This window comes from Phaethon aethereus, assembly GCF_964289735.1.
Source record: "Phaethon aethereus genome assembly, chromosome: 2".
Taxonomy (NCBI): Eukaryota; Metazoa; Chordata; class Aves; order Phaethontiformes; family Phaethontidae; genus Phaethon; species Phaethon aethereus.
The window spans coordinates 171,978,203-172,122,381 of NC_138582.1; the positions used below are offsets into that span (position 1 = coordinate 171,978,203).

Sequence of the window (144,179 nt, forward strand, 5' to 3'; positions counted from 1 at the left end):
ATAAGTAACTGAAATTCAGAGTTGTTAATACTCACTATTCAGTATTTTCTGTCTAGAGCAATTTGCTTTTTAGGAAAGTACTTTACATATGTATTTTTGTGATGATTGTTCATATTTTTAAGATATGTGCATGAAAAGCATGCTACTTCATGTCAGTGACAAATTGTATGCACAAGTACTACAATCTATATTCATTCTATGGATAAGAAGACTGCTTGCTCCCTTTTGGCTAGGCCCTATTTCTGCAAAAACGAAGCAGTCAGGCTCCTTCTTCTTCCTGCCACTGTGCAATGCAAAGGTTTGTCCTGCTGTTGGGTGCATTATTTTCTTTAAAGCTTTTCCCTGCCATCATGTCCTAATATCTGCTGCCCCAGAAAAAGTTCCTTCACTTTGAACTTTATAGGAAGGGTGGATAAATAATTAGACACCTATTCACAATGTACCTCACATCACACAGGCTTAGGAGGAGTGAAGACACATACACGGCTGTGGATTCATTTTGATAAGCACAGTTCCATTGGCTGGGAGAAGATGTCTATCCTTTCACCTTTACTTTTCCTCTTTGCAATGAAGATAAATAATAATATCTTCACTTTGAGAGCAGAGATATTTGGGTGCTTAGGAATGGAGTGATAGTTAATGATTTTATATTCCATGATTTTTGACTGTAAAAATATTATTCAGAGGCAGTGGAGGTCTGGCATTAGCTTTTGTCTTCACAGTAAATTATTTGCAGGTTTTTTCAGATCCAAATCTGATGAAGTAGAAATAGTTAAGCCCGACATTTCATTACAGTGTTACATATAAGTACCACCTAGTGACAGCAGCCTTCACAGATTGGCACTTTGTTGTAGCTTTCACTTATTTTACTACCCACTGCTGTATTATTTATCTTTCTGTATAAAACCAGTGGCAATGGTAGGATTTCTTAGATAACATAGACTCAGGTACTTCTTCTGGGGCTGAAAGCTCTCTTTGAGAAAAGCTGTTGTTTGTGTACAGTCACCAAAGACCTCAAGAGGCCACGTAATGCAGAGGTGGCCAGTATGTATTTCTTGAACAGTTCAAGCACTTGTGACAGGCTACGTCACTTGGTCAGCAGAGGAGCTGTGCTGGCACTGAGGTTACAGAGTAATCTGAATCCTTGGGTGCAGGAGGAAATATATGGAAGGAGATATCACATGACAGAATTAGTGCAGTGATGAATAATGGGGAAGGTTATATACACTGACCAATTTGGACTGTTTATATAGTTGATTTATATGTTAGGTTCCTTTTAACACCCCAGTTTTTTGGTGGAGTAATATACAAGGATCATATATTGAGAAACAAGCATAGGTGTATAGAAAGAGTAGTTGTACATGGGCTTCGGGATTGTGGTAGTAAAGGAATAAAAACAGGGTCCTAGAATGATGCTATTCTAGGGACATTACTGCATATTACTGTAATTAGGCTAGCTATTAGGAAAAATGTCTTTACTGTGAAAGTGATCAAGCATTGGAACAGGCTGCCCAGGGAGGTGGTGGAGTCACCATCACTGGAAGTGTTCAAAAAACGTGTATACATGGCACTTAGGATATGGTTTAGTGGCTTGGTGGTGTTGGGTTGATGGTTGGACTTGATGATCTTAAAGGTTTTTTCCAACCTTAATGATTCTGTGATTCTGTAATACAAGTTCCATTTCAAGTATCTGTACTTCAAGAAGGCTGATGGAATATGAAAAAGCATTCAGAAGAGCCATATAAAGAGATTAAAGATGTAGTTTATACTGTTTTATAGTGAGCAACCACAAGGACTCACTGTATTTCATTCACTCAGGAGAGGCTGACAAAGGGGTTTTGTTCTGATCTTAAAGAATCTAAATGGGGAAGATAGTTTGCAAGCCATTTTATATGAAGACATGGATTTCTCGTCTGATATGCACAGCACAGATGATCATCGGCTCTTGCTCTAAGTGAATTTAGGAATTATTGCTGCTAATGTCATTAGTTAAAGTATGTGGGCACACACAGCCCAGGAAGTCTTGGTAAGGTGGAAAAGGCATGTCTGGGAGCTGTAAGCAGTGAAATTCAAACATAAAGGAAGGCATAGTTTTACAAGGAGGACGATTAAACAGTGGAAGAACAGATGTCTGGACATCGTAGATCCTACATCGCTGGGATTCTTTAAATCAGGACTGTGTCACTTTCTTGCATCTTTGTAGCTTTTAAGTTAGAGTAAGTTCTCTGAAGAATCTGTTGAGTGAGGGATTGTTGGTTGGTGCTGTGGGAGCAGCTGTCCTGGATCACGTCATGGGTATAACACAGTATTTTGACAGTGGGCGAGAGTAACTTTAAGGAAGGGTATGAAAACAGGGGAGGAATATGATGGTACTTGGCCCTGAATACGCTCCTAGAATGAGCCAGAGGTATAACATAGAAATGGTGCCACTGTATATAAGATAAGGTCCGACTGTTGTAATAGGCCCTCTAGCCTTATAGTCTATGTAAGCTTTTTGTTCAGATAATTAACATCTCTGGGAATTTCTGAAGTACAAAAATTTAAATGTATGCTTGGAATAATTTATTGGACTTCATGTGTCCCAGGCTGTGTGTGTTTGTGTACAGGCACTCAAAGTGGGTTTACCCTTCCCAAGGGCACTCTTGCTCCCATTAGTCTGCACCATGTACTCCCCTGCCTCCCCAGTCTTCATTCCCTCACCTCCAAGCTCTTATCATCTCCCCTAACATACTGGGTTGTTATCCTTCCTCACCAGGTTGGCAAGCCTGTCACCAAAGATGCTCCTGTACCGTGTTGTGAAATGTATCCTGTCTTGTGCTAGCAGTTCTCATTCCTCAAAGAGGCAAACATAGTCACAGAAACCGAAGCTCTGCCTGTGACACAGTCACACAGCTAGTTGTTAACTTGCAGGATAAATCTGCTCCTACCCGTGCCTTCCCCTGCACCTGTAAGGTCAGGAAGATTACCTGGGGTGCCATGTCCTTCACCTTTGCTGCCAGAGCTCTGTCATCCCTCCTGATTTGCTCCAGGACTCCCTAGGCAGTATTGTTACTCACCATGTGGACAAGCAGCAAGGGGTGATGGTTCAAGGCCTCGACAAGCCTCACTAGTCTCCCTGCAACAACCTGGATCAGGGTCCCTAGTTAACAACAAACCTCCTATGACCATGCGTCTGGCTGGCAGACGATTGCCTCTGTCACCTGCAGAAGAGAGTCACTTGCCATTTTCTCTAGATGTTAATGCACAGTTTAGCCCAGATGGCTCTAAAGCCTTCCTTAGACTTCCTGCTCTTACGCCAGTATTGGACAGCAGTAGTGAGCACACCTGTGGGAGGTATGCCCAGGTAGGGGAAGTCCTCTGCTTAGTGACAGAGCTCCGGGAGGCGCTGAGTAGGTTGAGGAGTATTGGGGAGTCCGAGAGAGAGGTAGACTACTGGAATCGCACCCTACCTTCCCGGAGACAGGCCTGTCAGGCAGAGAGGACACAGGATATGGAGGATTCCCTATCTTGTGTCCATCTGGCTGAACTTAAGGGATCAACTGTCAGTGACTTAAGGGATATGGGGCAATGGCCACAAGGTCCTGCCCAGTGCAGCAGGCGCGTCTCCTCTGTGACTACCTACCTTCCCAGGTGCCCTTGCATAATAGGTACGAGGCTCTGAACAATGGAACTGAACAATGATGAGGATGATGGCTTATCTAGCTTGGAGGTGTCGCCAAGGTTAAGTCGGTCTACACCCTGCATCAAAACCACTTCCATAAAGAAAAAATGACAGGTCATTGTCATAGGAGACCCGCTCCTGAGGGCAACAGAAGGCCCAATATGCAGACTGGACCCGCTTCTTAGGGATGTCTGCTGCCTCCCTGGGACCTGGGTTAAAGATGTAAAGAGAAAACTTCCTACCCTGGTTTCTTGAGGGTTCCTAGCCCTCAGATTTTTATCCATTATTGACTTTTCAGGTAGGCAGTGATGAAATTTCAACAAGAAGTCTGAGGGCAATCAAGAGAGACTTCAGGGCCTTGGGACGACTGCTTCAGGGATCACAAGCATAAGTATTCTTCTCTATCCTTCCAGTTGCAGGGAATGATGGAAGAAACAGGAAGAGCCAGCAGATCAATACCTGGCTCCGAGCCTGGTGTCATTGGCAGAATCTTGGGGTTTTTGATCATGGGTCAGTCTATATGACACCAGGCCTGCTGGTGACAGATGAAGTACATCTGCCTCAAAAGGGGAAAAGGATCTTTGCACAGGAGTTAGCAGGGCTCACTGAAACAGCTTTAAACTAGATTTGAAGGGGGAAGGGGATAAAATAGGCTAACTAGAGATAAGCCAGGGGGTGACACACCACTGTTTGAGGGATGGTGTGCTCGCAAGCTCCTTTGGTCTGCCATCTCAGTGGAGGTAGGGTATGGAGATCCAAGTGGCAGCAAAGATGCAGGGGTTATTGATGTGTTAGAAGCCATGGAAGTGCCTGAGAACAGTCACATAGGAATTAGGGCTTCTCCTCCAAAAAAGATGGCAGGATCAATAGCCCAATGGAAGTGCATCTACATCAGTACATGCAGCATGGCAACAAATACGAGGAGTTGGAAGCCATTGTGCAGCTGGAAAATTATGATACAGTTGCAATCATGGAAACATGGTGGGATGACTTGCACAACTGGAGTGCTACAATGGATGACTATAAACCCTTCAGAAGGGAGACACTTGACCCTTTCATCTCCATCATCAAGCTCTGGACAGCCAAAACACTCCCTAACGTATAGGACTACCCCACTGCCTCTCCTTCCTTGCTGAGGGAGCTGGACGAAGTACTCACCAAGCCACTTTCAATCATTTATCAGCAGTCCTGTCTAACTGGTGAGGTCCCAGTTGATGGGAGGTTAGTAAATGTGACACCCATCTACAAGAAGGGCCAGAAGGAGGATCCAGGGAACTACAGGCCTGTCATTCTGACCTCAGTGCCAGGGAAGGTTATGGAACAGATCATGTTGAGTGCCATCACGTTGGCATGTGCAGGACAACCAGGTGATCAGCCCCAGTCAGCATGGGTTTATGAAAGGCAGGTCCTGCTTGACTAACCTGATCTCCTTCTATGACCAGGTGACCCGCCTAGTGGACGAGGGAAAGACTGTGGACGTTGTCTACCTGGACGTTAGTAAAGCCTTTGGCAGTGTCTCCCACAGCAATCTCCTGGAGAAACTGGTGGCTTGTGCCTTAGACAGGTCTACTCTTCGCTGGGGAAAGAACTGGCTGGACGGCAGAGCCCAGAAAGTTGTGGTGAATGGCATTAAATCCAGCTGGCGGCCGGTCACAAGTGGTGTTCCCCAGGGCTTGGTTCTGGGGCTGGTCTTGTTCAATAACTTTATTGATGATCTGGATGAGGGGATCGAGTGCTCCCTCAGTAAGTTGCAGATGACACCAAGTTGGGTGGGAGTGTTGATCTGCTGGAGGGTAGGAGGGCTCTGCAGAGGTATCTGGACAGGCTGGATCGATGGGCGGAGGTCAACTGTATGAGGTTTAATAAGGCCAAGTGGTGGGTCCTGTCCTTTGGCCACAATAACCCCATGCAACGCTGCAGGCTTGGGGAAGAGTGGCTGGAGAGCTGCCTGGTGGAAAAGGACCTGGGGGTGCTGGTTGACAGCTGGCTGAATATGAGCCGGCAGTGTGCCCAGGTGGCCAAGAAGGCCAACAGCATCCTGGCCTGTATCAGAAATAGTGTGGCCAGCAGGAGTAGGGCAGTGATTGTGCCCCTGTACTCGGCACTGGTGAGGCCGCACCTTGAATCCTGTGTTCAGTGTTGGGCCCCTCACAACAAGAAGGATGCTGAGGTGCTGGAGCGTGTCCAGAGAAGGGCAACGAAGCTGGTGAGGGGTCTGGAGCACAAGTCTTTTGAAGAGTGGCTGAGGGAACTGGGGTTATTTAGTCTGGAGAAGAGGAAGTTGAGGGGAGACGTTATTGCTCTCTACAACTACCTGAAAGGGGGTTGTGGTGATGAGGGTGTTGGTCTCTTCTCCCAAGTAACCAGCGACAGGATGAGAGGAAATGGCTTCAACAAGTTGCAGCAGGGGAGGTTTAGATTGGATATTAGGAAAAATGTCTTCACCGAGAGAGTGGTCAAGCATTGGAACAGGCTGCCCAGGGAGGTGGTGGAGTCACCATCTCTGGAAGTGTTAAAAAAATGTGTGGATGTGGCGCTTCAGGACATGGTTTAGTGGACATGGTGGTGTTGGGTTAGTGGTTGGACTTGATGATCTTGAAGGTCCTTTCCAACCTTAGTGATTCAGTGATTCTGTGATTCTGCCTGTGTAAAGCTCCTTATGATCTTAAAGATGATGAAATGCTTTGGGCACAATGTTCACCAGTCTCCAAAAGCAGTGTCTCCTCGGCAACAAGAAAGGCATGTGTCTGTTTCCATGGAGACGCACTGCAAAGGCCTCACAGAGAAGATTCTGTTCAGAGCTCAACAGCGCAGGCTCCAAGCTCTTTGTCCCTCGTACCTGAAGCAGAGGCTGTTGGCACACTCAGGTGCTCTGATCCTGCAGTTGAGGAGTCAGCTGTGAATAGTGTGGTGCTGTTCCTGCTCCCTGTATAAAACAGATTAATTGTGCACTACTGTTCTCATTTGAGGAGTTGCTTCCTTAGTCACTAATTGCCAGCACTGAAGACTTCTCTGCAACTCTTCATAAGGAAAGCAGTATTCTTGCTAGCCAGAGAGGCATCAGTGAGTTTCTGATACTAATTATTTCAAAGGAGTGGACAGACAAATCTGAAAAACAGGAAGCGAAGTGTATGCAGGGAGTCTGCATCTCAGCAGTCCTTTTGGATGACTGAAAGCAGAAAAGGGGGACTATGTAGAAGCACTGACAGGTCTACTTGCACTAGATCCACCAATAAGAAACTGGTAATACAGTAAACAAATTATATATAATAAGCACCACTTCTTCTAAACCCATTGTGATGCTTTTCTAAGGGAGCAAACATATTTAGCAGGGACCAGAAGTAATATCCAAGCATGGTTTGATCTTCTGGGATTTTTCTTAAATATGAGCTGTGGGATGCAGAAGCAATAGTGGAACAGTGATCATTTCAAAGTGATGGACTGGGAAAATTATTTTAGGAGCAGTATTTTGTATGCGTTTGTATATATTGTATATAGGTATTATTAAGCAGTGTGTTTCTTGTTTTGTTTTATAGTTTTTTCATCAACAGCCAGTTTTTCATTCCAGTAGCTTCCTCCTAGTCCTGCATGAAGGGATAGTAAATAGAAGTGCATCATTTACTTTCATTATCCTACTGTTTTGTCCCCTAATACCTATCTTCTAAGGTAAAAAACTAGCATTTCCAATTACTACTCCTGAACCCCTGATTCTTCTCCCCATCTCTGCACCCTGTAATTTTGCTGCGCTTGCAAAGAGACAGCAGCTAGCTCTGCACATTTTCAGGTAAGGGCATTCCAGGTGTTTGTCATTGCCTTGCTTCTGCTGTCAGTCTCTATTCCATTGTTCCTCATGTGAATCTACTGCATGTTGATGGGGCAGGTATTTGAGTTACTTGTAATGCTGAAGTCTTTCCCGGGTAGAATCATAAAATCATAGAATGGTTGAGGTTGAAAGGAACCTCTGGAGATCATATGGTCCAACCTCCCTCCTTGAAGTTGGGTCAGCTAGAGCAACTTGCTAAGTATGAAGTTCAGTGAAGTTTTGAATATCTTCAGGGATGGAGTTAAGTTGCTCTTTGGGTAACCTGTTCTACATAAAAAACCTGTTCACAGTAAAGAAGTTTTTTTCTTGTGTGTAAAGGAAGTTTCCTGTATTTCATTTTGTGCCAATTGCCCTTTGTACTGTCACTGGGTGCCATTAAGAATAGTCTGGTTCTGTCTTTACACCCTGCCATCAGGTATTTATGCACATTGATAAGATACCCCCTGAGCCTTCTCATCTCCATGCTAAAAAAATACCATCTCTCTCAACCTTGCCTCCTGTGATAGGTGCTCCAATCCCTTAACTATCTTTGTGAGCACTTGCTCCAGTATGTCCCTGTATTTCTTGTACTGCGGAGCCCAGAACTGGACACAGCACTCCAGGTGTGGTCTCACCAGTGGCAAGTAGAGGAGAAGGAACACCTCCCTTGACCTGCTGGTAATGTTCTTCCTAATGTAGCTCAGGGTGGTGTTGGCTTTCTTTGCTGCAAGGGAAGATTGCTGGCTGATCTTCAATTTGTTGCTCACCAGGATCCCCTGGTCTTTTTCTGCAAAGCTGATTTCTAGCCAGTCATGCCCCGGTCTGTCCTGGTGCATGAGTACATTTTCTCCTTCACAAATTCATGCTGACTACTCTTAGTCACCTCCTTGTGCTTCATGTGTTGGAAATGGTTTCCAGGAGGGTATGCTTCATTACCCTCCCTAGGACTGAGGTGAGGCTGAATGACCTGGTTCCTGATTTTTCCCAGTTCCCTCTTCTTCCTCTTCTTGAAGACAGAAGTAACATTTGCTTTCTTCCAGTCCTCAAGAACTCTCCCAGTCTCCATGAGTTTTCAAAGATAATTGAGAGGTGTCTCACAGTGACACTAGCTAACTCCCATCGCACTTGTGGGTACATGCTGTCAGGTGCCGTGGACTACTGTATGTCAAGTTTTTTTAAATGTTCCCTAACCTTGTCTTCCTCCACCAAGGGCAAGTCTTCCTTGCTCCAGACTTTCATACTGGTCTCAGGAGCCTGTGATTTCTGATGGCCGATCTTGCCAGTAAAGGAGGAGGCAAAGACGACATTCAGTACTTCAACCTTTTCTATATTCTTTCTCAGCAAGTCCCCTTCCCCATTCAGCAGGAAGTAAAAGCCTCTCTGTCTGCCCTCCATGTTCCTTGCCAGATTCAACTCCAGGTGGGCTTTTGTTATCCTAATCACATCCCTGCATGCTTGGACAGTGTTTCTATATTCTTCCTGGGTCACCTGTCCCGGCTTCTGCCTCTCATATGCTTCCTTGTAATGTTTGAGCTCAGTCAGGAGCTACTTGTTCATGCATGCAGCCCTCTTGCTGCTTTTGCTTGATTTCCTGCCTGTTGGGATGATCCAGTCTTGAATTTGGAGGGGTGATCTTTGAAAATCAACTAGCTTTCCTGGAACCCTCTTCTTTCCAAGGTCATAATTCATAGGATGTTTCCAAGGAGATCCCTGAACAGGCCAAAGTCTGCTCTTCTGAAGTCTAGGGCTGTGATCCTGTTTTCTGCCATGCTCCATCCTTTCATGTTCCTGAACCCCTCCATCTCATGGTCCAGCCAACGCTGACCCAACCTTCACATTCTTGACCAGTTCTTCCTCGTTTATAAGAATCAGGTCCAGCAGAGCACCTCTCCTTGTCTGCTCCTCAGTTGCCTGTATTAGGAATCCATCTCCAGTGTGGCCCAGAAGCCTCCTGGATTGCTTCTGCCCTGCTCTGTGATGCTTTCAGTAGAGCTTGGGGTAGTTAAAGTCTCCCATGAGGACCAGAGCCTGTGAACATGAGGATTTTTCCTGTCTGAGGTCTTATTTACTTCTTCCTCAGCAGGTGGTCTGTAGCAGACCCCCATCATAATGCTACCTGTGTTTGTCTGCCTGCTAATTCAGACCCATAAGCTCTCATTGATTCACTGTTCATCCCAAGGTGCACTCCAGCTGCACTCTTGGCTAAAGGGCATGTCCCTCTCCTCGCCTCCCCAGCCTGCCCTTCCTAAAGAGACTGTATCCATCCACCGCAGCACTCCAGTCGTGTGAGTTGTCAGCTACCCTCAATTCAGTGCATGTTCTGGATGAGAAAGGAAACAGAGACAGCAGCACTAACAGTGTGTAGCAGGTGATCGTGCAGCTTTCTGTAAGGAGGGAGAGGTGGCCTATCAGTCTAGGAGCAGGTACTGCACCGTTTCTACAGGAATCAAGAGAATATGTCACATCTTCGTGAGTCTTAGCAGAGTGTTGTCTGTCCTCTAGCCAAAAGCAAATGACTGAAAGAGCATTTGACTGATTCCTGCTATTGTACATGCTTTGCTGCAGGAAGGATCCTAACCATTTTTATTTTGGGAGACTGCAACAAGATCAGAAACTGAAAGACCGTTAACTGTTTTAGTTCTATGTGGTCCATTCTTTACCAGCTGCCAGAGAGAACAGTCATTTTCTGAAGATATTCTTCAGGGCTTTGCCTAGTTTGAAATGTCAGAGGACTGTGTCCCTTAAACATGCAAGAGGGTTCACAAAATTGGTGCTTTGATAGAGAAATGGAGTTTACATATGAAGGGGGAAATAGGGAAGAACAATGCTAAGCCATAACAAAATAAGACCATAACAAGGAGAGGGGTGTAGGCCTGCAATTAATTCTTGATTGAGTTATTTTGCATGAGGAATTGTGATTGTTGACTTCTTGCAGCACTGTGGAAGAGGCAAGGCACGCTGGAGTTAAGTGGCAAAGCTGTTGTTGGGTGGGGTAAAATCAGCAAATGCAGAGGGATGCAGAAGTAGTGGGCACTTCCTTACTCTTTTATTTGGAATTTTAGACAGTTTCAGAGCAAAGTTTTGCCAGCAGCATTCCAAGTGGATTTAATCAGAGTTAAAAAAGTATTTGCAAGTTCAGAAAAGACAGAATTGCATTGATGAGATATGCAATGACAGGAGTTTGATTGGGGAAGGGAAGGATTGACTTGAATAGCAGAAGGAGGTGGAGAAACTGAAAAAAAAAGGGTAATCTTTAAGACAAAATTACTTAATTGGAAGTGTTGTTATAGATCAGATGTAGTAGGAAAGGAATCGGTTATGTTATAGACGAGAAGCTTTTCTCAAGAGCAGAAATATGACAAGCTTTTTTTTTTTGTGTTGGAATTTTTTCCCCCCAATATTCTGCTCCCCGTATTTCTTATGTCTGGAATATTAGTGATTGACCTTCCATTACACAAACTTTTCACTAATTTTTTAAGTTTGTTTTATGCTTCTTTGGACTAGGTGAGTATCCTACTCTGGATTAATATCCAAGATCTTAACTAAAGGAATTTAAAGAAATAATTTTCTAATTTTCTTGGTATCTTGGGCTTATAACTAACAATTTAGAATGCCTTTCTCTCTGTAACCTTAGCAGAGGTTTATGTCTTATTTGGCATCATATTTATATCTAACATTCAGTGTTGCTGTATCACATGTACATGTGCTAGCTTGGTTGTAGCATCTGAGCACTAAGGAATCTCTTTGAAGAATGAAGCATACTTATTTCCCAAGAGAGAACAGGGTAGTCAAAATCCCCCACAAGTACGTTGTTTCTATGGTTTCAAGTTGCAGTCTGGGTATAAATTGATCAGAAAACAGGTGCTGAGGATGGGGTGCACAGAGTAGGAATTTGGTGGCTATTCAAAATAAGCATAGCTAGACAGCTAGTGTGCCAAGTCCACTGTCTGTCAGGATGACTCGTGCTCTCTCTGTTCCACTGTGGTCTTTCTATTTCCATCTGTTAACTTAATTTGTAAACTGTAAAGGCCAGAGGCTACATTGTTTTATCTGTACCTCCTAGCACTCTTAGGCCCTAGAGAGAACCGAGTATCAAGAACGGGAAAAATTGTGAAATGTGACAGATAATATGACATAAGGTACAACACATAACTCTTCTTCCTCTCACAGCTTACATCCACACCCAAACACACTCCTCTGCTATTTGAGTTTTGCCACTGTAAATTCCATTTATTTTGCAAAGTGCTGAATGCTGTAGTAATTCAACTTATGTTTCTTCTGCCTGTATTTCTTCTACATATGTTTTGAAGCCCATTTAACAAATAACTTGTCGTAGTTTAACTCAGTCCCAGCCAAAACCAGCACACTTGTGCCACCGTTTATGTGCCTTGTCATTTAGACATGCTTTTTTTTTTCCTGGGAGCATATGCAGTGTGTTAGTGTGTACACTTATGGCTTCATGACCCCACTGCCAAGTGCAGTTTGTTGCTCTAAGCTGTAATCTGCCAGCCAGCTGTGCCTATGCTATGGTGAGAGAGACGAGGAGACAAACCACTGTATTGTGCTTGGAGCCGGACGTTTTCCACTTCTGCAACGCTCAGTTGCTCAAGAAGAGCAACCTCAGTTGAAAGCCTGTTGTCCAGCTGAAGCCCTAGTCCTGTAATCATGTCTCTGTGTCATGAGCTGCTGTGCCTGGCATTTCCTTAGTCCTGTGATTTCGTGTATGTATTTATGTACTAGGTGAATGGAATGCTGAAAAGATTAGAAAACCATCTTACTTGCTGCTACAGACATAGCCCAGTTCTTTCACCTCAGGATTTATCTTCCACCACTTGCTTGAGTTTTTCCAGCCTAAATCTTCTGTCTAACATTTTAGGCCCATTTGATTTTTTTTTTTTTTAATCTGTTGTCCTGACTGGCTGTGAAACTTCCCCAGAATCTTTTCATTTGAGAATTTAATCTACATGTCTTTTACTCCCTCTTTTAGATCTTTGAAGATGGTAAAACAATCTGGATGTAACAACCATTCTTGGTGTCCTTAGTAGCCACTTCTTTTCCACTTGTTTTTATAATTTGTTTATAACCTTTTTTTAATAATCTTTCAGTACTTTTTATTTTTTCCTGGCAATTACATACAAATTATGTTCCTGTTAAGATTTTCAGGCATATGATGGTGTGTTACTGCATTGTATTTAAGTTACATTTGCCACTTCCCACTGGCTGTCATTTTCCCAAGTCATTGATGTTTGCTGTAATTATGTACTGTTTGAGATTAACTTTGACTTTTTTGGAGAGGTAATCTGTTTATAATTGTTGTAATTATTCTGCCAAATAAAATAATTTTAAAAGACACTTGGGCTTGTCTGGCAATGCAGTTTTTTTATGATCACCAATATTACTTGTTGCTCTGAGTTCCATTGTGCTCTAAGTCTGATGTGGTTTTATTCACCTATTAATTGTTCTACTAGTTTAGTTGAAATGGGAGGTGGATTTATTAGACAGTCTATGCCAACATTGTTCTGTTTTCCTTCTTTGATTATGTCCTTTCTCCAGTCTTCTAGTGCTTTCTTAGACTGTTTCTCAGTTCTTATGTAGCTTTGCATATTAATACATCCTTCAGTCAGTATTTACTTGTTATTGATTTGCTTAACTATAGATACTTTTGAAATTATTTTCAGTGAGATCTGGATGTAATTCCTAGCATTATTAATATTAATCAAAATGGGCTTTAAAAAAATATTTTTTTCCTGATAAAGAAACAGGAAATCCTGTTGGTTTTCCTATAATACAGAAGGGCAAGAATAATCGAGGAAGTTGCCATTAGTCTTATCCTAAGTCCATGCAAGGCTCAAGAATGATTTTTAAAGAGAAAACAATGGAGCATGAGGAGGACATAAATGGTAGATGGGATAAAAAGTAAATTTACTAACCTACTATCTTTCTCAGCTAGCTGATTTTCTACACAGTGTATGTCTTATTTATCTAGACTTCAGTGAAGCCTTTGATACAGTGCTATCTGAAGATTTAGTTGGAACTCAGAAGTCAGATAGTAGAAGCATTCAAGGTAGATAAGGAGCTCAGTAAAGAAGACACAAAAGACATTGCAGTTTCTTCAGGATTGATGTAATTTAATATTTTCAGTAATGCCTATGGCACAAAAATATGAGGCGTAGTAATTAAATTTGTTGATGATGTAAAATAGACAGGTATCGTTGAAGCAGAAGAGAATAAGTTATGTGGAGAGCACTGGATGATTCTGAAGACTACACAAATAGAAATCAGATGGCATCAGATGACAATATAGTGCATAGTCATGCACTTTGCAACTTGTAACAGGAATCAGCACTGTAAGCTGGAGACTTACCTAATGGCAGTGATTAAGAATGAGAAACAGCCCAGTACATTAGTCCACTTGTAGGAGAATGTGAGGTTATCACTGTCATAATATTGTGGAAGGCAGTTGTGAACCTAGCAAAACTTAGCAGAGATTTCTGCTGGTGAGAGAAGTCTTAACGCCACACGCTTAATGGCCTTCTGGAGATATAGGCGCAGTTCTGTTTGCCGTTGTTCTAGACAGGTTAACTAGGACTGACATGGAAAAGGCTGATGGAATGATGAGAAATGGGCACTCAGTTTTAAGAGACCAAATAACCGTTTCACTTGTTTAGTCTGACAAAAGGAGTGTGGGTATGACTGCTGTGTATAAATGCATCAAAGCATAAATATTCAACACAAACAAGAACCATTAAGGACAATGTTGGTAAAAGAATAAATGGGAATAGCCAGATATACTGAAAGATGAGAGAGTCATTCAAAGAACTCCTTTTTTTAGCAGCTGTCTCATAGGAATACCAAAGTTTAAAGTGCTATGCAATAAATTTATGCCTGAAAGGGTTACCTATGACATGGTTGCTATTGATTATACAACAGTGGACTTGCTGACCCAGCAGTTCCCACATCTGTGTTCTGTCAGTTAGTGACAGCAGGTGAATCCTTTATGATGGTCTTACCAAACACAGTGCAAAGCCATTGTTCTAATCCCCAGATATCATGAAGATACTTACACTTTTTGGACTAGGGGGCTGTTTGGGTTTGGGGGTAGTTGCTGATAGGTCTTTTTCTCTGTTCCCCCAGGATTCCCCACCAAGAATTCCTCTATTTCCTCTTTTGATTCAAAACAGAAATCCATACTCCCAACACAACCTCCTATCTTCTCTATTCCTCTTCCAGAACCAAAGTCTAATAACTTCTCATACTTTGCAGCTCTGCTTGGGCCCTTCGCTAGAAAATAAAAGGAGTATAGTGGACTGCTGCCTGTAGGACTCTGCTGCTTTGCTAAGAAGATGTGAGAAGCCATGCACAGATGTCACTGCACAAGCTGTGGAAAGTGGGTTTGCTGAGGATGGAAAAGTGGAGGCAGAGGCATAGTAGGGCTACACAGCTTACTATGAGGTCACACAGAATTGTGCAGAGTTGGGTAAAATACAAGTATGGTTGATACTATAATACCGATGACTCATTATTTTGCATCTGATAGTATTACATATCTTTTTTTACATCTTTTGGCATCCCTGCTGTTGCCTTTGATTGCTTTTAAAATAATCAGGAGGTAAGTTTGTAATTATCTCTCTACCTCTGCAGAATAATGTTTGGAACCTCTGGAGACAGAGAAAAATGCTTTTTCTTTGCCTTCCTTTCATCTTTTTGCCTTTATTTCAAGTCATCTTTCTTTATGCATGCTGAAAATTGCTTACGGTATTTCTTCATTGCAGATAGATTTTAAAAACAGTTAGTGGAAAGGCCTAATAAAAAGGTAGGTCTATGAGACAGTGATACAAGATGGTAGTTGAAGATACTTGAGTCAAGGAGAGAGCAAAAAGCCACAGTATAAAAGCTGTATGATACTTGGGAAGTAACTGGCAGCAATCTGCATATGCAGATTCACTATTCTTACATTGTTGTAGCAATCAGATGTATATTTTTTCCAAAATTAAAAAATTAAGGTACCCTTTTTGATTGGTTTAAACTTGTTTGCATCACATCTGTGAAATCTGTTAAGGGAAACCACTCAGGATAGAAAAAAAGCCTTATCTTTGTCTTAGGAAATTTCATACAGTTTCTGTAGGGCAATAAAGCAAAAGGAACCTCTGGGAATAAGCTAGTCCCTTGTCCTGCCCTGAGTCAGAATCTACACCGCCTATATCACTCTGGACAGATGCTTGTCTAACCTGTTCTGTGATGGAGATTCCCATCCTTGCTGGATGAACTATCCCAGAACATCTCTACTTTTACTGCTATACTCTTCCTTAATATCCAATGTGAATCTTCCTAGGGGAAATTTCAATCCATTATTTCTTGTACTGTGTGTATGGGGAGCAGCTCTTCCCTGTATTTGCAGCAGCCTTTTGAGTATCTGAAGACTATTATTTCTGGGCTTTACAGTTCTTGTCACACTTACTGTTCTCCCCTGAACCATCTTGATTTCTACTACACATATTTTCTCTGATGCACACAGCCCCTAACTGCAAAGGACAGTCTTGTTGAGACATTAACAATTCATACGACAACAGAAGGATTACTTTGGAAGGGTTCCTCAGCAATACTGGTAAAATTTAATTTTGCAGCTTCAGGGAAGTGTCGAGCTGGGACAGCTTGTGCCCTGGAGAGGACAAGGGATGGGGAAGAAGCAGAGACAAAATGTGGAGAAGAAAAAGAAGAATCTAGAGTATCGTTGTCACTGCTTATGCTGCCACCAAGGGGATGAGAGAAGTGGGGCAACATTCAATTACTGCTCTTTTGGTTTTTGTATTTTTTTGTCTGCTTATTTTGTGTCAGTGTAGTACTGTTCACTCACATTCAGTTTATCATCTATTATATGCCCAAATATTTTTTCTGAAAAAAATCCCCCAAAACCAACTCTTCAGCCAGTTGTTCTCCATCTTCTATTTATATAGTTGTTGATTTCTATCTTGATGTGGAACCTTACACTATTTCCGATTGAATTATGTCCTGGCTTTTCAAACCACATCTCCACCTTCTTGGGTTTTTAATTTTAATCATCTCTCCTAGCAAACCTGTAACTGCTCCAAACCATAAGTTGGCAGGAAATTTAATAAGCACGTTCTCTAGTTCATTGTCCATTTTGTTAATGAGAATATTGAGTAATTCTAAACTCCGGAACAAGTGGTCATTTCTTTAGAAAAAGCCAAGCCTCAATCTTGGGGTATTTTCTGTTTCTCAGTGCATCTTCTATGCCATATTTCATAAATTCCAAAGCTGTTGAGAACTTTTTAAGTTTCAGTGAACAAAGCACTGCTTACCTAAGTGAAAATTGGATGAGAGAAACCATGCCTCTTTAAGGCAACCAGCACCTTCATGTACTTCTTTAATTACCTGCAGATGAAAAAATTGGAAGCAGCTGCAAACATATCTCCCCAAAACAACTTGGTTTGTATCTTTTCTAACCTGACCATCTTAGTTTAAAAATCTCAAAAGCTTAAATAATAGCACAGAAGTAAAAACAAAACATACAAACTTGTGGGAGAAAAGGTGGCCTCTCAGAGCCCCGAGAGGTAAGGAAGAAGGCGGCCAGCCTTTCCTTGAAATAAAATGGGCTAGGAATACAGCATAAAGTGAGCTTGAAGTGAGCAGTGGCAGCACGAAAGAAGGCCCCAGAGTGTGCTCAGCCTCCAAGTACTGATAAAGGAACACAAGCATTATAAAGCAAGTCTCATGCCGCTGAAATGTTACAGACCAGAAACGGCTGGGAGCTGCTAGGATACTTGTAGCAGTTGTGGAACACTTGGGTTGAATCAGGCACTTTTTTAAAGAAGAGAGACACTTATTTTCTACACTTTTACGAGAAAACATGTAGGGAAAATAGGAACAATATAAAATAATATTATATGATTTTTCTCTTAATTTGGGAGGAGAAGACATTCTTGCACTCTAACTTTCACCCTTTTGTGCAAATGCATAGTGCACTAGTTTTCCTTGACAGTGTTGCAGTGAGTGGAAGAATCACAGGAAATGGGTTTTATTCTCAACTAGGTAATGTTGGGCAACTTACTTCCACCCATTTGTACCTTACTTTCTATTTGCAAAACAAAAGCACTACTTCAACTTGGAGTACTTAGAGAACTACAATCATACAAAGTACGAGATGAGTTTTATTATGACATGATTTTTTTGACTTACTACTAATTCAGTCTATGGCTACAGTGAGTCTGACAGTCCTTAACTTTCAAGTGGCTGACCTTGTAGTTCGATGCTCAGGAAATGTCTTTTTATGCTGCCTGTTAGGTAGGTACATCCAGATGGAATATGATACATATTGTATGGTATTAAATTGAAATCCAGTTAATGCTTCGTAATATATCCCCTGATATAAGGGGATATATTCGTAATATATCCAGCTGATGATAGAGGTGGGAGCAACTGTAGCTTATTACTTTATCTATAGCTGATTAGAAAAAGAAAAAAGCCTAAAACCTGCAACCGTACCGCGTACCTTCCCGACTGCGCAGCACTGACGAGAACGACAAAAGGCCCGTCGGGCGGAAGCGCTCCCGGCTGCGCGGGCGCGGCGCTGGGGCTGAGCGCCAGTGCGGGCTCTGCGGCCAGTGCAGGGCTCGGCGCCGCTGGCCGCCGCCACAAGTGAATTTGCTATCGCGGGAATCGCATAGCACTGCCAGGTGACCGGTCCTGCTTTGTCTTCCACCTCCAGCCCGGGAAGCCCAGCGACAGCTGCGCCCCGCCGGGGACGCGGCCCGGCGCTGCCCGCGGGACCGACCTCCGTCCCCGGCGGTGGCGCGGACGTGCGCAGCCGCGACGCCGGCTCGCCCCCGAGCCCCGCACCTCTCCCTGCACACCGGCCGCCGCCGGGCGGGCACAGGCACAGTCCCGATCCCCGGGGCGGCGGCTCGGCCTCGCCCCGGGCAGGCTCGGCGGCGTCCCCCGGGCACGGCGCGGAAGGAGTTAAGGCCGCTCCCTCCCGCGCGTCCGGCCGTCCCCGCCCGCGCGTCCCCCGCTAGGCCACGGCTGACCTTCACGGGAGCTGCGCCGGGCATGCGCGCCGCCGCGCTCGAGGCCCGCAGGGACCGGAGGGCGGCCCAGCGCGGCCCGCTTCGGTTCGGCTCGGCGCGGCCCGGCCCGGCCCGGCCCGTGGCCTGCGGCCCGGTCCTCCGTCCGCCCGCCCGCCCGCCAGCGGCGCGCCCGGGACCGCGGCTGGCGCACGCCCTGCCCGTGCCGGGCGCGCCGTTGCCATTCGGTGCCGATGGTGCTGGCGGAGGAGCGCAGGGGGACGCGAGGGGGGACTGCGCGCCGCGCCGCCGCCTGGAGCCGCGCCCCGCCGCCGCTGGCCCCTTCATGCTCCGCGGCGGCAGGGCGGGCCCCGAGCCGCGGGGTCTTCCGCGGGCCGGGGGGGTGCCCGGGGTCGCAGGCCGTTGTTCGCGGCTCTTTGCCTGGAGCCTTCTCCAGCGAGCTGCCGTGGGCTTGAGCGTGCTGCGAGCTTCTCGTTTGTGCCGTTTCGTGTGGCGAGGGTGGTGGCACGGTTTGCGTCCAGGAACAGGAATAGCAACACCTGCACTGGCCTGTGTCAGTAACCCTATTGCAGGGAAAGCTGGTGCTTCTGCGGCAAGTGCAGGTGCCAGCAGTCAGTACCGCCTCCGAAGAAAATGCGTGTTGTCTTGCCAGGAGCAGGGGAAAGGTCTCACAAGACGGGAGCCAACGTTTCTGTGTGCTTCTGGGATCTAAAAAAAAAATCGCAGATGCAGGCCCTGTGTCACCTTGGTGGGCATGCTGACACATAGAATCATAGAATCGTTTAAGTTGGAAAAGACGCTTAAGATTGAGTCCAGCCGTTAACCTAACACTACCAAGTCCACCAGATACGTAGCAGTTTGGTTCCAGAAAACACGTGCCTTTAGTTCAAGTCAGCTTGAACTCAGGAATAGTTTAGGCACTGAATAAGACCATACTGCTTTGCTTGGCATGTTCCTTCTGAGGGTCTGAGAGGGGGAGGAGGAACTGATAACAGTGCCCACCCTCCCGAAATTTCTGTGATTCCTATGGCTATTGCCACACAGTAGCATGTAGATTGGGATCACCCTAAAAATCAGTGGAGGTCATTGCCTTGGCCCCGATGTGCAAAAGGCCGTATGATCTTCACGGCTTGCTCTTCACTGCTAGCTAATGCAGTATCTCTTCTGTGCTTGTTTTTATTACTGGTTGAGGGCAGAAATTTATTTGTTTCAGATCTGATTCTCTTCGGTTTGCAGTCTTGCCAGAAAATTCACAGCCCCTAGACAAGAATTTCAAGCAGAGGAATAGAATAAACCCCTCGTAACCTGGCAACATCTCGTCTATTGCTGTGTTAGGTAGACTGGGAAATGTCAGCCCCTTGCACGCCGCAGACGCACAAGGACCGGTCGGTAAGCAGATCAGTGCCCCGGGCCACCGCTGCCTGCTCTGCCATTATGGAGGAGGCAGCACTGCTGCTCACAGAATGGCCGCCGTGCTGCCAGCGCCTGGCTCTGCGCTCGCCGAGGGCCGTCTAGGGCCCCTGCAGCAACAAGCAGTTGTGGAGGGGGCGGTCTGCCGCTTTCTGCCCCCTTCCCCTGGGTGGCAGGTGGGCTCTGTGTTCCCAGCAGTGTCCTGGGATGACGTGCATTGTTGCGCAGGGCTTTGTGTGATAAGCAGTGAGCTGCTGATGTCTCACGGCAGCTGTGGTGTTAATAATTTGTCTGTGTCTGTCAGTCACCTGGGATCTCTAATGGATTCGACACGGTGGTACCAAAGCGTGGTCCTGAGGGCGGTCACCCCGCGAGAGAGGCTGTGGGCGGCTGGGAGCGTGGAACCAAGTCGGGCGTTGTGCCGTCGCCATGCTGCCCCCCGCCCCCTTCCTCCTGCTGTTCTCACACTCTTTCTTTCCCCTCGCTCTCACACACTGTCCCTCCCTGTTCCCAGCTTTCTGCCTCCTGCTGTTTCTCTGTCTTGTCCAAAGGGGTTAGTTCTCAGTCTCGCTCACTGGAAATGCTGCCAGTGAATGTTTCTGTGTGCTGCCTGCCAGGTCCCTGGGGAAAAGGCCTGGAAATGCAGTGCGGGAGGAGCAGTGGGAGCAAGGGAAAACCATTGTTTCTCACTGCTCGCCTGCTGCATTTTCTAATGGGGAAAACACTCTCTGTGAGGTACTGAGTTTTATGCCACTGCTGAAGTTGCCCCCTCTTCCTTGCCCCAGAGTTTACCATCCCCTGGTGCAGAGGAGGAGAGGTTGCAGCAATGCTACGAAAAAGCTGAGACATGTTTTTAGTTTGCCTCCTGCTTATCTCTGCTGTTTGGACAGAGAGGTTTAAAAAGCTGGATTTTCTGTCCCTGCAGAGTAAACACACAGAACCCAGCAGCACAAACTATTTCTGGCTTATCAGTGGAGGAATGCAGCAGCTGAAGCTTAGCGCGAGTGGGCCGTCAGGAAGGCCCTGAAGGGGCCCCCTCCCCACTCCGTGCTATTAGAAGTGTGAGAGCCCAGCAGGACTCAGAGGGGAGAGTTGGAGAAAAAGGCAGAAAAGGGAAAGAAAGAGGAAGAGAGAGAGTGAGAGAGGCTGAGCAGACCCTGATGGCTACAGACGAAGTTACAGGAGGGGCTCGCAAAGCTACGAAAAGCAAACTTTTTGAGTTTCTGGTCCATGGGGTGGTGAGTCGGGAAAGTTAGTGAGCTGGCTGGCTCTGAATAGAGGGATGAGTGGAAACTGGAGGCTCTGTGCTGGGCTGGATTGGCTCCTGCAGTGTGCTCCTGGCGTACTGGTAACTGCCTTGCCAGGAGAGCACCGGGGTCGGTAAAGCCCCCAGGATATGCACTGATTCATTGATAATATAGGCTTGTGTCTGGGGGGATGTGTGCTGTGATTTTTTTGCTTTGCTTCTACATGAATGGTGAATAGCGTGCTTTTGAGCCTGATCATGGTGCAGAATCTGCACTGGATCTGACCCAAATGGGCTTGTAGGACACTTTGTTCTGTAATCAAACTTGTGTTTTGAAAAACAATTCTGATGAAAGACTGATGAAGCCTTGTGGTGGTGCCTCTGGTTCTTGTCTCCAGTCTTGGCTCTTATGTATCCTCTGGCTACTTAACAGGTGACTTTCAGGGGCTTGAAGAGATTAGCTCTGCAGATCTGTAACAGTCTGTGGGAACTCACCCATGAGAGAATTTCAGGGTGCCATGCTTAATTAAAGCAATCCTTCAGGTCTTTAAAAATTTTCCAGCTTTTGTTTAAGAATCAGGTCTTCGATCTCCATTTAAGGGGAAATGCTAACCCTGCTTTGCTGCCATTGGAAACGATGTTCTTTAAATGACTCTCTGATTGAGAGCAGTCAGCATTTATAACATTTGGATTTCTTGTATTGATACACATTTAACAAAAATAAGACTCTTAAAGACCCCCAAGGAATGCAGATATTGTTTGGATACTGATAGTCCTGAATGTTTTCTCTCTCGAGGATTCTGGCACCTCCTGTGACACCTTTTTGAAGCCATCAGGTGGGGACTCTTGTGCAAAGATCACAGAAATCTGTGGAGCTCACGGCAGGCTCCTCTAAGCTGTCTCCATAAATTTGTCCAGATGTGTAAGATCTAGCATGTGTCCTGCAGATCCTGGATATGATGGGACTTGCAAGGCTAAGGACTTTTAGGAGGCATTCTGCGTTTGTGAGTAGCAGTGAACAGGTGATGTGGTGCCAGTGTACAGGAGCAGTCTGGTGTGGGGTTGGCAGATGTGCAGGGATGACTGAAGGTGTGCAGGTCTGTAGCAGTGGTTTTGTTGTGGACGTGTGGGTTCATTAAGGTAGTCTGGCTCAGGATGGCTATAGCTGCGCAGAACCATAGGCAAGTTGGGAGGGGTGAGCATATGGGATGCTTTTGCCTTTCTGTTGGCATTTGCAGTGGTCTTCCTTTAGTATCCAGAAGAGTGGCAAAATATGTTATGTGTGGTTGCTGCTTCCCATCTCGACGGCCTTCATGTCAAAGCAGCATGCTAGCCTCTTAAGCATGGGAATTTTTAACTTACAGCAGAATGAATGTAGCAGAACTCAGTTCCATTACTTATTTGGATGCTAGGAGAGTCTGCCTTTTCTGCCCTGGGAGTTTTGCCACTAGTGGCATCTTGAATATCTATGTTTGCCTGGAGTATCTGTGTTTGCCTGGAATATCTGCATTTGTTTGTCATCTTCCCGCTACTTGTTAGTGAGGCTGGGGCTTCTCCTCTGTTATTATGTTGCCTGTACACCTGACGTATGACCCTGTCCTTTCCTCCATGATCTCCTTTAGTTCTGCTTTTGCTTCCTTGTTTGTTTCTTCCTTTAGATTCTTCCTCATCTCAGGTTCATTTTGATCAAAACACAGGTTAGGGTAGTCAGTCTTCCATTACTCAAAAAAAAAAAAAAAGTTATAACTTCATTTTATCTCTTCAGGTCCTGTATCCTACCAAATAAGAGAAAGTGCCATCACAGCCATTACCCTGAGTTTACATATTGCTGGCTATTGAGTTTTATTACCAACCACAAGTGTGTCAGCATCTGAATTAATTCCTTGAAAAATCAAGTTACATAGCAAACTTTACTGGAATTCCTTGGAGTCAGATTCTGCTCCAATATTAGGGAAAAATCTCCTCTTCAAATTACTTATTTTTTATTTTATCTATGATAACATTATTTGTTTTCGTTATTGCAGCCTTCTTCTCCCCCCCGCCAAAAAAAAATGGGGAGAGGTAAATAGAGGTAGAATGTTGTGAGAAAATGTTTTGCTATGTGAACACTTAAAGGGACAGGATAATTTTGCATTATTTCCTAAGGGCGGTTAGCTTTTGGATTCACTTGATCTTTCTGGAAACATATGTTGCTTTGCTAAGGTCACTTTGCCCTTTGCTCTTGTGCACCTGATCCTGCCTTTGTTCTTTTCCATATTGCCAGCTTAGAAGATGTCATCTTCCTTGTATGTCCCAGTCAAATAGGATACCTCTGAAAGGTGAAATCTCTTAATGGTTAAAAATCTCAAGTCCAATACTTCATTCTCATCCTGCTTGAGTTCTTGATAGTTTGTTACACCTCTGGTTAGCAGTTCTTTTAAAAAGGTTAAATTTCTTTCAGTTATTTATTTTTACAATTCTTTTACTACTGTTCTGTTTCATCAGGATCTTCCACATTGCTTTCGTGGGACGAGAGAATTTTTTTTTCCCCAAAGGCTTCATCCTTTACTGTGTCCTTTTTTTTATTCCTCTCTGCTCTATTTATAGCACTTTTATGAATAAATATGGCTTTAATCACCACATTTATGTTGATTTATCTCTTTATTGATGCATTTTGTACTGTCCAGTAGTACATTTCAGGCTGTCTTTATGACATCTCCGTCTGGGTGTCCAGCTGTTGCCTTAAATTTTCCTTAAGTCTTCCTGCAGGCCATTCCTTTTCTCAGTTTCTTTTATCCTGTAGACCCCATCATAGGCCTCCCTGCTGGCTGGATCCCTTCCATGGATGTTACCTTTATCTCCCCTCCTTTTTTTTTTTAATCTTTCTTTTTTTTTCCTTTTTCTTACTCAAACAGGTATCTTCCCATATAGCCTTGAGAAGGTCCATGGTGCAGATCTTGTCAAAGCTCTTGTCCAGGCATCTGTCCTCTTGTGACTCAATTGCAGCAATCTTCTTTTTGGTGCCTGTTGGTACTGTCGACCTTGCCTGTCATCTTCACACAAGAAGCTGCTGAGAGGTTCGTTTTCTTGTCCTGTTGTTCTGACCTTTTTAATCTGCTTCTGTGTCCTTTTTCTGTTCCCACTCTATCTTCCTTCCAAAACCAATCTTCTTGCCTTTTATACACAAGATACACCTATAAAGGTCTATGTCTCTTTCTTAACTATCAAGTCATATCTGTATTTACAATATACTTGCTGTCAGTTCAAATCACCTTCTTTTTCCCATAGTGATCTTGTTCTTTGTCCTCTGTGCTGTGCTTAGGAAGCTCTTCCTGTTAATATAAGTCCTTATCCATATTTATTTTCTGCTAATATGTGTTTTTTCATAGTTCCTTCTAATCTCTATAGTTTAATACTAGTTACACATCAAGACTGCTAATTTATACAAACCTATGTATCACTTATGTGACTCCTTATCGTCAGTCGTCTTTTTGTCTGGTTATCTACCTCTCAAATTCGGTCATAGAATTTTATGGTAAGTACAGAAAATGTGTTACATGAAATGGTAATTTGTACAGTGAAAGAAGGGTCTCAAAGCATGCCGTCATGTAAACAAATATTTAATATAGTGATAAATAACTCGTTGCCAATGTTAAATCAGACAAAAAGACAGGTCTGGTGCCCCAAATATGTGTATGGAGTGTCTAATAGATTTATCACGGATTTGGAAAAGGGGATGAGCAATGAATTTCATAAACAAGTTTTGTATCTCCTCATACATTGCTGGGTTTTAAATGAACTGTAACCATTCAGGAGGAAGGCCTGCATGTCACTGTGAACTGCCTGGTGTGTAGCAGCAGCCATTGCTACTAAGAAAGCAAGTAAACTGTTAGCCTGATTAAGAAATGGGGCAGAGAATAATACAGAAGCAATTGTAAATCTGTGGCATATAGTTACAAGAATATTTTTCTGATTTTGGTCACCTGCATGACTAAAAAGCAAAAAGAGGGGTAACTCAGAGGGCAGTAGTAGTCAGAGCCCTGTGAAGACTTCATCAGTAAGGGATTGGGATTTTTTTTTTTTCCTATTTATAATATTTAAGGATGGAGACTCATTTGGCAAGTTGTAAAATATCTGTCACTGGAGGTGCTTAGGCACTGGTTAAAGAAGTAAACATCTATCAAAGATGATGGAGATACCGGTGATACTTCTTTGAGACAATGAAGGACTGGATGACCTCAAGGACTCATATTTCAGTATATTATAAGCATTATATTTGTTTAATTAGAATGGGAAAAACTAAAGATATTATCCCCAAATTGAATGGTGATCTGTTTTAAGTGGATAAAAGCAACTGTTTCTTCCAGTCAGTCATCAGTTTGTGTAGATCACTACTAGAAGTAGCAAGGCCAGGAGAATATTAAGTTTGAAAAAAGTAGAATCATAGAATAGTTTAAGTTGGAAGGGACCTTCCAAGGCCATCTAGCCCAACCCCCCAGCAATGAGCAGGGACATCTTCAACTAATTAAATACTGTAAAATAAATACTGTAGGAATATGAAAACAGTCACACTGGCTCATTTAGCCCGGTATCCTCAATTGTGGGGAGCAGCAGGAGACTGCATGGAAGTACAGGAACAAGGGAAAAATTGAGTGATGCTTCATCCAAATACTCTGCGCTTTGTAGCTCTGGAGCTTTCTGACCCAAAGCTGCCCTCTATGTGTAGGACCTCTATATGGGTTTTATTTAGGTAGGTTAGTCAGCTGATGTCTTCCTGAACCCATATAAACTTTTAGCATTCACAGCATTTTGTGTCAGGAATTTTTGGAGCTTATCTTACATACGGAAGTACCTGATCCTGCCAACTGCTGGCTGTTGTCTAATTCTTGTAAGAAAAGAGACACTGAGCTCTTGTTCAGCCTCCTCTCTCTCCATGCTATTCTCCAATTCCTCATCCACCCAACAGTCCACCCATCAAATCCGTATCTCTCCAATTTAGAGAGAAGGATGTTGTGGGGCACCATGTCAAAGGCCTTACAGAAGCCAGATAGACAACATCAGTAGCTCTTCCCTTGTCCACTGATGTGGTCACTCCATCCTAGAAGGCCACTAGGTTGGTCAGGCAGGACTTGCCCTTGGTGAAGCCATGCTGGCTATCTCCAGTCACCTCCCTGCCCTCCATGTGCCTTAGCATAGCTTCTAGGAGGATCTGCTCCATGATCTTCCCAGGCACAGAGGTGAGGCTGACGGGTCGCTAGTTCCCAGGGTCCTCCTTGCTACCCATTTTGAAAAGGTGTGCAATGTTTCCCTTTTTCCAGTCTCCAGGGTCTTCCCCTGACTGCCAGGACTTTTCAAATATCGTGGAGAGTGGCTTGGCAACTACATCAGCCAATTCCCTCAGGACTCTGGGATGCATCTTATCAGGTCCCATAGACTTGTGCATGTTCAGGTTCCTCAGGTGGTCTCAAACCCTATCTCCTCCTACATTGGGAGGGACTTTGCTCCTTCAGCCGCTGTCTTGCAGCCCATTCGCTTGAGAGGTGTGGGAAGAGACACTGCCAGTGAAGACTGAGGCAAAGAAGTTGTTGAGCGCTTCAGCCTTCTCCTCATCCGTTGTTACCAGTCTGCCAGTCTTGCTCATCAGGGGGGTACACTTTCTTTGACCTTCCTTTTCTGGCTGACATACCTGTAGAAGCCCTTCTTATTTTCAGCTCCAGCCACACCTTGACCCTCCTGACCGCATCCCTACGCAGCTGGGCAGCATCCCTATACTCATCCCAGGATACCTGTCCCTGCTTCCACTGCCTGTGCATTTCTTTCTTGCCCTTAAGTTTGACGAGGAGGTCTCAGCTCAGCCATGCTGGCCTTTTGCCTTCCTTTCCCAATTTCTTACACCTGGGGATCGAGAGCTCTCGTGCTCTATGTAAAGCATCCATAAAGATCTGCCAGCTCTGTTCTGCTCCCTTGTTCCCGAGGGCAGTTTCCCAAGGCGTCCCATTGACTAACTCCTTGAAGAGCTGGAAGTTTGCTTTCCTAAAAGTCAGGGTCCTGACTTTACTCTCTGCCTACCCCATATCCCTCAGGACTATGAACTGCACCAGAGCATGATGATCACTGCAGCCCAGGCTGCCTCCAGTCTTGACATTACCAATTAGCTCACATGCGTTGGTGACCAATAAGTCCAGTATGGCATCCTCTCTGGTAGGACTGTCTTATCACCTGGCACAGGTAGTTATCCTCCATGCACTCCAGGACTGCCCTGGATTGCCTACCGCTCGCCATGCTACTTTTCCAGCAGATGTTGGGGTGGTTGAAGTCCCACAGCAAGATGAGAGCCTGCCAGTGCGATGCCTCCTGTAGCTGGAGTAGGAAGGCTGCTTCATCAATAGGCTCCCCTTGGTTGGGCAGCCTGTAGTAGACACCAACCACAAGGTTCCCTTTGTTGCCTCGGTCTCTGATTCTTACCCATAAGCTTTCAACCTGCTCATGGCTATTCATCAGAGACAGCTCTTCACGCTCTATCCATTTCTTGACGTAGAGGGCAATGCCTCCACCTTTCCTTCCTAGCCTTTCCCTTCTGAACAGCCTGTAGCCATCGATAGCCACACTCCAGTCATGGGATTCGTGTCACCAAGTTTCTGTAATGACAACCAGGTCATAGCTTTCTAGCAGCATGGTGGCTTCCAACTCCTTCTGTTTGTTGCCCATGCTGTGTGCATTGGTGTAGAGGCACTTCAGCTGGGCTGTTGGTCATGTCACCCTCTTAGAGGAATACCCCTTAGCTCCTTTGAGGTCTTTCTCTGGTGCAACAGACTGAGGGGCCTCGCTAGCACCCCATCCTTCTAACCTTGGCATGTCATCCTACAGCTTGTCATGGGTGAGCCTGATATTATCCCCTTCCCCTTTCATGTATAGTTTAAAGCCCTGTCAATAAGCACCACTAGCTTGCGAGCAAAGACCCGCTTCCCCCTTTGAGAAAGGTTAATCCCATCTCATGTCAGCCGGCCAGGTGCCTTGTAGGCCATGCCGTTATCAAAAAACCTGAAATTGTGGTGGTGAATTATAACTTTGCTAATTAAAAAATCCCACTAATTTTTATATTATCATGGATATAAATACTATCTTGCCAGAGCATGAATCAGCTAACACAAGAAAGGCTAGAAAGGAGCCTCATGAACTGTAATTTTTGGACAGTGTGTTCCACTTCCCTAATACAGGGCTCTCTGTGCAGTTCTCTGTGCTAGGACGTTGTCAGGGAACAGGTCCTGGAATGGATTCACTGGTTTGCTGCATATGTATTCCCTGTTTTGTTAGACAAGGAGATGTTTCGGGTGGGTGTAGGGCAGCCTGGAGAGATCAAGGGACCTTACCGCAGTGAAGAAATTTGGGAAGGTACTTGCAGAAGACTGGTAGAGTGAGAACATTGTACAGCATTCAACTGCTTAAGTAAGCTGCCAGTAGAAACTGAAGGTTTGTCCTTTCCTAGCCCTGTACTAATTGCAGGCTAATGAATACGTAAACGTTCACACATAATTAAGAAAAGAAAATCATATTAATTCTAGCTAGGGCTTTAATAGAGATCAGTGTGATTTTATGCAATATGGACTTGTTAAGAAAATTTGAGTTGCTCATTGAGAAAACTTGGATTTGCTGATGAATATAGGTGCACAGGTAATTGGTCTGTGATGTTTGAATTGCTCTTCTGTTTTTTAAAAAGTAAATACTGTCGGAATATGAAAACAGTCACACTGGCTCATTTAGCCCAGTGTTCCCAGTTGTGGGGAGCAGCAGGAGACTGCATGGAAGTACAGGAACAAGGGAAAAATTGAGTGATGCTTCATCCAAATACTCTGCGCTTTGTAGCTCTGGAGCTTTCTGACCCAAAGCTGCCCTCTATGTGTAGGACCTCTATATGGGTTTTATTTAGGTAGGTTAGTCAGCTGATGTCTTCCTGAACCCATATAAACTTTTAGCATTCACAGCATTTTGTGTCAGGAATTTTTGGAGCTTATCTTACATACGGAAGTACCTGATCCTGCCAACTGCTGGCTGTTGTCTAATTCTTGTAAGAAAAGAGACACTGAGCTCTTGTTCAGCCTCCTCTCTCTCCATGCTAGTCGTGATGTTGCAGAGCTCTGTTGTTACCTCTCTCCTCTCAAAGCCATCCTTTTTACAGAGTTGAGAGGCACGTTCTGGTAGTTCTTCACACAAAATCCATTCCACACATTATATCACAGTAGTGGATGTGATGAGATCTATCAAAACGAGCAAGCTGCTGGAACTCAAAGATGGTATATAGGGTTTGCTAGTTTCAATTCCAGAGGGTTTTTTTTGCCTTGGTTGCATCCAAGTGCATCATTTGAAGTTTGGTGCCTGATTACTCTGAGCTGTGAATGAACATGCATGAAATAGAAGGATAGTCAGTGCACTTTGTCTCAAGTTACACTTCTGTAAATGTGATGTTTTCTAAGGTAAAGATTTTTGGATTGTTGTGAACATTATTTAAAAATGGGTGGAACCTGGAACATTTGGACCTTGATTCTAGGATGTGAAAGCCTTTGGGAAATGGAGGAAGGTAAATATGGCAGACAAGCCAGAATCAAGGAATAGAATCATAGAATAGTTTAGGTTGGAAGGGACCTTTCAAGGCCATCTAGTCCAACCCCCCTGCCATAAGCAGGAACATCTTCAACTAGAGCAGGTTGCTCAGAGCCCTGTCCAACCTGACCTGGGATGTTTCCAGGGATGGGGCATCTACCACCTCTCTGGGCAACTTGGGCCAGGGTTTCCCCACCCTCATGGTGAAACATTTCTTCCTTCGATCTAGTCTAAATCTCCCCTCTTTTAGTTTAAAACCATTACCCCTTGTCCTGTTGCTACAGGCCCTTCTAAAAAGTCTGTCCCCGTCTTTCTTCTAAGACCCCTTCAAGTCTTGGCAGGCTGCAGTAAGGTCTCCCCAGAGCCTTCTCTTCTCCAGGCTGAACACCCCCAACTCTCTTCGCCTGTCCTCACAGGAGAGGGGTTCCCGCTCTCTGAGCATTTCTGTGGCTGCCTCTGTCCCCGCTCCAACAGGTCCATATCTCTCCTGTGCTGAGGGCTCCAGAGCTGGATGCAGCACTGCAGGGAGGTCTTCCCAGAGCGGAGCAGAGGGGCAGAATCCCCTCCCTCGCCCTGCTGGCCACGCTGCTTTGGATACAGCCCAGGAGATGGTTGGCCTTCTGGGCTGTGAGCGCACATTGCTGGCTCATGTCCAGCTTTTCATCCCCCAGTACCCTCAAGTCCTTCTCCATGGGGCTGCTCTCCATCCCTTCATCCCCCAGCCTGTACTGATACCGGGGATTGGCCCAACCCAGGTGCAGGACCCTGCACTTGGCCTTGTTGAACCTCATGAGGTTCACCCGGGCCCATTCCTTGAGCTTGTCCACATCCTTCTGGATGGCATCCCATCCCTTAGGTGTGTCAACCTCACCACTCAGCTTGGTGTTGTCTGCAAACTTGCTGAGGGTGCCCTCGATCCCACTGTCTATGTCATTGCTGAAGATATTAAACAGTACTAGTCCCAATATGGACCCCTGAGGGACATTGCTTGTCACCGATCTTCATCTGGACATTGAGCCATTGACCACTACCCGCTGGATGCAACCATCCAGCCAATTCCTCATCGACCCAACAGTCCACCCATCAAATCCATATCTCTCCAATTTAGAGAGAAGGATGTTGTGGGGCACCGTGTCAAAGGCTTTACAGAAGTCCAGATAGACAACATCAGTAGCTCTTCCCTTGTCCACTGATGTGGTCACTCCATCCTAGAAGGCCACTAGGTTGGTCAGGCAGGACTTGCCCTTGGTGAAGCCATGCTGGCTATCTCCAGTCACCTCCCTGCCCTCCATGTGCCTTAGCATAGCTTCTAGGAGGATCTACTCCATGATCTTCCCAGGCGCAGAGGTGAGGCTGACGGGTTCCCAGGGTCCTTCTTGCTACCCTTTTTAAAAATGGGTGCAATAAGAATTGCAATACTGATGTTTCTGCTTGCTAAATCTCTTAAAATATTCATAGACATTAAAAAAAAGAACTCCTATGAGGTAACATCTGTAGTTAGAGAAGAGGAGAGAAACTGCAACCTTTTTACTTGTACTTCTAAGAGTCCATTTTGAAATGGCACATTCAGTTGGGAAACCATTTGTGCAGTCAGAAACCTGTTGCCCTCAGAATATATCAGTCTAGTCTAAATTTCTTAACTGTTCCAGGTACTTCTAGTGACCCATTCTTACCTCCAGACAGCATCTAGCATCTCCTCTTGCTTATGTTTTATGCGTTATAGAAAGTAGTAGCTACTGTAATGCCTTGACACAATATGTTGTCTAGCCAAGGTAGCCTCTATTTTAGTTAAAAAAATATGCTGTTTGTGTACTTGGTAATTGTTGTTCTCAAAATCTCTCAATTTCTCTGTTAACAAGAAGCCCAGTCTGTTCACTGCATGTCATCAGAGTCCTGTTGTATGGTGCTGAGATGGATAGAGTCTGCGTCTTTCAGAATAGCAAATTGCTGTAGGTGCAGCTCAATACTATGTTGCATTGCAGTGACTTCTCACTCTCTGTTCAGTCCCTTTCTAAGGCTCTTGTAGGTGTTTTTGCTTTTCTTTTCTTGACACTTTCTTTTACTTTTATGTAACAGTTTTCTAGGTTATTTTCCTCTATCTGGTATGAACAGGCAGGAACCCTCATTTTTTCTGCTTCAGCGTTTTGGCTACTATGATATTGTGTCACTTGAGAAAAGACTCAGCAGTAGAAATGTGTAGAAAAACATCACTCCAATGTTGCCCCATTTCTGCCATCAGACAGGAGTAGTTCACCTGAAGAATGACAAAGAAGAGGAAAGAGGCAGTTCTGTGATGTAACAGGGAGGTTCAGGCAGGGAAGAAAGTAGAAAAGCCAAATGTGTGGCCTGGGAAACTGGGCAGTGGAAGGTAGTGATGGGGACTTGGCAACAGTTGTTGGGGAGGTGGTATGCATGCTGCACTGACACTGTGAAGCCAGGGCAGTGATGGACTGTGTACAGGAATGCAGGCAACTGGCAGAATTCTTAGGGACCAGTATGCATGCATGAGATATTGGCTGTGTGCCTTTCTCTGTGTGCCATACTGCTTGGCCTTGCCTAGCTGCTCTGCAGGCAGCTCAGCTCTACTCTTTGCTTCATGTTCTCAGAGCTGTGGGAGTGGTCTCTTCAGCTGGGGACATACTGTGGTCTTCCTCATTTCCTATGGCCCACAGTGGTTTTGCTCTCTGTCCAGTAAAGTGTTTGAAGTAGTGCAGAGTAATACCTGTATATGGAATCAATGGAGAAAAAAAGGGAGTAGGTCTGTGGGTAAGAACAGAGTTGGGTTGGGTAGAGAGGTCTAGGGTTGATGACTTTCCAGGAAGGAGGATGTGTCAGTGCTGTTTTGCAGTGCAGCCTTCACCATGGATGATAGGACAGATTCCATCCCTCTGAGAAAGCGGGGAGAGACAGGTCCTAACCCGTAGACAGGTGCATCGCCAAGATCTCTTTCAAAAGACTTAATGGTATCGTAACACGCTTTAGTATCGAGACTTTTCTCTTTTTATGTCAATATTGTAAAAAATTCAATGTATTGTCTGTCACTGTCTTGTCTTGCATGTGTTTGAGAGCAAAATAAGCTTTTAGATAAGGTAAGGTACTGCTTGTGTGTTCTATAAAAGTTTAGAGAGAGAAAGCATTTCTATCTTTTGGGGTTGTGGTGGGCGTGCAGCAGGGACATGGCAGTTGTGTAGTACGTAATATTTTATCTACGGGTGATACTGGAGACAGGAACTTGAGAAGGGAGGGGAAGCAACGAGGCGGGGCAAGGGGTGAGATTGAATATGCTTTTGCTAGAGCTCTCTCCTTTTTCTTAGTTTTGTCCTTTCTGTACGTTTCTCCATTTTGATGATTAACAAACAGAACTGAAGTAAGTTCAAAGATGTTGGACTGCTATCGAGAGTAGATTTGGCTTGCTGACCTTGTTCTCCAGACCTTAATGTGTCTTTATAGCAGCAGTCTGATCCCTGTGGCCAGGCAGTCTCCGGCAGGGGTAAACATGAGATGGCTGTGCTCAGGATCTTGTCCCTTCTGAACAGCTGTCAAATGTCCCCAGCTGACTGACAGGCAACAGCAGGCCCAACGGCCCACTCTATGCTGGAGGAAGGCCAGAGTGTACAGACTGACAGACAGCGGAGAGATCTTAATACAAACTCAAGTGAGAAGCATTTTCCGGGCCATTGGTTTCTGCTGACTCTGCCTGGGTCAGAGGGTGGGGGAACGCAGAGCTGCTCTGTTCCAGCCGTTTTCATAGCTCTGTGTTTATGGGAGAAGCTGTTTCCAGCTCTGCACAAAGCCTTGGTTTTGGCTGTTTGCTGCCTCCTGCTGCTTCTCTGCTCAGTGGACATACCCACAAGCAGTTTCCTCCAGGAATACTTGCTGAATTCACCTGCTTGGCTTCCCGCGCTGGTCTCTCGTCTTACCTCAGCCTTCCTTCTCTGTCCGTAGCAGTTCTAGCCATTGGTTCCTTGCTGATCATTCATTCTCCTTCTTTCTTTCTCCAGTTTCCTTCATGCATACAAGCACAAGGAATATCTAAGACTTGTGATGATCAGGGAGGGCATTGAGCTGGGGCTTTGGGGACCACAGTGGATTTGTGTGCTTAATTTGGAGATGCAGGTCCAAATTATATTTAGAATTATCTATTATTATAATATAATTCTATATTTAGAAATTATAAAAGGACGAGATAAAGATGAAATAAACTATTTTTAAAATTTTTATTTTATTTTATTTATTAACGGTGCAAAAACCATTTTCTTCCCACCCGCCAATGGACTGTCTTGCATACCCTCTGTGGTGCACGCACCTCACTTTGGAGACCACTAGTGTACTTCTCCCAAGTACTTTTTCAGTCTTTAACTGTGAGTAACTCAGAGAAGTTTCTGAGCCAAATACATTTCCCATGTCATTAGCACCCCTTTGGAAAGGGGTTCCACAGGCTGACTACCTGCTGTGTGGCAAACTACCCCCTTTTGGTCGTCTGTGAGCCTGACTCCTGTTAGCTCCTCTGGTGGGTGTAGTTTATTATTCCGGAGGGGGCAGTGAACAGTCAATCCCCAGCTGCCCTCTCCAGGCCACTCATGATTTTGCAGACCTCTAGCAAATGCCCCCTTAGATTACCTTGGATCACCTCTTTCCAGGTGGAAAATCACAGTACATTTACTTTTACTTATGCGGATGCAGTTTCATATCTTAATCGTCTCCGTGCCATTCTTTGTACCTTTTTCAGATCTGCTCTACCGTTACTGAACTGCAGGAACCAGAACTGCACACAGCATTCAACATGTGGGCAGACCATGGACAAGTGGCACATTGACGTTCTCTGTTCCCTTCCTTGTGATTTCTTTTGTTTAATGGCTTTTTTTGACCTTTTTTGACCTTTTTTTTTAGTAAGCAGTAAACAGATTTTTTTTTTTTTCATGGAAGTGTCTCTTTACACTCCAAGATCTTGCTTCTGTTGGGCAACAGTCAGCTTAGAGCCTATGGTTTTGTATGTGATGATTGGACTGTTTTTTCCTGTGTAATTGTGTAATTCCCTTCAATATGTATTGAAATTCATTTTCATCTTCCTTCTGTCTGTGTTCATTCTGTCTCATAAAGTCCTTCTGCAGTTCTTTGAAGTTGGCCTTCATCCTTGCCAGCTTGAGTAACATAGTGTTACCAAAAAACCTTTTCACTTCCTTGCTTTTTCTCTTTTTTTTTTTTTTTAACCTCACAGGTTGCTTATGAATATGCTGAAAAGCATGAGTCCCAGCAAAACTCTGCATGTGCCTTCCTTTTATTTTCAGAACCAATTACTTTTACCTTCTTTCTATCCTTTAACCAATTATTCATAATGGATGCCACTGCCTCTCGGTTTCCTTAAAAGACTTTGTAGATGGACTTGACTTTCAAAAGACTTTTGTGTATGATTATTCTTATTCACATACTGGTTCAGATGCCTATAGAGCATGTGTGTATTTGTCTGTATTTTCTCATATATGTAGGCATATAACAAACATCTTGATAATACTTAGAATGAAACTAAGCTCTTCTCTCTGTTTTAAATTGTATTTTACAGGTGGTAATTATTTTACTGGTGTTTTTCCTTGACTACTATAAGTTTTTAGGATTTAGAATTGAGTTTACTGTGTGTCTTCTACAGCATTAAGCTTGTGATTTGACCCAAAGTGTCTCTCCAGAGCATGCTGAAGTCAACATAAATGTCAGGACTTTAGAACGCCTACAGGGGCTGCTGACAAACTACCACATTCCTTTTTTAAATTTTTCTATCATTTTAGTGGCTTGATCAGAAACACGACATTTTCTTAAAGGATTCTTGTTACTTTATAAACTTACACTGCTCTCCGGTGTAGGTGAAGGAGAGGGCTTTTAATGGAAAATGTTTTATCATAGTGTTTTCATGGTTCACCTTTGCTTGTTACAGTCTCCGTACTGATCAAAGCAGCCTGCTAGTCAGTGCAAAACCTGGAGCACTGAAGATGTGAGCTTGCTTGTAGCTTTGATTAGCATGTGAACTGCATCAATTTGGACTTGCCTGTAGCTGCTATGGAGCTTTTTCTTTGGTCTGAAGGTAGAGCTTTCTGCTGTAAGCTGGCCTGCATATGTTACTGCCCACTGAGTGTTTTCCCAAGCCTAGTATTTTTCATCCCTGTTTCCTGTCTACTTTATCACTGAATGCCTCTCTATGATGTCCAGGAAATACCAGTCCAGAGCTCATGTGCTCTGCGTTGCTGCTTAGTGCTTATCAGGATGGTCAAAATGGGGAACTTGCTGGAGCCAGTGTCTGTTTATGCACAAATGTCTTTGCAGCTGAAGAAACAGGGACCAAACTGTCTCTTCTTTCTGTTTCGCTTCTTCTCTAGCGACCTGGGATGCCATCAGGAGCTCGAATGCCCCATCAGGGGGCTCCCATGGGTCCCCCAGGCCCCCCATATGTTGGAAGCCCCTCAGTGCGACCTGGGATGCCCCAGACTGTGATGGAAACAACAAGAAAACGCACTGCACCACAGCAGGTCCAGCAGCAGCAGGTGCAGCAGCAAGTGCAACAGCAGCAGCAAGCCACTCAGAACCGAACCAGGAGGTGAGTGTTCCAGAAAGAAAACATGGGAGGACAGTTTGAGGAAGAAAAAATGATATATTTTTAGCAATAGGTAAGACCTTTACGATCAAATGAGACAGAATAGAAGATTTATATATTGTCAGTTTCTTAAAGCAGGAAAAATCTTGCTAAATTTTACTCTTTACTTTGTTTGTGAACAGTTTTAAACAAACTGGCCTTTACTAATGTCTGGCTTTGCAGTTATAATGCTTTTACCTTGCAGGTTTATCAGGCTATAAATCTGACCATTACATTTAGCCTTTAAAGTTAATGAATGGTTTTCTTCTAATATAGTACAATTATTGTATTATTTGTTATCTGTTCCATATAGTTTCTCTGATTTCTAACTGGCTAACAAAATGGTTTGTAAACAAGACAAGTGCAAAAAATTTTTGGTTGGTCATGTGAATACTTGTACTATGGTCACTCAGGTCATAAAACTTGCAATTGTCACAGGCATTCCTACATATAAAGTAAAGGAGTATGCATAGGAAATAACTTCATAGAATTAGAGGGATTTTTTTAAAGACACTTTCTTTTTAAAATATGGCCATTTTGTACAGTGATGAATGCATTCTCTCTTAAGTAACAGTTTTTGCTATTTTCTTTTTGCAACTTATTAGACCTCAGCAGTCTTGAGTTCCAAGTGTGAGCCAGTTCCTGATAAATACATAAGGTGCAGTCATCTGGGTGGTCTGCCTTTTGCAAAATCATTATAGGTGTATATATAGATGCAGACAGTGTTCTGGAGGTGTCATCGTATCTAGTTCTAAGCAAAATATGACTCTCTAAGCTCAGTGCTTCAGGAGCCCTGCTCTGTCCAGGTTATATGCCTTGGATCAGCAAGCCAGACTTGGGAATGCTTGTATCTGGGATGCATCTGGAAAGGACACCAATCCTGAGAGTGTTAATACATTATGACTGAATAAGATTGAATACAGAAGGAATGTGTGTGAGTGCAGCATGTGAGCACAAAAGATGCATGTGCATCTTGGAGGCCTTGCCCAGAACTAGCCAAAATGCACATTCCACAGCACCTCCCAGGAGGCACGTCAGGAAACTGCACAAAGTAATGCCTAGCCTTCAAATATACAGGGTAGATAGAACCTGCAAAATTGCCACTGCTGGATAATTAAGGTAAACTTCAGTCACTAACTAGCTTCCAGGGATCATTAAAGAAGAGTATTTTCTAAAAGTCAATGGTCTAACTCACAGAAGGAAGCAGTTCCCCCTCCCCAGTTCTTAACTTCAGTGCTTCTTAGTTTGAAACCCAGCAGTAATCTCTACTGCAGGGAGTCCAACTCACACCAGTGCTTCCTAGGCACTCAGGAAAGTTTCTCTTGTTTTCTTCTGCCATGCCTTCCCTACAGATAAGTGTTGAATGTTTTCCCCTCATTCGTTTCCACCTCTCTGTTGTTTCCCATTGATATTTTTCTGTTTTTTCAGACAAACTTTTCTGGTACCTTGGGTCCAGTTCTGGGAGTAATTGAGTCCCACATTTTATGGCACAAATGGGCCAAGAAGGTGTAGTCATCCTTTCTTGGCAGGTTTGGTGGAGACAAAAATCTAATTTCTGTAGTAGATTCTTGGAGAACTGGTTGAGACCCGAGTTGTTGGGGTTTTTGGTTGGTTTGTTCTTGCTTTTTAATTGCAAGCCTTTGGGGTCACTGCAGGTGATGTATATCCCGTTTCCGCTTGGGAGGGTGGAGCTCGCTCAGGCATTACTTCCAGATTCTGTGAAGTGTTTCAGTGCAGATATGGTTTTGTGAACTGTGGAAGATCTTGGAGATTCCCACCATGTAACGTTCCAGTCCCCTTATTCCTACACTTTTAAAGAGGGCTGTTTATTCACCTATGAAGCTGGGTGTGACTGTGTGGATGAATTTTCTGCCCCCAAGGAAGGATGTAGTTTGCATCTCCGGGCACAAAGAGTTCCTCAGGCTTGGCTTGTACGGGGATGGGGAAGAATCTAAGAACCTGGTATTTCAGTCCAGGCTTATTATTAGCAAACGCAGGAAGGGAGAATGCCACATCGATGTGTGTGGAAACAGCTTTTATGTGGACATGGCTGATGACAGACTTCCTGTATGAAAGCAGTAAGGAGGGGCATCCTTGTGACATGGTAGAGCGGCAGCAGGCAGTTCGCTTCCTCCCATTTGTCTGTCACAGATGGAGTGATTCATCTCCTGCTTAAGATAAAGGCCTCATGAATTACAGAGATGAAGAATAAGGCCTGAATTCCCTCTTGGCCCTGTTAGAGAAAGCTAGGTGCCAGGTTTGGTGGGCACAAATGGTTCTTAGAATCTGAAGAATTAAAAAGACAATGTATTTGGCAGTCTTCCTGACAGTACTGTTTCTTAGGCACATATACATTTGTGTGTATGTACACGCACACAAGTACTTTTCAAAAGCGTAGATATATAAATGTGCTTATATATGGGTATGGACACAGTATGTATATACACTGCAGGCACACATATGTCTTCGCACAAGTGTGTTCATAAAGATGAAAAAATATGGAAATGTCAGCCTGCTTACCTTTGTGTATCACTCATGTAAATACGTTACAATAAAACAAGTGTATATACATAGGGAAGGGTGTGTATATATGTGTGTTTTCATACATCATAGAAAATACACATATGTATGTGTGTTTTCATCAGCACTCAGTTTTGGGCACGAAGAAATGAATGCATGTCATCAGTGTGAACAAGTTCACATTCTGTTTACAGGCACTCAACCACATAGGTGTGCATATGCATAGCTATATCTATGCACACTTCCACACGTGCGCACTGTCCTCCTACATGCTTTTTCTCTATCTGTAGACAGCATGTGCACATGCACTTGCATACATTGCCGCCCCGCACCATAGAAGATGCTGTGATCAAAGAACTTGCACACTTCTTTCCAAGATGCATAACAGACAGCCCCGATTTGTTCTTAGCTAACTACCTCCCCAGGCTGCTGAGAGAAGGGGTCCTAGGTCCTGGGCATGGGTGAGACCCTTTTGCTGATGCATGCACAGCTGTGCACCAGCATGTGGAGATGTCAGGATAATTTAGCAGGTGGCCTCGTTACTCCTAGATCTGTCACCATGGTAACGTGTTTTTTTCTTTAAAAAATGTACAGTGCCAAGAGGAGGAAGATGGCTGACAAAATTCTCCCTCAGAGGGTGAGTCGCTTTCATTTCCTATTCCCTTCACAATCAGTTCAGCATCTCAGTGTAATTAGAGGGATTTTAGAAAATACTTTCACTTTTTGTTTAAAAATCTAATTAAAAAGTAAGTAGGCAGTGGGTGAAAGTCTAGAGAGCAAGGCTGGGGCTGGGGCTGGGGGCTGGGAGCGTGGAGCGCAGCCCGGCCTGTGTCGTCCTCGTGCACTGGGTTAGCTGAGCCAGCACTGCCACTTGCTGGATGGACAGTGGTGCTGGGCTGCAAAGTACACAACTTGATGCTGGGGCCCGCTGGGTCTTAAGGATGTTTTTGATCAATTTTTGAGGCTGGCCAAAAGCTGGTTCAGAGACCAACTGTGCCTGTAGGAGATAGGCTCATTCTCAGGTTTCTCTGGCCCAGAGGAGCTGCCAGGTTCTGATTTTTGTGGTTGTTTCCTAGTAGGACTAAAGTGAAGCCGTGTAAACAACAGAGTTCAAGGGGCCTGCATTGTCCAGAGAATTAGTAATTCTCTTATCCCTGGGGGTATGCCTAGCTTTTAGTGTCTGCCTTTTTAAACATTGGAATTTCTCTCTGCTCCCCTTCTCATTCATTATTCCCAAACTTTTCCTTTCCTGTGCCCTCTTCAGTACAGTTCCCTCAAAACCTGCTTGGTCCCAAAAGGCAAGTTTCCTTAGTCTTCAAAACACACCCCCTCGTCACATTCTTTGACTTCTGGTGCTTTTGCTGGGCTCAGAATCCCTTTGACAGGAGTGTATATCTCCACATCCTTTTCAAGTCTACGTCTCTGCTGCTAGTGTAAACCCAAACTTGCTGGCAGCCTCCAGATTCTCTTCTGTGACCTTCCACAGGTACCTAGTGCCAACCACCTGAGAAGGTGAGCCCACTTCGGTACTCCTGATGTCGTATTATCACTTCTTTTCTTGTAATTCCTGCGACCCTCTGAAAACACAGCCTCTCATAGGTTAGCCATTAGTTCTCTCATGTGGCTGTCTTGAAAGAACTAAGCTACCATTAAATCCAGACCTTTGAACTGCTTGCAGCCTCCATGGTATTTGTGATAAAACCTCATTCCTGCTTTGCTTGGAGTCTGTACTTAGATGGAAAGCTATGTTTCTTGTGCTGTCAGTTCTGTCTGTCCCACACAAATTCTTTTCACAGACAATTATACATCTTCTGTGGTGAGGCTATCACTTTAAATATATGTCCATTTCAAGGCTCTTTTTTTTTTTTTTTCCTTTGGTCTGGTGCCTTTGTAAGATAGAAAGGTCTCAGAACAGAGGTAACCAAACATTTTTGGCAACAGAAGACTTGTGCCTCTGTTTATCAAATCCGTGATAATTCTTTAATAGGTAGAGCTTTATGCAACTGTGTCAAAAACCTATATGGATACTAGCACCTTTCAGAACCATGCTGTCACCAAGTGTTCTTTCCTTTCAGTATCCTTGTTGCTGTCAGTCAATAATTTTAACTGATGATCACAAATTTTGTGGCAACACAAATTGCTAGGGTTCTGTCTGCAGTGGAGTTTTTATCAGTGCAGCTGGAGTGCTGTTATCAACGATATGATGTTGTGTCTGGATTAAGGTACTCCATTAGGCTGCAGTCAGTGTGTCGGAACCTCCTTACACAATGCTGTGTGCATTGGTGTCCTGTCAAGTGGAAGATTTGCACTGATGGCTGTGGAATGCATGTGAAACACAGGGTAAAACTTTCAAATTTCTGGAGCTACTTCTGGAGTATTTTCCAGCTGATCAGCATCTGTTGCCCACAGATTTTTTGCAGACTCTTGCTTGTGTTCTCTGGGAACTGTGAAGGGGAGAGGGGAAGATATTAAATACATCTTACTCTTGAAAACCTTCTTATGCAATAGTGGAAAAGGAGATGGGTTCTCAGTGTTACTTGCTGTGATAACGAGTCAGGCAGTTGGCATGGATAACCTGCTGTTGGACTTCCAGGCTCTCTGATCAAGCCTGTGCTATAGTGCTGGAGCATATTGCTAGTTGGATAGGGTCGCTCAGCTGCTACAGTTCAGCTATTTGAGAAGGATTTAATTTTTCATGGATATAATCATATGAGAAAGTTCAACCTAGCAAACTATTACATGTAGGAAGATAGGACTATGGAACTGCATGGGACCTCCTGGCACATCCAGTCTGGTTCCCTCTGTCACAGAAGCCATGACACAATTGCTGCCTCAAGACTAGTTAGGTTCCTTACTTCTGGGATACTTTAGATCTGACAGCATTTTTTTTTCTTTTTTGCTAGGCTGGGCAAGGCAAGTGCTTTTAGTTTGCCAAGTAAGAGAGGCTCCCCACAATTCTAATCTTCACAGTCCTTCGTTACATCTATTCCACGTTAAATTCACCTCTTTCGAACCTCTTTAGATCTACCTCTCAGGAGAATAGAAGTGTACATACTATTACAGATTACCAGTATCACCAGTGCTAGAATGCTACTAATGCATTTTTATCTCTGCTGGAAATAGCTAGTGATGCAGATTGGGATCACGTTTTATTTTTTATGGCCTTACCACATTGATACAGCATATGGTCATTCTGTGATTGACTAATACTCACAAGTATTTCTGCTTTCTATTGTTTGCAACTGATGAATTCCCATATTAGAGCAGGAATTATGGGTATAGACTCTGAGGAACATGATCATGTGCTTTGTAATGCTATATTTCATCCCTTTTCTGTTATACAGTTCTCAGCTTCCTTACATTCTCTGTACTATACTCTGCCTTGTATTGACAGTGCCACCCAAATTTGTCATTATTAAGTTTTGTTAGCATACATCTGCTTTTTGTGCTGGAGCTATTAATGAAAATATCTAAATAAAATCACTTTCAAAAATAGTCCATGAGGTGCTTCCTGCTTAATAATTTTTTTTCTATGCCAGTTCTTTACCACATACTGTTCTTGTTCTAATGCCCATTTTTCAGTCTTAAGTAGTGGTTCCCTTTACGACTGTATGTCAAGTGCTTTACTTATGCAGTAGATCCAATTGACTTGCATTTATCTTTTGTCTAAAATGCAATTTTAATGAAAAGAAAGACATGGTTAAGCCCAGGCTGACATACTGTAACGTAACAAGGCTTAGCATTTTCTATAGTGTATTCAACATTAACTCCAGTCTGTGCAGCAGACTATACCCCACCCCATTTTTCTTACCTCTGGATCCTTCCCTTGTTCTCAGGTCACTGAAACCCTCATTCAATTTTGGAAAAGTTCATAGGCATCTTCATTCATAGCTGGGGTCCTAGATCTCTGGAGGTGACGTGGCCTTTGTGACCCAAGTCTAGCAGTTGGGCCTCTATTTTGACCTCAGACCACAAACTGTCTGTAGAGAAACATGACTGCACATCAGATTGCGCCTCTTCTTTTCTGAGGCCTTGTCTTCTCATTAATTCTGGTCAGTGTCTTTATTTTCTCTTAGTTCTGAGTCATTACACTTTTTCCCAGGCCCTGTGACTGTGATTCACTGTTCTGTTTCTTCAGCTTCCTTGCCTACCCATTCTGATGCAAGAATCTCAGCTGAAAGTCATTCTGACTCCATAGCTGTGTGTGTCTCTGCTTTTCTTCATTTAACTTGCTGAGTGGAGTGCAACTTTAAAACAGCCAACTGCTTCTCCTTCAGTGGCATGCTTGTCTCATAGTATAGGCTACTGTTCTTCTCACTGGGCCCCAAATTCCCATGAGGACTTTTTGTCTATCTGTGATGATAGGTTTTTATACAGCTGTCCTCTCCTTTTCATCCTCTCTATCTCCTTTACACACATATTCAGTCAGCTCCTGCTGCTGTTCACTGACCACCATATGGGATTCTCCGCACAGATCCCATACCATAATAGCTGTCCTGTTGTTGTTTGGTCACTGCATGGCTGTTGTCTACCTCTTTCTCCATCTGAGCCAACCAGAGGTGAGGAACACTTTGATCTGCTATTCACTCGTAAGAAAAAAATGGTTAGGGATGTGATAATCAGTGGCAGCCTTGGATATAGCAACTGTGAAATTATGAAGTTCAAGGTCTTGAATGAGGAAGGAGAGTAGCAAAGTACAGATCCCGGACTTCAGACAAGCAGAGTTTGGCTTATACAGGGAGGTGGCAGGTGTGATCCCATGGGAAGCATCTCCGAAGGGAAAAGTGGCTCAGGGAAGCTGGCAGGTCTTTTAAGGACCCTCCAAGCACAGGAGCAGTCTGTGTTGATATGCAGGAAAATGAGAAGATCTATGAGCAGCCCAGCTTAACTAAGCAGGGGACTCACAGTGGAGGTCCCAACATCGAAAGGCAGCGTACAAGAGGTGGAAACAGGAAGAGGCTACAAAGGAGGACTTTAGAAATGTTGTCTGGGCATATGGGGAAGGGTATAAGGAAAGCAAAGCCTAGCTGGAGTTGAGATTTCCAAGGGACATCAAGGGCAACAAGAAAAGCTTCTACTGTGACTTTAGTAATAAAAGGCTGACCAAGCAAAATGTGTGCTGAGTGGGCTGGGTGATGCAGTGATGACAGAGACAGACAAGTCTGAAGTACTCAAAGCCTCCTTTGTCTCAGTCTGCACTAACAATGTCTCCCGTACCTCTGTGATCAGTGAACACATTCAAGAGGAACAGCCAGCACTGGACAGGGATTGAGCCAGGAATTACTTGAAAAAACTCAACCTGTACAACTCCATGGTACCCAACATGTTGCAGCTGAGGGTGCTGAGGGAACTGGCCAATGTCCTTGCAAGGACATTCTCTATCACCTTTGAAATGTTGTGGAAATCGGGGCAGGTTCCCGGTGCCTAGAAGAAGGCAGCTGTTGCACCCATCTTTGCAAAAGGCTAAAAGAACAATCCAGGGAACAGCAGCCACTCAGCCTCACTTTGGTCCCTGGGAAAATCATGGAGCAAGTGCTCTTTGAAACACATTTATGGACATGTGAAGGAGAAGAAAGTAATAGGGAACAGTGAGCATGGATTTACCAAGGGTGTATCATGCCTGACTAACCTGATTGCCTTCTCTGATAAAGTGACTGGATCTGTGAGCAAGAGATAGCAGTGGATATAATTTACCTTGGCTTTAGCAAAGTTTTCAACGCTCTCTCCCATAACAGTCTTATAGTCAAGTCAGGACATTTTGGTCTAGATAGGTGCACAACCATCTGGCTGGATGATAGGCTTAGAGTATAGTGGCTAACAGGTTGCACTCTACAGGGAAAACAGTGACCAGCAGAGTACGGCAGGGATCTACCCTGGCAGATGTTCAGTTTAACATCTTTATCAGTGACCTGGAGGAGGCAGTGGAGTACTTGCTTACAAAATTTGCAGATGACACTAAGTCATAGGGTGGGAGGAACCAGTCAATATGCTTGTGGACAGGCTGGACAAATGAGCTGACAGGGACTTTATGAAATTCAACGAGGTCAAATGCAAAGTTCTTCCTTGGGGAAGCGGGGGGCAATAAGCTCTTGCTGGGGCTGCCTGGCTGGGGAGCAGCACTGCTGGAAAGGCCCTGGAGGCCCTGGTGGACAGCGAGGTGAGAGGGAGCAAGAAGTGTGCCCTGGCAGCAAAGATGACTAACAGCCTCCTGGGCTGTATGAATAGGAGCACAGCCAAGAGATTGAGGGGCATGATCACCCCTCTTTGCTCAGTACTCGTTAGCTCACAGCTAGAGCACTGTGTCTAGTTTTGGGACCCCCAATTCAAGAAAAACATTGACAAACTGGACTGAGTTCAGCAGAGCGTTGTCAGGTTGGTCAGAGGGCCGGATCAGCACATGAGGAGAGACTGAGAGAACTGGCCTTGTTCAGCCTGGAGGAAGGATGGCTCTGAGGGGACCTAACAGCAGCTTGCCAGCTCATAAGAGAGGATGGTCAAGAAGATGGAGCCAGGCTTTCCAGTGGAGCATGGCAGGAGAATGAGAGACAGTGAAAATAAGTTGAAACAGAAGGGGAGCTGGCTATATGTGTGGAGAAGCTTTTTCACAACAGGACAGTCAGACATTGGAACCCAGAGGGGTTGTGCAATCTCCACCCTTGGAAGTTTTCAAACCCCAACATAACCTCATTGTTGACCCTGCTTTGAGCAGGAAGTTAGACCAGAGACCTCCCAACATCCCTTCAAGCTGGTACCTGCGATCCAGCTGCTGTTCTGTAGAGCATCTCTAGCAGAAGTTTCCAGAAATGTTGCTTTCATATGCCATCTGAATCCCTGCTCTAGTGTTGATGCTTTTCCTCACTGACTGACTTTGTGGTCACTTCTCCAGTTGTTTCTTTGGACTGTATGCCTCAGAGGTTTGGCTGGGTCATAAATGCTGCCCAGCCACTGAGCATAAAGGAGCTGATGAACTGCTTTTACAAGAACTTTAATAATAACTCATGAGGACTCCTCATAATCCTAATTCATAGATGTGACCTATAGCCTTCTTTTACGTAATTAAACATTCAAATATCAACAGTGTAGAGCTTAGGCGCTTATAGATATTGCTTCTATCTGCCCACATTAGTCTGTGCTCATAACTGATTACCATGAGTGGCTGGTGAAAGACTTGCTTAACTGTTGCCTGTGGTGTTGCAGGATCTTTGCTTTTTTGAGTGGTATCTGCATGTGGCCATGAAATTCAGAATGGCACAGTCTTTAATTCCTTTTGCCATATTACTGGACTGTGTTACTGGCTCTGTGGTAGCCAGTCAGAAATCCTCCCTGAAACACTATCTCTTAGGGATCAAGACTTACAAGGTGGCGCAGAGATAAAATCTGTACAGAGTGTCAGCCCTTAGCTATCCTTCTTTGACCACCATAGAAGCCTCAACAGTAGATAAACTTTTCTCAATAACCTATAGGCTGAATTTTCTTAGTAGGGAGGCTGTTCAGTAGCTGATAAGCCTGACTTCAGTTTTTCATTGTCACTTTTAATGTAAAAATGCTGGCTTCTGAATGCTATTTTTGAAATGCCTAGGTTGTGTGCATGTGTTGTAGGTAGTAAAAAATTTGACTTGGGATCTAATTGAGCTTGTCAGACTTAGGGGAGCAAAAGGTCTTGCCTTTTGTTAGCTCTCTCAAAGATGGAAATTATAGGCTAGTCTAATTCTAAGGAAGTTGCCAAATCTCTATTTCTAAGTGACTGATGTTGTTTTTTTTTAAAAGAAAATTGCTGAAACTGTTTTGTTTGTCCTGCTCAGGTAGTGAAGAATGCAGATCCAGTTGTTATTTCCTACCTGAAATGGATCAAATTTTATCTATTTCTTTTTTTCTGGGACATTTAATGATAGCCAACTTTCACGTGGAAAGAAACATCAATCTGAAGGGCACACTCCTTTATATCAGTTTGGGGTTCTTTTACTATGTTTAGTTTAAACTACAATTAAGATATGTGGGTGACAGAATGATGGCTGTCTGCTGCAAACAATCTGCCTGATCACGAAGGAGATGAAGCCTTTCTTAGACACCTGGAGGAAACCCCATGGTTGCAGGCCCTCATACTCACAGGGGAACAATAACCACCTCGACATCTGCTTTGAGAGCAGGAGCACTGGGCAGGAGCACCACAGGAGGTTCCTGGATTGGATTGATGACAATTACTTGACACAGGGGAACAACAAGCCAAGAAGGGGAGGTGCTCTGCTCTACCTGTTACTCCCACAGAAGGAAGAACTGGTTGGGGATGTGAAGGTTAAGGGCAGCCCTGGCTGCAGCAACCATGAGATGGCAGAGTTTGTGATCCTGAGAGAAGCAAGCAAGGCCTGGACTTCAGGAGAACAGGTCTTGGCTTGTTCAGCGATCTGCCCGGAAGGATCCTATGGGACAGTGGGGATTCCTGGAGGACAAAGGGGCGCAGGGAAGCTGGCTGAACTTCAGGGACATCCTCTTCAAAGCAAGGGGCAGTGATCAGACCAATGTGCAGAAAGTTGAGCAGGCCTGGCAGGAGGCCAGCAGGGTCAAGCAGGGAATTCCTGACTGGCCTCAAATGCAAAGAGGGAGTGCACGGAGGTGTGAGCAGGGATGGTCTACCCAGCAGGAACAGCACAACGGTGCCCGAGCATGCAAGCCTTAAATTAGGAAAGTCAAAGCTCAACTGGAATCGAACCTAGCAGTACATGTGATGGGCAACGAGAAAGCCTTATGCAAGTGGATCAGCAGCAGAAGGAACACTAAGGAAAACTCGGGTCTGGATCTGGTTCTGACGCTGACATCAAAAGCCGTGGAGAAGGCCGAGGCACTCAGTGTTGTCTGTGCCACTGTTTCTCCCTGTAAGTCCTGTCCTCATGCCTCCCAGGTCCCTGAGCCTACGTCAGAGTCCGGAGAGCACGGCTGTTCAGAGGGACCTTGACAGGCTGCAGAAACAGGATGGCAGTTCAACGCTGTAAAGTTCAACAACAGCAAATACAAAGTTCTGCTCCTGGGATAGAATGACGCCATGCGGTGGTACATGTGGGCATCCACTGGGTAGAAAGCAGTTTTGCAAGAGACGACCTGCGGGTTCTCATGGACAACAGATGGAGAACAAGTCTGCGAGGTAAGCCAGTTGTGACAAAGGTCAACTGCAAAATGGGCTGTCTATGCCTACCAAGAGAAGCTGCAAGAGCTGGGTTTGTCCAGCCTTGCAAAGAGAAGGGGAAAGGGAGATCCTGTTGCTGAGTGCAACTGCCGTATGGGATGGTGAAGAGAGGACAGAGCCAGCCTTTTCTTAGAGGTGCACAACAATAAGAGGAGAGGCAACAGAAACTCACTGCAACATGGGCAGCTGACTCAGTGTACGGAACTTTTTGGTTTTTTTGAAAAACCTCATGAGGTTCAACAAGGCCAAGTTGCAGTTGGGGCAACCGCCGGTATCAGTACAGGCTGGGGGATGAACGGATGGAGAGCAGCCCCATGGAGAAGGACTTGGGGGTACTGGGGGATGAAAAGCTGGACATGAGCCAGCAATGTGCACTTGCAGCCCAGAAGGCCAACCATTTCCTGGGCTGTATCCAAAGCAACGTGGTCAGCAGGGCAAGGAAGGGGATTCTGCTCCTTTGCTCCGCTTTGGGGAGACCCCCCTGCAGTGCTGCATCCAGCTGTGGAGCCCTCAGCACAGGAGAGACATGGACCTGTTGGAGAGGGTCCAGAGGAGGCCACCAAAATGCTCAGAGGGCTGGAACAGCTCTGCTGGGAGGACAGGCGGAGAGAGTTGGGGGTGTTCAGCCTGGAGAAGAGAAGGCTCTGGGGAGACCTTACTGCAGCCTGCCAGTGCTTAAAGGGGGCTTCTAAGAAAGGTGGGGACAGACTTTTTAGCAGGGCCTGTAGCAACAGGACAAGGGGTAATGGTTTTAAACTAAAAGAGGGGAGATTTAGACTAGATTGAAGGAAGAAATGTTTCACCATGAGGGTGGGGAAACCCTGGCCCAGGTTGCCCAGAGAGGTGGTGGATGCCCCATCCCTGGAAACATCCCAGGTCAGGTTGGACAGGGTTCTGAGCAACCTGCTCTAGTTGAAGATGTCCCTGCTCATTGCAGGGGGCTGGACTAGATGGTCTTTAAAGGTCCCTTACAACCCAAAGTTTCTATGATTCAGTGAATCCTTTGTGTGTTTGAGGACTAAGAGGTCACTTTCAGCCTATGCATTATAGAGACTAAGTTACAGTTAATTTTCATTTTATTCTATGCAACTGCTAATACATTTTTTATGTACTATACATGCTAGCAAAATATGCAAGTAATATACTTAAATTACGAGCACATATGCAAACAAGTCTTACAGTTCCTCAAGAGGATTACAAAGGAATCAACAGAAATGCTAGTCTATCTAATATCCTCTAAGTATATTTAAGGATATCTCCAAATCAAAAACTGTGGAGGACATTAACACTGACCAAAAGTAAATGAGAACAGAGCAGCCATACAGTAACAGAGACTCTCCATAAAGCTGGGCTACTTAAGCAAATTTTTTTATACAGCCAGAATAGCCCAGTAATGACACTTACCCTTCCAGAACATTGCCTAACTAACCTTAACACCTCTGAAAACAAGAAATTAAGATCAGTAGTTCATCTTCATCCTTACCTTACTTCAGACTTGTCAGTAGCCACCAGTAATGCCTAATTTGTCATTACCAAACAAACAAAAAGTCAGGGATTATGCTCCTTTTGAAATCCTCAATTCAAAATAGGTTAAAAGTATTGTTACAGATGAAGTATCTAAGTCTATGGGAGAGGTAAGGTTGAGAGACAGAGAAATCTTTTGCTTGGCCAGTAGCGTGGCTGGAGAAGAACAATTCTGGAAGAGGTGGCCTTCCTTCACATTTGAGGTTACCATTTCACACCTGAGAGTAGCAGATTCCACTCAAAACATTGATCAAGATCAGCTGCAGGTTTCTGTCAAAACGGTCAGAGTACCTGGTGTAGAAAGTACGCTGACTTTAAGCCACTTGTAAGGTCCAGTGGTACAAAGTCAAACTACTAAAACTTGGTAACACATTTGAATTGTCACAAGGAGTTAATGATCTGATACATGCCGATTATCTTTCTGCTTCTGTATTTGCAGCTGAAAGCAACATTTATCTTATAATTAAACAATAGTGTGAAATAGAAGTGTCAATCTTCAGAACTTAAAAATGTTAGAAATAATGGAAAAAATAAAGGAAACCGGGTATTTTGGACTCTCAAGTGGTCCTTAGGGATACAATCCTTCACCAGAACTTTTTGAGGAGTTCACAGTGACACACAGATAAAAGCAAATACTAACCATGTGTTGTCCAAGAATGCCAAAAAAAAGCAGTAAGGCAAAGACTCAGTTTTCATCATGGCCAAGTGATATATGAAACCTTACATCTTTCAACAACTTTTACTTGACATTTTTATTAAAATGATCCAGAAGAGGACAAAAGAGACATAAATGCATTAAAAGCTGTAAAATTTTTAGTTAATCACAACCTGGAAAGACTGTAAGACACTTCAGAAAAGGCTTTTTCCAAGTTTGCTGATTGAGCTGCATGGTGGCAGATGAGTTACAATACTGAACAAACACAATGGAATGCACAACAAAGGAAGCAATTTATTTGTACTAGTAGGTACTAATGAGACCATGGCTACTGATGAAAAGTGACTGACACTCTCTGTGGATAAGTTAATGTAGCCATCTGCATAAGCAGCAACAAACCGACAAAGACGGAAGTTATAAAGAACAGGAATGATTCTGGGGCTTTTATAATTGAACCTGAATGTAAGGAACAGAATCTACAAGTGACACAGGATGAGGAAATCAGAAATAAAGAAGAGGACAGGAATATGGATTCATACCATTCTATATTTCTACCATTAGGAAATGGTAGGGAAGGAAACAATAGCCCAGAACACAACTGTAGCCTAAAAGGCCAGTGCAGTTCTTAAATACATGAGCAGGAAGACATGGAGCAAGACCAAGAATTTTACATACTGCCATGCTTGGCAATATCACAATCAGTATAAGAACAGAGTCACAAATAAAGAAATCTACTGACAAATGCAAGAAAATTCTGAGAAAAGCTATTGAGATGATTAGCAAACAGGAAAACATCCTCTATAATACAAGGTTCCATGAAGCCAATTAATTTAGCTTCATTTATGAGTATGTATCTATCTACACAAAAGAAAAAAAAAGTTTCTCTGCCTATCAAAGTGACAACACAATGAACTTGAAATTGTTTAAGTTCAGATTAGAAAGAAGGTGAAAATTCTTAGGAGTGAGAATAGCCAAATGCTGAAAAAATTGACAATGACTGCAGGGAATACTTCATCACAAGTGATTTTAAAAACATATGCTCTTAACTACAAGTAAATCCTCAGGCCTGTCTTGTAGAAGTTAAACAAAACAAAGTAGCAGTAAGTTCTCATGACAGGGTCAGACTGCAGATTGTCTAGTGTTATGACACTAAAAATAAATTAGTACTTTTTTTCTTCTCCCAGAAGGTCAAATATATGCTCTTTTGTTTCAAAGTCTTCCATACAGAAGGCATGCCACCCCATGGTAAAATTAAATAGACCTCTCAATACAATTATTAGGAGCTGACATACAAGTATGCAGACCATAAAGAACAGACAGAATACTGATAAGAAATAACAAAAAAAAAATCAGTGTCAGTGGTGGAAAACCTGAGATTAAGCTGGAGATAGAGGTTTTCTTCAGTTGCACTCATTGCCACTGACACATCCGAGATCAGAGACATAAGGAGAAACAGATGTGATATTTCCCATTTCTGCAAAGAACAAACCCATCTCCTGTGCTCGTAACACCACACAAACAGATTACAAAACACAGGTCTCCAATATTCTCCTACTGCAAAGAGGTTAGCTCTTGATTGCTCTCTTTAAAAAAGAAAGTAATCATTTCTGTGACTTCTGCTAACAGAAAACACAGGATCTGGGAAGCGCATTTTTGGCACAGACAGTTTTCTAAAGGGGGTTGTTTGGGTTTTTATTAGCATCCCTAGGTGAAGTGTGGACACCAGAAAACCTAAGAAATATACCTCTGTCAGCCCAACAGACGTCCAGGATGACGGTATGTATAAAATCTTTCCTCCTGAAAGAGCATAACCCATTCTGTCATAAACTTAACATTGTAGGATACTGAATTCAGAAAGAATTTGAGCCTCTTCAGGTGGAGGCCTGATAGGAGTACTGCTGGCTACAAAAAAATCCATATGCAGCTCAGCCTTCCCTGATCTCGACAAGCCTTCAGTGTTGAGGCAGTCAGTACTTCTTTGCTAGTCAAGGTGTATCAGAAGCACCCACCACAGTTCCTTCCAACAGAAAAGAAACACCAAAGTCACCCACATCATGGGAGCAATCTGTTTGAACTTCTGGGTTTATGTTGATGAACAGTCATCAAACATACAAGGGATTCACTGAATATCTGGCAAAAGCGGGGTTTGGGTAGACAACTGTTTAAGCCTCAGTAATCAGAAAATAATTTGGATCAGAAGGGCCTTAAAAGTCACGCAGACCAACTGTTGTACAAAACTGGTTCAAATTACATCAGGTTGCTCAGGACCTTGTCCAGTAGGGTTCAGAATACCTCCAACCAAGGACGGACATCCCACAGCATCTTTTGGCAGCTGGTTCGAATGTTCTGGTACCATCATGGTTTTCAAAAAAACCAAAAAGTTCCGTACACTGAGTCAGCTGCCCATGTTGCAGTGAGTTTCTGTTGCCTCTCCTCTTATTGTTGTGCACCTCTAAGAAAAGGCTGGCTCTGTCCTCTCTTCACCATCCCATACGGCAGTTGCACTCAGCAACAGGATCTCCCTTTCCCCTTCTCTTTGCAAGGCTGGACAAACCCAGCTCTTGCAGCTTCTCTTGGTAGGCATAGACAGCCCATTTTGCAGTTGACCTTTGTCACAACTGGCTTACCTCGCAGACTTGTTCTCCATCTGTTGTCCATGAGAACCCGCAGGTCGTCTCTTGCAAAACTGCTTTCTACCCAGTGGATGCCCACATGTACCACCGCATGGCGTCATTCTATCCCAGGAGCAGAACTTTGTATTTGCTGTTGTTGAACTTTACAGCGTTGAACTGCCATCCTGTTTCTGCAGCCTGTCAAGGTCCCTCTGAACAGCCGTGCTCTCCGGACTCTGACGTAGGCTCAGGGACCTGGGAGGCATGAGGACAGGACTTACAGGGAGAAACAGTGGCACAGACAACACTGAGTGCCTCGGCCTTCTCCACGGCTTTTGATGTCAGCGTCAGAACCAGATCCAGACCCGAGTTTTCCTTAGTGTTCCTTCTGCTGCTGATCCACTTGCATAAGGCTTTCTCGTTGCCCATCACATGTACTGCTAGGTTCGATTCCAGTTGAGCTTTGACTTTCCTAATTTAAGGCTTGCATGCTCGGGCACCGTTGTGCTGTTCCTGCTGGGTAGACCATCCCTGCTCACACCTCCGTGCACTCCCTCTTTGCATTTGAGGCCAGTCAGGAATTCCCTGCTTGACCCTGCTGGCCTCCTGCCAGGCCTGCTCAACTTTCTGCACATTGGTCTGATCACTGCCCCTTGCTTTGAAGAGGATGTCCCTGAAGTTCAGCCAGCTTCCCTGCGCCCCTTTGTCCTCCAGGAATCCCCACTGTCCCATAGGATCCTTCCGGGCAGATCGCTGAACAAGCCAAGACCTGTTCTCCTGAAGTCCAGGCCTTGCTTGCTTCTCTCAGGATCACAAACTCTGCCATCTCATGGTTGCTGCAGCCAGGGCTGCCCTTAACCTTCACATCCCCAACCAGTTCTTCCTTCTGTGGGAGTAACAGGTAGAGCAGAGCACCTCCCCTTCTTGGCTTGTTGTTCCCCTGTGTCAAGTAATTGTCATCAATCCAATCCAGGAACCTCCTGTGGTGCTCCTGCCCAGTGCTCCTGCCCTCAAAGCAGATGTCGAGGTGGTTAATGTTCCCCTGTGAGTATGAGGGCCTGCAACCATGGGGTTTCCTCCAGGTGTCTAAGAAAGACTTTGCGTCCTTGATTGGTTTGTAGGACATGCCCCTTGCAGTATCATCTATTTTCATGCAGCTCAGCCTTTGGATGAAGCCTTCCCCAGCGTGTAGCCTGTTGTCATTGCCTTCCAAGCTGTCATACCGTGCTAGTCATAGAAGCTCTCCCATGATGTTTTTCATATCCCAGAGACTGTAGTGTTGCAGCTGTTTGCCGCTTTCTGCCTCTGTTTCACAAGCCTTGCACGTTTGTTCACAGGTGCATATGGTGGGGCCCCCACATTGTGCTGCTTTTACAAGGAATTTTTGAGAGCCTCTCCCATCATGCTGTTCCCTGCATACTGTCCTCACTGCCCCCACTCGTAGAATTTTTCCACTTGTTTGTCACCATCGATAAAAAAATCTGTGGAAATCAAGGATAAAAGTGCATAATTCAATAATAATCTGTTCTTATTAATTTTTAACATTTTGAAACATTTGAATTTTCACAATAGGAAAACAAGAACCCCAGCCTCTACAAAGAGACTATCTTACTAATGTTAATAATAATCTATTCCAGTTATTCATTTAATTCTAAGATACGGCTTAACATACATGCATCAAAACCTCAGATGACGAGATCACAGAATCACAGAATCACTAAGCTTGGAAAGGACCTTCAAGATCATCAAGTCCAACCATTAATCCAGCACCACCCTGTCCCCTAAACCATGTCCTGAAGCGCCACATCCACACGTTTTTTGAACACTTCCAGAGATGGTGACTCCACCACCTCCCTGGGCAGCCTGTTCCAATGCTTGACCACCTTCTCGGTGAAGACATTTTTCCTAATATCCAATCTAAACCTTCCCTGGTGCAACTTGAGGCCATTTCCTCTCATCCTATCACTAGTTAGTTGGGAGAAGAGACCAACACCCACGTCGCCACAACCTCCTCTCAGGCAGTTGTAGAGAGTGATGAGGGCTCCCCTCAGCCTCCTCTTCTCCGGAGTAAACAACCCCAGTTACCTCAGCCACTCCTCATCAGACTTGTGCTCCAGACCCCTCACCAGCTTCGTTGCCCTTCTTTGGACATGCTCCAGCACCTCAGCATCCTTCTTGTTGTGAGGGGCCCAAAACTGAACACAGTATTCAAGGTGCAGCCTCACCAGTGCTGAGTACAGGGGCACGATCACTTCCCTAGTCCTGCTGGCCACACTATTGCTGATACAGGCCAGCTGCTAGGTGCTTTTTGTAGTTTCTTGAAATAGATAAAGGCCAGAGTGGAGAATTCAGGTCTTGAAATAGTCTTTACTCATTTATAGTCATATTTTTTTGTAGAAGAAGAGAGGAGACTTTCATGGAGCTATGAACTTTTCAGTTAGGGCAAACCAGACAAGAAGAAGAAATTAGGCAGGCTGCACGGACCCTTATCACATAAATACTAAGATAGCCGGGGTTTAGTTGCCTATGAAGAAAACTGAAAAATGCATTATGTACTACTGGCTGGAGCGTAAGAGTACCGTGGAGTGTAAGAGTACCTTTATCTTTTTGAGCTAAGATGTACCAGAAACAAAGAAAATTCTTCATTGTGATGTGATACTGCGGGGGCTGCCCTTTGTTTTTTCTCTCACTCTTGAGGGGCAGTTGGGAAAGAGTATGAAACTGGAACATCATACCTCCAAAAGGTTATTCCAACAGTAGGGTGAGAAAGCAAAAGAGCAGCCAAAACTGGCCTGAGTGGACCTTAGATCTAGCCCAGTATCCTGTCTTCACTGTGACCATAACACGTACCTAGAGAAGAGTACAAACACAGGCAAGTACAGTTCTTCTCCCAAATACTCTCCCAACCTGCAGCCATTTGCGGTTCAAGGAGTTATATGCAGTAGTATCTTTGTTGGCTGATTTTAAAGTGTTTAGACTTTCTTAACGTCTTATAATGTTTAACATCCAGTTTGGTTATAGGAATGGAATAGGAAATGCCCTTTCACTTTCATGTGGTAAGAGATGTAAAGTGTGGAATAGAAATATTTCTTGAAGATTACTGCTGTTTCTACAAACTTACTAGAAATTGCATTGGATCCTGGGTGCAGTACACTGTGAACCAGCGGGAAAGGTTGTATCACAGCTGTAGTATATGCTTTCTCTTGAGGGGTGTGTAGGCCAATTCCCTGCTTCATCATGTGCCTAGGAGATGATGAAGTGACTGTGCTAGAACTTGAAGTCAGACAACTGAACCTATGTTCTGGGCCCAGAATTTTTAATTCACTGCAGTACAGCATGATTAACTTCCTCTGTGTGGAAGGAAATGAGGAATCTTTTCTTCTGTGTGGGACAGGATAAAAGTATTGGGGTATTTTGTTGGGTCCAAAGATCTGTATTCACTGTGGGGAGGAAGCACTGCCTAGCTTTACTCTGCAAGCTGTCTGGCAACTCCTTGATGTTTCCAGGGTAATGCTTGCTTTTCATGCTTTGCTCTTAAAAGTGTTCATGTTCGTTTATTATTCTGCTGATACTAAGACTTTGTGAAAGAATACAAGCAGTTAAAAATATAGTGGTTCAGCTAACCTGAAGAGAGTTTTTTGCTCTATGATTTTTGCTTCTCCAAAGTGTCAGTCCTGCTGTAAATAGAGCAGGTGTTCTAGCATCTCAAAACAAACAAAGAAAGAAATAAGGTTGAAAGAGACATTGATTTGATAGTCTTGATCAGTCTATTCCTCCCTACAGAAGGGAGGAATTGTTCGTCTAGAGGCTGGAAAAGAAAAATATTAAGGGATGTCAAGAAGCTGTAAAACTTGTGAGTAGCAGGGAGAAGGTACATGGGGAATGCCTGCCCACTGCTGCTCCAGCTATCCACAAAGATGGCATCAAGTGAAGCTAACAGACGGCAGGTTCAAAATGAGCAAAAGGAGGTACTTATTTACACACTGCCTCTTGAGGTTCTGGAATGCCATGTTTCAGGCTGTTGTAGGTACTAAAGGGCAACAACTTTCAAATCCTGTCAGAGACACAGTACTAGGACAGACGACTGTTGGACTGACTTCGTGCAATAGTTCTTACGTCCTTGCAGAACACAGTGAACAGGTGTATGCCTGGTGTCTCTCACATAGGTGTTGTGTCTTAGGCTAAATTAAAACTGTACACTTCTGAATCAAAAGCAAAACAGGAATACAGCTAGCTTTTAATTCCTATAGAACAGAAACATTCTAACAGTTGAATATTTTAGTTATATAGGTGAAAGTTAGAGTGAATATCATAGAAATAGACAAGGCAGTCCAGTAGATTTATTATAATTACTTACAGTTCCTTTCTTTTATGGTTTGCCTGCATGAGTTATTCCCAATTAAGAACTGACTTTTTCATGTAAGGGTATACGTGCCCGTTTCTAAGCTCAGATTGTTAGGTCTTCCTCTTAACCTACTTCATATCACCTCCTCTGCTAACTTCTCTGGAAAAGGGAAGACAAAAAAGGGGTTTGTTAATAGAACCAATGTAGTTAAACTAATTAAAATACCCATAAAATTTGGCAAGATTGTAAGTTGACACCTCATAGCAGGTCATGCTGAAACTTTGATGTGAAAGTCAATCTCACCTCAGACCAGAGGATGTGTTGACAAAGATTGACTTCCTAAATGGCAGTTTTTACTTACAATGAGTAACAATTGTTTTTAAAAAATCAACATGAACTTGCACCCTTTATTTTTAGCCTAGAGAGACCCAGCATTTTTTAATTTAAGTAGGACAAAATTGCTATACTTTGCACTGCCGAGAGCAGTGGCTTCCAGGCTGCTTGTACCCAAGCCTCATTTGAAAAAAAGCAGCCACGATTCAGGCCTTGTGGTTCCAGCTGGGGTCTTCCAGACTTCATTAGCTTAAGTTCTGTGCTCCAGCTTTTCAGTCATATTCTTGTACCATGCCACCGAGACCTGCCCCTCTAATTGGGAGCTACTGTTTTAGGGGTAATGTCTGAGCACATCTGTCTAAAGGCTGGGAAGGTGTCAGTACTACTGATCTGGAACATAGTAGATTCTTGCTTCCAGTGCTTGGATATTCCTTGCTTCCTTCTCAGATCCGGGAGCTGGTTCCTGAGTCCCAGGCCTACATGGATCTGTTGGCCTTTGAACGCAAACTAGACCAGACCATTATGCGGAAGCGTGTGGATATTCAGGAAGCGCTGAAGAGGCCCATGAAGGTATGTCATGAAAAATTTGTAGATTGAGTTAGGGGAAAAAAAAAAATTCGTGTGTTAAATGGTGGACTGATCTTTCCAGTAAAAGTCCTGTTAACAGAGATACTTTGAAACAGGTCAGACAAAGCTCCTAAGAATAAACAGCTGGGGAGCAGCATGTATGGAAAAGTGGTGGAGAAAATTCTATGGATATTACCAGCTCTAGCTTCTGAAAGCCTTTAATAAGGGGAATAATAGCTTCTGGATAAATAAATGCTGGTTTTGGAACTTTGTATTAGAATGATTAAAAAGACGAAAATGAGAGAGGGGTGTGCTGAAGAGATGTATTAAATTGCCTATTAGAATTCAGTCAGAAGCTAAACTTGTGGAATAATAGAACATATAATGGGGAGAATTACTTACAGAAAAATTGTTAAAGGTCCTGCATAAATGTACATAGTCTGTAAAAGGATGATTCCTGTAAGAAAAGAATGGATGGCATTTTCTGCAATTTCTGTTAGATCAAGTCCAGCACGTCACTATTCATAATAAGCTGCTGAAATGGTCTTTCTGTAAGTTTTCTGAATCTGTTCAACTGAATCATGGAAAAGTTTAGGTAGGAGGAAACTGCTGAAGCCATCTAGTTCAACCTCCTGCTCAGAACAGGGTTGTCAAGGCCTTGTTAAGTTTTGAAAATCTCTAAGGATGGAGCTTTCACAGCTTCTTCAGGCAATCTGTTCCAATGTTTGGCCACTCTTGTTGTAAAGAATTTCTTTTCATGTCTTATTTAAGTTCTTGTAACTGTACTGGATGCTCATATTCATTCGTATAGTAAATCCTGTAGCATGACGAGTTTCATAGCTGCATGTCTACTGTGAAGTACAGTCATCATTCTTGTCTGTACCACAGTAATGGGTATCAACCGAACTAAGAACAAGATTCCATTCTGTTTGTCACTGTAGAGGTATCTGATAAGATGGGGAAGGCTTTTACCTCTGATTTTTTTCCGGATGGTATATATGAAACAGAAAAAGAAAAGGAAAAATTAAGTTCCCTTAACATACCTATTTTATAGATAGGAAACTGAAGCGTGGATGGTTTTTAGATCACAGGTTTGTAGTCAAAAAGTGTTTTATATACTAGATTGGACTCTCAGAAGGAATGATTTGTCTTAGCTTCTTAATGTGGGTAGAACACCATTGACTTAGACTTGCATTCTTAAGTCTGCAGGAAGATGCTTATTCTGTGACAAACTCTTTAACTAGGGAATTGACCAGTGCCTGGTTCCAGCTCTAAGGTGTACAATGGAGAGATTCAGGGCCTGTAATGGAGAGTGTAGGACACACAACATTCTACAGAAACTGTAGACAATTCTGTTTCCATCTAGGGCTCAGCAAACACATTTTAAATATCAGTTACTCAGCTAGTTAACATCTAAAGAATGATCAAATAGATGTTTTTCAAATTAATGTCTAGACTTAGCATGTAGCAGCTGTGAAATTGAAGACCTGTCAAAATAGAGTTGAACCTAGTTAAATTTGTGTTGTTCTGATGTTTTCATTTTATTACAGTTGGAGTATTGGTAACAGCAATAAAAGTGACCGCTGCATTTCCATCTCTTATCAAAGCTCTTGTAATTTGAAATATTTCCATTAAAACAGTGATTCCCAAACTGGGATTGTAATCCTGGGAAAAATTTAGATTTGTCTGAGGTATGTGATGATATGTAGGGAATATGCAGGACTTCTCAGAATTATCAGTTGTAATTGCAGTTATCATATTGGTCACAGTGATTGAGTGGTAGCTAGAAACAGTCTTTGGGAACCATGGGTATATGGTTTAGTGTTTCTCAGGCTGGTTATTTTCTATCTGAAGACTAATTATTCTGGAGAAATTTTAGGGGGAAATGTTTCAAACACTTTTGATTGAGGACAGTGCACAAAATATGCCGGGCCTATTGATCCTACCTGGATCTTCTGTGAACAGCTGCACTGTTGAAACAGAAGAGAGCTGTGGGATTGCTCAGAGAGCAAGGAGACCTTGGGGTTGTGAGGTTGGTTGAAGCAGGGGAAACCACCTTCACCACTTGACAGATCACTTTACCACTGTCAGCAACCCCTCTCAGGTGCCAGCTTTTCCAGTCTAGATCCTGCCTTGTCTTTTTTCTGCCTATTGGGTACTAGTGTGTTCTCTCCTCTTCTGTCAGTCCTGCGTTCTTGGACTGCATCATGAGAGGCTCAGAATTCCTCATCCGCAGAGCAGCATTTGCTGCATGCCACTAGTCGCAAGAGTCCTTGCACTGCTTTATGGAAGACCCACCTGCTCATGTGCTCAGAATTCCAGAAGGGACTTTTTAGGAGGGAGTCAGGCAGACAGGGCTGTTTGACTGCAGCATGGCTAGAGGTACGGATACAGCAAGGTCCATGGCCTGAAGGAAACAGAAACCGTATGGCTGAACTCCAGACAAGTAGATGTCATTAAAGAAGAATGCGTTACTGAAAATCTGGACAGCTGGTGCCATGGTGGACTTTGGGAGTGGGATTTATCTGGCTAAGTATAGACATCTATGTTGTATTTATTTATATGTAAGCTAGTCACTAGGCTCCCTTTGTAGTTGAGAGATTTAGTCAGTATAGGCAATGGAGTTCACGGCACAATTCTCATACAGAGCTAGGTATTTAAAAGAATATAGATAAATCATGCTGTAAAAAGTGCCGATTTCTCTCCCCTGTCTAAGCCTGAGATAAATAGTCAATTGTGGATGTAAATGTAATTTTAAGACTGAGATGATTTTCATCCCAAGTCTTGAATCAGGGGTCACCTGGCTGAAAGAAGGGCATCTAGTGACCCATCCCACAAGCAAGGCTCCTATTCCAAGCCCTGGCACCACAGACAATAGTTTGGTCTCATCTAAACCAGAGACTGTTATCCAGGGACAGTCACTCTTTCACAGTGAGCTGGTAGGGGACATTGAGTTTACCACATCTGTCTGTAGTTGCAGTTCCTCAAATGAAACGATCTACTCCCAGGTTCTCCACTTTTAAGTTAAAAAAGAGTAGTAGCGTCTGAATACAGTCACAATGTCTCTATCCCTGGTTTTGTAAATTGAGATTCTTTCTCTGCTTTTAGGTATTAAGATGACTGAGTGTCGTAGTTTAACCCCAGTTGGCAACTAAGGACCACACGGCCACTTGCTCACTCTGCCCCGGTGGGATGGGGGAGACAACTGGAAGAGTAAAAGTAAAGAAAACTTGTAGCTTGAGATAAAGACAGTTTAATAGGGAAAGCAAAAGTCATGCATGCAAGAAAAGCAAAACAAGGAATTAATTCACCACTTCCCATTGTCAGGCAGGTGTTCAGCCATCTCCAGGAAAGCAGGGCTCCTACATCTAACAGTGACTTGGGAAGACAAAGCCATAACTCCAAACATCCCCCCCCTTCTTTCTTCTTCCCCTGGCTTTATGTGCTGAGCATGATGACATATGGTATGGAATATCCCTTTGGTCAATTGGGGACAGCTGTCCCAGCTGCGTTCTCTCCCACCTCCTTGTGCACCCCCAGTCTTCTCATTGGTGGGGTGGTGCGAGAGGCAGAAAAGGCTTTGACTCTTTGAAGCACTGCTCAGCAATAACTAAAACGTTCCTGTGTTATCAATCAACACTGTTTTCAGCACAAATCCAAAACATAGCTCCATATGTAGTAGCTTCATAGCTACTATGAAGAAAATTTACTCTGTCCCAGCCAAAACCAGCATACTGAGGAATTGCTTTTCAGTTGTTATCAGAAGGGAATTTGCATTTTTTCTGAAACACTAAGGTTTCTGCCTGCTCCTGCTCCCTCTCAGGCAAGACTGGTTTTTTTTGCTATGTCTTGTGTCTGCAGCACCTCATACCTGAGCTCTGCAGTTCTGTTGTTCTAAGAGACTCTCATCTTTTCCGTGTACTGAGTTCTAAACCTTGAGTATCAAAGGGATATTCTTAGGGGCAGAAGAACAAATAATTCACAGAGATTTTTTTGTCATACTCTGAACCCTACTGTCATTGAGGTCCTAGAATCAAACCTGCACTCACTTCAATCAAAAAATGCAGTAGGTATCATTTACCTCAAATTGAGCAAAGCATTTTATTCATTCTTCATGGGATATTATGGAGAAATTGTTGCTGGAGCATGTCCCAAGAAGGGCAGCGAAGCTGGTGAGGGGCCTGGAGAACAAGTTTTATGAGGAACGGCTGAGGTGCTGTTGTTGTTTAGTCTGGAGAAGAGGAGGCCGAGGGGAGACCTTATCGCTCCCTACAACTACCTGAAAGAGGCTTGTGGTGAGGTGAGTGTTGGTCTCTTCTCCCAAGTAACCAGCAATAGGACAAGAGGAAATGGCCTCAAGTTGCGCCAGGGGAGGTTTAGTTTGGGTATTAGGGAAAATTTCTTTACTGAGAGAGTGGTCAAACATTGGAACAGGTTGCCCAGCGAGGTGATGGAGTCACCATGCCTGGAGATGTTCAAAAAACATGTAGACGTGGCGCTTCAGGACATGGTTTAGTGGGCATGGTGGTGTTGGGTTAATTGTTGGACTTGACAATCTTAGAGGTCCTTTCCAACCTTAATGGTTCTATAATTCTATGATTCTAAGAGTTGTGGATTACTAAACAAAATTTAAGGTAACTGAGAGTAGTGGCATCTCTATCACTTTTTAGCTGTTGTAGATTCCCCTGTGGACTGGGAGGTCTGTGGCATATGGCCAATGTACTTCCTTTTCTGTGATTGTCATGTTGGTCTTGGTGATGGCTGGGATTAACTGGAGGAATTTCTGCTATAAAACAGTTGCCAATTCATTTGAAACATCATTAAAGGTGAGGTTTATTATTTTGATAATAACAATCTTATACTTAATATGATACGACTGAGAGAAAAAATCTTAGGATTAGTCAGTAACTAGAATTCTGTGTAGCAAGAGAAAAGTTCTAGTGCTGCTGCAGCAGACGCTAGTGACATCTCATCTGATTGATTGTTAAAGCTGGAATACAGTGTCGTTGATGCTCAAAATGAACAGTTCAAACTAGAATGATCATGTGACTTAAAAGAGCTTCTACAATGACCTAGGGAAAGGAAGATTCCCTTGTGAATGTCACTCAACTTTTATATGTGACCAGAAAAAAAATTGGCAGGGACTCGGAGTTGCTGCCTTTTTGGCAGAGGGTCAGAAAAATATTAACATTTAGGATGAAGGACAATGCTGGCACAGGAACAAATGGGGAAAAAGGTGACTGAATAAATATTAGGCTTGAAATTAGAAAGAGGTTGCAATTGTCAGCGAAGCAAAATTCCTCCAAATCAAGGAGGGGAAACAAAGATTTCATTTTTGAAATTGTGTCTTCATGGTTCTGAAGAGCATTACGTGATATGGACCTGAGACATGGACTTACTGTTGCTGCCAGCTCAGTGACCCTAGGGCCCATTCGTGTACTCCATCAAGCACTACTCCATCAAACTCACTGTTTTGATAAGATATTTTAAAGCTCTTCAGGGACAGTGTCTGCACAAGCCATTTAAAGTAGAAATATGTTGAAGGCAAACCAGAATTTATGGCAATTTCAATTTAAACAAAACAATTTATTGAGGGAATTTTATTAGGAATTTTCTTTATCTTTAATAATCAACCATAAAATTTACAAAACAAAAAAAAGCCAAATAGCTTACAGCTTCCCTAGTGTGAGGAGATCAGTATGGCAAGAGATATATCCTCTGATCAGTATGCAGCTATACAATGGGAGAGCTGGATTATGGCTTATCGTCCTTAGCCTTAACATGTATATTGATCTGCAGTCACCCAATATTTGAGGGTCACCTCAGAGTCAGTGGGCTTTAGGTGAGTCCATCTCCTTTTGGACACCCCTGAACTTGGCCCTAAGAGTTCCCAGGTTGTCTTCTCTAGACTGATCTGGGCGTTCCTACACAGGTTATTATGAGAGGGCAGAGTTGCCAGTGGGACCACACCAACATGTGTTACTACATTATGGGTTGGCTTGTTGCCTGGATAGTTACTCACTGTCAGACACTGTGCTCGTAGCATTACCGTACTACACTGTTTTTAAGTACTTAGGACTGAATCAAGCCACTGGAGCAGAAGTTCCTCAGCCTCGACACAAACAGGCAAAGTACATGAGCATTTTTAACCCATCACAAACTAGCTTAAGTATTTGATGAGGACATGGTTAAATCTTGCGTAATCACTCTCCCTCTCCTACATGCAGTGGCAACAGAAATTATGAGGCTGGTGTCCTTACTAATAGTGACCAGTAACAGTAATCACAGATTGGTTGAGCTTGGAAGTGACCTCTGGAGGTCATCTTGTCCAACCCCCTACTCAAGCATGGCCACCTAGAGCTGGTTGCCCAGCACCATGTCCAGATGGCTTTTGAACATCTCCAAGGTGGGAGACTCTATAGCCTCTCTGGGTAATAAATACTTCATAGGAAGGTGCCAGATACCCTTCCAACTGTAGGTAACAGTTCCACCTAAATTCCAGTAATGAGAGATCAGTTTCTGTTAAGACACGGAAAGGTCTGACATCTTTTAAAATGCTCATATATTGATATGACTGGATATTCCCGGGTTTTGTACATAATATAACCACTCCAGCCCCTTCCCTGGATTTATTTATTTTTTTTTTAAAGAACTTTTGGCTTTGTCCCAACAGCTGGTAGTTCAAAAACAGACCAACTGAGACTGATTAATGTGCATATTTATGACCACTGGTGCAAGATATCAGAGTTGTAATAGATTTTTCATTATGTCAAGTCTTTAAGTCAACACTGGATGCCCTTTAGAAAGAGCTGCCCTGTTTGATGAATGGTTAGAGCCTGTGTTGCACAGGAAATTGAACTGGACAGTAAAGTCTCTTCTAGCTTAAAAGCCTTTAAGTTCTAAACTTATGTTCTGTGACAATGAGTTCTATGTGTTAACTATGGTTCATTATGCTTTGTATAGCATACATGACATACATACTTTCATTGATCACATTTGAATTTATGGTCTTGTGGCACAATTTTATGTGTTCTGCTTTTTGTGTTGCGAGATAAGGAAAATGCAAACACCTAATCTACTCCTTTAGATGAGCCCATATTTTAAATATGTCTTTCAGGTTCTTTAATGTTCTCTTTTCTCAGGTAAAAAATTCAGTCCTCCCAATCACTGTAGAGAAATAATTTTTCAGTGCACCTAGCTATTCTTACCACCCATCAGTATACACCTCCTGATTCTCTCGCTGAGACACTATAGTATACAACTGCCGAGTAAGCTGCTATAACTGATTTTATAGACTATTGTGCATACTATTGTCTGTTTCATTCCTCTATAATATTTGTTTGACCTTTCTGGAGGATTTTTTTTGTTGACCTTTTTATAGAACTGTGTACAGGTGTTTATCATGTGTTGGTGCGATTTTGAACTCAGCAAATATTGGGTGGTTTCTTTTAGTATTCATAATACTTGCATATTCTACTAAGTCACCGATTTTCCTGATTTGAATTGGCCGTGTTTAAGTTCTTGTCCATCTTTTGTTGTCATGAGTTAACTAACTAATTTTGTTTCTTCTACAAATTTTGACGTATCTGTTTGCTGCTACTCTAGGTGAGCAATACCCCTATATTCCAGTTCTGATATGGACACTCTCTGTTTCATTTGATTCTTTTATAATGGTCAGACTTAAACACTTGTTATTAGTGATCATTGTTCTTTTTGTCTCCTGATTTCTACTCTCTATGCTACTTTATCTTCCACTGTTCTTTTTGCTTCCTAAAAAGTTTTTGTGAGACCATGAAACAGTTACTCTACATGCAAAGAGAGAAACAGAGATTTTATCTTTCCTGTGCTTTATGCGTGAGGTTTTTATCCTGTGTTAAGGTACATAGAAATCCCTCCTTAAGATGTATGTAGAGAGCTCTTAACACAATACTATTCATAGGATCAGCAGCCAGATTTCCTTGATTCAGTCAACAACAGACTATCTGCTGATAACTTAGTTAATTTGTTTGAAATCCCAAGCACAACTTCCCTGGAAGTGTCCTGGAGGTATTGTGTCCTGCCTTAGAGTTCACTGAAGGAACTTTTAACTTCAGCAGTCAATGGAGATTTGTCTTGAGGGTATCACACAGATCATGGTATCTTTAGATGCGTAGTTTCTGATTCGACTTTTTTAGGGATTTGATACTAATGGAAACTGAAAAAAAAATGTGGCACTACAAACCAGAGGTAGTTTTCTGAAGGATTTGACAAATTTCCAGCATTTTACCCATTTACTTCAACTTAAAGTTGTATTGATGTGATGATGACATTGAAGAACTTAGAGAGAGAAGAAGCTGTAGTTCTGCTGCTCCAGCATTCCTGTCAGTCTCCTGTTTAGATCTGTTTCATTCCACATGAGCTCTCCTGCCATTTGTGCTATCGTAGCTGAGACCTTTGCAGTAGTTCATTGCTGACATGACTAACCTTCTTTCACGTATGCTTCTTTTCTCCTTTTCTTTTTCTCAAAGAAGACTTGTCAGTGAAATACAGTGTTTTTTGGGGAAGGATTTTCTTTTTAATATGACTGCTATTTCAAGTTCCTTTTGCTGAAGACAAGTCAAAGATGCATGTTAAAGATGTGTATCTTACACTTAAAGAATAAGCAGATTAAGTATTTATTGATTTTTTGGACAAGAGGTTATTAGATCCACAATGTCGATCAAGTCTTTGTGAAGTTCCCCCCTGTTGAGCTTTGTCTTTGTGGGTGGTAAAGTTTCCGTGTGTCTGAGGAGATGAAATGTGATGCGTTCTTCTTGCCCTAGAGCTTTAAGTTTTCTCTTTAGTTTTTGCTCCAAGCTACTGAGAATCCTACCAGTAAAAACAAGGTTTTGGCTGGTTGCTTTTCTGTTCTCTGAGAAGCCACCATACAGACAGGAGAATAGATTTTAGATCTGCACTATAATGTGCATTGCTAAGAAACTTGCAGAGTTTGTTGAAGGGCAGTGGCTTCTTGCCCACGTACATTGCACTGCTGTATTTAAGCTGCAAAGTAACCAGGTTGCACTGATGTTGTGTCATTTCCTGCCTGGATGAGATGGAGTTGCTCAACTGGAGATGGAAGAATACTTCACTCTCAGAGCCTTCTGGATATGAACTTGACATTATTGTGGAACTCAGGGGTACTGATAAGTGAACTGAGTGCAGTGATTTTGGGTGTGTGTCTTCAGCCAAGGTGACTTTATGGTCTGTATAGTGGCTATAAAACCCCATCCAGCACCATTTTGCTGTTCTTCCTTGAGCTCATTTTAGTCTATCTATCTGTATTATCTCTGACATCTTCCAAGACTGGACATCCTTATGATAGCAGTATAGCTGTGAGTGCTGAAGTTGTTACTCACTGGGTGGATCTCTGCCAGGATCTTGCTTCATCAGGTGAGATGGTAGTGTCTCACAGCTGATGGGAGAAAAGTCATGGTAGAGGAGGAGCCTGCTGGTCCAAAGAAAGTGTTAATTTGTACAGCTATGGTTCTGATGTTTTGCTAGAGATTTCTAAATGTATTTTCTTTAAATGCCACTGCTCAAAGTATATATTACCACTGCTGGTGATAAGTGTATGTAGGGCAAGTTCAGGTGCCATTGTCTAGTTCCTAGAACTGGAAGATAAGGTAGTCAGCCTCCCAGAATGTCTTGAGCAGAGCTGTTCCTAGGAAGGAACATCTATGAGGAGCCAGTGGTGCTGGCAACACTGGACATGTGTAAGGAAGATCTGGTAGTGGGAATTCTGGGAAGGGCAGAAAGAAGGAAAAAATGGAGCAGCAGCTCATAAGGGAACAAACAGGAGGTGAACATGTTGGCAGCAGCTTCAGAAAGGTAGTTGTGGAGGCTTGAATGTTTCTGTGTCAATACAATGCTGTATAGAGGAGGACACGTTGGGCCGCTCAAGCAGTGTTCATGGCCAAATGCCTTTTTCACAATTTTTTAAAGACTGCTTACCAGAATGTCTTTGGCAGATCTGGCTGCACTCAGACCTGACTGCAGGTCAGGTCTAGAGTTACTGGTTACAACAGTTGAGATGGCTGACACCTGTTTGATCAGGTTTGATCAGGTGGCTAATCATAGCCACCTACATAGCCGTTGGCTATGTAACTTCCTTTTAAAGAGTGGAGGTTCAGCTGTAGAAAGGAAGGCTAGTGTTTGTCCTGTCCTAAGGTGTACTTAGCCAAGCAGAGCCCTCAGAGGGAAGGGGAGATTGTGCCAGCTGGAGTGCAGGGTAGAGTAGTGAGCAAGACAAAAAGGATGAGGGACTGCCTCATTGAGTAAGAAGCTGGCATAAAAAGCAGAAATTTGGAGTCTCTTGAGAGAAGGCAATAGCACAAACACAATTGGATCTTAAGGAATAAAAAGAGAAGATTCTCTGTGTCTCCCCAGAAATGACTCTACAGAGTTTTGCAGAGTTTTCTGCAACCCCGGAAATCAGAGTTGCTGGAATAAGAGCAAGCCTGAAGAAATGAACCATTTTCAAAGACATGTGAGCAGAGAAAATTCGGGTTTCAAAACCTTTTTTTTTTTTTATAATTCCATTTTACCCAGCAAATGTGAGTTTTCCTTCTTTATGTTCCCTTATTCTGCTTTGTTTTCTAATAAAGATTTTTATTAGATTTCAAGCCCATTTGATGTTGGGGTCCTCCTGCAGCTGTGCAGTTTCCCTATTTGACTGATTTCCTGGGGAGTCAGAAGCAAGGATCTTCCTGTGGTTGCATTTGGGACATAATCACTGCCTTAATAGTATTGTAAATTTGCAGTACCTTTCGGGCAAAGATCTGAAGACAACCCCCAGGGTGCAGGTTACACATTTTGCTTGTTGGATAGAATGTCTTTGCTTAGCTGACACTAAAGGCTGAGCATTCAACAGTACTTACAGGTTGTCAGTAGTGTCTGTAACATGTTAGAGTCAAAGGCTAAATGGTTTTCGACCTTAAATCAAAATACATAGAAAGTAGGGCAAAAGATAACTTTAGAGATAGCCATTACTTACAATTTTTATTCGTAATTATTCTAAGTTCCTTTCTGATGACAAGGTGGAAGAAGTGGGCTGATAGGGGCTACAGTGAGGGAAGGATTAAATTTGAGAATGAGAATTCATTGTGTAGAAGAAAACACTGTAAATTGAAGAGAGTGGTATGGGAGAAACAAACAAATGATATGCAGACCTTGACTTTGGCAGAGCAGGGAAAGTATAGGGAACCTAGCAGGAGACCAGTTCTGAAATGTAAGCTGCATCTGGCTTGTCTAAGACTTGAAAGAAAAATGATAGCAAAGGGAAAGGTGGAAAGTGTAAAGGAGAGGTACTTTTGTATTCCATTCCCACTCACAGCAGAGTTAGGTGTTGTTACTAACTTGGTTTTAGGTGGACTGTACGAGGCAGCTAGAGCCTGAAAGCTAGGAAAAAAGAAGACATCTAAAATATTCAGATTTGAATAAGGATGTTATTGCAGAGGATGATCTTAGTGATGACATGTCAGACTTTGGAGGAAACGGACACAGTTCCCATCTGGATATGGGGAGATATGAGGAGAAGGAGTTTGCAGGGTAAAAGGGAATAATATCTTTGGAAATAAAAAGAAGAGGAAATGGAATCAGTGATACAAACCTGAAATATCAGTAGAGGGAGGAACTATTAAGAAAAAAAGCTGCTTATGTATATAGATACAGTTTTGCAAATAATCCAGGTGGGGATAAAATTTAGGAACAGTGCATAAAATGTGCAACTTAATTTGAAGGGTTGTGAATTTAGAAATGTGAAGTCCTTTACAAGTCCTCCACACCAAATAAAGATTCTAGGACATTAAAAAAAAGTTACATAATGAAAGAGCACTTTAGCAACAGAAATCCTGTAGAAAAGGATGGAGAAAGAATATGGATTTCCAGGAATATTTTTCTGCCTATCTGCCTGTTCTTATCTGTGTCAGTCTGTCATTTTCTGGGCTCTTGGCACTTTTGAAAATCCCGTTCCCTGTGTCCTGGTTTCAGCCAGGATAGAGCTGGTTTTCTTCGCAGAAGCTAATGTGAGACTATGACACCCTGTCAGTGCCTACTATTGACACTCCATTTCCATCAAAACTTTCTGTCACTGTCTTCTCTAGATTTGGCAAAATGTAGTCATCTTCTTGTTCCTCTTCAGCCATACATCTCTGCCTCCCACATTCCTCTAGGCCATATTAGATTTTTAGCTTCCTGAGCTGTTATATGTAGCTTCCTTCTCTCCTATATATATGTGTGTGTGTGAGTGTGAAAGCTTTACAAGACTATTCCTTTCTTATGTTGTATGAAGGTTGTTTTGACTGCATTAACTCGACAACTGTAGCCTTTTTGTTACTATGTTATAAACACATATTTGGAATTAAGAGTCCCAAAGAAATTTCTGGCAATATCTTTTCTGGAATCCATGCATCAGAGTTCATGGCCAGGTTTTCCTCATGGTGCAAGGGAGAGAAGGGCACTGAGAAATAACATAGCCATAAGGCTTCCCAGTGATTGGGAAGCCTTAAATAGCCTGTAAAAATGACAACAGGTAGGCATGATTGTATCTCTCTCCGACTTGAGCATAGGGATTTGGGATGAAGCACAGTGCCTTCCTCCACTCAGGTCTCACAGCAAATTGGAGCTGCAACATGTTTGATGAGGGTGAAAGGCAGTTAAAGAGGAGGGTTAGGCAGTGGGGGTGTGTGTTTGGGGGTGTGTCTGTAGGAAGACTATTACCAGGCTCTGCATGATGGTAGAATGAAGATGGGCAGAGATGTGCCTGGCATGTAATCTGCAGCATTAGCTGTATTTGTGACTGCCGTTTACAGATCTGAACTGATGCAGCTATGAAAGATGTTCATGTAGCAAGAGGTTTGCAGCTGAGTCTTGGCAATCTAGCTAGGATCTAGGCGGGAAGGGCTTTGTACCAGGCTTTTCTTACAATGATTTCTCAGATATCTGATCCAGAAGTACAGGATTTATAGCCTCATGGACTCGCCCCTGCAACCTCCCGTCTTTCTCCACTTACATGTTTGTATAGCCAATAGTTTCAGATTCAGCTCTTTAGTGTATTTTCTTATATGTAACAAAATTTTAAATTCTAGTATAACCTGGTGCAACTGTACTAAACATGCAGATTCTCTACTAAATGTGTAACTATCACCTTTCCTGTGGCTTCCTCAGGTCTTGGACTTAAACTGGGTGTGCACTTTTCTTTTCTCTATTTGTGTAACAGCAAAAGCGGAAACTGAGACTTTACATCTCCAACACATTTAATCCTGCAAAATCTGATGCTGACGACTCTGATGGCAGCATTGCTTCATGGGAGCTGCGAGTGGAGGGGAAGCTCCTGGATGACGTATGACTTACCTATGCTTCACTGGGGCTGGCAAGAATCTAGAGATTGTCCTGTGGGGTGGTAGACTTCACTGGGGACATCAACTCAGACAAGACATCTCTGAATGGCAGCGTTGGCTTGCTGCTGCTGGGAAGGCGCCAGGTCCAGCCGGAGTGAGGGATAAGGCCATAACTGGGAATGTTGGGGAGGGCAGCAGGAAATTGAGCATACTTAAGGACAGGAGAGGTAGGAGGAGGTGGAGGGAACAGGGCTGAGACAATTCCCTTAAAAGATTTGGCAGGGTTCAGGTCATGAGAGGTGTGGTAAGTCAGGCCTACAGCAGGCATTTCATCTTGTGAAGAGTAGGATAGCCAGGAGAATCAAGTAGTTCCTAGGGAAGACAAGAGAGGTCAGAGCAAGGATGGAAGAAAACTTTTACCATTCTGGAGTCCTCAGAAACCTCAGTGATGGATTTAGCTTTCCTCAGGGAAGGCTGGACTTTCCTAATAAAGGTGTCACCTTTTTGAATAGACTTCGCAAGCTAAGTATTTGATAGGATGAACAAATGGAGAACATCCATGTATGGAGAGGGCAAGGCTTTTGAGGCATGTCTGTCTGTCTGTAGATAACTGTACATGAATCAGAACCATAATCTTGCTGGAGGATGACGGGGTGACAACGTGCAACGTCTGGAAATTGCAGTTAGACAAATCCAGTTTAGAAATTAAAGCATATGTATTAACAAGGAAAGACATTCAAAATAGCTTCTCAGTCACTGGCAAATTTTAAATTGAAGGAGGATGTATGTCTAAAAGATTATCTGCATTAAATAAGAAGAAATTAATTGAAATCCTGTGGACTGTATTCTATGGAAAGTCAGATTATGTGATTATAGACCTCCCGGTTTTTAATTTAGACAGTATGAGCTGTGTGGTAAACAGCGAACACTGATAAAGTGGAAAGGCAAAAGGTAAAAGGAAATACTTTTACTCAGTGTATGATTAATCTGTAAAATGTACTGTCATTTGATAAATCAGACCGAGAAATTAGCATTCATCAAAAAACGCAAGCTGTTAAAAGAGAAGGTATGCAGTGGCCTTAGATTCATAGAATGTATTGGGTTGGAAGGGACCTTCAAAGATGAGCTAGTCAACCCCCGCCTGCCATGGGCAAGGACATCTTTACCTATATCAGGTCACTCAAAGCCTCTTCCAGCCTGACCTTGAACACTTCCAGAGATGGGGCATCCACAACTTCTCTGGACAACCTGTTCCAGTGTCTGACCACCCTCATCGTAAAAAATGTCTTCTTTATGTCCAATCTAAACCTCCCCTCTTTCAGTTTAAAACCATTGCCCCTTGTCCTATCGCTACAAGCCCTGCTAAAATATCTGTCCCTATCTTTCTTACCAGTCCCTTTAAGCACTGGCAGGCTGCAGTAAGGTCTCCCCGAAGCCTTCTCTTCTCCAGGCTGAACAACCCCAACTCTCTCAGCCTGTCCTTCCAGGAGAGCTGTTCCAACCCTTGGATCAATTTCGTGACCACCTCTGGCCCCGCGCCAGCAGGTACCATGTTCGCATTGCAAGCCAGTCTGTTCCCATAGCATTAAGAGAGTCAGAGAAATCTTCCCTTAAGTGTGCACTGTTCCACCACTGTTAGATTTTTGCATCTTGACCTGTATTAGTCAAAGGGAAAACTTAGATTAGATTGATCACATTTGTGGTCTATATGGGAATTAATGTTCAAGAGAAGGAGAAAGCCTGAGAAGGAAGGATAGGACACAAGCTAATATACACAGCCTTAAACATTTCTGTTTCTTCTGATTGTACAGCTCAGCAAACAGAAACGGAAGTTTTCATCTTTTTTTAAGAGTTTGGTTATTGAACTGGACAAAGATCTTTATGGTCCTGACAACCATCTTGTGGAGGTAAGAAGGTCGCGCACCCTTTGCATACAAACCTGATACTAGCACAGAAAAACAGCTACGTGCCCATTGTCTACCTTGGTTAAGTTACCTTGTATTCATTCTCTCATTTAAAGTATTTTCAAAGTTTTCAAAATTCCATTCTTTTTAAGAACGTTTACTAACAGAATCTGTATAGTCTAAACCCATAGATGTGGTAGTGATGTAGTGCACATCTTAGAGAATGTATGAAATGATGAAAAAATTGTGCATGTTTTTCCTAACAAGTAAAGCATGCTAACAGCAGAACAGATTGTGCACTAAAGCTGAATTGTAAGGCCAGAGCAAGAAATGATTGAGGGGGGGCTTTGTTGTGTGGGGTTTTTGTGTGGGTTTTTTTTTTTTAATTGCAAGATCTTCAGAAGGCTTTTACTTATTTTGGTCTTGCATGACATACTGTGCAAGGTGCACTTCATGGACATCAGTGCAAAAAAGACTGACCATTTTACTTGTTTTCTCCTTTGGCAGTGGCACAGAACTCCCACAACCCAGGAAACGGATGGTTTCCAGGTGAAAAGACCCGGTGATGTCAGCGTGCGGTGCACGTTACTCCTCATGTTGGACTACCAGGTCAGTGCACTGCTTTTGGCATGGAAAATACAGCCATTGGGACATAGTGCAACAGAGCAAATTCATCCTGTCACGTACATCAAAAAACAATATACTTGGACTGAGAATGTCACATAGTCCATTGAGGTTAGAATGATACCAAACTGACAGATTATTTAAAATTTAATGGGGACACATCAAGTAAGTTTCTATTATAGTCTATCAAAATATTATTCTTGGCACTATGGTAATTAGTATTTTTATTGCCCACCTGTAGAAAGAATACGCGTTTCCACCGCAGGCTTCTTAGAGAATATTCAGATAAGTTGCACATGAGTTATGTGTGTGGTCCTGTACAGAAATTCAAAGGAGTGGCTTTTGCTAGTGGTACCTGAACTAGCTGTGTAGCTGTGGCAGCTTTTTTTTTTTCAGAACAGACTGCACAGCTTTCCTGGTTTGTTAAGTTTTGGTTACATTGCCACCCTAATCTGGCATAACACAACACCCCTGCAAGCATTAGACTTGCCATTACTCTTAGGCCTTTCGAGCTTTCACTCTGTTGTACTAGTAGTATTTGTGGGCTGAAACACAAACAAGTCGGGGAACTGATCCATTTGAAAACTAACAAAACTTACTTCTGAATCAGTTCCCTGATCCCAGTCACAGTGTTAAGGGAGAAGCTACTGCCCGAGCATTCACACACCGATCCAGGAGTTCCACACACGCCACACGAGACTTTCACTGCTGGGACCGGAGTCCCTTCACACCGGGTGACACCAGTGCCCCTGTCAACTCTTCACACAGACACACAGAAAGACACAGAGACAGACAGACACAGAGACAGACAGATCTCCCCCTCCTCCACCCCTGCCCCCTTGCCTCAGGCTTGGCCTGAGGTTTCCCCAAGCAGAATCTCCGACATGACATACGCCAGACAAATTTATTAGGTGGTGCAGTGGCGTAGAACAGCTCGAGCTGGGTGCCTCTGGAGAGGGACCTCGAACAAAAGAATCTCTGGGCAATTATACCCGTACAATCTAAGTTCCCCTCCCCTCACGAGACAGTTAGGTCCACTAGTAGTATTTGGGCCTGGGGTCTACTTGTTCCTCACTGGATCCTTTCACTGTCTCCAGGTGGACCATTCGTTTTCTTTTCTCAAGGAGGCAACTGATGGATGTGACTCTCTTCTCTTTCTAATTTACATCGGTTTTGGGGCCTCCCCTCATGTAACTAAGTAAGAGTGCAGTATAAGTTCATCAGTATGTAGGTGAAAGATCACAGCTTGCAGCCTAAGGCTTTTTACTAATGCTGTACAATGGATTCCATTTGAACTAGGAAGTGACTCCTATAAGACACAGGAAACAGGAAAAAAAAAGGCAAAATTAGGTTATTCTGCCTTAGGATAGAATACAAAAGAGGTTTGTGGGCATAGTTTCAAGCTGGTTTAAGCTTTGTAAGGCTAAGCTGCTCCAAAAAAAAAACTTTCATTTCAGTTGTGGGTGTGCACTGCCACAGTCTCCATTCTCTTGACACAAATGATGGGGATTTGCAGTTGTGGAGCTCACTAATCTGAATGAAGTCATCCCTGAAAGAAATGTTGCTGTCTTAAGGCAGTTTATAGAAATGCACTGCTGAAAGGAGATAGGATCTTCCTTTTCAATGGCAGTTCAGTCTCAGATACGTTTTGATTGTATAACTTTAAGAACTCATTCTGTGCCATTCTCTTTCCCATCCATGAAGATAGCATCTATCCAGGATAAAGACACTCCATTTTATGTTAACAGAGAGAGAATTTTATTAACTTTAGGGAGCGTATGAGCTAACTGAAATGCTGATATAGTGAGTGAGAATCTTTATTGTTAAGACAATATAATGATGTTTGTTATGCTCACCGTAATTATAATTTTATGCTTTAAAATAGATGTTCTCTTATCCTTATGTCTTGATTTGTTATAAAGCTAGCTTTGGGTGCCCTGGCACTCAGAGTAATCCTTGCCTAATAATGTGGCAAATAGTAAACTTGAGTGTGGGTACACACTTGAAGAGGGACCAAATTCCAAAGTATCCAAGGAATGTATATTACTAGAGATGCAGAACAGGATAGTTGAAGAGTTGTATAACAGAGGTCAGGAGAATAAATATTCCACTGGCTGGTTGTGGTTGGGTAGATTTTCTGGTATGCAGCAGAATGGTGGGAACATGCCTGAAAAAGAGAGTTCCAAGGTACTTTGTTGATGTGAGGCAGCTGAGCAGTTATTAGCAACAATAGAAGCATCATCCTGACCTCATTCTCTCTGTCTGTGGTTAACCTCCAGTAGTTCAGACGAAGGACCATTCTTTTTCTTCTCCCACTTCCTAAAGTCAAATTATGCATCAGTGTTGAAAAGCAAGATTCTTTCCTGAGTCTGCATGCAAGTTATTATCTTAAAGCATGTGATACAGATAGACTGTGTGCATAGCACATGTAGAGTGTCTCTCTTTTCAAACACTAGACATAGTTCTTCCAGAGCACTGACAGTGGCACACATCTGAGCAACTTGTATTTTTGCAATCTCTGCCATTGAATGGGGTGCTTCTGAAGAAGAGAGTCCCCTGAGAATTAAAGCTGAAACTTCATACCTGTATATCTGTCTGCTTTTCCCTCTATTGCCATCTCACAGAATCATAGAATCATTGAGGTTGGAAAAGACCTTTAAGATCATCAACTCCAACCATCAGCCTAACACCACCATGCCCACTAAACCATGTCCTGAAGTGCCACGTCCACACATTTTTCGAACACTTCCAGTGATGGTGACTCCACCACCACCCTGGGCTGCCTATTCCAATATTTGATCGCTCTCTCCATAAAGAAATTTTTCCTAATACCTAGTCTAAACCTCCCCTGGCACAACTTGAGGCCATTTCTTCTCATCCTATCACTAGTCACTCGGGAGAAGAGACCAACATCCACCTTACCACAACCCCCTTTCAGGCAGTTGTAGAGAGCAATAAGGACTCCCTTCAGCCTCCTCTTCTCCAGAGTAAACAACCCCAGCACCCTCAGCCACTCCTCATCATACTTGTTCTCCAGACCCCTCACCAGCTTCGTTGCCCTTCTCTGGACACGCTCCAGCACCTCAATGTCCTTCTTGTAAGTGAGGGGCCCGACACTGAACACAATAGTCGAGGTGCAGCCTCACCAGGGCCGAGTACAGGGGCACGATCACTGCCCTACTCCTGCTGGCCACACTATTGCTGATACAGGCCAGGACGTTGTTGGCCTTCTTGGACACCTGGGCACATGTTCACCTGGCTGTCGACCAGCACCCCCAGGTCCCTTTCCACTAGGCAGCTCTCCAGCCACCCCTCCCCAAGCCTGTAGCATTGCATGGGGTTGTTGTGACTGAGTGCAGGACCCAGCACTTGGCCTTATTAAACCTCATACAGTTGACCTCTGCCCATCAATCCAGCCTGTCCAGATCCCTCTGCAGAGCCCTCCTACCCTCCAGCAGATCAACACTCCCACCCAACTTGGTGTCATCTGCAAACTTACTGAGGGAGCACTTGGTCATCGATGAAGATATTGTACAACACCAGCCCCAAAACTGAGCCCTGGGGAAACACCGCTTGTGACTGGTGTAATCTCCATCTGCTTCTCTTTCTGTTACAGCCTCCACAGTTTAAACTGGACCCACGATTAGCCCGTTTGCTGGGGATACACACCCAGACCCGATCAGCCATCATCCAGGCTCTTTGGCAGTACATCAAAACAAATAAGCTGCAAGACTCCCATGATAAGGAATACATTAACTGTGACAAGTACTTCCAGCAGGTAACTCCTTTTTGGACACAGTAGCTCTTTAGAGGCAAACTATACAAACTATACAAAATAAACTATGCAAACAATCTGCAAATTCTGGATGGATGGAAGTTACTGATTTTTGTCTTCCCTTAAAGATTTGCAGTATCTTCAGTACTGAATGGCTTTCAACAGTCACTACAACTAATATAAAAAGCGCCCTCCTGATGTGCCAATGTTGTCAAAAAAACACATCTGGTGGTTCAGCGCTCCCACATAAGTTGTGGCATTTACTGGAACGAGACCTTTCTCTAGTTGTTTCACTGTATTGATTTACTGTTTGTTTTGGTTTTTTTTCCTCCTGATGTATCATTTCGTACTAAGAAACATGAAATAATCTGCTGATTCTGATTACCAAGTCATATGTAGACCTGTTTTCTTCCCTTCTCTTTCCCTGTTTATGAAGGGCAGAAGACATGGAAGATATAATTAGAAAAACTATTTTTTCCTAAGTCTGCTTCAGATTATAAAATACCCTCAATGATCTGCATGTTGTTTCGAAAGTAGCATGTAAAGGCTTTTTGTCTTTCACAATGACCTCTGGAATGAACTAAGAAGGACACTTAAAAGCATCTCCACCTTTTCTGTAAATATGATTCTATTTATTTTGTAAAGGTAATGTTATCTGAGCTACAACTGTCTTAATTGGCTTTGTTTTTCTGTAGCTTCAGGCTTACCTAATTTATTTTTAAAGTACCTGAAGGTAGGGTTTGTGACATACTCCTGTTTAGGGGAGGTACTGGCAGTTATAACAAATCAGTAATGTTTTAGTGAGCATTGAAAGTAAATGTTGCAGTGAAAGTTGTGTCCTAGTTTTCTTTTTAAGCTTTTATTTTTTGTTATTAATTTGCCCTACAACAGTTTAAAGTGACCAATGCTTGAAATAAACTTAAAGGCAGCACTGGGTTTTCCCACATTTGAAAATAGAGAATACAACAAAATAATTGTGACATTCATGGGTATTTTGAGGAATATAGAACCAAAGTGATCTGAGTTATATAGTCACTCTCTTGTTTGGGTTTTTGGGTTTTTTTGAGAATGACAACATGCAGTCTTTTTCATATATAGTGAAAATGCAATCTTAAAACCACAAAAGAATTTTTTGCAAAATTAAAGCTATTCGCTCTGTTGCTTAGATGATTTGATTTCCATTCTCTATTTATCTATAGCCAATTTAGACTTCGTTTTGCATGTGCCAGCCCAAAGAGGAAATGGAAAGGGGGAGGTTGAAAAATCATGAGCAGAATGGAAAAGGTGAACAAGGAGTAATTATTGTTTATTTTGGTAAATAATAAGAGGCCATCAACTGAAGCTGGCAGGTAGCAAATTAAAAACAAACAAAAGGAATTGAGCATAGTTAAACTTTATAACTCCTTGCAATAGGACATTAAAAATGCTAAAAGTGTATATAGGCTCCAAAGTGACAAACCAATGGAAAAAAAATCTTGGGCTGTTATAAATGCAAGGTAATTGCAAAGCTGTGGAGACTGGGAGAGTACTTTGGGGAAGGACCAGTATATGTTTCTTCTGTTCTTACACTTTTCCTTTAGTATCCACTTTTAGCCATTATCAAGGGCAGGATAGTGTAGTAGATGTGTAGTAGATCCTTTGTCTCATCATAGAATGGTTTGGGTGGGAAGAGGCCTTTCAAGGCCATCTAGCCCAACTCCCCTGCCATGAGCAGGGACATCTTCAACTAGAGCAGGTTGCTCAGAGCCCCGTCCAACCTGACCTGGGATGTTTCCAGGGCATCTGGATGGGGCATCTACCACCTCTCTGGGAAGCCTGGGCCAGGGTTTCCCCACCCTCATGGTGAAACATTTCTTCCTTCGATCTAGTCTAGATCTACCCTCTTTTAGTTTAAAACCATTACCCCTTGTCCTATCGCTACAGGCCCTGCTAAAAAGTCTGTCCCCATCTTTCTTCTAAGCTTCCTTCAAGTCCTGGCAGGCTGCAGTAAGGTCTCCCCAGAGCCTTCTCTTCTCCAGGCTAAACACCCCCAGCTCTCCCAGCCTGTCCTCCCAGCAGAGCTGTTCCAGCCCTCTGAGCATTGCTGTGACCTCCTCTGGACCGTCTTCAAGAGGTCCATGTCTCTCCTGTGCTGAGGGCTCCAGAGCTGGATGCAGCACTGCAGGGGGGGTCTCCCCAGAGCGGAGCAAAGGAGCAGAATCCTCTTCCTTGCCCTGCTGGCCACGCTGCTTTGGGTGCAGCCCAGGATACAGTTGGCCTTCTGGGCTGCGAGCGCACATTGCCGGCTCATGTCCAGCTTTTCATCCCCCAGTGCCCCCAAGTCCTTCTCTGCAGGCTTGCTCTCAATCCCTTCATCCCCAGCCTGTACTGACATTGAGGGTTGCCCCGACTCAGGTGCAGGACCCTGCACTTGGCCTTGTTGAACCTCATGAGGTTCACCCGGGCCCATTCCTCGAGCTTGTCCATGTCCCTCTGGATGGCATCCTGTCCCTCAGGCATGTCAACCACACCACTCAGCTTGGTGTCATCTGCAAACTTGCTGAGAGTGCCCTTGATCCCCCTGTCTATGTCATTGATGAAGATATTAAACAGTACTGGTCCCAATATGGACCCCTGAGGGACACCGCCCATCACTGATCTCCATCTGGACATTGAGCCGTTGACCACTACCCTCTGGATGCAACCATCCAACCAATTCCTCATCGACCCAACAGTCCACCCATCAAATCCATATCTCTCCAATTTAGAGAGAAGGATGTTGTGGGGCACCGTGTCAAAAGCCTTACAGAAGTCCAGATAGATGACATCAGTAGCTCTTCCCTTGTCCACTGATGTGGTCACTCCATCCTAGAAGGCCACTCGGTTGGTCAGGCAGAACTTGCCCTTGAAGCCATGCTGGCTGTCTCAAATCACCTCCCTGCCCTCCATGTGCCTTAGCATAGCTTCTAGGAGGATCTGCTCCATGATCTTCCCAGGCACAGAGGTGAGGCTGACAGGTCGGTAGTTCCCAGGGTCCTCCTTGCTGCCCTGTTTAAAAAGGTGTGCAATGTCTCCCTTTTTCAGTTGCCAGGGTCTTCCCCTGACTGCTGGGACTTTTGAAATATCTGGTCCAGTCAGCAGTTCATCTCTTACTTATCGTAAGCAAGAGGGCCTTCTCACTTTTTGTCGTAAGTAGCTGATCTTGCTTTCAAAACTGATGTTAGTACTTAGGAAAGTGAATTCCATTACATTAAATGAAACATTTAATGATGAGATTTATTTGGTTTTCACCCTAATGCTCCAATATTGAGATATCGAGGATAAAGGATTTGGGTTCGGAATGCCTTCCCATCTGATGATATTTATGTAGACAATATAGTTTTAGGCATGCAGCTCCTGGAAAAAACATGGTCATAGCTGGAAGTGTGCAGATCACTTAGGGGATCAGTACCTAACACATCAGTGTCTCTAGCATTCCCTTTTATATACCGGTCTTCTCATTTGGTATGCCAGCTTTTCTAAATCCTATGCTGGTGTGCTTGTGGTTATATCTAATGACACAATACAGTACAGACTAAAAAATCATCACTGAATGAGTTACCTCACACGCCAGAATTACTATGGCCGTATAGCCTTTCAGAGCCAAGGTTATAAGTTTAGACCATAAACTTGAGTTAAGTAGGAATGTGAGAAGCTTTAGGAAAATTCCATCTAGCCTTAGTTTCCAGTCTCCGACCCTTTCTCTCACTATTTGTGTGCTCGCTTCATTTTCCCTTCTTAAAACTCTCGTCTTTTGGGCATTCACATTACGAGTTTGACATGAGTGTTGAGCCAGTGGTGACAGCAGATTGGATGGAGTTTGGTATGCAAAGATTTTGAGTGGGAATTCCACAGACAGAAGTGTCAGAATTCAGAACTGAAATAGAGAGAGTTGCAGACTTAGAAGATTTGGTTACTTCCTTGCTCTTTAGAAACTAGCTGGCTGCATTCCTAGATGCAGGTAAGACCAGCAAATGAGACGGATTTTTAGAGTTGATGAAGAAGGATCCTTTTCTGTTTAGAAACACTGTTTACATCAGCTGGGATATATGAAATCCACTGTGTTACAAGCAAAAGCAAGAAAACAATGTACAAAGGTATTTCAAAAGCCGGAACTGGCTTCTAGGTGCTTCTGCTACCAAATTCCCTCACTCCAGAAAATTAATGGATTTCAGAAGATACTCTGAGGAACCACAGCATCCTAGTTGAACAGTTCTGACTTTGTATGTCCATTCTGCCACCTGATAGTTCATTTTTCTCAACCCTGCCTGCAACCTCTAGAGCTGCAAAGCATGTTTCTGTTTATAGATAATATCTCTCTTCTATCAAGTGGAAATAGTTTCCCTAAGAGGCATTTGCATAGGCCTCAACATTTTTACAAATTGCTTCCACATAATGGCATGTTTTAAGGCAAATGTTAATATATAGATATTTTGGGGGTTTAAAAAGTCAGTTTAAATGGAATATCTTTAGAGAAAAGCCTGTTCACCTGTTCAGAGCATTAAAAAATCACAGTAGGGAAAAAAAGCTCTAATAATTACATTTCTGAAAACTCTGGGCGTAAAGAGTGGTTCTGGATTCATGGCAACACACTGCAATTACTCACAGAAAATTTCCTAAACCTACAGATTTTGATCCTTTCCAAAATAGTTTTTTTTTTAATTCAATACATATTTAGCTTCTGGACCATAGTAAAGAAAAGGTAACCATGAGATGTTGATTTGAAAGGAATGGATCCATTCCAAGAGGCTGTTTAGGTTCTGGTTAAAAATAAGTAAAACCATGTTGACTTTTTTTTCCCTTAATCTTAAAAGAAAAATAAATTGCAAATGGTTTTAAAATCCAAAAATGTTTTCTTGTATTTTTCTTTAGCACAAAATATTGCAGGAAACATGCTTTGGGGGAAAAAAAGCAAGCCATTTTTATATTTGGGCTGGTAACAAACCAAATTGTTTTCTTTATGATATGTTGCAAACACTTAGTGAGAGAGGAGGTGTTTACTTCTCTCCCATCACTGATACAGTTGATTCTGATGTCCCATTAAAGTGGCCTTTGCCCTTCCGCAGCTAAACCAAAAGTAGGACACCTGAAATTGTTGTCATCGGATGTGTCTGTCAGCTAGCCCAGATTGTCAGTACAGCAGCAATTCGCAGGGACAGAAGTGACCAAAATTTTATTCTGTGCAAGGAGCCATAATTATAGCATTCAAAATCACCTTACTTTTGAACTCTTGATTTCTTACTTTCTCATTTAATTGCAAATTTGGTTTTGGACAAAGATAACGTGCTTTGTTGTATTCCAGATCTTTGACTGTCCACGGCTAAAGTTTTCTGAAATACCTCAGAGACTCACTAACCTGCTGCTGCCACCAGACCCTATAGTGATAAACCATATCATCAGGTAAGCTGGTCAGTCAGCTCAGCACTGTCATGTGCAAAACACTCACTACATAAAATACAGAAACAGCTACAGTATCAGGGACCAGAATCCAGTCTTTATAATTTCCAGGTGAGTACCTTGGACTTTATTGTGTGTTCATTCTCTATGTCATTCTGTCCTACAAAATTCTGAATTATTTTCAATAGAATGGCACCAATTCTCTAGGACTATGCAAAACAACTTTTTGTTCTTATCCCTACTAGAATACCATTGAGAGACTTGGTCAGGTTTCTTTCCTAAGGGGAGAGGAATGAGAGTTTGAATCCGCTTAGAGAGGAAAAAATGGAATTGAAACAAGATATTGTGCATCATGGGCAACCATTCTAATCACTGAGTTACTGTGTAAAATGTACAACAGTATTACGGTTTCAAATACAGTGGCAAGTCCGTGCATGCTTTGTTGGGATTGAGTCAGCTGTTTGGGTGTTAGTCTTGTTCCAAGAATGCCAACTAGTCAGAAATCTCAAGAGACTGACAATCAAGAATGCCTAGATTCAGAGAAGGTCATTGTGACCAAGGTACTGAGCTTCTGGTATCCTTGTCAAAAAAGATGTATTTCTGGCATAGTAGATGAAATATAACTTTCAGCTATCTAGGGCACTTCCAGCACATTCCATATTTAAATGACAACTGTGTGTAGGAGGAGGGGGATAAAGAGACTTTTAGGGATTACAACCTTGCTGCTAAGATATTTCAGTCTTTCCCAAGTTCTTTTGTGGTCTTGGGCAAAGATCTGATTCTGGGTGTTTAAACATTATTGTTAATTGAACATAGTGATTTGATTTCTTAGAAAATATTGACAACAAATATTTCTGAATATGCTTAAAATTGAGTTCTTTATTCTAAATTTGTAATACATGTGATAAGTTTAAATATTACATAGGCTATTAAGATAAAATATGCTTTTTGATTCATTTGAATATATAAACCAGAGTCATCAAAAAGCAGATTGACCACCATGCAGACTGATAGCTGTGTATACACTGTCACTGAAGACAACTCAGTGACTGATGGACCACAAAAAGCTGGGGTCCTCAGAGATATATAGTCATTGTCTTGGAGAAAAATGACAAGGAACTGATGGTTATGTTTCTGGAGCAGAGAGATGGCAAAGAGGTTCTGGAGGCAGCATGTTTTCTGTTAGATACAAGCTAAGAGCAGGACCTTGTGTATAGCAGCACTCTCTGAAACAGTGTGCCCCACACAGCACCTGACAGTATTACACTGCGCTGGCATAATGCTGTGGAAAGGGTAAGTATTAATTTCCTGAGAATATGGAATACTTTCACAATAGAGTCTTTACAGTCTCAAGCAAAGCAAAAATAAATCTGGAAGTCTGGCACCGAATTTAGAGGAAGTAACTAATTTTTAGGCTCATAAAATCACAGAATAATGTACAGTAGAAGGTATCACTGGTGGTCATCTATAGCTCCCTCCTCGCAACTCAAAGCAGGTTCAAACTATATCAGGATGCCTAGGGGCCTAGTCCCATTGAGCTTTAAACAGACTCTGCCCTGCCTCCCTGCATTTAATACTTAAGACTAAATGTAATCAACCACTGAAACAATTTGCCAACTGCTTGTCATTGTTTAAGCCGACAACTAATCCCCACACAGCTACTTGCTCATTCCCCCCAGCAGGATGGAGGAAGAGAATCAGAAGGGTAAAAGTGAGAAAACTCACGGGTTGAGATAAAGACAGTTTAATAATGGAAATAAACCAATAGTAATAATAATGATGATGATGATGTAATGAAAAGGAAAATAGCAAAGAGAAATAAAACCCAAGAATGACAAGTGATGCAAATGAAAACAATTGCTCAAACAATTGCTGATGCCCAGCAAGTCCTTGAGCGGTGCCCCCCCCCTAGTTTATTGCTGAGCATGATGTCATATGGTATGGAGGTCACTTGGGGTCAGCTGTTCCAGCTGTGCCCCCTCCCAACTTCTGCACCCCCAGCCCACTCGCTGGTGGGGCAGTAGGAGGAGCAGAAAAGGCCTCGACTCAGTGAAGCACTGCTCAGCAGTAACTAAAACATCCCTGTGTTATCAAGACTGTTTCCAGCACAAATCCAAAACACAGCCCCATACTAGCTGCTATGAAGATAATTAACTCTATCCCAGCAAGAAATAGCCTCTTTCCTTAACTTGATGCTAATACAGCCTGTTTTGCAACTGACCTTTGTCACAGCTGGCTTATCTCACTGACTCATACTCTGCTTGTTGTCCATGAGGACCGCCAGGTCATCTCCTGCAAAACTGCTTTCTACCCAGTTGATACCCACCTGTAGCACTGCATGGAGTCGTTCTGTCCCAGGAGCGGAATTTTGTATTTGCCTTTGTTGAACTTTACAAGGTTGAATCATAGAATCATTTAGGTTGGAAAAGACCTGTAAGATCATGGAGTCCAACTGTTAATCTACCAGTGCCAAGTCCACCATTAAACCATTTCCCTAAGCGCCGCATCCACACATCTTTTAAATGTGACATTAATTATTTAAATAATTAATGTAAATTAATCTCACCAGAGATGGTGACTCAACCACCTCCCTGGGCAGCCTGTTCCAAGCTGTGTCTTTATGCAGCCTGTGAAGGTCCCTCTGAACAGCCGTGCTCCCCTGACTCTGACGTAGGCTCGGGGACCTGGGAGGCATGAGGACAGGACTTAAATGGAGAAACAGAGGCAAAGACAACACTGAGTGCCTTGGCCTTCTGCATGGCTTTTGACATGAGCAGCAAACCCAGATCCATACCTGGGTTTTCCTTAGTCTTCCTTCTGCTGCTGATCCACTTGCAGAAGGCCACAGTATCACAGAATCTCAGAATGGTTGAGGTTGGAAGTGACGTCTGCAGATCATCTGATCCAATGCCCTCCCCTGCTCAAGCAGAGCCACCTGTAGCCGGTTGGCCAGGAACATGTCCAGATGGCTTTTGAATATCTCCAACATGGGGGACTCCACAACCTCTGTGAGAAACCTGTACCAGTGCTTAGTCACCCTTAGAGTAAAAAAGTGTTTCCTGGTGTTCAGATGGAGCTTCCTGCGTTTCAGTTCGCACCCATTGCCCCTTGTCCTGTCACTGGGTACCACTGAAAAGATCCTGGCTCCCTTTTCTTTAAACCCTTCCTTCAGGTATTGATACGTTCCTTCTTCCTGACCCCCAAGCCTTCTGTTCTCTAGGCTGAACAATCCCAGATCTCTCAGCCTTTCCTCATGTGTGAGGTGCTTCAATGCGTTAATCATCTTCATGGAACTCCCTCTGTACCTCCATATCTCTCCTATACTGAGAAGCCCAGCACTGAACACAGTGCTCCAGGTGTGACCTCACCAGGGCTGTGTATAGAGAAGGATCACTTCTCTCCGCCTGCTTGCAACACTCTTAATGCAAATCCATCCATGGAAGTTCTTCTGCTCCCCAAGTCTAACAAGCTTGATTAGATCCTGAGCCATTTTTTTAACTACCTACAGCAGATGCGCACAACCTCGACATTTCAAAAACAGCGTTGAGAAGCCAGCATTTTTATATTACAAGTGACAATGTCTGAAGTCTGATTTACCAACTACTGGGCTGAAAAACTGTTTTCTTGCTAAGAAACTTTAGCCTAAAGATAAAGAGAAAGTAAATGTTAAGTCTAAACCTCAATAAATTAAACATAAATTTATGATAGGACAAGCCAAATAATAATCCTGATATTTAGCTTGTTAAAGATGAAAAAGAAAATGCTAAGATTGGTTGAAATATATTTGAAGTAGGAAACCCACTACTGAAACTGAGAAATTAATAAGGTTTAAATATCTCCCATGTTGGAGATATTAAAAATAAGGTTTAAAAAAACTGTTCTTGGAAGACAATCAGCTGCTTAAAGTCAGATAAGAAAATCAAAATTCATTCTTGTAATCAATGTTAACTTTTGAGATTAGGAAAGGTCCCATACCTGTGCAGTATGGGCTTTGGAGGGCAGATGGAAAAAGTGTATCTATCTGAAAAACTTTTTCACACCAAGGTATAAAATAGAAGTAAATTTAGCACAGACTAAATGAGGAGTTGTAAATGGTTTTTCATGCAGGACTCTCATGAAATTGCTTAACTACCAACTACAAGCTAATTGTACTCAGCCCTGGTGAGGCCGTACCTCGAATCCTGTGTTCAGTGTTGGGCCCCTCACTACAAGAAGAACGTTGAGGTGCTGGAGCATGTCCAGAGAAGGGCAATGGAGCTGTTGAGGGGTCTGGAGCACAAGTCTGATGGGGAGCGGCCGAGGGAACTGGGGGTGTTCAGTCTGGAGAAGAGGAGGCTGAGGGGAGACCTCATTGCTCTCTAGAACTACCTGAAAGGAGGTTGTAGCAAGGTGAGTGTTGATCACTTTTCCCAAGTAATAGGTGATAGATTGAGAGGAAACAGCCTTAAGTTGCAACAGGGGAGGTTTAGATTGGATATTAGAAAAAAATTCCTTCACCAAAAGGGTTGTCAAGCATTGGAACAGGCTGTCCAAGGAAGTGGTTGAGGTTTAAAGTGGTTTATCTTTTCCAGCCTGAATGATTCTATGATTCTATACAAAGCGTTACCTGAAATCTCCTTCAGTACCGGAGGGGTGGTAAATAGTTATCACGATGCCAAAAACATATCCAGGACCAATCCTGGACATTGGAAGCCAATTGGTACTAACTGTAGTAAAGAATGGAGTTAATAGACATGTGATATATTGGGGAAGAGTCAATATAACTTCTGTAACAGGAGGGCATGACTGACTCTATTCTTTGAAGAATTAAGCAGGCAACTTTACAAAGAAAGTGGCGGTCCCCAAATTCACTGCTACCTCTTGAAGAAGTAGCTGGGAATCATGACAATGCTGCATAGCTGCTGAAACAATTACAGTGCTACGAATTATTAGAGAAGGAACCGAGAACCAAATAAAATGTCATCATGTGCTCACATCCAGAATGGTAGCATACAGTTTTACTTACCCTATCTCAAAAAAGATGCAGTCTAGCAGAGATCATACCAGTATGGTATTTACCACTGGGGATTGCTTTGGAAGCCAGAGTTATAACGGGTCTCAGGAAGATGTTAGACAATTTAATGAAGACTGTGTCCATTAGTAGCTATTAAAATTGATGGTCTGGACAAAAGCTCCAGCTCAAAAGTCTCTGAATTCTGACTGATAAAAGGTGAGAGGATATACTAAGATATACAAATATATAAAGATACCCTGTTCTTAAACTCTTTTCACAGCATCAGGCTTTATCAAAGAGTGTGTCCTGGGCTGGATGGATATTTGTTCTGACTCATTATGTTCCCATGATCTTCTGTTATACTGTCCATAGTGTTGACCCCAACGATCAGAAGAAGACAGCTTGTTATGACATAGATGTAGAAGTTGAAGACCCATTAAAAGGACAGATGAGTAGTTTTCTTCTCTCCACAGCTAACCAACAGGAGATTACAGCATTGGACAACAAGGTACTGTAACGTCGTGGACCAGCAATTATTTGTGTGATATACAGTCAAGCCCTGTTTCTGTTTGTTTACCTCTAATACAAACAAATATGTTAAACTCTGGTCTTCACGAGATTTTAAAGGGGGTTTGGACACTAGCAATCCTATGTATTCTGGTAATTGTTGCAGCAGCTTTTGTTTTATGGCCCTTGAGAAAGGTCCTTTCCAGCAGGGCAGCCACTCAGCCGGTTGGTTCCCAGCCTATATAGGTTTTGCACGCAGCATGCATACGATTACTCTGTTTCCAGTCCAGCTCACCTTTTCCCATGTCTGTATCACCTCTTTTTTGAGCATTTGCTACAGCAGAGGGCAAGCTGTGATTAGTGAAGTTACTGAAGTAACTTCTGGGTAAACAGCCATTGACTGCGGCATTGTTACCGTCTGTACCATTTGTTGCTGTGCTGCCAGAGAGTCCTCTAGTGGAAACGCGGTGCATGCCAACAGATTTCTCTCCAGCATGGCTACATCATTTTCCCAAATAAGGAATGATTTTAAGTTGACCGCAGCTCTCTTCTGTTAATATACCATGTATTTGTGCCTACGCTAGTGGCCTTAATGGCACAGCCAGATCAGGGGAGGATTATTCTCTCCCATGTGCCTGGCCACATTACCTGTTTTGGCAACATAGATGTATACATGAAATTAAACAAGATAGTTTTACAATCTCAAACTAGAATTTTGGAGGAACAGGGTATTAAAGTTTGCTTTTCTGTGTGTGTATGTGCGAATGATTCATTAAATGTCCTCCCATTGATCATACTTGATTTTTGTTATCCAGGAAGATCATAGGACCTTGACTTTTTTTTTGAGTCTTCATTCTTCTCTGCTGCTTAATGCCCGTTTCTTTCATAATATTTCTGAAGATATGACTCATTTTCTATAAACTTTCCATACTCCTGATTTCTCATTGTTCACACTCCTCTTATTTTTGCAGCCATTGTGACTTTAATAGGCTTTCTCGTAAGAAAAAGTCTAGAAGTCATGGCTGTTGTGTGAGTTCATTTAACATGGACTTTCAGGCAATCACTGGAAGTGTTAAGGATCACAGCAGGGTATTGAAGATATGATGATTAACCGGGGGAATAGCTGCTTCCTTGCATTGGGCACTGCTTAAAGACATATTTATATAGCATCTTTCCTGAAAAATCCCAGACTTGGCAGAAAGACTGATTATACACAGAAATTATTACATTGTACAGTGACATGACTTGGCTCTTTAGTATTGTATATAGCATGCCATCCAGCAGTTCAACGCAGGACGTAAAGAAGAATCCTGTACATACTTGTATTGCAAAGTACAAGTGAAACCAAAATGTAATTGCAGGATTGCAGTTAACTCCCTCTTTGAAGGGAAGAAGCTATGGGAACCTGCACAAGTCTGCAGTGTAGAATTGTCACCTTTGTACATGACAAGAAATACAAAGACACTAATGGGGCTGATCTCAGGGTCACCGAAGCGTAGGAGGAATTAAGTAACATTTGCTTTGTTTTTTCTGTCAGATCCATGAGACAATCGAATCCATAAATCAGTTAAAAATACAACGTGATTTCATGCTGAGTTTCTCCAAAGATCCCAAAGGATACATCCAAGACCTTCTCCGGTCCCAAAGTAGGGATCTTAAGGTGAGCTAAGGTTTGATGAAGAATGAATAGTGGAACCAGAATGTAAGAATTATATCTAAAAGTATATAGCTAAAACATCTAGGGTGGAAAATTGGTGGAAGACAGACAATGAGTGGAATACTGCAATCCCAAAGCAGACAGTATGCAGGAAAGACAATTTAGGCTGTATTCCACTTCCAGTGGAACAGGTTGGACAGTAAGATCAAAGTGCAGGGCTGTGGTGGTGTAATCTGCAAAATTAAAGCTATATAAAACTCATGAGGAGCATCCTATAGTACAATAACACAATTTGGGTGTTTTGTTAGTTCATAGTTTAATCTTAATTAAGAAATAGGCAGTTTAAATATCAGCTGCCTTTGAGCTTAGCTTTGAGATACCTCAGAAGTGGAATGTAAAGAAGTTCAGTTGTTTGCCAGCAAAAATGAATAATTTGTTCCTCATAAAGTTTCACACTTTGTGTCTTTAACTCACGTCTCAAAACCAGTTGTATTAATGAATCCATGAAATTATTTTAATAAAATCATTGTGTCTTTCAAATATCGATGTCCAGTTTGTTAGTCAATAGTCTTCCAAAAATCTGCTGTTAAGATTATGATTATTATTATTTATATTGTATTCGAAAGGGGACAGACATCTGAAAGAATGTTTAAATAAAGCAGCTTTTAGCTTGAAGAGCTTACAAACCAAGGTGTTGTGGAGCTTCTCTAGCTGCATATATAGAACAGTTGTTCAGTGTTCTCCCTGACTGACAGCCAGTACCATAAGGGCTTTTTCTATGATGTTCTGTCCTGTTGGCATCAGAATTGTGATTGCACAATACTACCTTACAAAAGATGCTAATAATTTTGTACTTACCCTTGGTTCTGTGATGCTGGAGACTTAGTCATCAGAATTATTTTTTTTTTATAGAATCATAGAATGGTTTGGGTTGGTAAGGACCTTCAAAGATCATCTAGTCCAACTCCCTTGCCGTGGGGGCCATGGGACATTCACTAGATCTGGTTGCTCAAAGGCCCATCCGACCTGACCTTGAATACTTGCAGGGATGGGGCATCCACAATGTCTCTGGGCAACCTGTGCCAGTGTCTCATCACTCTGATCGTAAAAAAAGTCTTCCTTATATCTAATGTAAACCTACCCTCTTTCAGTTTAAAACCATTGCCCTTTGTCCTGTCAGTACAGGCCTTGGTAAAACGTGTCCCTTTCTTACAAGCCCAATTTGTATATTGAAAGGCTGCAAGAAGGTCTCCCCAGAGCCTTCTCTTCTCCAGGCTGAATAACGCCAACTATCTCATCTTTTCTTCATCGGAGAGATATTCCAGCCCTCTGACCATTTTCATAGCCTCCTCTGGACCTGCTCAAACAGGTCCATGTCTGTCTTGTACTGTGGACCCCAGAGCTGGAAGCTCACAAGAGTGGAGTCTCACAAGAGCATAGTAGAGGGGGCACAATCCCCTCCCTCGACCTGCTGGCCATGCTGCTTTGGATGCAGACCAGGATATGACTGGCTTTCCTGGCTGCAAGTGCACACTGCTGACTCATATCCACTTTTTTGTCCACCAATATCCCCAAATCCTTCTCTGCAATTCATGCAATTCTCTCAATCCATTCGTGCTTCTGTCTGCATTGATACTGAGAATTGCCCTGACCCAGATGATATCAGTTGGTCTTCCATTATCTACCAATGCAGTCACTCCATTGTAGAAGGCCACTAGATTAGTCATACACAATTTGCCTTTGGTGAAGCCGTGTTGGCTGTCTCTAATCACCTCCCTGCCTTCCATCTGTTCTGACATGTCTTCCAGGAGGATCTGCTTCATAATCTTACCAGGCACAGAGTAGAGACTGACTGGTCAGTAGTTCCCAGGCTACACCTTTTTACCCTTTTTAAAAAGGGGTGTGATGTTTCCCTTTTTCCAGTCACTGGGGACTTCACCTGACTGCCAGGACTTTTCAAATATGTGGGAGAATGGCTTAGTTACTTTATCAGCCAATTCCCTCAGGACCCTGGCATGCATTTCATCAGGTCCTGTGGACTTGTGTATGTTCAGGTTCCTCAGATGGTCTCAGACCTGATCTTCTCCTACAATGGGAGGGACTTCTTTCCCCCTTGAGGTTCAGGGGCTTGAGATATGTGGGAAGGGAGATTACAACTGAAAACTGAGGCAAAAACAATTGTTGATTAATTTAGCCTTCTCCATATTGGTTGTCACCAACTCTCCTATCTTACCGGGGAGGGGTACATTTTCTTTAATCTTCTTTTTCTGGCCAATGTACCTGTAAAAGCCCTTCTTGTTATCCTTGTCATCCCTTGAAAAATTCAGCTTCAACTATGCCGTAGCTTTCCTGAGCCCCTCCCTACACATCCAGGCAGCATCCCTATATTCTTCCCTGGTTCCACTGCCTATGCATTTCCTTCTTACACTTTAGTTTGACCAGGAGGTCCTTACTGAGCCATGCCAGTCTCCTGCCTTCCTTGCCCAGTTCCTTACACATGGGAATCTAGAGCTCTTTCACCCTAAGATGTCCTTTGTCCCTAAAGGCAGTTTTCCAGGTAGTCCCATCCACTAATCCCTTAAACAACTTATGGTTTTTCAAATTTGCTTTCTTGGCAGTTGCGTAGAGACTGAAAAATCAGCTCGGGACTTTGGCCCTTTTGGAATTACTAGGGTTTTCTGTTCCTCACATTTCAATAGAGTTATTTTTCCTCAATGCTTTCACATCAGAACTTTCCTTGAAATCAAGGTAAGATATGCTTTGAGATAAGGGCAACACTGGTATAGAGTTGTGCTTCAATCTCATGTGAATACCTTAACAATTTCAAGCTGTTACCCTGTGTACGGGTAACTACTGAGGTTCTGTGGACATATAGGCTAATAAAATATACAGCGCCAGGGAACTTCTCCTGGGCACTGGAACTAAACTGTCCATGCTGTTAAATTGTTAGAGATTGTGGCACTTAGCCTGGGCAGCTACTGGTGTCTAGAATTATTCCTTGGCGCAGCTGAGGAGCAGAGGTTAAGAGCTGTTCACAATTCCTAGTATGTATGTGGCCATCTTGTTTTGGTAGTAAGCACAAATGCCCTTCATTGCCCATTTCCCTTGGGCTTAGAGAACAGTCCTGAACATTTTTAGTGTAGTAACGTAGATAAATTTTGACTTTAGGTAAGTCTGAATGTTTCTCTACATGGTAGAAGAGCTATAGTGAAAAATGGTTTTATTTTTGTTAAAGGTGATGACCGATGTAGTTGGAAACCCAGAGGAAGAACGCAGAGCTGAATTTTATCACGAGCCATGGTCTCAAGAGGCTGTGAGCAGATATTTCTACTGCAAGGTATGGAGGAATTATCCACACTGCTGGCTTATAAGCGAATCTTCCTGCCACTGAGCAATTGAATCTGCTGAACTGTACAGTTTTTCTTTTTCTTTCAGATCCAGCAGCGCCGCCAGGAACTGGAACAATCCCTGGGAGTGCGCAACACATAAGTACTGCTCACAAGATCCCATTGGCATCATGACCACCAAACCAGTGGACTTTTCAGTGTTACTTAGCTCACTGTTACACATGGACCTGCTTCCTGACTGGATGAGAATGTACCATCAACACACCAGTCAGAACACCAGCTTTAGAGTGACCCTTGAAAATCTTGCCCATGGTGGGTGTCTCAAACCATTCCAGGCCAGAGACAGCACCATACAAGTATCAGTGTTAAAGAAGATTAAAGGTTTATTCATCAACACGCATCATTAAGTTTTAGTGGAAAGTTCAGACACTATACACAGCAAATCCTAATGGGCTATGCATAGAATCATGGGTGGCATTGATGGGGGAGGTTGAGATAGTTGTTATAGGAGACTACAGATTTAGAGAAATAAATGCACTTCTCATCCTGTGTTACCTAAGAGTCTCAAATAGTAACTTCTCTGGAATTAGACAAGATAGTCTTTCTTATAGCTGTGGAATACTTTATATTCCTGAATAGAGTTTTTATTCCATCTGGAGCAATGCAAGAAGCCATCTCACCACGTGAAAGAACAAACTAGGAGGATTTTCATTCCTAGAATGAAGAGCTCTCTGGAAGAAAGAAGTATAGTCAGGGTATCTCTTCTGCACACTCTTAAGATTTCTTCTTTCCCTTGCCCCTGCAGTGAAAGGTAGACTGAATTATGTATCACTGGATGGGTATGATCAATGTGCTGTACTGAGAGGAAGAGAATTATCTCTGGGATAGTTGCTTCTTAGGCGTCCTTAATATCAGTGGTGTTAACAAAGCTGAGGTTGAAGCAAGAAATGAGGCATTACGAGAAAAGGAAAATAACTTAATGGTGCTTTGCTGATACCTGCTTTGAACACAGCAGATATTAACAATAAGCATATATGTAAAATAAGAGATTTCTTAAATGTTTCTCTGTGTGCCAGAAGGGATCAGCACTTAAAAGAACTTCCCTAATTGTTAAGTTGGTGCAGAACCTGAGAGGCTTAACTTCATATAATGTGGCAGTTTTCACTTCAGGATGTTAACAGAGTCCCTGGATCGGTCTCACATTTTGATCATAGGTGAACTATCTCTTACTATGAATTATTTTGTTCCTCCATACATGATACGTACTAGTTATATAGGATGCTGTTGAGTTATAAAGCACTATCAATCAGCCTTAAATAGCACAGAGAGCGGAAATCATCTTCTTTGTAAATGTACGATGAATTCAGACCATGGGAATTTATACCGTATTTACTCGGAAGCAGGGACATCTTCATTAAATCCTCCCCCCCATTTTTTGTAGTGCATAGATTGGTTTGTAATTAATGGCCCAACATGATTTCTAGTCCAAAAGGCAGCTGCCAAAGTATAAGTCTTTGTCCAGATGATGTGGCACTCAAAATCCTCCTTTTCATCTCATTTCTTTCACTTTCTTGGAAAGAGAATCAAATTCACATGTGGTACGGAAGGGAGGCAGCTATTCTGAATAACGCATTTTGCTGTAGTATAGTCCTTTTCCCTTCTGCTATCTTTGCCAATTTCTTTCCTAGTTGAACTTAAAAGTTTCTTCTGTCCAGTTACAGAAGAGACAGTCTTCTCTTCCACTCCTTTATTTAATACCTCTGCTTTCACATTAACAGTGCCATAGCTTTTACCCTGTCCATTGCATTCAGAGATGTCTTGGAAAATTTACATTTGATTGATTGCAGTCATGTGATGGCAGCACCGTCTTGCAAAACCATTGGTGTGAGAAAAGGCATAGCTGTACTTCTTTGCCTGAGGCCTTTTACTGGGAATGGCTTTGTTTGGAACTTTTTTAATGTCAAAACCTCTTTTTACAGTAAAGCATGAAGTCCTGCAGTCTTAAACTGAGTATAGTGAGGGGCTGTGAGGCTGCCAGACAGTGAATGACTTGAAATCTTACTTACTTTAGGAGTCCACTAATTTGACTTCAAGCAAGCATTATGACGGAAAACAGTGGGGGTCATCTGCTACTGTGCTTCCATATTTATTATGCTGCTGTGTCAGTTGTGTGCATGCTGTCCAGTGTAGAAAACTCAATTTTCTGTATGTGGTAAACAGAGCAGCTACATTCAGGGGATGCATTCAGTCTCCAGGAATAAGAAATGCAGAGAAAGAACGCTTACCCATTGAAGTGGCAAATATTTGTACAGAAAAATTTCAGTCATGTGCCACAGCTGGCAACATAATGAAGTCCAGCCTGCTTTAGAATCTCTCTGTGGAATTAATTGGATGGATCTGTTTCCAAGTCTCTTTCAGAGAAAATTAATGAAACTAATGTGGTGTTGCTGCCCAGTGTACATAACAGCATCACTGGAAGATGAATCTATGTTAAGCACCAGTGCTATACTGAAAAGTGTGTGTGCGCATGCATGAGTCAGCCACTATACATGGCATTGAAGATGGCAATCCAAAAATCTAAATTCTTATATTGCACTTTCCATATTTGTACTGTACATAAAAAGACTGGTCATGAACAGTGAGTCTTAGGAGGAGCTGTCAGGTGTCTTTCCTTTGGTTAAACTGAGGTTTGAGATTGTGATGCTTTTTTCCTGTGTTCAGAAGCAGTCCAGGCCTTTTACTGAAGAGACACAGAGAGAAATTTTGTCCTGTGTTCCAGGAGTGCAGCCAGGAGCTTGCTTGTTTGCAAAAAAGAGAAATTATATTTGAAGAGAAATAATGGAGCAATACTGGGAGGAACTGGACCAAATGCTGATTTGGCATATGAAAATGAAAGACAGTACTACCGAACGGGCATGTAATTGTGGCAGACTGTGAATGATAAATTGATATTAAGTTCAGGATGGATGTCTTTTTGTGTGTATAAAAGATGATAAGAAGATGTTTTGGCATCTTCAATTGCTGCCACAGTACAATACAAATCTGTGCATACTGGAAAAAAAAAATTCTGTGCATAGAAGTTGTTAATGTATAGATGATATAGATTGTTAGAAAATATAGCATCAAACTAGGAAAGGGTTAAAACAAAATTCTGGAGTACCAATAGAAGGGAAATACATCTTGCAGCTGAAGTGTTGACATGGCAGGTTTGAAACTCTTTTTAGTCCTTTGTGCTGTTGGCCATGAGTCAGGATTCAGATCAAGTGTTTCTTAGAAATTAAAGGGAAAACAAATGCTTGATTATGGAATAGAGAGAAGAACACAGCAGTGGAAAAGGAAATAAAAAGATGGAGCAGAGTGCCACTGAAGTGCCAGTAAGAGATAGCACAGGATAATATGCAGAGTACTGTTGGAAATAGCACAGTCCATATGAGTCCGTATATTTTGTGTGCATGTATGTATGTATACATGTAGAGATTGTGTTGGAGAGAGCCAGTCTCAGCTTGTATGTAGCCTGGGAAATGGGCATGCAGGACAGAACCAAATGTTCTGCAAGTAACTTTGAGACACATTGTCAAAACATTTTCCACTGTTGTCAACAGGGATGCAGTTGTTCCACTTAGCAGGGTTGGTAGCTGTAGTGCAGACATTGTTTTAGCTGGCAGGTTTTTTTACACCACATCATTGTTTAGAATTTATCCTGTGTGAAAATATTAGTGCATATATCAATATTGGCGCATATCCTAGGGCTCCTAATTTTGCCACAGTTTTGGAGTTTTTTTGGCTTTTTTTTTGTGTTGAGAACTCTTTTATGGCAGTGCAAAGAGATGAGGGGGAAAAGAAAGCTCTTTTTTCCTGAAGAAAGAGGTCTCCTTTCTGTAACTGCTCTGATGTTTAATAGGATGTATCTGTTCTGCCAGATCCTGTATGATAAACACCTTTTCCCATCTCACTGAAGAAAGGAATTCCATTAAAAGAACCACAACTGTGGGTTTGTGAGAGTGAGCAAATACGTGTATAAACGGGGTGGGGGAGAAAGAGAGAGACTCCCTTTACTCTGTAGCCACCGTATCTTCATTGTATGATGCTGAGTGATTCGTAGAAAAGCTTTTAACAATAAATACTTTGTTTCTTTGTATCTCTTGCACTAACCTTATGTGTCTTAACAAATCAGGTACAGTTGGTTTCTTTCTGCTCCTGATAATGTTCTCGGGTTTTTGGATTTCTGTTCGCTTGTGCATGCACGTGCACACACACACATACACAGGTTTTAATGGGACTTGAGAAAGGTGAGAACTGTTGCTCTTTAGATCTTTCTTACGTGAATTAGTTTCTTCACTGGATTCCATCTTCAGCCATTTCCATACTGATTAAGTGAGAAATCTTTACCATTGGAGAGGTCTCTCTCCTCTCCAGGTCAGTTGCTTGATCATTTGGAGTACATTTATCATTATCACTGTTATTAGTTATAGTCAACAAAGAAGTTGCAGCTGGGGCTACAGCTTGGATGCTGAGAGGTATTGTAGGAATTATACAGTTGCCACCTAGACTGTGGCAGGAATTATGTAGATGCCACCTCACCAGGGCTCGCTCCTAGGTTCCACTTTAATAAAATAATCAGACAGAGTTCCTCTTTCTATTATATTTAATATGCCATATCAGTTACAACTTGAGCTGGGTGCCTCTGAAGAGGGACCCTGCCTGTCAATTGTTACTGGATTTTACAGTCTTTATAGGTAGCTCGATTTCCTAATGGCACTTATGCTCATCCAATTCTGTTCACAGAGTCTGGGGTCTTCTCTTTTGATTTGCTCCCACAGCCTCCAGGCAACCTTTTTGTCTGTTTTCTTATCTTTTCTTACAGAATATCCTGTAGTTAAAGTTTTACTTACACCTCCTTACCTACCAGTTACATTTCCATAGATAAAAACAAAGGTTAAGGTATAATTCATGTGACCTAAGGCTTCATTTACTTTAGTCGCTAATGCTAAGCTCTGGCACAAATTAGTCTCACTACAGAGGACGCTGGAGAAATCTGTGCAAACAGCTATCAGCCTTCCAACGGAGGTACTATACAGCAAATTATATTAGAAATCTTTGTGAAGATGAGCAAAATGCAATTTACCAGCTCAGTGAAGAGGGTTTTGTTTCTGAATTAAGGTTTCTTAGCCCAACAGACTGTCCAGAGAGAATGCTGTAAAGAAGTGGGGTGGGTGAAGGGTGGAAAGAGAGAAGGGTGAAAGAGGACAGGAAGACCTAGAATTACTTCAGCAACTCAGTGAAAGGGAAAGCAGAAGTAGTAACCTTTATCTGAGAAGAAAGCAAACAGACTTGAAAAAAAAATTCCAAAATGTCTCTATAGATATTCCACCTAGCATGGGGCAAGTTCTATTTGGGAGGTTGTCTAGGAAATCTCAGCAGCTGAGATTAACAAAAGTTAATTTTGCCTTTGAAAAAAGTCTCTGCACACTTCCTAAAGGAGAAGGAAAAGCAATTAGCAGTAACAGCAATCATCTTGTAGTAACAACAGTCCCATACATTTTACCCCTTTCCTTTTGGAGCAGCAACAGGTGGGCTGTTTTTCCAGGATTCTGAGAGGAGGAATGCAGATTTTTTTTTTGTTTTTGTTTTCCTTTTGCTTATTGTTCCTCTCTTGTTCTGCCTGCTCCCCACCCCTATCTCGTTCCCCATCACTATTTTGCTTTCTCTTTTTTTTTTTTTAATTTTAAAAAGTTCCCTGTGCTTTTTCTTTCGCTCCCTCATTTCTCTGGCTTGTACTGTGTCCCCTTTTTGAGGCCATGGAAGTGACATCAGGAGTGATAGGTTGTCAGAAACAGGTTCTCCAGCCCATTGCTGTTTTTACCTTCTCCACCTCTTTGTCCCAATCTGCCTCTCTGTATTACTCAATCCCTCCCCCCTGTTCCCTGTGCTGCTTTTTCTCTCTCCATAAGTCCCATCCGTGTCTCCGTCTTTATCCTTCCTTCCTTCTTCCTTTTGTCTTGCTCCCTGACCCTGTTTCTTCTTCCCTCTTGCCATCCTTTTCCTTGTACCTTTCTGCCTCTGCTCCTCAGTCCTTCTCCCTTGTCTTACTTTTCTCTTTATAACCCTCTGGCCTGCTCCCCATCCCTCTCTGCTGTTCCTTGCCTGGCTTTCTCTCCCCGCTCATCATTCTCTCTCTCTGTCCTTGTCTCCCTCTTTGTCTCACTATCCCCCTGTCCTTCTTGTGTTTCTGCCACTTTGTCCTGCTCACTGCCTTTTTCTTTCTGTCCCAGCATCCTGCTGCCTGATCCTCTTTCCCTCTGTTGCTCTGTCCTTTTACTTGTTCTTCTCCCAGCCCCCAGCCTGTTTCTCTCATGCTCCCTCTTCTTTTTTTATTGTTGCTCTTGTCCTGCTCCCTGTGCCATCATTTCTCATTGTACCCCTCTGTCCTGCTCCCTGCCCTATTATTTTTTAATCCCTCTCTGTCGTGCTGCCCATCCCAGTTTTAATCTCCATTCTGCTCCCTGTCCTTATTTTTTCTGTCCTGCTTCCACTCCCTCTTTCTGCCTCTCCTCCTCCGTCCCTGCTGCTTCTTTCTCTCTCTGCCTTGCTCCCTTTTTTTCCCCTCTCGCTGTGCCCCTGTCCTCTTTTGTCTGTCTCTCGCCGTCCTGTTCCTCGCCTCACGCTTTCTTGTTGCACCCCCGCTGTCCAGCCAGCTGCCACCGTTCTCTCTTGTGTCCTACGCCTCGTTTCCGGCGGCCTCCCCCTGCCCAGCAGCCCATGGCTCCGGGAGCCGCCCGCACGCCCATTCCTGCCGGACCGAGGAGCGTGGCTTCGGGAAGGACTGCCGGGGTGTCCCCGGGACAGGCCCCGAGCCCCGGTGCAGCCCCGCTCCCGGGCCTTGTTACGCGCCGCCTGAATCAACGCTCGCTGCCGCCTCCTTCGCCCTCGCGGCTGCGTTCGCCCTCCCTTTGCCCTGGGTGAGGGGCTGTGCTGGAGCCTGGGGCAGGAGGAGAGGCCCTGGGGTGGGGGGTCGGGCGCTCGCCCCCTGTTCCAGCTGGGCTCCAGCTGTGGGCCGGGGCTGGAGGAGCCCCAGGTGCGGGCGGTGAGGCCGGTGGGGACGGCCGCTCCCTGCACAGGGGTAGCTGCCAGGGGAGGGGCTGCCGCCGCCGCTGCCCTGCCCCGGGTGGCCGTGGAGGGGCCAGGGGGAGCCAGGAGCGGAGCGGAGCGGCCGCCCGGTGTGACCGGGCTGCGGCTGCAGCGAGGAAGAAGGTGAGCGGGGCCGCCCCATGGACCAGCGGGTGCCGGAGAAAACCCCGAGGCGGGACGGCTGGGTCCGCGTCGGAGGCACGGAGCAGAGGCGTATGGGAGCCGGCAGCGGGGGCTGCCCAGAGCCGCGCGGCGGAGTGTGGGTTAGCGCTCGGGCCTCGGCGGGACTTGCGGTGCGGGGAGAAGCGGTGTACGCGCAGGGTCAGCCAGCACAACAGGCTGCCTCTCGCGGCTTGGCGGGAGCCGTAATCCTAAGGCACGGAGCTTGCGGTCGGCGATGTTCGTTTCCCGCGCATGCCGGGAAGCGTAGTAGCGGCCATGCTGTGCTTGCTAGTGCATACCGGGAAACGTAGTTTTTGCGACCTGGGCTGCCGGGCATGCGTGTTGGGCGCCGCCCCGCGCTCGGCGTTGCCGCCCTGTGGCGGAAGTTCGGAACTGCAGCTCGGCCGCTGCGCATGCGCAGTTGTGCGCCTCACCGCGCTTGCCGCTGCTGCCCGGCGACCAAAATTCGGTACTGCAGCTGCGAAGCCGCGCATGCGCTTCGCCGTGCTCTGTGCTGCCACCATGCGACTGAAATTCGGTACTGCGGCTCGGCAGCCGTGCATGCGCGGTGGCACCTCCGTGACCCACGCTGCCTTCAGCCGGTAACAGCCATGCCTTTCTGCGGTGCCTTCGTGCTCATTGCTGCTTCCTGGTAAGGAAGCACCGCTGCCTCCCCATGTGCACAGTGTCGGCGGGTGCTCGGCGTGCAAAATGTGGCCGTGCAGCGCTGCTGCCGGGTGTTCGCTGCTGCTGCTGCCTCGGGGCCGAAGCAGCATGGCGACTGGGCACGGTTCCTGGGGGCGGGTGGGGGCTAGGACCCCCAGTGTGGCGAGCGAGCCCCTTTGGTGGGCACAGGGGTCTCTCCTGCCTTCAGGCTGCCCGGGGGTGGCTAGACGGGAAGCTTTAAATCGCTAGCTGTGGCTGGCTGCTGGCCCGCTGGAGGTGAGTGGGTTAGGGCAGCCCCAGGGAGTTACTGACTCCAGAGCCGACAGAAGGGGAGGGGGGAAAGAGGCGGACACCCCCCAGGCGCAAACACCGGGCACCTCCCAACTCGCCAGAGCTCCCCCCGTGCCACTGCTGTCCCCGCTCGCCCCGCGCAGCTGCCCCCAGTTTCAGCCCCTCCCCCGAAACCCATCCCGTAGCCCCAGGCCACCCCCGAGCCCTGTCGTAGAGGCGGCAAGCTGGGCCTCGCATGCGCTGGGTTCTCTCTGAAAGCGGGTGCTGTTGGCAACCCAGCAGGGTGCAAGGACCGAGCAGGGTTTCTGGCAGCCCCCGCGGAAGGAGAGGCTTTGGCCAGGGGTGAACTATGGTAATAACGGTCGCTGCTGCTTCTTTCCTTCTGCCAGAGGCTGCGCTGAGGATGCGGGTGTCCGTTCCTCCCCTGGGGATGCCGCTGACTGCACCTGCCTCAGGCTTGCGCAGGTTGTCTCTCCCCAGCCTCGCTGTCCTCGTGGCATGGCTGCAGAAAGGGACAGGCAGAGCGCTTACCGGCTGTGGGCAGGAGCTGCCGTGGCCAAAGCTGGAGAGGCTGGACAACGGTAAAGAAGAAGAAGAAGAAGAAATTGAAGGCCATCCGGCTGGCAGCTGCCTCCTGCTGCAGGGAAGAGAGAGGCAGCCTTTCCAGGTGAGGAAGGATCCCTCTTCGTAGTCTGCAGCAGGCCAGACAGCCAGCATGCACTGCAGGGTCTGTATGCGTAACCCAAAGCGCAGTACAGCCACGGCTATGTGTCTAGGAAGTCTCATTTTGTAGCAGCTGTGAGATGCCCATGTATCCCCTTAGGCAGAGGACAGCCAAGTGACAGGAGCTACAGACGAGGAAGGGAGAAGAGAAGGAGAAACAAGCATCTGACCTGTCAAATTCTCCTGCCAGCACTGAGAGCAAGGTCTGCGGTGAGTCCGAGGCCCTCGGGGCCCTGGTTCCCCTCTTGTGCGTCCCGGGCCCTCCCTGCCTCTCTCCTGGCCCTCTCTCTTTCCCACACTGCTGTGACTTTCTTTTTTTCCTATGTCTCTCCTCTTATCTCTATTCTTCCGTCCTGCTCCCTCTTCCTCTCACCCTTTCTCTCTCTTCTACAGTTCTGATTTCTTTTTCTTTCTGTGTTCTTTCCCGCTCCTTCTTCCTTCTTTTTTTCATCCTCTGTCTCAATGTCCTGCAACCCATCGCTGTTTTTTCATTTTCCGTCTCTTTGTCCTGATCTGCATCCATCTCTTCCCCACCCCCCCCATTTCTCTGGCCTGTTCCCTGGTGTTCTTTTCCTCTCTGCACCTATACATGCCACTCCAGGTCCCTCAGTGCCTTCCTCTCTCTCCCCCCCCGCCTTCCTTCCTTTTTTTCCTCCCTCTGTTTGTCTTGCTTGCTGTAGCTGTTTTTTTTTTCATTCTGTATCTCACTGTCCCTCTCCCTTTTCCTGTTCAGCTCTTATTCTCTGTGATCCTCCGTGCTGCTCCCCTTCCCTATTATTTATTGCTTCACCTTTCTGTCCCAGTTTTCTCTTGTGCTTTGCTTCTCTGTCATTCTCTCTGTTGCTTTCATTTGCTCTCTGTCTCAGCCTCCTGCTCCCTGTTCGCTCTCTTGCAGTATCCCACATTCCGGCTGCCTGTGCCTCACCCGTTTTCTATATCCATCTGTCCTTCATCTTGTCTTTCCTCATCCCTCTGGCCTGCTACCCATCACTGCATTTTTTCCTTTCTCCCTCTCTGCCCTGCTCCCTGTCCCTTTGCTTATGTCCTCTCTGTCCTCCATCCTCCCCCCTAACTTTTTGTATCTCCATACTGCTGCCTGTCCCATCGTTTCTCGCTATATCGCCCTGCCGGCATTGCTGTCCTATTATCCCCCTCTGTCCTGCAGTCCATCACCGTTTTTTCTTTCTCTGTCTCTTTGACCTGATCTGTGTGTGTCTTTTTTTTTCTTCCCCCTCAGTCCCTCTGGCTTGTTCCCTGTCCTTTGCTCTTCCTCCTGCCTGCATTCCTTATTCCTCTTACTAAATGTCTCTCTCTTTCCTTCTGTCTTGCTCTCTAACCCTGTTTTTGTTCTGCCATGTCCCTGCAGGGCTTCTCATCCCTTTTGTATTGATTTCTGCATCTTGCTGTCCTTTTCCTTCTACCTTTCTTTCTCTGTCTCTCAGTCCTTCTCCCTCATCTTAGTTTTCTCTTTCTGTTCCTCTGTCCTGCGCACCATCGCTGTATTTTCGTTCTCTGTACCTGCTGCTCCAGTAACGACTGCAAACTCGTCCCAGGGGAAGGGTGAGCATACGGGCACCGAGCCCCAGAGCAGACTTGCTCCCGGGACTTAGACACATGAACGAATAAATGCTTGCCATCTCTACTGTGCTCGTGGCTGCGTTTGCAGTCCTGTGTGCTTGGTGAGTGGCTGTTACAGGGAGCCGGTTACATAGCGGGTGTAAGGGGCCATGGCCACAGCTGTGGGCTGGGGCTGGAGGAGCCCCCCGTGGTGGGGGGAGCAGTGAGGCTGGTGGCCCCTCTGTGTAAAAGGGCTGCAGCCCCAGGGATGGTGCTGCTGCGGCACGCCTGCCCGCGAGTGCCTACGAGTTGCGAGGATGTTTCCAACTGACAGGCTGGTGGTCAGTTGGAGTCGGGCCCCATCAGGGCAGCTGCCAGGGATTTGCTGAGAGCTGGTGGAGAGGGAGCAGGAAGAGGGGCAGGAGACTGCTGCCCCCACCCATCTGGGCACCTGGAGGCCTTCCCACCCCCCTGGAAAAGGCGCTGTCTGCTGCCCCAACTCAGCCAAACTCCTCCAGCCCTGCTCAGCCCGTGCGGCTGCCCACAGCTCCAGCACTTTACCTGAAGCCTGTCCTGTAGCCACTGGCTGCCTCCGAACTCCATCCTCACAGCAGCAAGCTGGCCCGTGAATATGCTTTGTTGCACCATAAATGCAGGTTCCACTAGCATCGGTTCGGGGGGAAGAGCGGCGTCTCCAGTAGCTCCTGCGGAAGGAGGTTCCTGCCTGAGGAGAGCTGCAGCCATCAGTCCCTGTGGACAGCAGTTGCTCGCTCTTGCCTTGTCTCAGAGGCAGCAGCGAAGACTCGGTTGCCAGCTCCTCTCTGGGGATGCTGTTGGGTGCGTCTGGCTCAGGTTTGTGTGGGCTGCCCTTGGCCTCATTCTCCTGGTGGCATGGGTGGAAAGGGATGGCTGGACACTTACTGGCTGTGGTCTGGAGCTGCTGTGGGTGAAGCTGGAGAGGCCAGAAAAAGGTAAAGCAATCGAAGAACAAAATAAAGGGGATCCAGGTGGCAGCTGCCCCCAGGTGCAGGCAGGAGACAGCCTGCCTTTCCGGGTGAGGAAGGATCCCTCTTAGCATAGCCCTTGGCAGATCCCATCGCCAATGCGCACGGCAGGGTCTGTACCAAAAGCACGGTACAACCATGTAGCATGCGTGTGTGAGAGGCTACATGTCTGGGAAGCCTTATGCTGTGAGAGCTGTCAGATGCCAATCTATCCTTTACGTGGGTGACAGTCAAGCACCCAGAGGTACAGAAGAGGAAGGGAGGGGGGGAGACAGACAAAGATGAGCCTAAACTGTCAGATTCTCCCGGCAGCTCCGAGAGTGGGAGCTGCGGTGAGTCTTGGACCCTTGGGGCCATCCTGCCCCTCTACTGCATTCCAGTCCCTCCCTGCCTCCCCCCGCCCTCTTTCTTTCATCGCTGTCATATTTTTTGCTTCCCTGCACCTCCCCCTCTCTTGTTTTCCAAGTCCCCCTCTTTCTCTGTCATTCTACCTCTTGGTTTTTTTTTCCTCTCTGTGCTTCTGTCCTGTTCCCTGTCCCTCTTTTTTTGTTCATCCATGTCATAGCCAGTAACTAAGCCCCATGCAGCCATTCACTCATTCCCCCCTGGTGGGATGGGGGAGAGAATCATAAGGGTGAAAGTGAGGAGCCTCGTGGGTTGAGATAAAGACAGTTTAATAGATAAAGCAAAAGCCGCATATGCAAGCAAAGCAAAAGGAGGAATTCATTCACCCCTTCCCATCGGCAGGTAGGTGTTCAGCCATCTCCAGGAAGCGGGGCTCCATCACATGTGACAGTCACTTGAGAAGACAAGATGCCATAATTCTGAACGTGTCCCACTTCCTCCTTCTTCCCCCCAGTTTATATACTGAGCATGACATTGTATGATATGCAATATCTCTTAGGCCAGTTTGAGTCATCTGTCCTGGCTGTGTCCCCTTGCAGTTTCCTGTGTGCCCCCTGCCTTCTCGCTGGCCGGCCAGCATGAGAAGCTGAACCATCCTTAACTGCTTAGCAACTGAAAACATCAATAATGTTTCCAACATTATTTTCATCCCAAAACCAAACCATAGCACTATACCAGCTATCAGGAAGAAAATTAATTCTATCCCAGCTGAAACCAGGACAATCTTGTGTCTCTGTCCTGCAGCCCATCGCTATTTTTTTCTTTCTCCATCTGTCTTGTTTTCCTATTGCGATTTTTTTAATTCCTCCCCATTTGCCCTTTAGCCCTTCACAGTTCCTGGCCCTCCCTTCCTGCCCCAGTTCTCTCTGTCTGGCTCTGTGTCCCTATTTTTTAATTCCTCGTTCTCTGCCTTGCGTTCTAGATATACTTTTTCTTTCTTAGATTCTCTCGTTCCAGGTCCCTGTCCCTATGTTGTAATGTCTTCCCTCTCTGTCCCATAGCCCGTTTTCCTCTTCATTGTTCCCTGTCTGTTTGGCTCCCTGTCCGTATTCTTTAATTCCTCTCCCTCTCCCCTTTAGCTTATTGAGGCTTTCTGGTATTTCTCAGTCTTTCTCTGTCTACCTCGCTGTCCCCTTTTTTAAATTCCTCCACCTCTGCCCTGTGGCCCATCACTATTTTTTTTTTTCCCCCCTGTGGCTCTCCCTGTGGCTCCTTTCCCTATTTTTCAATCCCCCCACTAGCCCTGCAGCTGATCGCTTTTGTGTTGGGTTTACGTGGCAGGGTTTTGTTAGCTGGGGGTGGAGGCAGGGGCTGCAGGGGTGGGTTGTGTGAGAAGACACCAGGAGTTGCCCCCATGTTGGGCACGGCCAGTTCTACCTTCAAGGCGGATCTGCTGGTCAAGCTGAGCCCATCAGCAGTGCTGGTGGTGCCTCTGTGACCCTGTATTTAAGAAGGGCTAAAAAATGCTGCGCAGAAGCTGTGATAGAGAAAATGAGTGTGAAACGGCCCTGCAGACACGAAGGTCAGTGAAGGCGGAGGAGGAGGTGCTTCAGGCATCGGAGCAGAGATTCCCTTGCAGCCCATGGTGAAGACCATGCTGACGCAGGTCATCCCTTGCACCCCACTGAGGTCAGTGGTGGAGCAGATACCCACCTGCAGCCCATGGACGATCCCATGCTGGGGTAGGTGGATGTGCCTGAATGAGGCTGTGACTCTGTGGAGAACCTGTGCTGGAGCAGGCTCCTGGCAGCACCTGTGGCCCTGTTGGAGGGACCCCATGCTGGAGCAGAAGAAGAATGTGAGGAGGAAGGAGTGGCAGAGACAACATGTGATGAACTGACCACAGCCTCTGCTCCCTGTGCTGCTCGGGTGGACAAGGTAGGGAAGTCAGGAGTGAAGATGAACCCAGGGAAAAAGAGAGGGGTGGGGGGAAGTTGTTTGTTTTTTTTTTTAATATGTTCTTATTTCGCATTACCCTACTCTGATTTTGATTGACAATGAATTAAATTACTTTTCCTCAAGTCGAGTCTGCTTTGCCTGTGACAGTAACTGATGAGTGATCTCTTTATCCTTATCTCCACCCACAAGCTTTTTTGTTGTATTTTCTCCCCGTCTTGTTGAGGAGGGGGAGTGATAGAGAAGCTTGGTGGGCACCCAGCAGCCAGACAAGGTCATCCCCCCTGCTTCTTTCAGGCTCCCTGTCCCTACTTTTTAATTCTTGCCTATGTTTCTTGAACCCCACCGCTTTGGAAACTTTCTTTCTACCTCTCATTCTTATTTTTTAAATTATTGCATGTTTCTTGAACCCAGTCACTTTCTACTTTTTCTTCCTGCCTTTCGCTCTTTCTGTCTCCCTGAGCTAATTTTAATTTCTTGTCCATGTTTCTTGTACCCTGTCACTTTTCCTCCCTACATCTCCCTCTATGGAGCTCCAGGTACCTATTTTTTAATTGTTGTCTCTGATTCTTGGATCTTGTTGCTTTTAAAATTTTCTACGTCTCCCTCTATCCATCTCCCTGTCTCTAATTCTTCTCTTTCTGTCCTGTACCACATCACTTCTTATACTTTTTTTTTCCTACATCTCCCTATCCCTATTTGTTAGTTCTTGCCTATGTTTCTTGTACCCTGTTGCTTTTCAAAATTTTCTTACTATGTCTACCTCTATTGCGCTTCCTGTTTGTATTTTTCATTTCTTGCCTATGTTTCTTTTCCCCTATCACTTTCCCCAGCCCTTGTCTTGTCTCTATCTTGTTGTCTTGCTGGTCCCTTCTGCCTTTCTCTCCTGTTCCCTGTCTCTCTTATTTATTCCACCATCTCTCTGTCCTCCTTTCTTTTTTCCCTCAATCTCTCTGCACTCCTCTCTCTATGCTCTTGTCCCGCTCCCTGTCCCTCGCTTGTTTGCAGCATCCTGTTTTCTGGCTCCCTGTCCCACACCTCTACATCCCTCTGTCCTTCCTCCTGTTGTCTCTTCCCTTTGTCTCCCTCTGTCCTGCTGCCTTTGGGCACTGAGCCTCACAGCTGACTCGCTGCCAGGATTCTTTAGGTGCATTAATGAATGACCTTTTCCTGCCTCCTCTGTGCCCCCCCGGCTGTGGTTGCAGCCCCTGGGTGCAGAGCTTGTGCCTGAGGACAGGTGCATGGGAGGGAGCCGTGTGCTGTGGGGCTTTGGCTGTGGACCCTGTTCCTGACGGGCTCCCGCTGGGGCTGGGGAAGCCCCAGGTGTGACCAGTGAGGCTGAGGATGGGGCTGGCCCTGCTGCTGCTGGGGCTCTGGCTGTAAAGGGGCTGCCAGGGCACAGCTGCCTGAGGGAGCTGGTGAAGGGGAACTGGCTGCGGAGGGAATCCAGGGGGTGCTGCAGGCAGGTGCCTCCAGCAAGGAGCAGGCAGTCCCTGCATCAAAGAGGGATCTTGCCAAGATGTCCCTGGCAGAGCAGACCACCAGCATGTGGTGCTGGGAGCTCAGTGCCTCCGGTGGCTACGTGTGTGAGCTGCGGTGGATTGACAAAGCCTTGTGGATGAGGAGCGTTGAGGTGTTCACTGTGTGCTGCTGAGCAAGTGAGGGTTGAGCAGGTGGCACTGCAGAGGAGGAAGAGGCAGAGGGAGAAGGTTTGGGGCGGTGAAGGTCTCCTGCCGGCAGCAGGAACTGTGGTGAGTCACGTGTTCTCTCGTGTGTGTCCTGATCCATCTCTGCTGCCCTTCCCCAGACCTCTTTCTGCCTCCCTGCCTGTCCCTGCTTCCATCTCCCTCTCTGCTGGCCCACCTACCCGTCCGGCTCCCCAAAACCTGTTACTCTTCTGCTGACTCTGCCCTGTACCATTTCACCTATTGATTTTTTCCTGTGTTTCCCTCTTGGTGGCTCCCTCTCCCCGTTTTTTAACGCTTTCCTGTGTTTCTTGTACCCTGTTGCATTTTAATTTCTTGCTCTATAGTTCCCTCTTTCCAGCACCCTGTCTCTGTTTTTTAATTCTTCGCTCTGTCCTGTACACTGTTGCTTAAAAAATGGTTTCCTGTGTTTCCTTTCATCTATCTCCCTGTTCCTATTTTTTAATAATTTCCTGTGTTTCTTGTACCCCATTGGTTTTAAAATTTTCTTATTATGGTTCCTTCTATCTGTCTCCCTGTCCCTGTTTTTTTTTTTAATATTCCAGTGTTTCTTGTACCCCATCAGTATTTTAATTTTCTTTCTACATTGTCCTCTGTCTATCTCCCTGTCCCTATATTTTAATTCTTGTCTATGTTTCTTGTACTCAGTTGCTTTTTAAAATTCCTTCTACATTTCCCTCTATCTGGCTCCTTTTATTTATTTATTTATTTTTAAATTTCTTCTCTATATATCTTGTGACTCATCGCTATTCAATTTCTCTTTCAAGAATTCCCTTTATCCACTTCCCTTTTGCTAAATTTTAGTGCCTCCCTTTCTTCCATATAACCTGTCACTTTTTAAGTTTTCTTTTAGTGTTTCCTCCCACAAGTCTTTGGTCTCTACTTTCCTCTGGCCTAAATTGCCCTCCAGCCTTCACTATTTTTCAGCTTCCTATCCCTTTTCAGCCTCCACTTTTTTTCTAGCCTCTCCTTGCCCTCTGGCCTTCCATACCTTTTTGGCCTCTCACACCTTTTGTGGCCTCCAGCCCCTTTTTGGCCTCGCTTTTTTTTCTGGCCTCTAGTTCCCCTTCAACCTCCCCTTTTTTCTGGCCTCTCCCTCCCATTTTGGGTCTCCATTTTTTTTCTCGCTTCCACTTGCCCTGCAGCATCCCAGCCCTTTTTGGCACCCACTTTTTTTGGCTTCTACTTCTGTTCCAGCCTCTCACACCTTTTTACCTTCCCACCCCTTTTTAACCTTCACTCCATATCCAGCCTCTCACAACGTTTTCAGCCTCCAGCCACTTTTCGTCCTCTTTAAGCTCGAGCCATCAGAACGCTGTCTGTATGATCAGAACACCACAATAACTGTCCCGGAGGTATGTCTTCAAGATCAAGGAGGATGTCTAGGACTGGAGGGGACTCTAACTGCCGGAACACCATCTTTATGACTGGAACACCACTCTAGCCATTTGGCAGTTATGTCTCCATGATCCGGGAGAACTTTTGGGATTGGAGGGGACTCTCTAAGTGCTGGCACACTGTCTCTGTGATTGGAACACCACTCTAGCTGTCCCGGAGGTAGTTCTTTAGGATCCAAGAAGACTTCTGGGATTAGAGAAGACTCTTTAGCTGTGGGAACACCATCTCTATGACCAGAACACCATTCTAGCCCTCCCGTGGTATGTCTCCATGATCTGGGAAGACTTCTGGGATCAGACAGGACTCTCTAAATGCCAGAGCATTGTTTCTATGACCAGAATGCCAGTCTAGCTGACCTGGAGGTACTTCTCTATGATCTGTGAGGCACTCCAGTCTCCCACCCCTTTTCAGCCTCCACTTTCTTCTGGCCCCTACTTACCCTCTTTGGGCTCCTACCCCTCTTTAGCCTCCACTTTGTCTAGACTCTACTCACTTTCCAGTGTCACACCCCTTTTTTTGGCCTACAATTTCTTCTAGCCTCTACTCGCCCTTCTTCAGCCTCTACTCACCCTCTTTGGCCTCCCACCCCTCTTTGGCCTCCACTTTTATTCTAGTCTCTGCTCACTCTCCTGTGTCGCAGCCCCCTTTCAGCCTCCAATTTGTTCTGTCCTCTACTCACCCCTCTTCAGCCTCTACTTTTTTCTGGCATCCACTTTTTTCTGTTCTCTAATGGTCCTCTGGTCTTGCACACCTTTTCAACTTCCCACCCCTTTTTGGCCTCCAAATTTTTCTGGCTTCCACTTGCCCTCCAGCCTCCCACAACTTTTTGGTCTTCACTTTTTATATGGTCTCTACCTGCATTACAGCCTACCACCCCTTTTTGGTACTTCTCTGTGATCAGAGAGGACTTCCTGGATTGAAGTTGATTCTCTAACCACTGGAACACCATCTCTATGACCAGAATGACACTCTAGCTGCCCTGGATGTATATCTCCGTGATGCGGGAGGACTTCGGGGCTCGGAGGTGATTATCTAGCCACGGGAAAACCATCTCAATGACTGGAATGCCACTCCACTGTCCCAGAGCTATGTCTCCATGATCTGGGAGGACTTCTGGGATCAAACGTGACTCTCCAACCATGGGAAAACTATCTATGTATCCATGGTCCAGAACACTACTCTAGCTGTCCCAGAGGTATGTCTGCATACTCCAGGATGACTTCTGGGATTGGAGTTAACCCTCTAGTGGTGGGAAAACAACCTCTATGACTGGAATGCCACTCAATCCATTCAGCACGTATGTCTCCATGATCTTGGTGAACTCCTAGAATTGGAGGTATCTCTCTAGCTGTGTGAACACCATCTCTATGACAGGTAGTACACCCTAGCCATCCCAGAGGTATGTCTCTCTGATCAAAGAGGACATCTGGGATAGGAGGGGAGACTCTAACTGCTGCAGCACCGTTTCTATGATTGGGACAGCACTCTAGCCATTCCCCAGGTATGTCTCCATGATCCAGGAGAAGTTTGTGATTAGAGGTGACTCTCTAACTGCAGGAATACCATGTCTAGGACCAGACCGCCATTCTAGCTGGCCAAAAGTATATCTCAAAAATCCAGGAGGAGCTCTGGGACCAGAGGGGACCCTCTAGCCAAGGGAAAACAGTCTCTCTGAGGCTGTATAGGTATGTCTGTATGATCCACTTGGACTTCTGGGATCGGAGGTGACTCTCTCTAGCTGTGGGAACACCGTTACAATGATAAGAAGGCCTGTCTGGCCATCCTGGACGTATGTCTCGGCGATCTGGGATCAGAGTGCTGTCTCTATCTGTCGGAGAAGCATCTCTATGATCAGAATGTCAGTCTAGCCATCCTCAAGGTATATCTATCTCCACGATCTGGAGGCCAGCTGGGATCAGAGGGGTCTCTCCGGGTGCCAGAACATCCCATCCGTGACTGGGATGCCATTGTAGCCATGTGGGAGGTATGTCTCTCTAATCCCGGAGGACTTGTGGGAGCAGAGGGGACTCTGTAGCTTCCAGAACAGCATTTCCACAACCAGAATGCCACTCTAGCCGTCCTGGACGTAACTTCTCTGTGATGTGGGAGACACTCCAGTCTCCCGCTACTTTTCAGCCTCCACTTTTTCCTGGCCTAAATTGCCCTCCAGCCTCTCACTAATTTTCAACCTCCATGTTTTTCTAGCCTCTCCTTGCCCTCTGGCCTCCCACATCTTTCTGGCCTACAGCACAAGTTCATCCTCCACTTATTTCTCGCTTCTACCTCCCCCTCAACCTCCCATCCTTTTGTGGCCTCCACTCATCTGTGGCTTCTACTTAGATTAAGGCCTCCCCCACCGCATGTTGCCTCCCCCCTCCTCATGTAGCCTCCTGCCGTATTTGGCCTCACACCACTTTTCGGCCTCCACTTTTTTCTGGCCTCTACCTCCCCTCTACCCTCCCACCCCTTTGCAGCATCCCACCCCTTTTTGGTCTCCAATGTTTCTGGCGCCTCCCAACCCTTTTTGGCCTCCAGTTTCTTTTGGTCTCTACGTCCCCTCCAGCCACCCACGCCTTTTTGACCTCCCACCCCTTTTCGGCCTCCACTTTTTTCTGGCCTCTACCTCCCCTCTGTGGCCTCCCACCCTTTTTTGGCCTCCACTTTTTTCTCTGGCCTCTACCTCCCATCAGCCTCCCACTCCTTTCTGGCCTCAACTTTTCTTTGGCTTCTACCTCCCTACCAGTCTCCCACCCCTTTTCGGCCTTTACTTTTTTGAGGCCCCTCACACCTTTTCGGCCTCCGCTTTTTTCTGGCCTCCCACCCCTTTGCGGCCTCCCACCCATTTTCTGTATCCACTTTTCTCTGGCCTCTGCCTCCCCTCTAGCCTCCCACCCTTTTCCTGCCTCCCACCTCTTTTTGACCTCCAATTTTTCTGGCTTCTAGCTCCCCTCCAGCCTCACACCCCTTTTTGGCCTCCCACCTCTTTTCAACCATCACTTTTTTCGGGCCTCTCTCTCCTTTACAGCCTCCCACCCCTTTTTGGCCACCCACCCCTTTTTAGCTTATACCTCCCCTACAGCATCCTTTTCCCTTTTAAGCCTCCCATCCATTTTCTGTCTCCACTTTTTTCTGGCCTCTACTGCCCCTATAGCCTCACACCCCTTTGCAGCCTCCAACCCATTTTTGGCCTCCAATTTTTCTGGCCTCTACCTACCTTTTTTGGCCACCAACCCCTTTTTGGCCTCCCACCCTTTCTTTGGCATCCCACCTCTTTTTGGCCTACACTTTTTTCTGGACTCTACCTTCCCTCTGTGGCCTCCCACCCCTTTTCGGCATCCACTTTTCTCTGGCCTCTACCTCCCCTCAGGCCTCACACTCCTTTTTGGCTTTCCACCCCTTTTCGGCCTCCACTTTTTCCTGGCCTCTACCTCCGCTCCAGCCTCCCACCCCCTTTTCAGCCTCCACTTTTTCTGGCCTCTACCTCTCCTCCAGCCTCCCACCCCCTTTCGGCCTCCCACCCCCTTTCGGCCTCCCACCCCCTTTCGGCCTCCACTTTTTCTGGCCTCTACCTGCACTCCAGCCTCCCACTCCTCTTTGGCCTCCCACCCCCTTTTCAGCCTCCACGTTTTCTGGCCTCTACCTCCACTCCAGCCTCCCACCCCTTTTCGGCCTCCCAGCCCTTTTCGGCCTCCCTCCACTTTTTCTGGCCTATCCCACCCCTCTGTGGCCTCTACCTCCCCTCCACCCTCCCACAATTTTGTGGCCTGCCACCCCTTTTCAGTCTCCGCATTTTCTGGCCTCTCCCACCCCTTTTTGGCCTCCCACCCCGTTTTGGCTTCCGGTTTCTTCTGACCTCTACCTCCCCTTCAGCCTCCCACCTCTTTTTAGTCTTCCACTCCTTTTCGATCTCCAGTTCTCTCTGGCCACTAACTGCCCTCCAGCCTGCCACGCCTTTTCGGCTTCCCAGCCCTTTTCAGCCTCCACTTTTTCTGGCCTCTACCTCCCCTCCAGCCTCACAGAACTTTTTGGCTTCCAACCTCTTTTTGGCCTCCATTTTCTTCTGGCCTCCAGCCTCCCACCCCATTTCAGCCTCTGCAGCCCCTTTTTGGCCTCCCACCCCGTTTCAGCCTCTACAGCCCCTTTTTGTTCTCCCATCAGTCTTCGGCCTTCACTTTTTTCTGGTGTCTACCTCCACTTTTTGGCCTCCCACCCCTTTTTAGTGTCCCACCCCTTTTCGTCCTCCACTTTTCTCTGGCCTCTACCTCCCCTTTAGCCTCCCACCCCTTTTCGGCCTCCCAGGCATTTTTCCCTCCAATTTTTCTGGCCTCGTACCATGCTTTTTGGCATCCCACCTCTTTTCGGCCTTCACTATTTTCTGGACTCTACCTCTTCTTTTTGGCCTCCCACCTGTTTTTGGCTTTCACTTTTTTCCTGGCCTCTACCTCCTCTTTGCGGCCTCCCACCCCTTTTCGCCCTCTACTTTTTCTGACCTCCCACTCCACTCCAGCCTCCCACCCCTTTTTGGCCTCCACTTTTTCTGGCCTCTATCTTCCCTCCACCCTCCCACCCCTTTTTAGTCTCCCACCCCTTTTTGGCCTCCACTTTTTCTGGCCTCTACCTCCCCTCCAGCCTCCCACTCCTCTTTGGCCTCCCACCCACTTTTCAGCCTCCACTTTTTCTGGCCTCTACCTCCACTCCACCCTCCCACCCCCTTTCGGCCTCCCGCCCCCTTTCGGCCTCCACCTCCTCTTTGGCCTCCCACCCCTTTTCAGCCTCCGCTTTTTCTGGCCTCTACCTCCACTCCCGCCTTCCACTCCTCGTTGGCCTCCCACCCCTTTTTGGCCTCCACTTTTTCTGGCCTATCCCACCCCTCTGTGGCCTCCCACCCCACTGTGGCCTCCCACCCCTTTGTGGCCTCTACCTCCCCTCCACCCTCCCACAATTTTGTGGCCTGCCACCCCTTTTCAGTTTCCGCATTTTTTGGCCTCTCCACCCCTTTTTGGCCTCCCACCCCGTTTTGGCTTCCAGTTTCTTCTGACCTCTACCTCCCCTTCAGCCTCCCAAGTCTTTTTAGTCTTCCACTCCTTTTCGATCTCCAATTCTCTCTGGCCACTAAGTGCCCTCCAGCCTGCCACGCCTTTTAGGCTTCCCGGTCCTTTTCAGCCTCCACTTTTTCTGGCCTCTACTTCCCCTCCAGCCTCACATGCCTTTTTGGCGTCCAACGTCTTTTCGGCCTCCATTTTCTTCTGGTCTCCACCCTCCCAACCCCTTTTAGCCTCCCACCTCTCTTCGGCCTTCACTTTTTTTTCTGGTGTCTACATCCCCTTTTTGGCCTCCCACCCCTTTTTCCATCCAACCCCTTTTTGTCCTGCATTTGTTTTCTAGCGTCTACTGCCCCTCCAGCGTCCCAGAACTTTGTGGCCTCCCACCCCTTTTCGGTCTCCACTTTTTCTGGCCTCTACCTCTCCTCCAGCCTCCCACCCCTTTGCAGCCTCCACTTTTTCTGGCCTCTCCCACCCCTTTGCAGCCTCCACTTTTTCTGGCCTCTCCCACCCCTTTGCAGCCTCCACTTTTTCTGGCCTCTACCTCCCCTCTGTGGCCTCCCACCCCTTTGCAGCCTCCCCTTTTTCTGGCCGTGGCCTCCCACCCCTTTGTGGCCTCCCACCCCTTTGTGGCCTCTGCCTCCCCTCCACCCTCCCACAATTTTGTGGCCTGCCACCCCTTTTCAGTCTCCGCATTTTCTGGCCTCTCGCACGGCAATCCTGTCCGTGACGCCAATTTTTTCTGTTACGTTAAGAGGCAGAGCAATTTGGCAGAAACTAAACCCCCTTGCTTTCCATTCGATCCTCAGATATCAGAGGGACTGGGGGCGGCTGAGCTTAGGTTCTGAGTGATGCCCAAAGTCAGCGTTAGTAGTCCGGTCGTGCCCAACACCTTTATTGGACTATCACGGGTCTGGATGCACTACTAACATCACACTACCTGCTCAGCCGGACACCTCCTGAACTAACACCGCCGCACTCAGAGGTATGGTCGCGTTCAGGGACCACACACGGCTGAGTCAATCAATAGTGCGATTTATTGAACACACGGCTGAGTCAATCAATAGTGCGATTTATTGAAGCAACAGATATACAGGTTCTTTGGATTGCCGGTGATAAATTCACTACCTATAAAGCACGTGCAAATGCTAAAACTACGAGGGACGCTACTTGGCTATAAACGCGTTGAAAGATGTAAAGTGACTCTATATAGAGATTTCTAAGTTTCCCGGGGAGGCACTTGGTATGACCAAAGGTTTGAATCTTACCCAACAGCGTCCCGATGGGGGGGAAGAGAGGCTCAGCCCGTCGACTGATCCCAGAAGTTAGGGTGGTACACGACGATGGTATCTTCCCTAACATCCAGCTCTTAAAACATTATTTTATAGTGTTTTACTTTGCAGGTGGAGCTTGAGTGACTCTAGTCATACATACCTTTATCAGGATTGGTGCAGAATTCTCTCACTTCACGTTTAAAGGTACAGACTAGGAAAAATTCAGTGCGCACACTCATTGAGGAGGGGTCGCACCTTGGGGGGGTGGTAGCTTTTGATAGGGGTGTGCATTTTAGTATTATAATGATATTATAATTAGCAAAGTTCACTCTAAGTACAGCACTTCATCAAAGTTGACAGGTCTTTGGCCCAGGACATTGTAAGCGCAGCTTATCAATGTACATCCTGTGCATCCCTAAACTCCCCTGTTCACAGAGCGTGGCCGCGAGGTCTCCACTCCGCTCCACCCTCCATGTAATCTCTCCCGGAGTCAGCACACCAGGAGCCCCTGATGTTGCCAACATCCAAGGCCGTTCAGGGAGTCTCCATGCCACAGACCCATTGTACGAGTGCTACGTTCCACCTGGTTTCAAGGCTGTTCTTAGACGGTAAATTTCCAAAGTACCCCGCAGTGATTACTCCACACCACCCCTTTTCAGCCTCCACTTTTTCTGGCCTCTACCTCCCCTCCAGCCTCCCACTCCTCTTTGGCCTCCCACCCCCTTTTCAGCCTCCACGTTTTCTGGCCTCTACCTCCCTTCCAGCCTCCCACTCCTCTTTGGCCTCCCACCCCCTTTTCAGCCTCCACATTTTCTGGCCTCTACCTCCCCTCCAGCCTCCCACCCCTTTTCGGCCTCCCACCCCTTTTTGGCCTCCACTTTTTCTGGCCTATCCCACCCCTCTGTGGCCTCCCACCCCACTGTGGCCTCCCACCCCTTTGTGGCCTCTACCTCCCCTCCACCCTCCCACAATTTTGTGGCCTGCCACCCCTTTTCAGTCTCTGCATTTTCTGGCCTCTCCCACCCCTTTTTGGCCTCCCACCCCGTTTTGGCTTCCAGTTTCTTCTGACCTCTACCTCCCCTTCAGCCTCCCAAGTCTTTTTAGTCTTCCACTCCTTTTCGATCTCCAATTCTCTCTGGCCACTAAGTGCCCTCCAGCCTGCCATGCCTTTTCGGCTTCCCAGTCCTTTTCAGCCTCCACTTTTTCTGGCCTCTACTTCCCCTCCAGCCTCACATGCCTTTTTGGCCTCCAACGTCTTTGCGGCCTCCATTTTCTTCTGGTCTCCAGCCTCCCAACCCCTTTTAGCCTCCCACCGCTCTTCTGCCTTCACTTTTTTACTCGTCTCTACATCCCCTTTTTGTCCTCCCACCCCTTTTTGACTTCCCACCTCTCTTCAGCCTTCACTTTTTTCTGGTGTCTACTTCCCCCTTTTGGCCTCCCACCCCTTTTTAGCATCCGACCCCTTTTTGTCCTGCATTTGTTTTCTAGCGTCTACTGTCCCTCCAGCGTCCCAGAACTTTGTGGCCTCCCACCCCTTTTCGGTCTCCACTTTTTCTGGCCTCTACCTCTCCTCCAGCCTCCCACCCCTTTGCAGCCTCCACTTTTTCTGGCCCCAGCCTCCCACCCCTTTGCAGCCTCCCACCCCTTTGCAGCCTCCCACCCCTTTGCAGCCTTGAGTTTTTCTGGCCTCTACCTACCTTTTTTTGCTTCCCACCCTTTTTTTGATCTCCTACCCCCTTTCGCCCTCTTTTCTGGTCTCTACCTCCCCTCCGCCCTCACACAATTTTGTGGCCTGCCACCCCTTTTCAGTCTCTGCATTTTGTGGCCTCTCCCACCTCTTTTAGCCTCTCACCTCGTTTTGGCTTCCAGTTTCTTCTGAATTCTCCCACCCCTTTGCGGCCTCCCACCCCTCTGCAGCCTCCAATTTTTCTGGCCTCTACCTACCTTTTTTTGCCTCCCACCCTTTCTTGATCTGCTACCCCCTTTCGGCCTCCACTTTTTTCTGGCCTCTACCTCCCCTCCACCCTCCCACAATTTTGTGGCCTGCCACCCCTTTTCAGTCTCTGCATTTTTCTGGCCTCTCCCACCCCTTGTTGTCCTCCCCCCCACCCTTTTCGGCTTCCAGTTTCTTCTGACCTCTACCTCCCCTCCAGCCTCCCACCCCTTTTTGGCCTCCCACCCCTTTTTGGCCTCCCACCCCTTTTTGGCCTCCCACCCCTTTTTGGCCTCCATTTTTTTTTTAGTGACTACTCCCCTCCACACTCCCAGAAATTTGCGGCCTCCCACCCGTTTTCAGCCTTCGCTTTTTTTTCTGGCCTCTACCTCCCCTCTGTGGCCTCCCACCCCTTTGCAGCCTCTACTTTTCTCTGGCCTGTACCTCCCCTCCAGCCTTTCACTTCTTTTTGTCTTCCCACCCCTTTTCAGCCTCCACTTTCTTTTGGCCTCTACCTCTTCTTTTTGGCCTCCCACCCTTTTTTGGCCTCCACTTTTTCTGGCCTCTACCTCCCCTCCAGCCTCCCACCCCTTTGCGGCTCCAATTGTTTTTGGTGTCCAATTTTTTTGGCCTTTATCTCCCCTACAGCATCCTATCCACTCTCTATGATGTGGGAGGAAAGCTGTCTTTTGAGGGGTGTCTCTATCTGCCCAAACACGGCCTCTATGACCGCAACGCCCATCTAGCCATCCTGTAGTTATGCCTCCATGACATGGGAGGACTTCCACGACTGGAGGGGACTCTATAGCTGCTGGAACACCGTCTCCATGGCCGGGATGCCACTCTGGCCGTCCTGGATGTATATCCCCATGATGCGGGAGGACTTCTGGGATCGGAGGCGACTATCTAATGGTGGGAAAACCGTCTCTATGATGGGAATGCCACTCCAGCTGTCCTAGTGGTATGCCTCCAGGATCCGGGAGGACTTCTGGGATCATTTTTGACTCTCTAACTGTGGGAAAATTGTCTCTAAGGTCCAGAATACTAGCCTAGCTGCCCCAGAGATATGTCTCCGTGATCCAGGAGGGTTTCTGGGATCGGAGGTGATGGTCTAGTTGCGGGACCTCCAGCTCTATGACCAGAATGCCACTCAAGCCATTTAGCAGGTACGTCTCCATGATGCCGGAGGACTTCTGGGATCGGAGGTGACTCTCCGGCCATGGGAATACCACCCCTGTGACCGGAATGCCACTGTAGCCCTCCTGGACGTATGTCTCCATGATCCGGGAGAACTTCTGAGTTTGGAACGGAGTTTCTAGGTGCGGGGACACATTCCATACAACTGGAATGCCACTCTGGCTGTCTGGGAGGTATGTCTGTATGATCTGCTTGGACTTCTGGGATCGGAGGTGACTCTAGCTGTGGGAACACCATTACAATGATAAGAAGGCCTGTCTGGCCATCCTGGATGTATGTCTCGGCGATCTGGGATCGGAGTGCTGTCTCTATCTGCTGGAATAGCATCTCTATGATCAGAATGTCAGTCTAGCCATTCCTGAGGTATATCTCCACGATCTGGAGGCCGGCTGGGATCAGAAGGGTCTCTCCGGGTGCCGGAACATCCCATCCGTGACTGGGATGCCATTGTAGCCATGTGGGAGGTATGTCTCTCTAATCCCGGAGGACTTGTGGGAGCAGAGGGGACTCTGTAGCTTCCAGAACAGCATTTCCACAACCAGAATGCCACTCTAGCCGTCCTGGACGTAACTTCTCTGTGATGTGGTAGACACTCCAGTCTCCCGCTACTTTTCAGCCTCCACTTTTTCCTGGCCTAAATTGCCCTCCAGCCTCTCACTAATTTTCAACCTCCATGTTTTTCTAGCCTCTCCTTGCCCTCTGGCCTCCCACATCTTTCTGGCCTACAGCACAAGTTCAGCCTCCACTTATTTCTCGCCTCTACCTCCCCCTCAACCTCCCATCCTTTTGTGGCCTCCACTCATCTGTGGCTTCTACTTAGATTAAGGCCTCCCCCACCGCATGTTGCCTCCCCCCCCTCATGTGGCCTCCTGCCATATTTGGCCTCACACCACTTTTCGGCCTCCACTTTTTTCTGGCCTCTACCTCCCCTCCAGTCTCCCACCCCTTCACAACTTTGTGGCCTGCCACCCCTTTTCGGCCTCCACTTTTTTCTGGCCTCTACCTCCCCTCCAGTCTCCCACCCCTTCACAACTTTGTGGCCTGCCACCCCTTTTCGGTCTCCACATTTTTTGGCCTCCTACCTCCCCTCCAGTCTCCCAGCCCTTTTTGGCCTCTCCCAGCCCTTTTTGGCCTCCACTTTTCTCTGGCCTCTACCTCCCCTCCAGCCTCCCACACCTTTGCGGCCTCCCACCCCTTTTCGGCCTCCATTTTTTTCTGGCCTCTAGCTCCCCTCCAGTCTTCCACTCCTCTTCAGCCTTCCCCAGTTTTCAGTGTCCAATTTTTCTGGCCTCTACCTCCCCTCCAGCCTCCCACACCTTTGCGGCCTCTCACCCCTTTTTGGCCTCTGTCAACTCTGTAGTCACTGGTAGAACATCTCTTTGTCCTGGACGCCCCTCTCCCCATCCCAGCGGTATTTCTCCATGATCAAGGAGGGCGTCTGGAATAGGAGTGTGTTGGGATCACCCTGCAAGGGCTCGACCTTAAGGAGAAGGAGCTGTGGCATTGAGAAGCTGGTAAACAGCTGGACATCTGCACGCTCGGCCTTGAGGAGAAGGACCTGTGGCATTGAGAAGCTAGTAAACAGTTGGACACCTTGCAGGGCTCGGACTTGAGGAGAAGGAGCTCTGGTAAACAACTAAGAGGAAGTAGAGGAGTGTGTGGACACTTGCAGGCAGCGAATCCTGACTTTGTGAGAAGCGCGTGAACTGTGTGTGGTAACCAACCAGGACGTATTCTGTGGCGCGTGAAAGAGCTGTAACTGCATAAAAAGCAGACACTTGTAGCAATAAAGGTCTTTGGCCTGAATCCCCACCAGAGTCCATGCCCTATTACTCCACAGGAGGGGACTCTCTAACTGCTGCAGCACCGTTTCTATGTTTGGAACGCCACTCTAGCTGTTCCCCAGGTATGTCTCCATGATCTGAGAGAACTTCATGATTGGAGGTGACTCTCTAACCATGGGAATACCATTTCTAGGACCGTAATGCCACTCTAGGTGTCCCAAGGAGCCGGGAGGAGTTCTGGGATCAGAGGGTACTCTCTAGCCAAGGGAAAACAGTCTTTATGACTGGAATGCCTCTCTAGCTATTTGTGATGTCTGTGTCCATGTTCTGGGCGGAATTCTGTGATCAGCGGTGATTCTCTTGGCACTGGAACACCATTTCTATGACCTGAATAGCATTGTAGCTGTCCCAGAGCTACTTCTCTGTGATCTGCGAGGACTTGTGTTATCAGAGGGGACTCTCTTGCCATGGCAATGGCATTTCAATGACACAAAGGGCAATCAGACCATCCGAGAGGTATGTCTCTCTAATCTGGGACGACTTCTGGGGTTGGAGGTGACCAACTGCTGCAACACTAACTTTCATCACTATCGCTGTCTCTCACACTGCAACGCTATGACCTGAATGCTACTGTAGTTGTCCTGTAGGTATGTCTAAAAGATCTGGAGGATGGCTGGGATCCGAGGTGACTGATTATCTGCTGGAATACGATCTCTATGAAAATAAGTTCACTGAAGCCTTCATAGAGGTGTGTTGTGATGATCCAGGAGGACTTTTGGGATCAGAGGTGACTGTCTAGGTGCCAGAAGACCATCTCTATGACTGGAATGCCAGTCTAGCCATCCCAGAGATATGTCTCCATAATCCTGGAGCACTACTGTGATTGGAGGGGACTCTATAGGTGCCTGAACTGCAACTCCATGTCTGGAAGTCTCCTGTAGCAGTCCTGGAGGTATGTCTCCATGATCCAGGAGGACTTTGGAGATTGGAGAGGATGTTCTAGCCATGGAAAAACAGTCTCTATGACTGGAATGCCACTCTAGCTGTCCTGGATGTATCCATGATGATTTCTGGGATCGGAGAGGATTCTCTAGCCTCCAGAACAACGTCTTCATGACCGGAATGCCACTCTAGCCAGCCTGGAGTTAATTCTCTGTGATCTGGGAGTGGCCTCCAGCACTCTGTGTTTGCAGATGGTGAAGATACACCTGCTGATTGCTACAACATCGTGCTTACATGACATGTTTTTTCTCAAGGATGGATTCTGATCCCTAAAGCTCTGAAAGCAAAGTTGAAGGGCAAGCGGTATGCTTGAGTGGAGAGAGATTGCAGTGTGTGATGCACAAGGTGTTAAAGTCAGAGCAGCGGAGAGGTATGTTCAAGATCATTCATGTTTTGTTGCAGGGGAAGGGTGTAGGGTTTATTGTACTTGAGGTGAGCATGTGCTGGGTAGGCACTTGCAGCCTACGTCTGTGCTGTGGTGTCATTTGTGTAGTCTGTGTTCTGTGTCCTATACCATACTCAGGTTTTAATGCTCACTCCTTTCTTTAAGGTGCTCACTAAGGTTGGTGTGCACCTTAGTAGGCATCTGTAGAGTCTTGACTGCATCTCCTCATTGTCATAGTGCTAGTCGTGCACTGGTTGTCTAGCAGTCATATGCAGAAGCCTGGATATGTCTCGCATGTTTTGCATCACAGTTGATTTTGGACAGTCATCTTTGCAGTGGTGATCCAGGCTGTGTCAGCTGCTCTTCTCTTGTCTTGAGTGCTCAGTTTCTACAGGATCCTCTTCTGCTGTTTCTTCCCTGCATTCTTACAGTCTTAATTCTTAGTGCCTGGCTTCTTGGGCATCCGCTGTCCCAGTTTTGACCGTAACTTTTTGTCATGGAGCTGGCGTTTGGCTGTTTTTCCCAGGTCTGCCATAGAGCATCTGTACCATGCTGTAGGACTTCATGTCCAGTGGCCTCTTCCCTCCTCTGGGAGCTGTTTGTTTTGCCTGTGGCATTCTTGCATACTACAGTCATGTTGTGCACAGTGTCAGCCTGTGTGTGTTTGCTTGGGGTGGAGCTGGGGGTCCTGGCCTGAGGGTCACCACAGAGTTCTCCTCGGGCACTGCACAAGCTCTCCCCGCCTCCCGGAGCCAGGCTCCCAGCACATCCTGGCACCGCATCCCCATAGGCCCATCCCCACTGCTCCTCCACCACAGGCAGGCCCAGTCTTTCCAGCCACCCCCCTGCCGCCCTCAGCACCTGCAGCCAGCCACAGCCCCTCTGCCACTTCTGCCCGGTATGGCCCATGAGGGCATGTGGCCTAGCGAGGGTGGGACCAGGGCACTCTGCTGCCACCTCTGCATGGCAGAAGGAACCCTTGGGTGGTGGGAGTGATTCTGGGGTGGCGGCGGCACCAGGAGCAGCATGACAACACTCCACACCTTCAGCTGCGATGACATATTTTGCTTCAACAACATGTGAGCACCCATCCGCCTTTCTCTCTGCTCTTCTCCGTGCCCCCAAACTCCGTACTCACTCTCTGCAATGCCTGGCCCACAGGTGCATGCAAGGGGCTCCCCCTCACCCTGGGCCCATGATGAGCACCGCTCTCCTCCACAGCAACCTGGACCCGCTGGTGGAGACTGTATCCTTCCCGCTGCTGCTGGTCACTGCAAAGGAGGTGTGGGGCCTAGTGCAGGTGCTGACAGTCCTGGAGGCAACAGTCCTGGCGGCGGCAGCTTGCTCCTTAACCCAGCGCCGCAGTACGGGATACTCTTCTACTGTAGTACCCAGCCCGCTGGCCCGAGCATTTCATTGTTGCTGAGGCACCCAGCCAGTGGGTTACGGTGACTGTGGTGTGACTCCACGGTGCCAGGTTTTGCTCTCAAAAGAAAAAGAATCTGAACCGGCAAATTCTGGCAGCACCGAGAGCGAGAACTGTAGTGAGTCCCAGGTCCTCGGGGCCCTGTCACCCCTCTTTTGCATCCTGGGCCCTCCCCTCCCCTGGCCCTCTCTCTTTCCCGCACTGCTGTGATTTGCTTTGCTTTACCCATCTTCTCTCTACTCTTCTCTCCTGCTCCTTCTTCCTCTTCTCTTCTTCTACCACTCCTTTTTCTCTGTACACATTTTTCCTGCTCCCTCTCCCTGTTTTATTTCATCCTCTGTCTTCGTCCTGCAGCCCATCACTGTTCTATCCTTTTTCCTCTCTTTCTCCTCACAATTTCTCTGGCCTGTTCACTGGTGTTCTTTTCCTCTCTGTGCCTTTACGTGTCACTCCATGTCCCTGCCTTCCTTCTCTGTCTCTGTCTACCCCTTTGTCGTCACTCTTTTTTTTTTCATTCTGTATCTCACTGTCCCGTCCTCCCTCCTGTTCATCTTTTACTCGCTCTGACCTTCTCTCCTGCTCCCTGTCCCTATTATTTATGACTTTACCTTTCTGTCCCTGTTTTTTCTCTCATGTCATTCTCTCTGTTGCTCTCATCGGCTCTCCATGCCAGCGTCCTGCTCCCTGTCCCTCTCTCTTCTGCAGTATCCCACTTTCTGTCTGTCTGTCCCTCACCTGTTTCTACATCCCTCTGTCTTTCCTCTTGTCTTGTCCTTCTGGCCTGCTACCCATTGTTGTCTTTTTTTTCTTTCTCAATCTCTCTGCCTCGGTCCTGTCACTGTCCTCTTCAATCTGTCTCTAATCTTTCTTTTTTCATCTCTGCCCTGCTCCCTGTTCCTTTCATCTTACTCTCTGTCCTCAATCCTCCCCCTAAATTTTTGTCTCTATATCTCCATACCGCTGCCTGTCTCATCAGTTCTCACTATATCCCCATGCCCAGCTCGCCATCCTATTGTCCCCCTCTGTCCTGCTCCTTGGCCTTTTTTCTCATCCTGCAGTCCATCACTGTTTTTTTTGTCTCTCTCTCTTTGTCCTGATCTGTCCTTCTCTATTTTTCCTCAATCCTTCCAGCTTGTTCCCTTTTTCTCTCTCTCACGCCTTCTTTATTGCTCTCAATTTTACTTCCTATCCGTCCTTTCTGCTCTGCACTCATCGCATTCTCTCTCTCTCTCTCTGTCCCGCTTCCTGACCCTATTTTTCTTCTGCCGTGTCCCTGCAGGGTTCCTCATCCCTTTCTTATTGATTTCTCCATCTCGGCATCCTTTTCGCTGTATCTTTCTTTCTCTGCTCCTCAGTCCTCCTCCCTCGTCTTATTTTTCTGTTTCTCTGTCCTGCACCCCATCGCTGTATTTTCCTGCTCTGGTAATGACTGCCGAGCCGTCTCAGGGGAAGGGTGAGTGTACGGGCACCAAGGCCCAGAGCAGAATCATTCCCGAGACTTAGATGCGTTAACAAATAAACACTTGCCGTCTCCTTTGTGCTCATGGCAGTGTCTGCATTCCTTTCCACTCGGTGAGTGGCTATCAGGGAGTCCAAGGGAGCAGATTACATAGTAGGTGTAAAGGGCCATGGCTGCATCACAGGGCCACAGCCCCAGGGGACGCTGCCACTGCGGCACGCCTGCCCGACAGCGCCCATGAGCTGCAATGCAGTTTCCAACCAACAGGCTGGCAGTCAGTTGGAGCCCGGCCCCATCAGGGCAGCTCCCAGGGGTTTTCCGAGCGCTGGTGGAGAGGAAGCAGAAAGAGGGGTAGGAGATGGCTGCCCCCAACCCTCTGGGTACCTGGAGGTCTTCCCACCCCCCTGGAAAAGGCGCTATCTGCTTCCCAAACTCAGCGGAATGCCTGCAGCCCTGCTCACCCTGTGCAGGTGCCCCCAGCTGCGGCACCTCCCCTGAAGCCTGTCCCACAGCCAAATCTCATCCTTCCAACAGCAAGGTGGCCCTTGAATATGCTTTATCGCACCATAAATGCAAGTGCCGTTAGCACCGGTTTGGGGAAAGCGCTGTCTCCAGAAGCTCCTGCAGAAGGAGAAGTTCCTGCCTGGGGAGAGCTACAGTCATCATTGTGGATAACCATCGCTTGTTCTTTCCCTCTCCCAGGGGCTGCATGGAGGACTCAGCTGTCTGTTCCTCTCCGGGGATGTTGTTTCGTGTATCTGGCTCAGGTTTGTGCAGGTTGCCTTTGGCCTCATTCTCCTAGCAGCATGGGCAAAAAGGGACGGCCGGACCATTTACCAGCTGTGGTTCGGAGCTGCCGCAGCTGAAGCTGGAGAGGCCAGAAAAAGGTGAAGCAGTTGAAGAATCAAATAAAGGGGATCCAGCTGGAAGTTGCCTCCAACTGCAGAGAGGAGACAGCCTGCGTCACAGGGGTGAGGAAGGATCCCTCTTAGTGCAGTCCTCAGCAGATCCGATCGTCAATGTGCACGGCAGGGTCTGTACGTGTAACGAAAAGCACAGTACAGCCACGAAGCGTGCATGCGCGTGAGGCTGTGTATCTGGGAAGCCTTGTACTGTGCGAGTTGTAAGACACCAATCTATCCTTTTAGGTGAATGACAGTCAAGCTACAGAAGAGGAAGGGACGGGGAGAGACAGACAAAGATGCATCCATACTGTGAAATTCTCCCAGCAGCTCCGAGAGTAGGAACTGTGGTGAGTTTAGGATTCTTGGGGCCATCGTGCCCCTCTACTGCATCCCAGTCCTTCCCTGCCCCCCCCCCCCCCTTCTCTCATCGCTGTAATATTTTTTGCTTCCCTCCCCTTCTCTCTCTGTCATTCTACCTCTCGGTTTTTGTGTTCTCTCTGTGCTTCTGTCCTGTTCCCTGTCCCTGTTGGGTTTTTTTCCCCATACTTGTCATGGCTTAACCCCAGCCAGCAACTAAGCCCCACGCAGCCACTCACTCGCTCCTCCCTGGGGGAGAGAATCAGAAGGGTGAAAGTGAGGAACCTTGTGGGTTGAGGTAAAGACAGGTTAATAGGTAAAGCAAAAGCCGCATATGCAAGCAAAGCAAAACAAGGAATTCATTCACCCCTTCCCATCGGCGGGCAGCTGTTCAAGTCATCTCCAAGAAAATTGGGCTCTGTCTCGTGTGATGGTTAATTGGGAAGACAAGGTGCCAAAACTCCGAACGTGTCCCACCTCCTCCTCCTTCCCCCCAACTTACATAGTGAGCTTGACATTGTATGGTATGGAATATCCCTTTGGACAGTTTGGGTCAGCTGTCCCGGCTCTCTCCCCTCCCAGCTCCCCATGCACCCCCCGCCTTCTCACTGGCCGGCCAGCATGAGAAGCTGAACTGTCCTTGACTGCTTAGCAACTGAGAACATCAGTAATGTTACCAACATTATTTTCATCCTAAAAGCAAACCGTGGCACTATACCAGCTATCAGGAAGAATATTAACTCTATCCCAGCTGAAATCAGGACAATCCTGTGTCTCTGCCCTGCAGCCCATTGCTATTTTTGTCTTTCTCCATCTGTCTGTTTTCCTATTCCAATTTTTGTAGTTCCTCCCCATTTGCCCTTTAGCCCTTCACAATTCCTGTGTTGTCCCCCTGCCCTCTGCCTGGCTCCACGCCCCTATTTATTAATTCCTCTTTCTCGGCCTTGTGTTCTAGATATACTTTTATCTTTCTTAGATTCTCTCATTCCACATCCCTGTCCCTATGTTGTAATGTCTTCCCTCTCTGTACCATAGCCCCTTTTTCTCTTTATTGTTCTCTGTTTGTCTCCCTGTCCCTATTCTTTAATTCTTTTCCCCTTTAGCTCATCGAGGCTTTTTGGTATTTCTCAGTCTCTCACCACCTCCTTTTTTTAATTCCTCCACCTCTGCCCTGTGGCCCAGCACTATTCTTTCTTTTTCTCTACCTCTCTCAGTCTGCTTCCCTCACCCTTCCTCCTCTGTGTCCTGTAGCCCATTGCTATTTTTTTTTCCCCTCCTGTGGCTCCCTTTCATTATTTTTCAATCCCCCACTTCTCCTGCAGCCGATCACTTTCATATCAGGTTTACGTGGTAAGGTTTTGTTAGCTCGGGGTTGAGGCAGGGGCTGCAGGGGCGGGTTCTGCGAGAAGACACCGGGAGTTGCACCCTCATTGGGCACAGCCAGTTCAGGCCAGCTCCAAGGCAGATCTGCTGCTGGTCAAAGCTGAGCACATCAGCAACACCCGTGGTGCCTCTGTGATGCTGTATTTAAGAAGGGCTAAAAAATGCTGCGTAGAAGGTGCGATAGAGCGAGTGTGAAACGGCCCTGCAGACACCAAGGTCAGTGAAGACGAAGGAGGAGGAGTTGCTTCAGCATCGGAGCAGAGATTCCCCTGCAGCCCATGGCGAAGACCATGATGACGCAGGTCGTCCCCCTGCACCCCACCAAGGTCCACGGTGGAGCAGATACCCACCCGCAGCCCATGGAGGACCCCATGTTGGAGTAGATGGATGTGCCTGAAGCAGGCTGTGACCCCATGGAGAACCTGTGCTGGAGCAGGCTCCTGGCAGCACCTGTGGCCCTGTGGAGAGGAGCCAGTGTTCTGGTAGGCCCCACGAGAGGGACCCCACAGTGGAGCAGAAGAGCGTGAGGAGGAAGCAGAGGCAACACATGACAAACTGACCACAGCCCCCGCTTCCTGTTCCCCTGCGCCGCTCGGGTGGAGGAGGTGAAGAAGTCAGGAATGAAGATGAGCCCAAGAAAAAAGAGAGAGGTGGGAGGGAAGTTGTGTTTTGTTTTGTTTTAAGATTTGTTCTTACTTCTCATTACCCTACTCTGAATTCGACAATGAATTAAATGAATTAAATTACTTTCCCCATGTCAAGTTTGTTTTGCTTGTGACAGTAACTGATGAGCCATCTCTTTATCCTTATCTTGATCCACAACCTTTTTCATTGTATGTTCTCCCTCTGTCCTTTTGAGGAGGGGGAGCAATAGAGCAGCTTGGGGGGCACCTGGCAGCCAGCCAAGGTCATCCCCGCTTCTTTCAGGCTCCCTGTCCCTACTTTTTAATTCATGCCCATGTTTCTTGTACTCCACTGCTTTGGAAACTTCCTTTCCACCTCTCCGTTCCTATTTTTTAAATTCTTGCATGTATTTCTTGAACCCAGTTGCTTTCTAAGTTTTCTTGCTACCTTTCCCTGTTTCTGTCCTCCTGACCTAATTTTTTTATTTCTTGGCACTGTGTTTTGCACCCAGTCGTTTTTCCTCCTTACATCTCCTTCTATGCAGCTCCATGTGCCTGTTTTTTAGTTGTGGTCTATGACTATTGTATCCTGTTGCTTTTAGAATTTTCTACGTCTCCTTCTATCTCCCTGTTCTCTAATTCTTCCCTCTCTGTCCTGTACCGCACTGCTTTTTTACATTTTTTCCTACGTCTCCTTCTTTCTATCTCCCTGTCCCTATTTGTTAGTTCTGGCCTGTTTCTCATACCCTGTTGCTTTTTGAAATTTTCTTTCTATGCCTACCTTTATCCCGCTCCCTGTTTCTATTTTTAATTTCTTGCCTATGTTTCTTTTTCCCCTATCGCTTTCCCCAGCCCTTGGCTTGACTCTATCTTGTTGTCCTGCTGGTCCTTTCCACCTTTCTCTCTTGCTCCCGGTCTCCCTCATTTATTCCCCCATCTCTCCATCCCTGTTTTTCAGCGCAGTCTTTCCGCTCTCCTCTCTGCACCGTTGTCCCACTCCCTGTCCCTCGCTTGTTTGCAGCATCCTGTTTTCTGGCTCCCTGTCCCACACCTCTTCTCTATGTCCCTCTGTCCTTCCTCCCGTTGTCTCTTCCCTTTGTCTCCCTCTGTCCTGCTGCCTTTGGGCACTGAGCCTCACAGCCGACTCGCATCCGGGATCCCTTAGGTGCATTAATGAATAACCTTTTCCTGCCTCCTCTGTGCCCCCCGGCTGTGGTCGCAGCCCCTGGGGGCAGAGCTCATGGGTGCAGGGGAGGGAGCCATGTGCTGTGGGGCTTTGGCCATGGTCCCTGTTCCTGACGGGCTCCCGCTGGGGCTGGGGCAGCCCCAGGTGTGGCCAGTGAGGCTGAGAGGTGGGGCTGGCCCTGCTGTGTGAAGAGGGTCTCCCTCTAAAGGGGTCTGCCTGGGCATGCCTGCCTGAGGGAGTCCATGAAGGGGAACCGGCTGAGGAGGGAATCTGGGGGGTGCTGCAGGCAGGTGTGTTCAGCAAGGAACAGACAGTCCCTGGAGTGAGGAGGGATCTCTCCAAGCCATCCCTGACAGAGCAGACCACCAGCACGTGGTGCTGGGAGCTCGGTGCCTCCACCGGCTACGTGCATGAGCCACTGTGGATTGAGGAAGCCATGCAGGTGAGGAGCATTGAGGCGTTTGCTGTGCGCTGCTGAGCAGGGGAGGGTCGGGCAGGCGGCACCGCAGAGGAGGAAGGAGCAGAGGCCGAGAGAGAAGCGTCGGGGTGGTGAAGGTCTCCAGTCGGCACCAGGAGCTGCGGCGAGTCACGCGTTCTCTCCTGTGCATCCCGGTCCCTCTCTGCTGGCCCACCTACCCATCCAGCTCCCCAAAACTTGTTACTCTTCTGCTGAGTCTGCCCTGTACCATTTCACCTATTGATTTTTTTCTATGTTTCCTTCTCCATGGCTCCCTCCCTATTTTTTTTAATTCTTTCCTGTGTTTCTTGTACTCGGCTGCATTTTAATTTCTCATTTCTTTCTCTCTGGCACCCTGTCTCTGTTTTGTAATTCCTCCTTTTGTCCTGTACTCCATCCCTTAAAAAGCTTTCTTCCTGCGTTTCCTTCTATCCATCTCCCTGTCCCTATTTTTTTATTATCTCCCATGCTTTTGGTACCATGTTGCTTTTAAAATTTTCATATTATGGTTCCTTCTATCTGTCTCCCTGTCCCTGTTTTTTTAATATTCCTGTTTCTTGTACCCTATCAGTATTTTTATTTTCTTTCTATGTTCTCTGTGCATCTCCCTGTCCCTATGTTTTAATTCTTGTCCATGTTTCTTGTACTCAGTTGCTTTTTCAAATTCCTTCTACATCTCCCTCTAACTGGCTCCCTTTCATGATTTTTTTGATTCTTCTTTATATTTCTGGTACTTCATTGCTATTTAATTTATCTTTCAACAATTCCCTTTATCTGGTTCCCTTTCGCTAAATTTTAATTCCTCCATTTTTTCTGTATACCGTGTCGCTTTTAAAATTTTCTTTCAGTCCTTCCTTCTAATGTTGTCCCTCTTCCTATTTTTTAATGCTTTCCTGTGTTTCTTGTAGCCTCGCACTTCATAATATTTCTTTATATGTCTCTCTCTATGTGACTCCCTGTCCTTATTTTTTAATTCCTCTCTTTCTGTCCTGTACCCAGTCGCTTTAACAATTTTCTTTTTATGTCTCCATTTATTTCATTTCCTATTCTCTGTCCATTTTAAATTTTATTTCTGTGGCTACTCTTATCCTGTTCACTGTCTCTATTTTTTAATTTTTTCTTCTGTCCCAGGCAGAAGAATGTCACATCTACATTTCCTTTCTATTTCTCTGTTTGAGTTCACCGTTGCTATTTTTAAAATGTTTCCTGTCTGTCCCGTAGCCAATCACTTCTTAAGTTTTCCTGCTATGTCTACTTTTATCGGGCTGCGTATCGCTGTTTTTTAATTTTCCCGGCTATCGCATACCCTGTCGCTTCTTGCATTCGCTTTCTAAGTCTACTTCAATCTAATCACTATCTTTATCGTGTCTTTATTTCCTTATTCACCATTGCTTTTAAAATTTTCCATTTGGCTTGATCTTATTCGTGGTCTTTATTTGCCTCCTTTTTCTTTTGTAATAATTTCTTGTCTTTCCTTAGCGCTTTTACTTTTTAAGTTTTCTTTGTACATTTCTTTAGTTTGCTGTCACTACTTTTTTTCAGTTTTCCCCTTTATTTCCCTAATCCCTCTCGCTTTTAAAATGTTTTCTCGCCTACTTTTTTCCTTTGCTGTCTTTACTTTTAATTATTTTTTGTATTCCTTTAGTGTCTAAACTTTTTAGATTTTCTATCTACATATCTGTTTTCGTTTGCCATCATTACATTTTTATTCTTATTGCCATAAGCACCGTCGCTTTTCAAGTTTTCTGTCTACTTTTATCCCGTTCACAGTCATTATTTGCCTACCTTTATTTTTTTAATCAATTTCTTGCATTTCCTTAGTGCCTTTGCTTTTTACCTCCTTTTTCTCCAGTTCTTGTACTTTGCTGTCTCTTCTATATTTTATCCCTTTTTTTCTCTAATGCCTATCCCTTTTTATACGTGCTTGCTATGCTTGCTTTACCCCCGCCTTGATGTCTGTATTTTTAAGTATTTGTCTTTCCTTAGAATCCTCCATTTTTCAGTTTTCTTTCTACATCTCCATTTTAGTTCACAGTCACAGTTTTCTAATTTTGTTCTTATGCCCTTAGTCCCTCTGGCTTTTAAAAGTTTCTACTTCTCTTGCGTTCGCTGTCTTTATTTTTTAATTATTTTTTGTATTTTTCCTTAGCGCCATCGTTTTTCCATATTTCTGCCTTTGTCCGCACTTAGGTTGCTGCTGCTATTTTTTAGTTCTTTCCTCTCCTGATCCTTTGGCCTTTAAAATTTTCTACTTTCACCTCGTTTGCCATCATTATTTATTAATTATTTTTCCTTATTTTTTCCTAAGGGCATCGCTTTTAAAATTTTTTTTACGTCTACTTTTATGCAGTTCACTGTCCCTCCTTTTCCAATTTTTTACTCTTAATTATTTTAGTTTTGAAATTTTGTTTCCCGGTGTACTTTTATCTCGCTTCCTGTCCCTATTTTTTCCTGTTTCCTGTAACCCATCAGTTTTAAAATGTTTGTTCTATGTCTGCTTTTATTAGGATGTCTCCCCTTCTTTTTCATTGTTTCTCACCTGTTCCATACCCCCTCATGTTTAAATTTTCTTTCCTTGTCTATTTTTATCTGGTCACCGGCTTCATTTTTTGATTCATTCTAGCGTGTCCCATACCCTGTCACTTGTAAAATTTTCTATGTCTTTGTCTATCTATTTGATGTTCCCCCAAAAAACATTCTTCTTCTTCTCTGTGCCATCTAGGATGCCTCCTGAAATCTTTCTGGTGCTTCACAGAATTTGGGTAGCGCTTTACCTCCCTTTGGATCGCTCTTATCCCTCCAAGCCTTTCATGATCCCCCCGCTCCCGGTCACTGGGCCTCCTGAGACCTTCTTTGTGTGCTACGGCTTCGTTTGAGCTCTCGGGCGGACTTTGGTACTCTCTCGTTCCCTCAGAAACCCATCCTTGGGTTTGTTTGTGCCTTATCGTCCTCTCTGCCACCTGAGGCGCCTCTATTTGCTCCCTGGCCTCCCAAGGACACTTGCACTCCATTCATACCCCCTCCAGACTTCCTCCTCATGTCACTGAGCTGTCTTTGCTCTCTCTGGTCCATTTGAGACCCATCTCGTGGCATCACAGCACCTATAGATGCCTTTGAGGTTACCTTTAGCTTTGGAGCAGCCCTCGCAGCCCTCTTGTTCCCTCAGAAGGTGTCCTGAGTCCCTCTAGCAGTGCCTCGCTTTGTTCCCCGGCCTTCCGATGACAGGTTTACTCGCTTCTGATCCCCTCTGGATTTAATTGTTGCATCCCAAATCCTTCTGTCTCTCTGGCTCCCTCGGGACGCTTTTTCTCCCAGTCATGATGCCTCCCGAGACCTTCCTTGCCCTCCACAGCACCTTGTAGCACATTACCTCTCTTTCCATGTCTTTTGTTCTGTCAGAGCCTTCCACCTTTATTGGCTACACAGCGCTCCTTTATCCTTCCCTCTGCCATAGAGGGTGCCTCTCTCAGTTGCCTACAATTTGCCTAGGTGCCCTCCTGAGACACCGAGGCCCTTACTCAAAGTGTCTCCAAGCCTTCTTTTCTTACCCTGCCCCCTCATAATTCCTCTACTCTCTGTAACCGTGTCTTCAGAGTCCTTTCTCATACTATGGCACTCTCGTAGCACCCTTGATCTCTCTGGGTTTTGTTGGTTGTTTTTTTTTTTTTTTTGCACATCAGAGTGCTCTTATCTTAATCTTTGCTGTTTAGGATGCCTTCATTTGGCCTCCAGCCACCTGATGACATCCGTACTTTGTTGAAATCCCCTTCAGAGTTCCTCGTTGTTATCTCTGAGGCTTCTTTGGGGTGTTGGGCCCCCTCGGGACTCCTCTGCTCCCCTTGCCAAGCTCTCGAGAAACAACCGCTATGCCTTTGAGCCCTGTTTCAGCTCAGCAGGTCGCTTTGCACCTCTCTGTTCCTCTCTGAACCCTTCCCATGTCCGCATCTGTTATCCTGGTCGGTCTTTGCATCCTCTCATCCGCTCAACGCGCCTCCATTCAGTCCCTTGAGGACATCTGTACTTTGTTCAATTACCTTTTGAGCTCATTTTTTGGTCTCTCTGGCCCCTTTGAGACCTCTCTGATCCCTGTGATGATGCCTCTTGTTCCACCAGAACCTTTTCTGTCACCATCTTGGTGCTCCAGAGTGGTCTGTTTTCTGTCTTACGGTATGTTTCTATATGGTATCTGGTATCCAGATGACGTCTATCGTCAGCTCAGATCTCCTCTTCTGTTTCTCAGATGTGTTGATATAGATGAAGGTTATTGCCTCATCTCCTGAGGTGTTTTTGTTGCATTTTCTAATTTATTTTTGTCTTAGCTACTCTGGTGTTAATTAGGCTACTTTATACAGTTTCTGCGACATTTCTTGTATTTCTGTGGTTTTTTGGTGACTTCTGTCCTTTGGGACTCATCTACTTCTGTTAAGGGAGTCAGTCAGAGAGGCCGTCAAGGCGACTGAATTGTCGGTGACTTACAGTAAATAATTTACTTTGTAACCGGAGATACGTTTGGGAATGAATTCTTAGAATGGGATCTAGTTGTGCTTTGTCATTTGGCCCTATGCAGAACATAGTTCCGGTAGAAGTTAGGTAGCGTGCGTGGTCTTCAAGAAATGAAGCGTAACCCCATAGCCTTTTGGGTTTCTTATAGGAAAATAAAGCATGTGACTTTTTATAAAAATATAGTAATTGTATTTAGCCATCTACTTTCTTATGTAGCCAAGTACAACATATATCTTTTTCTATCTATGCTCCAGAAATATGAAGCTCAATTACCTACCTGGTCACATGGCTGATACAATAGATGTAGTTCCCATCCTAAGAGCAGGTACAGTCATATGCAGGAAAGGTCACTTTCTCTGTTTAGTGCTTCACATGCTGTAAACTTAAGGCAGATAAGAAAACTTGCTGCCGCTTCTCTGGCCGCCTTTATGCCTTCTGGCGGTTCACCCCTCCTCTCTCCCAGCAGACTGTGGGAAGCGTGGTGGGCAGGGCCCGGGGTATATGAGCCACAGCCTCGCCTCAGGGAGCTCATTCAGCCTCTGGGCTTCTTTCAGGTTAGTGCTTTGCTGTTTCTGCAGGCCATTGCAGCTTCTGAGCTGGCTCAGCTATTTAGTGTAGATGTGTTTTGATACTTAGAGAAGCAGAGGTATCTGTTGCAAGAGCTTCAGGACCAGCTGTGGTAAAGCCACATACATAGTGGAAAGTGCACTTCTATATACTTTTTTTTGTATGTTTGTTTTCTTCAGGTCAGTAATTTTGTATTGAGTGTTCAGGTGTAGCAAGGCGCTTTAATAGTGCGTTTGTTTTTTGTGCTTTTTTTTTTTTTAACTTAGGTGCGTTGCATTTTCCTGGAATGCCTGACTGTGTCAAAGATGGAACCTTGTCATCTTCACCAGTTTTGATGTATGCTGTGGAAGTTGCTCATATGGTCTCTCTTAATAGGACTGATGGAGAGGCTGTCTAGCAGGGGTTAAGACGAGCACCTCATAAGCATCTGTACATATAGTTTTAGCATTTCCCAAGAAAGCAGCAGGGGCATATATGGTATAGAGTTTTTCAGGGTATGGGACAGTTCATTGCTTTTCCCGATTGCTTGTGCAGGACTGTGTTGTCCCTAGAACCTTGGCAGCTTGCAGCAGTGTCAAGACTTCACTTATTTTGTGGGCCTGAGGGAAGACAGGAGATAGGAGGTGCCTGCAGAATGTAGGGCACAGCTCAGAAGAGCAGTGTCCGCAGAGCATCTGATGAACGGGGTTTGGGGGATGTGAACACATGAAAGGAGCTGTTGGGAGGGAGCGGGGTTCCTTCCCTGACAGTTCAGGAGAAGAGAAGGGGTTCCTAAAGTTTTAGGACTGGGGGACGGTTGGGAAAGGGAGAGAGGGCAGGCTCGTCAGCCTTTCTCAGACTGGCTTTGTAGTTAGATTTGGGTGTCAGTGAGGCCTGTTCTGTTTTAGTCTCCCCACAGTTGACAGGAAGTATGACAGTCACAAGAGACACGGGGTAAACCATCCGGGCATCCACGCCGCAATATGTGGGACCGAATGTCGGATGAGTCTCATCTCAGAAACCATTTAGGTATATGAAAATATGCCCTCTGGGACTCTGAGGTCTTTGCTTCTTTGTGCCTTTTACTTCCTTGCTTCCTGACTTAATTTTTGCTTCCCTCCATTCACCATGCATCAGGATGTCGCAGTCAGTGTTACCGAGAGCCATTATCTAGGCACTTATTTCCAGTGCAGGCTTGTCACCGCCTTCTGTGGGATTTCTTGGAGAAGATGATGTTTATTATTTGTGCGCATAACAATGTCCAGCTAGGGGTCTGTCTTTTACCATAGTCCTGGGCACGTGAGCTTTTTCTGTTATTCCAGTTTTGGCTTTTTCCTTAAGCATCCAGTGAGGTTTTCTCCAGTATTGGCCATGGCAGTTATGTTCTCTTGTTCTTCTGTATTTTGTGTTTTTAGCACCGGTTTCTGTGTAGTCGATAGGGGTCCATTTTAGATCTTTGGGTCACCGTGTCACACCACTGTGGTTTTTCCATCGGCTGACCACCACTGTAATTCCCTCAGAGGTTTCATAGGTAAGGAGGTAGTTTGCTCATCCATTTTCTGTGCTCAGTATCACATGTTAATTGGCTCTTGATGTTCCTTTTTTTTTTGTGCTAGGTGGGCACATGGGTAGCCTACCAATGGTCTCGTGCACCTCGACTCATCAGAATGCTAAGTGAGTGCTTCCTTTCTTGCATTAGGCTCAATACACAGACCTGTCTCAAGTGTCTCATCTCTGAGAAGTCTGCGGATGGTTTTCTCTCGTGGCAGCGATCCAGGATGCGTCAGCATGTCTGCTGCTGAGCTGTCAGTTTTCATGGAGCCCTTTTCTGGGACTACTTCTCTGCACCCTTTTGGTCTCAGGTCTTGGAGCCAGACTTCTCGCACATCTATCGTCATTGTTGCGGCCATATCTTTTTGTCATGGGCTGTGGAGTTTGACTTCTGGGGCAGCTGAAGATTGTTCTTTGTGGCCCCATAGGTCTTCTCACTTAAAAGTGCTCTCCCTCTGGGGGTAATTCTTCTTGCCGAGAGTTGTCTTTTGTGTCGGCATCATTTGTCTTGTGTGCGGTGTCAGTCTGCACATGTGTCTGGGTTGGAGCTGCTCTGCCCAGGGGCAGAGCAATGTTAGTGAGGGGAAGACTAACATGAAGAGTCTCTAGTTAATGTTGATGTGCCTAGACCATTTCATTAGAGACTGTATAGTCCACCTCGGAGAAAGTAGCCTGCAGTAGCAGGCAAGGATGCTGAGGGGATGACTGGAACTATCTGTGAGAGGCTCATTGAGTGGTACCTGAACAGGTTAAATCTGAAAGTGTTAAGGTGCGTATGCATATGCTTAATGTTGGTGTTTTTTTAACGGCAGACTATTATAGGAATCTAGATGGTATCCCTAAATGGAAACAAGACCTCTGGATTTGGTAAGCTATTCATCAGCATCTGGGTGACTTGCTGAATATTGTTCTTGCAGACGTGGAAGGACCAGCTGTAATAAGGTGAGTTGGCATATGCGACTGTCAGCTGTATGACTAGCTTACAAGTTTTGGTTTATTTTTTTCTTGAAGGTGTGAAGCAATGAGCAAAGCAGGATGTCAGCACTGGAGTGGACTTGGGCAAGGTGAGCGATGGCTAGTGGCCTGAAGTAGCAGTTATTTTTCAGGTATCATATTGGCGGTGAAGGGATAAGCAGCCCTTGTTTTTGTTTTACAGATGGTACCCGAGCTTCAGTGTGGAAACCTGTAAGCGACAGGGGCAGGTGGAGCAAGCAGACAAGCTCTGAAAGCTAAGTTTGAGGGATCAGGGCTGGGGAAAGGCCAGTTGGAGGAAGAGACAAGGTCGGGAACTGCCGGGAGGGGTTTTAAAGTTAGCGTAGGGGAAAGGGCTGTCCAGGAAGAGTCAGTCCTCTTTGGGCGGGCAAAGGGATCGGGTTACCCTTCGGCAGCACAGTAGCGTGCGCCAGGCAGAGCAGTTGCAGGCCGTGTGTGGTGTTGTGTAGTCTGTCTTGTGTGTCTTAGACCTTCCTCAGGTCTTGATGTCCTCATACTTGTGTGTGCTCAAGGGGCACGGCATGCATCTCGGGCGCCATCGCTAGGGTCTCGAACGGCCGTACTCATCAGCATCGTGCCAACTGGTTGCCGCTTTTCGTGCATAACAAGGTAAAGCACGCGTCGGTCCTTCATCTCAGAAGTTCCCGCTCGAACCTCTTTTGCGGCAGCCTTCCAGGCCAGGTGAACAGCTCTGCTCTCTAGGCATCCCTTTTCACAGGCTGGGACTTCTTCCCCGCAACCTGATGCTGCTAGGTCTCGAAGGCAGGCTTCTTGCACGTCAGTCATCTCAGTCTTGAGAGGAACTTCTTGTGGCGGCCCGTTACGTTCGACTCTCTCTGGGGTTGCCGTAGGGCTTCCTCAGCCTTCTTGCCCGGCAGTGTCGCGGGTCCAGGAATCGTGATTCTTGACGAGAGTTGTCTCTCGTCTTTGAATTGTGCCATTTGTGGTGTTCTGTGTTGTGTCGGTCTGTACCGTGTGTGTTTGTATTTGGCATGGAGCTGCTCTGCCTGGGGTGTAGAGTCAGGGGTAGGTGCAATAGCAGTAAGAGCCTATGGCTAGTATGTCACTATGCCTCGACTGTTTAGGCAAAGGTTGTCCAGTCACCCTGTATCGCATAGCTGTCGGTAGGCTCAGTGGACAGTTGCCTCAATACTATTTTAGGAAGATGGTCACAGGCATCTGGGAGGGGCTGTTCAATGGCGGTGAAGCAAACTGAATGTCAAAGGTGTTAAACCCCACACATACAAGCCTTAATATTTGGTCTAAAAGTTTTCTTAAATGGCAATCTGTAGTTGGACTGTAGATGGCATTCCTAAATGGAAGCAAGACTTCTGGAACTCTTAAGCTTTATCTCTGCATCCAGGTGACCTGTTTAATAATTTGATTTCAGAGGCAGAGGGACAAGATGTGTACCAGAGAGCAGTGGAGGTGATGAGGGGAGTGCCGTGTGAAGGTGGGTCAACATGTGGTGTCAGAGGGAAGATGTGACTGGTGGCTATGTGACTGCATAATAGTTTGTCTTTATTTCATTTTGAAGGTATGATATAATGAGCCAAGCCAGATATTGGCACCAGAGGTGACTTGGGCAAGGTGAGCAGTGACTGGTTGTGCTGAAGTAGGAGTTGTTTTTCAGGTGTGGTGTTAGTCAAGGTATAAGCATCCCCTTTTTTTGTTTCACAGGTGGTACTGAAGTCTCACTGTGGTAACCTGTGAACGGCAGAGGCAGGTCAGTCAAGGTAAAGCAGCAGGAGACAGGAACAGCTGTAGGCGGACTGTGGCTTTGGGGCAGTATTTCATCATGTGCTTTCTGCTTTGTTTTTGTGCAGGTGCTGGATGCAGCCTTGGCAGTGAGGGTGGGGGGCAAATCCACCTGCTGATAATGGTCTGAGAAGGTGAGCCAGTTGTTGGGGTTGGTGTCTGATAGCATAACATTACATGGCAACCTGGTTAAGCATTAACCTTTTTTTTGGTTTTGCAGGCGCCATGTGGGCCACCTTTGCTAATGGATGAGCATTTGAGGTGAGCTGGGGTAGCAGCAAGGAGGATCATGGGGCTGATGACTTCTCACAAGCGTAACTGACTTTGTTTCTTGCCGTCTTGGATACTGTGGAGATGATAGCCGTAGCATCTGGCTCTGGAATGAGCAGGTACACAGAATATCACAGTGCCTCCCAAAAGAGGGGTTTTGTGTAAGAGCTTGGCATTTGCTGATGTGATGCTTACTGCTTCCATTACTTGTGTTTTTTATATTGCAGATGAATAGGAACCTCATGACTGCAGCAACGTCATGGATAGCTCATGTGGGTTATTTTGTTGCTGAGGATGGATTCAGATGCCTGGCCCTCTGAAAGCTAAATTGAGGGACCAGAGCTGGGGAGGGGCTGGGAGCGGGGGACAAGGTTGGGAACTGCTGGGAGGGGTGTTAAAGCTAGCGTAGGGGAAAGGCCTGTCCAGGAAGAGTCAGTCCTCTTTGGGCGGGCAAAGCAAGCGGGTTACGCTTCAGTCCAGTAGCGTGTGCCAGGCAAAGCAGTTCCAGCCTGTGTCTGTTTTTGTGTAGTCTGTCTTGTGTGTCTTAGACCACCCTCAGGTCTTGATGTCCTCATATCTCTCTGTGCTCGAGGGGCACAGCAGGCATGTCGAGCACCATCATTAGGTCTCTCATATTCATCAGCATCGTGCCAAACTGGGTGCCGCTTTTCTTGTGTAACGAGCTTAAAGTGTGTGTCAGTCCTGTGTCTCCAAGTTTCCGATGGGTCCTCTTTTGCGGCAGCCTTCCGGGCCAGGTGAGCAGGTCTGCTCTCTAGGCATCCCTTTGCACAGACTGGGACTTCTTCCCCGCATCCTGATGCTCTTAGGTCTTGAAAGCAGGCTTCTTGGGCATCGGTCATCTCAGTTCTGACAGGAACTTCTTGTGACAGGCCATTACGATCAACTCTTTCTAGGGTTGCCGTAGAGCCTCGTTGCATCACCGCTGCAGGTCTGTAGGTCATCTTGCCCAACAGTGCCGCTGGTCCAGGAATTCTGATTATTGCCGAGAGTTGTCTCTAGTCTTTGAGTTGCGCCGTGTGTGGTGTTCTGTGGTGTGTGTGTGTGTTTGGCAAGGAGCTGCTCTGCCTGGGGCGTCGGGTCAGGGCTAGGTGCAATAGCAATAAGAGTCTATGGTTAGTATGTCAATATGCCTTGTCTGTTTATGCAAAGGTTGTCCAGTCACCCTGGATGGAGTAGCCATAGGCAGGCTGAGTGGACAGTTGTTTCAATAGTGTTTTATGGAGGTGATTGGAGCCTTCTGGAGGAGCTGTTCAATGGTGGTGAAGCAGATTGAATCTCAAAGGTGTTAAGCCCCACATATGAGCCTTAATATTTGGTCTAATTTGTTTTAAAGGCAGTGTGTATTTGGACACCAGATGGTATTCCTAAATGGAAGCAAGATGTCTTGAATTGTTAAGCTATAGCTCTGCATCCTGGTGACTTGTTTAATAATTTGTTTTCAGAGGCAGAGGGACAAGATGCGCACCAAAGAGCAACGGAGGAGGTGAGCGGAGCGCCATGTGAAAGTGGGAGCAGTGGCTACGTGAATGCACAATGGTTTGCGGCTTTCTCATTTTGAAGGTGTAAACCAATGAGCAAAGTGGGATATCTGCACTGGAGGTGACTTGGGCAAGGTAAGTAATGTCTAGATGGGCTGAAGTAGCAGTTATTTTTCAGGTATCTTATTGTTAGTGCAGATGTAAACATCCTTTTTTTTGTTTTACAGGTGGTACGGAAGCCTCAGTGTGGCAACGTGTAAACCACAGTGGCAGGTAGGTCAAGGTAAAGCAGCGGGGGAAGGAACTACTGCAGGTGGACTGTGGTTTTGGGGCAGTATTTCAGCATGTGCCTTCTGCTTTGTTTTTATGCATGTGCTGCATGCAGCTTCAGCATGGGGGCAAAGCCACCTACTGACAGTGGTCTGAGAAGGTGGGCCAGTTGTTGGGGTTGGTGTCTAATAGCACAGTATTATATAGTAACCTGGTTAAGGATTTACCTTTTGGTTTTGCAGGTGCTGTGTGATCCACCTTTAGTATTGGATGAGTATTTGAGGTGAGCTGGGGTAGTAGCAAGGAGGATCCATTGGCTGGCAACTTCTCACAACCGTAACAGTGACTTTGTTTATTGTTCTCTTAGGTACCACAGTGATGATGGAGCTGGAATAAACAGGTATGCAGAACGTTAAAACACTTCTCAAGAAAGAGGTTTTGTGGAAGAGCTTCACATTTGCTTATGTGATGCTTACTGCCTCCGCTACTTGGGGTGTGTTTGATTTTGTTTTTTTTAATTGCAGATGATGAAGAGGAACTAGGTAACTGCAGCAACATCAGTTACGTGATGTGTGTGGGTTTTTTTCCACTGAGGATGGATTCAGCCCTCTGAAAGCTAAGTTGAGGGGCCAGGGCTGGGGAGTGGCTAGGTGGAGGGGACAAGGTTGGGAACTGCAGGGAGGGGTTTTAAAGTTAGTCTAGTGGAGAGGGCTGTCCAGGAAGAGTCAGTCCCCTTTTTGGACAGGCAAAGGGAGCAGGGTTACTCTTCAGCAGTCCAGTAGCATGTGCCAGGCAGGGCAGTTCCAGCCTGTATCTGTTGTGTAGTCTGTCTTGTGTGTCTTAGACCACCCTCAGGTCTTGATGTCCTCATACTTGTGTGTGCTCAAGGGGCACAGCATGCATCCCGGGCACTGTGGCTAGCATCTTGAATGCCCATATTCATCAGCATCGTGCCAATCGGGTGCCGCTTTTCTTGCATAATGAGCTTAAAGCATGCGTTGGTCGTTCATCTCCAAAGTTTCCGCTGGGTCCTCCTTTGCGGCAGCCTTCCGGGCCGGGTGAGCAGGTCTGCTCTCTAGGCATCCCTTTGCACAGACTGGGACTTCTTCCCCGCATCCTGATGCTCTTAGGTCTTGAAGGCAGGCTTCTTGGGCATCGGTCATCTCAGTTCTGACAGGAACTTCTTGTGACAGGCCATTACATTCCACTCCTTCTGGAGTTGCCGTAGAGCCTCCTCACATCACCGCTGCAGGCCTGTAGGTCATCTTGCCTGACACTGCCTCTGGTCCAGGAATCGTGATTCTTGCTGAGAGTTGTCTCCTCTGAGTTGCACCCTGTGTGGTGTTCTGTGGTGTGTGTGTGTGTTTGGCAAGGAGCTGCTCTGCCTGGGGCGTCGAGTCAGGGCTAGGTGCAATAGCAATAAGAGTCTATGGTCAACATGTCAATATGCCTCATCTGTTTAGGCAAAGGTTGTCTAGTCACCCAGGATTGAGTAGCCATTGGCAGGCTGAGTAGACAGTTGTTTCTATACTGTTTTACAAAGATGGTCACAGGCATCTGGGAGGGGCTGTTCAATAGCAGTGAAGCAAACTGAATCTCAAAGGTGCTAAACCCCACACATACAAGCCTTAATATTTGGTCTAATTTTCCTATATGCCCGTCTGTAGTTGGACTCCAGATGGCATTCCTAAATGGAAGCAAGATGTCTGGAATTGTTAAGCTATAGCTCTGCATCCCAATGACTTGTTTAATTTGTTTTCAGAGGCAGA

At 45.5% G+C, this 144,179-nt stretch overlaps 1 protein-coding gene across 1 annotated transcript; it reads left to right on the top strand.

Annotated features, from left to right (window-relative positions):
• Window positions 1–21,075: 21,075 nt before the first annotated feature.
• Window positions 21,076–93,813, top strand: SMARCD3 (SWI/SNF related BAF chromatin remodeling complex subunit D3; the record flags this gene model as incomplete). The annotated part of the gene is made up of 13 exons (XM_082015398.1): window positions 21,076–21,153; window positions 36,104–36,321; window positions 39,472–39,514; window positions 57,972–58,094; window positions 71,329–71,451; window positions 73,261–73,356; window positions 73,861–73,962; window positions 77,594–77,755; window positions 83,073–83,170; window positions 88,533–88,668; window positions 90,205–90,327; window positions 93,560–93,661; window positions 93,760–93,813. 13 exons carry the CDS (start codon window positions 21,076–21,078, stop codon window positions 93,811–93,813), a joined length of 1,458 nt encoding a protein of 485 aa, XP_081871524.1.
• Between the last annotated feature and the right edge of the window lie 50,366 nt (window positions 93,814–144,179).